This window comes from Arvicola amphibius, chromosome 7 (genome assembly GCF_903992535.2).
Source record: "Arvicola amphibius chromosome 7, mArvAmp1.2, whole genome shotgun sequence".
Taxonomy (NCBI): domain Eukaryota; kingdom Metazoa; phylum Chordata; class Mammalia; order Rodentia; family Cricetidae; genus Arvicola; species Arvicola amphibius.
Window position 1 is genome coordinate 107,387,555 of NC_052053.1, and position 144,179 is coordinate 107,531,733.

Genomic DNA, 144,179 nt, shown 5'->3' on the forward strand with positions numbered 1-144,179 from the left:
AATGCCAGATCCAGAGGACCTGCGGCTTCCTCCGGCCTGTGCTGGCTTCAGGCGTGCACACGGTACTCATACATACATGGAAACAAGATTACTCAGACATAAAAATGTAAATGCCATGGTACCATTCACTAGCGACAGGGTCTTGAGCAAGATTCACTGTTTCCTCAGTGGTGAAATGAAGGTGGTAATTTCTTCAATCGCCTGAGGATTAGACAAGACGGATGTAGCACTGGATGAATAACAAGTAGCCTGACTTTTTTTCCCATTGACTTCTTCAATTTACTCTGCAACATTCATGAATAACACCCCACTAGAAAGTTCTGGTTTTAGCTAGGCTTGATACAGGCCTGTAATTCATTCAATAGGCTGAGGCAGGAGGATCACGAGTTTAAGGCCAGCCTGGGCAACTCAGTGACATCCTGCCTTGAGGGTGGGGTGGGGAGGGTGGAGACTAGGGGGCTAGCTCGGTGGATAAAGCACTTGCTTTGCAAACATAAGGACTGGGGGTTGGAATCCCAGAAGCCACATAAATGCTGGGCAGGTGTGGTGGCCACCTGTAATCCCAGTCCTTGGAAGGCAGGGACAGGGACTAGGCAGTTTGGCTAGCTAGACTAGCTGAGGTTAGTGACTTCCAGGTTCAGCATGAGACCTGCCCCAATAGAGTGGAGAAAGATTAGGGAAGACAGTGTTAACTTTGGGCCTACACATGTATTCATGCACACACACACACACACACACACACACACACACACAGACATCACACATAAGCAAAAACCATGGGCTACAGCTCAGCGGTACAGTGCCTGCTAGCCTGCTTGGGGCCCTAACTCCAAACCTGAGTGTTACACACACACACATACACACACACACACACACACACACACACACACACACACTCCTCTACCCATCCCACCTCTCACTGTGGACTCTAGGCTTCTCAATGACTCTATCCCAGAAGAGCTAAATGCCTGAAGTTCTGAAAGCTCTTGCTTCTCATCCTCCTCACCAGGGTATCTTATTACTTTAATTTCTCAAACAGTCCTTTGAATTATTACTGCCTCTTTGGAGCTGAGAAAATCAGAGCAGAGGTAAGGTCTTGTCTTTGAGGGAAAGCGAGGCTCTGCAGAGATCATCTCTAGACACTAATTCCTGGCTTCTTCCCTTTAAGCCTCAGGGCCTCCAGCCTTGGCGAATGCAACCATTTAAAAACAACTGACAGTTTAAAATGTCTAAAGTTACTGCCTTTTTTTTTTCCAGTCAGGGAGATATCTTAGTGGATAAAGGTACTTACTGCTGAGCCCATAACCTGAGAGCAATTCCCAGAATCCCTGCAAGTTGTCACCTGACCTCTATACAGGCAGTGTGGACTATGTGCACCCACATGTACACACACACACACACACACACACACACACATGCTTTGCGCCTCTGATGAGACAGTATCTGGGAAAGCCCTCGAAACCTTGGTTCACCCTAGCTGGCAGGACTCGCCGCCTCACAGACATGTGGATTAACGTGTACAGCCCTAATCTGGCAACACAGGTCTGGCAGACCGCAGAACTCAGCATCCTCTCTCACTGCCCTCCACGAGGGTGTCTTAAATATCCTCTACAGCGGGGCAGAAGAACACAAATAAAGTATACAAGCACTTCTTCTTGGTTCCTGCTTAATGCAAAGTCGGATAACAAAAGACACCTTAAAGGCCAAAAAGTTAACTTTATTGACTGCCGATCTCACCACGAAACACCTATAAGAAATAATTACAAAATAATGCAAGTTTTTTTTTTAAACATACTTTCAGTATCATCCCGACATGGTGATCCTTTCACAGAAAGGATTATTTACAGCTTACTGAGATATAAAGCTCACTGTGGCAAATACAAATGCGGGTGACATGGAGCGGTGACATGTACCGACCTGGTCTATGTACCAGTCATCGACATGTTAACCAATGCAGCATCAATAACAGCTGTGTCGTTTTCTTCTCCTTTATTTTTAAAAACAATTTCCCAATACAAAAATGTCAATTACTCAAAGTGGGTTTTCACATGTGTACGAGTCTACCATGGACCACAAAATTACAAATGTTCCCTAGCAGGATTCCTCTTTGAAAAATCTGTAAGGCTATTCCCAAATCCAGCCAAAGGAGAGGGAAGGAAAAGCAACGCCCCTGGCAGAACCCTGGAGACTGGATTCTCGAGCAGAGAGGAAAAAGAATACAGAGCACGACCTGCTCAATTAGACAACTATTTTATCTTTGTATCTGCAAGCGCCGCTGAGGGCCGTGGGAACACACGGGCACGGCGACCGGTGCTCTCAAGAGGACCAACTTCACCAGGGCCTGGCCCCTAAGCGTCTATGAAAAAATGGTGAGATTATGTAATGACTCATAAGCAAAAGAAGTCATTAAGTCATCCCTTCAACTTCCAGCCTTCTGCAAGGAGGCTGAGATATATTCTGGTATCAGAGACTTTGGTTCTTCTAAAAGCATTTGACAACAGCAAAAATAATGTCATGGCCACAGAACGTTTTTCTTTTGTTCTTCTTTTTAAAGGGTCCAGTGAGGGTGAGAGTTACTGGGCGACATTCTGCGGAAGCTGTGCCTGCACAGGAGGGCAGCGTGGTGGGGCAGCCCTGTGGCCGCCACCGGTTCTGTAACACTGACTCCCACCCACAGGGAACACTGCTTAAGTTCTGCCGTGCCCTACGTCTATTTCTTCATTACTTGAAAACATAATTTTGTAGAAAAATATGAGCTTTTTTTTTTTTTAGAAAATAATACATTGTTTTTTTTTTTTTAATAAAACCTGGCAGATAGCAAAAATGGAGTATCAAAATATGGTAAACAAATGCTGTAAAATACTAAATCATTAAAAACACCCCCTAGAAAGATGTTGTGCTGTCAAGTCCTCTCCTGAAGCGCGAGCAACAGTTCACTGCGTGTCAAGTCGCTAAACTCGCCCCCTGGCTTGCTCTCACCACACACTGTAACAGCAGCAGGGCGGTGACCATCTTCTTAAACATGGCCCATTCACTATCACTAATATCCCCTGTATACTTTCATTTCAAAGTTAATAAAAATACACTCTTGGATCAGTGGGTTCCAATCCTACTGTGCATTACTTCTGCCTGGTAAACTTTACAAGGAAAGACAGTGTCACCCGGGCCCCATCCACAAGAGACTGATTTAAACTGACCTGGGGTCGGACCCAGGCTTGTCTTAAAAGCTCCCCAGAGGAAGTCTTATGATGCAGTCGGGGTTGGGACTCTGGCCAAAGGCACACAAGGAAAGTCACTCTTGACTCTACATTTATCAACTGATTGTCTGCGCCTACCATCATCTCAATAATGTATCCTCAACACTAAACAAGGAATTCTATGTGTGCGAGACATACACGGAAATCCAAATGAAGAGTCATTAGGTTTTTAACACATATGAGCACACAGGGTTCCATGTATCTATACATGTGTGACATATACACACAGTTAGGGTATCTTTTTAAAGCAGAAACTAGCATTGCCACCATAAAAAAAACAACAAAGAAAATACCACCAAGCAAACTTTTTCTAAGACATTTCCACTGCTTTTAACATATACCAGCTTTGTAAACTCCACAAAAACGCACCATGTCATGGACACAAGCGAATCCCAGAGCTTCCTGGAAGACCAGCACAGTGGGCGTGGCACTGTGTGAAGGAGTCCCAGCTCGCATCTTCCAGGCTCTGAGTAGCTCTTCCATTGTACACGCATCTTTGGCTAGAACCCCAGACTCCCACCACTCCGTCGGTGTTCATTTTGGGCCAGCCTCTGTGAGGCAGCCATGGCTATAGACCTAAGAACAACTCTGTAAAAGAAGAGAGAACTTCCATCTGTCCTCCCTCAAGACATAAGCGCTCCATGAGGGAGTGGCTTAAAAAAAAAAAAAACAAACAGATAAGCCTAACATCTTCCATGTGAATAACGTATTTGAACTAGAAAACAAGGGATGAACACACACACCACAGCCTAAGCCTGGAAGCTGGGCAAGCTCTAAAGCACACTTCCCCCTGAAAGGGTCAATAAACATGGGGCACTTGTCTGCCTTTTACATTCTGTGTATCTTTTACCTCTGCATAATACTTAAAGTGCATTGTCCCAAGGCTTTCGTTTCCATCATGGATATTATAAAGAAAGAGCTAAGTTTGGGGTGAAAAAATATGTATGGCACAAATAATATGTGAAGGACCTCGGACTCCACAGCCTCCAGCAGACAGCAGCTGCCCGCAGGGCTGCCCGCAGCGGGGCTTATACGACGAACTCTGGGACCTCGTCGTGAGTGAGGTCCAGGGAGAAGTATTTGCTGGTTCTTTTGACTGGGAAAGTGTCCTGGATGTTGACGCACTGCTGAGCCAAGCAGCTGTTGCAGTAGAGGCCGTCCTCCTCCAGGCCGTGGCCACACCCGAAGGTGTAACTCTGGGCAGTGTCCTGACACAGACCTGCGATGCGCAGGAAGTCTTTCTGGTACAGCCTGATGTCATCGAGGCTCAGGCTGTGTCGATCGGTGGAAGTCTTTGGTTTCCGACATATTGTCTACAAGACAAGGGAAGGGGAGAAGATGCAGGGATGTGGACTGCCTGGAAAGGCAGTGTCTCCGGCCAGCAGAGAGAGACGCAGCAAAAGCACAAAATGTCAAGCAGTCCTTCCATGTTACAAAGTGCTTTCCTACCCACGGCTTCTGCAGGAAGGAACTTCGATCGACTATTTCAGTGTGCCTGTATTCTGCCTAGATACTCAGCTGGTACAAACTACGTAGTGTCCCTCCCCAGTGTAAACAGCCAACCAAAGACAGGTGGGCAACTACTCCTAGCACTTGAGGAATCCAGCAATTACTGCAAAAGAAGGCTAAAAAGATAAAAATACTGTTTTTCTTTCTTTTTCTTCCATCAGGATAGGGCAGTTCAACTTGCTAACACTCTTCCTGTTTGTGTCTATTAATATTTTAATAAGAAATGGAAAAGCAATTATCACTCAAGAAACACAGCTTGAAGAAGCAAGTTCTAGAGTCCAGAATATTGAGCTCTTGCTGCTGAAAGCTGGGAGGAAACTGGGCTGCAAAGACGGCTTAGCTGTTAAGAGCACGGGCTGCTCTTGCAGAAAACCCGGTTCAGTTCCCAGTGCCCACAGCAGTGGCTTATTACGGCTTGTAACTCTGGCTCCTGAGACCTGCCACTCTCTTCTGTCCTCTACAGGTACCTGCATGCATGTGCACACACATGCACACTAATAAAAAATAAATTTTGAAATGCAGAATGAAAAAAAAAAAAAAAACCCAGCAGTTCTGGCCACTCAGAGAGGGCCTGTCCTTCCAAATGCTACCAGTAGGTGGCAGGCCTTTTGAATTCATTATCCAAGTGGTCCTGGTGTAGTAGAGAAGTTAACACTGGCTCGGAGAGTAACACAAATGGGAGATGCTTACTAGGTGATGTGAAGAAACTAGATAGTTTAAGCTTGTTGTTTGGCACCACAAGGAATATCTTGTTGGAAAAAGACACCACTTTTCTAGACATTAACATTCCAGGAGCATATTTTGCTAAAAAGGGTCACATATGAGAGACACTGGCTATATGGAATGTCCCCTTAAACTTGATATAGTCTTCCCAGGTCTCAAAAGGAGCTCAGACATGGAATTATTTGGTTATTATCAGAAACCCTCAAGGCACACAAATGTCCGAGAGCTGTAGGTTTGGCATTTGCTGCTTAGCTGTGATACCTGTGACATCGTGTACAGTGTAGTATATGTGGGGTGGCAGAACTTGGGTTCCAATTTTCCATGCTACAAGTACTGTTTAATATCGGGAATTCTAGAATTATGTAAGTATGTATACATTTTAAAAGAGTTGTACCAGCGGCCACAGCGGGCAGACAGTGGAGCTCAGCGCACTTTGGAAATTCAGTGAAACTGCCCTGCTAGTTACACACTCAACAATGATCTTCCCATCTGCTGAGGTGGCCAGTTAACCACAACACACACTAACACAAACATACACCTTCTCAGGTGCACACAAGCAATTATCCAGAACCCTACTGACCAGAGGTTCCCACCTAAAGAGAGTGGGTGACAAAGTACAAAATTATTCAAATAAAACCCAAATATAAGGGGAAATATCAAGCAAGATGCAAATAAATTCAGAATATAGTGAGCTGTATGTAACTGGTCATGACTTGTTTCCTTCTGGCTGTTTTTTGCTCATTTGTATGAACTGCAGTCCTATGTAAGCATGTGATGGTCTGAATAGGAATGATTGGCACTATTAGGAGGTGTGGCCTTGTTGGAGGAAGTGCATCACTGTGAAGGTGGGCTTTGAGGTCTTATATGCTCAAGCTATACCCAGTTTGGCCCACAGTTCACTTCCTGCTGCCTGTGGATCATGATATAGAACTCTCAGCTCCTCTTCAGGACCATGTCTGCCTGCTTTCTGCCATGTTTTCCTGCCATGCTGATAACGGACTAAACTTTTGAACAATAAGCCAGCTCCAATTACATGTCTTCCTTTATAAGAGTTGCCGTGGTCAATGTGTCTCTTTACAGCAATAGAAACCCTATGAAGGCAGAATGCCTCTAAATCCAGTTCACTGTATAAAGGTTTCAATGCCCAGTACCTGTGGAAGGGAGTCGGTGCTCTGTCCACGCAGCTTGACAACCGTTTCTGAAGAGCTGGAGGTGGAAGAGCTGATTTCTTTCACAATTAACCCTGAGGTAGAACAGAAAGAACAATGAACCTCCTCTACATTTTCTGACAAGGTCAGCTGTGACCATTACCGAGGACTCTGATGGTGACTCCCCAGTGGCTCATAGCTAGTGGCACCCACTCTTTGCTAGGAAGCAGAGGGTGACGAGTAAGGGTCACTGGGGTGGAAAGCTTCAGGAGTAAGTTGTTCATAGCGTGAGATGGGGGCCTTAGGCGTGAAGAGGCCTCTTTTCCTCTCCACATACCACAGTGTGCAGCACCAATATAATCTCCTAGCTTTGGGTCTATGTGGACATTAGGTGTGAGGACGTCGGCCTCTGAGATCAGGTGGGCTGGGGGCTGGAACCTGCCCAGATAATTAACTGACTGCGTATCCTGGCCAATTCTCAAGTCTCCCCACATCTCATTAGCTTCCTTTTACAAACAGGGCCGCTACTCAACTAGCATTTTCGTGATGGTTAAACAGTAATGGACAAAAAGGGTCAGGAGCTCCCGCTGGCAAACAGGTCACTATGACCACAGCCCCGATGGCAGATCCCAGTGGGAAGAGAGCAAGATGGAGATCGCAGTGAGAACTCAGCACTGGATCTCAGAGATCAGCGCAGCCCTTAATCACCTCCGGGCCTCGAGGAAACCTCCATTTCCAGGACCAGAAATGCAAGGATGATAGTCTCCTTTCCGACTTTAACATAGGAGTGATGCACTCTCCAAAAACGTTCCAGAGGCTAAAATCACCAACCCGTGCTGGATATTGGACCAAACACCACTGAAGCAAGCGAGGACCAGCAGAGGCATAAAGACAATGGCTCAGAGGGACATACACCCCCACCATACCACCGCCAGCAGCCTACAGAGCCTAGCATGCACCTTGTAAATACAGAGGACTCAGTAAGCAGCTCAACTGAAACATAAACCGTGAAGCCATTCCTGGCTTAGACACAGGCGCTTTAGATGCTCTTGCTTGGGATGCAGTGTGAGCCCCTGAATAGATCCCACAGGACTGAAGGGCTCGCGCACCACTGGGTATGTAGGATGATTCTGTGTGGGCTCCTGGTAATGTTCTGGCTCCTATGCCCGTGAGCACTCCTCCATGCTCAGACCCACCACTGAGGAAGTCAGAGTCAGGCACGGCTGCCCTTATCAGTCCTCAGTCCACCACGAGAGTGCAAAGGCCATGCTCATGTGGTAGAGAAAGTGGAGAACTGGGGTGGCACGGGGAGAAACTGAAAGCACCCGTGACCCCATCAAAGTCACGTTTTCATGTGTTCTATGTAAACGGTTTCAGTTGTATCTCTTTTACATAACTCGTATTTCTGCTGCCTAGCTTTTAATTCTGTATAGTATCCTTCGAAAACTCATGCAAAGGCTATCTTCAATGTCTAGGGATCGGACAATTCAACTGGTCACTGTTTGCCCTTTTCACTGTTAAAAAGGTATATCAAATATTAACAGCCATTCTATTTAAATTCTGTTTCTATTCAAAATTACAAAATTAGTAATCTCATGAAAATTGAAAGCAGAAACATACAAATACAAAGCCCTTGCTAGTGGCCCCGCATACATACTCTACTCTCATGGGCATTTTGTGTATACTGCTTCAAATCATTTTCTTTTTACAAACATAACTACGCAGCACTTCCCACACACTTATCCCATGCACACGGCTGAGGATTTCCACACAATGAGAATGGGCAGGAGACACCAAGGCTGGCCCAGCATCGTGAACCTGGGCTGGTGTGGAGAGGAAGCTCCATCTCCACCGCGGGTGGGTTGGCCACGGTTTGGGCTGAGCATCTACAAGTGTGCTTAGGCTGGGTGAGCAAAAGGGATTCTGCAAGGGATTGTTCCTTGTGCTCTTGTACAGTAGGAGGCGGGATGAAGGTGACTGTGAGTCTGTCTAGTTTCCCTCTGACGGCTGGTGTCCGCCACTCAGAGAGACAGATGGAAGAGCCTCTCCCTTGATCAAAGCTGAAAGTGGTTGGGGGATAAGGATCCAGGGTCCCTTTACAGAGCTGGGTCCCCAAATCTTTTTTTTTTAAAAAACTTTATTTAACTTTATTTCATGCACATTGGTATAATGATGTCAGATTCTCTTGAATTGGAGCTACAGACGGCTGCAAGCTGTCATGTGGGTGCTGGGAATTGAACCCGGGTCCTCTGGAGGAGCAGTCAGTGCTCTTAACCACTGAGACATCTCACTAGCCCCCGGGTCCCCAAATCTTATGCCTAAAGAACAGAACCATGATAGAGGCACATAGAGGTTTTAAAACAAACTCACACTGTTGACTTCAGATGGTGGAAATATGCATTACAGAATATTATATAACCCTAGTGTTGAAGTTACTGTGAAGGCACGTTTTCTACAGGAATTCATGCAAATATGCAATTTAAGAATGTCCACCTCTGTGAATGACAGCATGGTCCACAGAGCAAATTCTAGGGGAGCCTGGAATTGGAGACAGAGAAAGCCTGTCTCAAACAACAACAAAAGAGAAAAAAAAAAAAGACTATCAAAAAACTACGCTGGTTTTTCTTGCAGATTCTTTTCTTCATATAATACAGTGGGGGACACAGACCGAACCTGGAGACCTGACTCCTATTTCTAGCCATGGACACTTGTCTCTTTAATCTCTATGTATTTCTCATGTACAAAAGGAAAGAGGCCAGACTGAAGGGTCTCCAAGGTTCCCTCTGGGGCCATAGGGTTCTCTATCAGGCTGATAATACCAAGGAGGGAGATGGGAGAAGGAAAGAAAAGAAAGTCAGTCACCCTATAGCACAGCGTGGTCCACAGCCTGTGTAAAAGCTGCTAATGCTCCTTCCTGGTATTTGCTCCCTCCAACACACACACACACAGACACACACAGACACACACACAGACACACACACACTTTCCATGGACGGCACCTGGCCTTGTGATGGTCAAGTGACCCGGAGTGGCTGTTCTCCCTGGTGAACTGAGCATGCCCACTCTCCTAGTCTCAGAGTCACACGCTTGTGGGTTGCTGTGAGAGCTCACCCGAGTGTCCATTCAGCTTCCTTGACAGGAGCATGTCCTCTGTGATGTAGATGCACACGTCGGGGCTGACTTCCAGTGACTCTTCTGTCATCGGCTCCAGGTCCCTGGGGTCATCGACCAACATCTCTATTTCTGACACAGAAGCAGGGAAGAAGACACTGAATGATGCCAGGGAAAATGAAGACCATACCCACAGCCACACTGCACTGTGAGGGCAGCCAGGTAAACATCCACACTGAGAATGAACCAAGAGCGCAACTCTGCGGCAGGGACTCTAGGGACACTCTCAGTCTAGGTTCCTTCTGAAGGATGTTGTTACCGCCACAGCCTCTGTGCTACGATCTGCCATCCACTGCTCCACTCTTCATGCTGCAGTGACCCGGGGCTAACTGCTGCTGACGGGTCATTAGCACCAGGGCAAGGACTGCTGACTCATGCCCACCTGAGCGCCCCAAAGCGGCTGCTGTGGAGTCCCGTGCAGCGTTCAGGGGCCTAACATGTTGTGCAGCTTTTCTTAACAGAGTCAATCGTGTTTGTCTGTTTTCATCAAGCCCAGATGTCACAGATCTCATGTGAAACAGAACAAAGGAAGCAAACAAATGCTACATCTGGCAGACACAGGCTGGCATCTGCTGCGTTCTCTCCACGGGGAGCAATTTCCTAGCAGCTACGTTCCGTGTTTCTTTTATACTCCCTGTAGTTCCGGTGGCATGGGGAATACTCAAGGAAACACTTTAGGGGTTAACGGTATGTACTGGGTGCAATGTTTCAGAGGAAGAGGAACACAGGACAAAAGGGCTACAGGACTTCTGTCCCCTTGACTTCATACAAGCTGCCAACCTTGAGGCTGCCAAGGTCCCTGACAGACACAGGTAACTCAACCATGTCCCTGGGGAGATGGCCAGACTTCCCCACCACCATTACTTAGTCACTAACCAGATACCAATGCTACGGGACAACTGGGGAAAGGCCGCAGTGCCAGGAGTTACCGTCGTCCTGGGAGTCCTCCTCCAGGCGCTCTTTGCCGCCGCTCTCCACCCCTGAGGTGTGGGAGCTGCCATGGCTGGTCATGGAGCTGCAGGTCTTCAGCTTGCGGTGCATGGCGCTGCCAGAACAGCTGTCTTCTGGCCCGGGGTCGCGGGGCTTAGTGTCTGCTTCGATGCCGGAGGTGTGGGAGCTGCTGTGGCTGGCCGTGGAGTGGCGGGACAGACGCTTGTGCTTCACGCTGCCGGCGCTGCTCCCGCTGGCACGGGACCGCTTTTCCAGCTGGTCCATGTCAAGGTCCAGGTTGTCACTGATGTAGGATTCCCGGTACTGCTTCTTCTCTGTGGGAAAAACGCAGCTCAGCAGCATGCTCAACCAAGGCAGAGAGCATGAGAGTGCCAGGCTGAGATCAAGGGCAGCCTCTCTGAATCTAGTGACTGAGGAATTCGGCTAGCTGGAGCTTGCTGTAGGAACACTATGTGGGGAATAAACATCAGCACAGCAGACCCTCGGGGGGACTTTAGAACGGCCAGTTATGAAGCTCCAGACACCTGAGATGTGAGCCCTTCCGAGTGTCATGGCGTGTCACTCACTCCCTGTTTGCAGACTGCTACCGTCCCACAGTGCAATGAGTTCAGTGACTGAGAACACCTATCACCTGGCAGCGTGATGGTGACATTACCACGGCAGTCACTATGGCATCCTGCATTCTGCAAAGCTGGCAGATAACAGCATGTTAAATATCAAAATCTGGTCCTCCACAGAGGACTCTAGAAACATTCAATGACTAGTTATTCAATATGCTAACTGCTGTTCATTTTGTGTCCATTTGTTCAATTTGGTCTCCTATTACCTTCAGTTGCTGAGCCCAACAAGACAAAGCTATTCAGAAAATTTCTTTCAAAAGATTCTAAAGCTTAGCTTTTCAAGTAATCCAAGAAGAATGACTTTCTCCAGTTTGGCCAGAAAGTGAGGCACTATTTACCACGGTCATCACTAATGGCTTCGTGCCACACCCAGGTGAACTTCGACTGGTAAAAAATCCTCAGATGTTGGCTGAAGCAGTCAAAGGAGATACTGGAAAGCCAGACTTGAGGAAGTTCTCTTAGCAAACACTAAACAGACATGGAGTTACAAATGGACACATAAAATGGGCAGCTGAACTAAGGGGTGGTGCTCACTGCGGAAGTCTTATGTTTCAGGTGAGAAAAATTTAAAAGCAACAGTCTAGCCTCCTTAAAACTGATGAGAAAGAAACACAGCAGACCAATGTTAAGGACAGAGGACATTTGGGGAACATTAAACTGATGTAATTTTAGACTAGCAGACTAATTGGGATCTTGGGGGCCTGTTAATGGACATACTTGTCTTGCTTCTTGGTTAAGTGGAAACACTTGCAGCCCTTCTGTCTGCACACAGCCCTGAACCTGCACCCCCACCCGCTCTCTGGAGGCAATGGGTGGCAGGACAAAGAAAGGAGGCCTGGGGATGCAGCTCACAGTCCCCTGCCTCCTCCTGACCACAAGAGCTCACGGCCAAATCATCAGAACACCATGCCTTCTACAGAGTAAGCCAGGAGAACAGAGGTTTTCCAGACTACATTTTATAATGTCGGAAATGTGACTTCCTGACCTGGGACCTAAGAACGCGTTCTAGTAACTGGAGACGATGTTTTTTGTTTCTTTTTTTCAAGACAGGGTTTCTCTGTGCAGCAGCCCTAGTGTCCTGGGTTTCACTTTGTAGACCAGGCTGGCCTCGAACTCACAGAGAATCGCCTGCCTCGGCTGATGCTGAGATTAAAGGCAAGCACCACCGACTGGCTAGATGATATTTTAAAGACACTAGGCACACTTTCCTTCTCTCAACCCCAAGAAGTACTTTTGTGACCTTTTCTATAATAATGGTGAAACAGTAGTATCTTAAAAAGGTATGTAGAAATGAAATTTAAGAATACCCCCTCTTTTTATGTTCAACTAAATGCAAAAAAAGGGCTTTTCTGGTGAAAATGATAAAGCCTTTACATGTGGATTAGTAAATCCGCAATAAACCTAGCTCACAGAAACTTGGTGTGAGAATTTTTTCAGACCTGAAGGTACCTCTAAGTAGGAAAAATAAACAAACATCACCACCCCCTGCCGAGATGGGGTTTCTTTGTGTAAGTCCTAGCTGTCCTGGAACTAGCTCTGTAGAGCAGGCTGGCCTTGAACTCACAGAGATCTGCCTGCCTCTGCCTCCCAGGTGCTGGGATTAAAGGCGTGCACCACCATTGCCCGTATATTTTTTTTGTAGGAATACAGTCCCCATCATTTATTTAAATTGAACCAAATAAAAGATGCAACACGTACCGTTATCATTTCTCCAGTCCCCTATTATGCTCTGAACGCCCCCTCTCAACCCCGGTTGAAATTTCATCAGTGTTAGACAGTGTAAGATGTGGGGCTGTTCGGAGGTGACGAGGCTGTGACAGCTCTGTACTTATTAATGGGCAAATGTGACCGTGGGAGTCTCCTCCAGTCTCCTGTGCCTGCTCCTTGCTCTTCCAGATGATGCATCAGGAAGTCCCTGCCAGACGCCCAGCCTTGTTTGGGCTTCCCAGACATTCTCTCTGCATCACCAGGCTGGAGCGCTCTGCTCCGGCAGCAGAGTGGACTGAAACATTTGCTCCCTTAAGTTCTAACACATCAAGGGGACCATGCCTTGGCCTCCACGAGCTCAGCATCCTCTGTAACCGCACCAAATCTACCAGACTCTCAAGGGTTCCACTCAAGGTCTTCTGCATCACCAAAATGCTTTGGGTTGAGAATTGGTGTGATAAATAAATCTCTTTTAAGGTGCCACAGTGGCCACTTAGGAATGAGGCAGAGGTGGAAAATCATGGGCTCTACACCCGGCTGAGTCACCCGTTCTCATAGGCTCCTCCTTGGTGCTTTTGTCCCTGAGAGGATCCCTCTTAACATCCATGCCAGCCCAGAGGTTGGCTAGGCTGACGGGACAATGGCAGTCTGCAGCAGCAGCCAGGACCCAGGATGATGCCACAGGAGAGTTCCAGTGGCAGATGGGACGGAGAGATTCACGTTCCCATCATTGCAGACAAAGGACTCTCCACACAGATCTGACCACACCCGGCTTTAGGGAAGTTGGTCAGAAGCCTGTCGTCTTTAAGGTTGCGCTGCTAGAGGAGCACTGGAGCCAGCAGTTGCTTCTTAGAGCTAACACATGGTCCACTGGATCCTGAGGCCCAGGCAGACATCCCGTTTCTAATCTGATTACTGTGACAGTGACCACAATAGGACTCTGGAACAAACTGAAAGCGATGCTCAGCAAACCGCATTTGGGGCTGAGAAGCTGGTATTTACTAAGCAGAGGGGCCCCGGGGTGTCGTAACTGATGGCAAAGACAGAATCTGTTAAACTGAGGTCTCCTGCCAGAGGCCCCAACACTGCCTCCTTCCCCACACAGTTCACCCTCTTCTTAGGAACAGTGCTAGGACCTCAGAAACGCTCTTCAGCTTCACCGCATCTCCATGAAACCATCACGCGGCTGTGGGCAAACTTCTTGGCTGGACAAAGCCTCCCCCACTTTTATTATTATAGGGTCGGTCACCTTGAGGGTCTCCCTGCTGTCAGTCAGAGAAGCTGTGATCTATCTTCACTGCCACTTGGGCCTAAGGAAAGCACCAGGTTAGGAGGAACTGCAGCTTCCTGTAGACAGCAAGGCCATGGCCTGGTGTGGTCAGACTCTGATGCAGAAGGTTCCATCCTAGCCCTCTGCAAGCTTTTCAGGCTGGGGCTAGAAACTCTAAATAGGAGGCTGGGTAGCTGCTCAGTGGGAGGGCCTCCTGGGCTGAGACCGGAATAGAACTGAGCTCTGAAGTTCTATCCCCATTCCTGGCGGGGAGAGCAGGAGGCTAGTGGGCCAAAGCAATCTTTGCTTTCCCTATGTGGGACCCACAATACCACCCCCACCCATCCCACCTTCGTTCTCCTCCAGCTTGCGGAGGTGGCGCAGGACCGGCTGCAGGTTCATGTAGAGGCGGTGGCTATTGCTCAGCAGCTGCAGGAGATGCCGGGAGCGTGTGGGACACCCCGTGTAATAGACCAGCTTCCTGGCCGACGGAAGGCCGTCGGGCAAGATCTCAAACTTCTTGCCCTGTGGAGAAAACACGCAAATCAAATTATGGTAGAAAACTCCCCCAACAAAGTCCCCTAAGCTATTTATTTATTTATTTATTTATTTATTTAAGATAGTTTGTTTATTTTTATTTTATGTGTATTGGTGCTTTGTCTGCATGAATGCCAGGTGGAGAGAAACTGAGTCTCTTGTTAAACACATGTAGGCAGGACTGGGAGACCTGGGAAATGGATTCCTGGTGTCCATGCCAATTGATAAACCTCTTGGGGAGGGAAACGAGGCTGAGAAACCTGCCACCTTCAACAAGACCCTAGGTAAGGGTGATGTGGTGGGAGTTTCAGGGGTCACGGTCAGAGAACCCTAAAGAGACTTAAAAAGGGCCAGACCATGAGAGCACAGTGAGGCAGGGGCAGAGCAAATTCTACTTAGCGTGAGTGAGGCCAGAGAAGTCGGTGCTCAAGGAATTAAGGCAATGCAGAGTCAGGCCTGACTGGCAGGGCTGCGCGGGCCAGTGTTCCGCTCCAACAGGTAAGATGGCCTCTGTCTGCACAACCTTCTGGTTGGCAGAGAGGAATGCGTGGCCACACATCTTTTACAGCGTTTCCTGGTCTACTTTTCTCGATTGCTCCAGAACTCAGGAGGATTATGGGTACTTGTGACTGCCATATAGACACACATAATGATAATTCTTGTAATACTTGGAATGCTACCACACAGTGAACATGGCTGGTAGAGAGGGACACCGTGAAGAGTCGACTTTGTTCTCACAGACCCTATGTCAGTCCTTACTGCTACCCCCATTGCTTATGGCGGACCACTGGGAACGGCGAAGGTTAAGTGGTCTGGCATTCATGGAAACACCTTTGTTGATTTCACGTTGCATTCTGGACTTCCTAGGCCAATAGTCTACACGCTGAGCCATTTACTCCACGTGCCGACAACTCCTCTACTGTGGGGTTTGAAATACAATTCCATGTGGTGGACTAACTTCTATTTTCTCCTTTACTTCCTTGCTGCAGCCCAAGTTACTCACGGTGGTGTGGCAGGAACTGGACTCGCAGATGAAAATCTTTGGTTCTAATTTGCTTCTGATATAAGTAACTCTGGTTTCAAGAATACTTAAGAAAGCAAATTGCTCTCAGCTTTTTTACTTTTGGAAAACCGCTTAAACAGTTATTTTGTGTATGTTGTGAGGGGCACTAGCCACTGAGTGTTTCTGGGGCCGGCGAGAGGACAGCCTGTGTCAGGCCCTCTCCATCCACCTGGTGGGTCCAAGGGAGTCTACTCAGGTTGTTAAATCTGGCTGTGAGCCCTCCATGCGGAGTCATTTCACCCAGTTTAAATTTCACCCATTTAGCTTAGATTAAAAAGAAAACAAAACAACCAACCATCCCTGACCCCATTTAAAAAAAAAAAAACCTGACGACTTTTGCTCTTGGACACAATATTTTTCAAAATGAAACACTCAGATTCTCAAAAACAACCATTCTTCTTTTTCTCCTTTCCACCGCTTTTTCTTAGTTACTTTATACTTACCACAAATACCAACTTCCCGACATTCGTCCAGGGGAAATCGTACAGCAACTGTTTCTCTTCTTCTAGATTCTGTGGGCAAAGAATGTCAGCTCACAAGGAGTTAAGGGGAAACAACAGATATCCTAAAGCTGCTGACTCATTTCATAGTAAACAAGGATTCAGTAATTAAGATCTGAAAGTCCTCAACCCTTTGTGGAGAAAGGCAGACAGTAATTAAAAAGATCGGCTCCTGTGGACTGAGTCACTGGTCCTTGGCAATTTCCCCTTTGGTCTAACCCCTGAATCTAAATAGGAAGTCCAAAAGACTCAGAGACTGGGCAACCAATGAGACTTCCAGATACTTTCCTGGATCAAAGATAAGACATCTTTCTATCTTCCTCAAAGAGAGCTACTTCTTCCCCTGTAAAGCTAAAGCTCCCACCAGCGGAGGGAGACGGTTCCCACCCACTCATGGGACATCGTGTATCAGAAAACTGTAAAAGACACGGAATCATCGGGTAGGAGTTTTCTATGCTAGGGTCCATGAGACCCGAGGAGCAAAGTTTGGGTAGTGAGGCCCTGGAGTGCAGAGACTGGGCCCGTCTTGCGCCCTGCATTTTCTGTTAAGGGGGACGACTACTGTCAAGAGGGGTGGGCCGCTCTATCCACGACTTCCACCACCCACCTCATTCCGACAAAGGAGATGAGGGCTGAGCCTGGCAGGCTGGCACAAGCATTCCCTGTAGTAAGACCACCACCATTTGATACTCCTCCCCCTCCCCCTGACAAACCTGAAAAATCTGTATTCCCCGCATGGTCAATCCCAGGGCCAGTGAAGCTTCAACTTCCCTTTTATCCTGGGGGAACAAAATTTTATGAAAAACTGTTTTTCCTTGTATAATAAACAACTGAGTAAATGAAGAAACAAAAAGATACTTTTCAGAATTAGGTTTTTTGTTTTCTTAAAATAAATGCTCAAATCGTTCACAACCTTGGTTGCCTGCAAGACTTAAAATCTTGAGTATTTATTAAACCAATTATTCTCTTTATTTCCGACTCCTTAGGTTTCCAGGTCTTAGTGTTCAGCACTGTACACACAACATCCACTTCTGAGACTAAATACTCTGTCACCAAGAGCTCGGACAGCAAGGCATTTCCTGCTGCCTCCCCACTTTTGATGACTGTCTCCTTCCTCTCTGTGCTCACTCACTGTTGGACTACACTACTGATGCAGGGGTCTAGCTATAGTATAAGATGATTCCACAGGTTTACAGGTTTCAAATCGGGTAACTCTCCCAGCTCCCTAGCCCTGAAGCCAAAAGGAGAGACAAGTGACCAAACATGGCTCACCCACAGAAGATTTATATTGTTCATCTGCAGATACGTGCCGATGCACACTCTACTATTATGTGTGTATGTATAGAATGTAAAACTGAAGCCATTTTAACTGTAAGAAAAACAATACTACAATTATAAAATGTGCTCAGATTGGCAAAGCTTTAATGTAATGAGTAAGCCATGAAGCTTTAAAAGTTACTAATATTTTCTTTACAAGTTATCTCAAAAACAATAAATGAATATTATCAAATCTTCAAGTTTAAAAATATTTTTAGATTTATTTTACATGCATGAGTATTTTGTCCATGTGTGCGTATGTGCTGTGGGCTGGCAGAAGCTGAAAGAGGATGTTGGATGCCCTGGAACTGACGTTATGAATGCTTGTGAGCCACTCTGTGGGTGGTGGGCATCTAATCCAGGTCCTCTGAAAGAGCAGCAAGTACCCCAAACAACTAAGCCATCTCTTCAGCCCCTAGATCTTTATTAAGCTTAAGGCCAGTTTTCTCAGGAACACAGGAAGAAATATTAGAAATGATGTTCTTGCCTGAAATAGAGAGAAAAAACTGACCTGTTACTAGGTTGGATTACTTCTTCCCAGTTAATCAATTTTTATGTCAAGAAAGGCACCTGCAGGGTCAGGCTCAACAGGGCCTGCTCCATGAGCACACAACCTCAGGTCGGTTTCTCTCCCCAGGCTGTGCCTGTGCTTCTGAAATAAGATTGGGTCCAAAGCAATACTGCGTGCGTGCCTGAGAAGTGCATGGGGAAAACAGGCACCAGACGGTTTCCTTAGGAATGCTCCCCATTCAGCCTTCTCCCTTCTATAAGTGACCCCTGATGAAGCAGATTTAATGGCTGCCATTTGAACTTTCCAGATGGGAGGTGTCTATCAGGTAGTAGTATATCCTTCACCCTCTTCAGTTACAGCTCTGGTGAGTCTCTTTTTAAAGCAGGCAAGGCATTTTCTACACAACGTAGAACCATATACTAAGCAAATTGCCCCCATGCACCCTCAAAAGATTAAGTTGTATATATCAATTTTACTGAAAGACTAATTTCTTATCAAGCTTCTTTAAACTAGCAAATTTCCCCAGCAAATAAGACAAAAGCAATGGTCAATTTCTAAACACTTGCTAATGTCATAGGTGTGCCACCTTGCTATTTCAAGCCCGTTACTGCATGGCCTTCATAGGCCATAGAGTCATCCTTACTCAACAGATGGCCTATGGCCAGTACAGCTGCCCCGGATCCCCAGGGCCTCTACCTGATACCTCATTCCAAGACCACAGTCTGTCCAACATATCATTTGAATCTCTAATGCACTTCAAAATAGGAACAGATTGTCCCAAATGCCACTTACTGGAATTGTCTCCTGTAAAGTGGGGTGTCACAAAAATACCTCTTAGGAAAAGCGAGTCAGTCCTTTAGGAACTTAGACAGATCGTAGGGAACTAACTCTATGGGCCTCTCTAGGATGGTGAGGTGTCAACTCTGAGAGCCAGAGCAAAGGAGGGAGAAATGTGCTGAGGTTTGCAAGCAGCTGGGAAGACTACCCAGCAATACGACCAAACACCCTCCTCCGTGTGCGTGCGCACACACAATGCTTCAGTTATACTGATCTCATCACAAAGGATGTGGTAGGGACAGCAAATACATCAACGAAATAGCTCGCTGAACATCATGCTTGACATGTGACAGACACTGTTTTAAGCATGGCTCCCTCATCAATTCTTTTAGGCTGCAGTCCTAAGGGGTAGGTATGTTCTAGTGATCCTTTAAGCCATGGGACATCTGCAGCACAGAGATGTTAAATGCTTGCCTAGGGTCACACAGTAAAGAGCCAAACTGTGTTCAACCTCGCAGTTAAGACCTACTGACCATATTTTAACAACTTCATCCCACTGGGCTTATAAAAACACCTTGAGTACATAGGAGAATCCAGTTCTAATCAAAGTAGCACTTGTAAGGATAGGGAAGATGGGGGGGGGCAGGGAGAGAACGCTGAAGGTGCTGAAGCTGGCAGAGCACTCCTCCCTCAATGCTCTGTGACTGTGTGGTCCATATCAGGACAGAAAACCAGGGCTAGGGATACACGGGCTGCAAAGGAGACTAAGGCACCCGAGTGTGGCAGTGCTTGACTTACACACACTGCCACCGAGGAGCCCGGCTGAATCCACAGTCTGCCGCTTGGTTTTGCAGCCTTAGTGAATTATTTAACTTCCTTAAGCCTCAAGTTTCCTGGCCTATAAAATGAGCACACACTTCTTGCAGAGTGGTGGGGGACTGAACTAAACAATGAGGAATACAGGGCTCTGTCTGCACTGGCTGCTGTGGGGACATTCCTGCAATTAAAGGACCTCAACGGAGATGAATGAAGGCTAAATAATACCCACCAAGTGGGTTGCAAGGGTTACTCTTCAAAGCAGAAAGAGAACTACGGAATAGGGGCTGCAGAGATGGCTCAGTGGTTAAGAACATTGACTCCTCTTTTGGAGCCTTGGGTTCAATTCCCAACTGTAACGGTCTGTCCCGTCCCTTTAAGAGACAGCCCCCCCCTACCCCCAATCCTCAGAGGCAAGCAGATCTTCCAGCCTGAGCTCCTTCCTTTTCCATCAGTTTCTCTTCTCCTCTCCTCTCTCTCTCCCTCCCCCTCCTCTCCTCTTTCTCATTTTCCCTTTCCCCTCCATAACCCACTAAATAAATACCCACTTTCTCTGCATGGTGTGCCTATCCGTCTGTCTCTCACCCACCATGCAGCTCCCTGCCTGGGACCCACTGCTCCTCATGGACTACTGCCCACTGTTACCCCTCGGGGAATGGGGCTGTTTTATTTTTACCATTACACCAACACCCACGTGGCAGCTCACAACTTCTGGACCCAACACCCTCCTACAGACTTACATGCCAGCTAAACACCAATGCACATAAAATAATAATAAATAATGTAAACAAAGGGCATTAAAAACAACTACAGAACAAGCACTGAAGAGGCAGATTCACGATCTACAGCCATCTGTTACTGCACTGTTAGAAACATTTAAGGAATCCTCCATCTTCCTTCCAGGCTGGATCAAGATGGCCTCTGGCCTGACCTGTGGAAGCCAAGGGCAAGCCAAGAGAAGCTCTTTCTACCACTGTGCAGTGCTCAGGTGAGTTCATCCCAGGGGCGGGGCCTTAGACTTTCCTACCTTGTACAGCCTGTAGTAATGGATGGCAACATCGTCCAGTCGGACGGCCTCTTTGATGTATTTCAGATGCGCCTCTGAGGCTGTCAGTGCAAACTGGTCTTTGTGCATGTTCGGAATGTGCTTCAGGATGTACTCCTTTCCCCTCTTGGAAACAACCTGTTGGAACACCGGCCCCCACAAATGACAAAAGGATGAGAAACTAAAACAGGCCACATAAACTGGCTGATTTCCACTAGAAAACTCTAATTTTATCCCCTTTCCACTGTCTTGTTACGCTGCTGGGTGGAACTGGCTAACATTATAAGCTACAAGTACATTTGGTAGAAGAAAAATCCCAATGGGAAAAACAATTTCTCCTTGTTTTAACAATTACCAAAGCGGGGAAAAAAATCCCACACAATCTGGTGTAACTTCATACACTTCATGGATTATATTCCCAAAATGGTGCGTACCATAAAAAACGCCTATGTCAGAACATCTGCAGGCTCTGGCTCCCGCTCACTCCCATGGTCTCTCTCTCTCTCTCTCTCTCTCTCTCTCTCTCTCTCTCTCTCTCTCTCTCTCTCTCACACACACACACACACACGGAACACGAGACTGTAAACGTGAGTCTGGGGAAGGTAAAGGAGCAGGCAGGATTCTTTGGAACACTTCTGGTTTTCACACAAGAGGCCGGAACTCTACTTGAAAATGTGTGAGGAAACTGTTTCAACTCAATGTTCACTGTGATTTGTTGAGGCTCAGATTCCGATGGTGTTAAAGGCACACAGGACCCAGCAGCTGCAGGCCAATAGATGCCGAGAATGCCCTGATTTCACACGGGTCAGAAAATACGAAAAGGTGGTGGCAATGTGAGCAAAAGGCAGGGCTTCAAACAGGAGTGAAAATACTTCTGAGTTTCTAGCTTTAACGTGGCTTTTCAGGTATGGTATTTGCTTCTCACTTTGAATATCTCATAAAGAATTTTATATGGCACACCTTTAACCCCAGCACTCGGGAGGCAGAGACAGGTGGATCTGAGGACAGCCTGGGCTACACAGAGAAACCCTGTCTCAAAACAACAACAAATTATACATGATAGGGCCATTATCAAGTTTTGCTGGAGTCACAGTCTTTCCTCTCTGGCTCCTTCTGTGTGAAGATCGCCTGTGACCAAGCTTGTCTCTGCCAGGTCCCAAACACATGAAGACACTATTTGAATATTTGTGGATGATCCGGATGTCCTCGAGGAGAGGAACGCTGGTGTCCTGGCCACTGAGGCTATGGCACACCATCTGGAAACATGGACTCAAGTGACCAAGCTCGGGTATCTGATGACAGCAGCGACTGCAAACCCTGCCACCAACAGCAAGAGGTGCCGCATCTCACACTTTCTCTCCGATAACCAAACACTGAATGTCAATTGAAAACAGACCCGGCTATAGTCATCCTAGTCCCTTAAAATATCTGAAGAAGTACTACAGTTGTTGGGACAAGCAGTGAACAGGTTATCTGGGGACCAGCAGGAACGCGAGGCACACTACTGGACACCCCAGCAGGAACACCCGCCCCGCAGGAACCGATTTCCAAGGGTCAGGAGTCAGGCGGCTGACACAAGGGGAGTGGCTTCACACGCTAAAGGAACTAGAAGAGAGGCCACTGCTGGGTGTGGTGCTGCGTAGACAGGTTTTTAACGCCAGCACTCAGGAGGAAGAGGCAGGAGGATTTCAGTGAGTGCCAAACCAGCTTGGTTTACATGGAGAGGTCCAGGAAAGCCAGGTCACACAGTGAAAGCCTGTCACAAAACACAAAACCACCAGCCAGTCAGTCAACTAAACACACACACACACACACACACACACACACACAACACACACACAAAAAGAGGAGAGGCCCAAGGTGTGAAACATCACAGTAATGGTGCAGACATTCAGGTAAGCCACTGGCTGGGTGATGCCAGGCAGACATTCAGGTAAGCCACTGGCTGTGTGATGCCAGGCAGACATTCAGGTAAGTCACTGGCTGGGTGATGCCAGGCAGACATTCAGGTAAGCCACTGGCTGTGTGATGCCAGGCAGACATTCAGGTAAGCCACTGGCTGGGTGATGCCAGGCAGACATTCAGGTAAGCCACTGGCTGGGTGATGCCAGGCAGACATTCAGGTAAGCCACTGGCTGGGTGACACTAGAACACATAGTTTAAGGTGCAGAACAAGCAGCTAAGAAGAGCTGGAGGGGGCAGTGGGAGCCAGACATTTGTGAGCCGGGACTTCCCACCACAGGGAATTGGGGAGTTGCTGCAGGCTGGATTCTCTCAGGTGCAAGCTGGGAAACATGGAAGCAAGGTTAGTGCCAGCCCGTGTGCTGGAGGGACCCCTGAAGGGAGATGCAATGGACATGGACGGGAAATAACAGTAACAAGAAGATTCGGGACTAAACAGGGTGGCAGGTGATGGAGTGGCCATGTCAGAGGATGCTGCTGTTGCTGGGTGGGACACGGTGGAAGGAAGCCGAGCACCAAGCAGAGTCCATGTGATGCCAGCCAGGTTCGGGGCAACTGGGCCAATGGCAACGTCCAGCACTCTATACCAGGAATATGGAGGTCGGCTACTTCTGTGGAGTTGGTGGAAAGGAGCATGATCCGGGGTGCTCTGAGTCTGCGGTACTTAGGACTGCACAGCTATGTAACAGCACTGTGTAAACATATTTAGGGGTCACCTGCATATTGTGACGGTAGTCATGAAAAGCAGTGATCAGGATGAAATCTCCCTGGTGTAAATGGCCAAGTGCCACGTGCAGTAGAAAAACTCAGCAGAGAGAAAAGTGTCTGCTAAATCAGGCAATGTGCATGGCTGAGCGGAAGCAGGCAGGCAGAGATGGACCAAGGCATGCACACGGGAAGGAAGAAGCTGAAAAAAATCAAAAACACTTGGCCTATCTTTCGCTTTTTCAGGCTTTCCCGAGACAGGAAGCAAGCCAGGTGGCTCTGCTTTGTCTACTACAGGTGACCCACTGTTCTGTGAACACTATCTACTGCAGGAAAGTGAGCCTGAGCCAGAGCGGAGGACTCGGAAGAGAGAGCCAGGGTGGCCTGCGGGAAGAATGGCAACCCAACAGGCTAGGGAGCCTGTTGACCTACATCTACCTTCTCACCGACAGAAGCGGGTGGCTCCTCACCTGGCAGGGAAGGACACAGAGGGCAGAGCCAAAAGTTGATTTAGATTTCTTTTCTCAGACCATTAAAACTGTGAATGACCTCATCTCTTGAGAAGCCACCATTTTTTCCTCAAAGGGAGAAAATTCATGTCAGCAGGAGGATCGTGAATGCCACCGCCACGCACATCCAACCGGGGGCTGTGGACACTTGCGGTCTCCTGCATCTAGACTGGCCGGTGAGCCTCCTCAGCTATGAGCAGACTGGGAAAGACCTGCAGTGTACCAAGCTCCTGTACTTGGGCATTGAGCAGTTTACTGTCCCCAGAACCCGCAGGTTCATCTCTTAAAGAAGGTGGTGCACCTGAATGTGTGGACGGTGAATCCAGACAGTACCTACCCATGCCGGGAAGTAAGCCTCCGGCTCAAAGTACTTTTCACGGTGCTTATTCCTTTTGAAGTTCCCGAGATCAGCCTGCAGCGCGAAGGCCGCCAGCAGGAAGTAGGCCTCCTCTCGGAGCACGCACTGCGAGTGCAGGACTTGTTTCCTCAGGTGCCAGTAGTAATAATATCGTGCAACTCGGTCACTAGAACACAGGAAAACAGCCGTTGTGTTCTGGGGGAATGGCACAAACATGTCAACAGAACCAAAATCTCACTCTGCATCTGCTGGCAGACGTACCCACGTAACCAAGGGCGGAAGGCCCAAGCTGGGTCCAGATCACCACCTCAGGAGGCTGCAGGAGTCAGATGCCAAAACACACTCTAAGGCCCACAGCCTTTGATTTGTTCAAAGAAAGGGAAGTCTGAGGAACTCCACTCCAGTAAGGCAAGTACATCCCAGAACACAGTGGCCGTGCTGGAAGCTGGGCACTGGCAGTCTGCTTAATGTCTATTCTTCCCCTGCGCACCAACGCTGTGCACACCACTCAATGGGAACAAGCCTGACTGATGCTCTTTGGATTGCTCCAAATGCTCTACAGCTCTTTAAAATGCTTGTTGGCGAACACCACACACTAGTGGTCTGTTACTCTCCTGTGGCTGAGGAAGAACGGACCAGAGCTTCCCTTACACCTGCCCTGTGTTACAGGAAGAGGATGCTGTCTTACAGAGTGTTTTACCAGGCACGTCATGACAACCATGATGCTTCCCCCAAGAGGAAATACCAACAGCGCATGCTCTGTAATCCACTCCAGCCAGAAATAAACTCAGTCTCGGCTGGGACGAGTGGAAAGTGCTGGCCGTAGTGGTGGCAGGGGTGGGTGGGTCACAGGGCGTCCAGTCAACTCTGCAGATAGGATAGCTTTGCAGTTACGGAAAGTGATCACAGACACGCACGCCCTCAAGCGAGGTCGCTGGTCTCCCTACTTCAGACTGCTTTCCTGAGGTCACAGCTCATCAGCAGGTAACAGAAGCATAACGGTCTATTTTAACTAAGACCAAGGCTAAGAATAAAGAGCTTAGGAAGAAAGCACCTATGGCATTCCTTTCCCGCGGACAGGGCACCTTTTAGTGCTGCCTTTTATGACACTGACTACATGCTGTTGGTGGTGGGAACCCAGCCCGCCTCCATCTTCTAGTAAGGACAAACTAGGCTCATTCCTGTTGATGACTAAACCTCTATCTCTCAGAGACGGGGTGGGCTATGCCCCACCTGTATCCTTAACTACAAATGGTTCTGTGCTGCCTGCTCCAGGAATGGCGATCATGTCTTTGTTCTAAAAAGTTGTTTATAACCAACTTACTACCCTACCTTTGTTTCAAAAGGTTGTAGGGCCACCTATGACTGCCTGTTGTCATGACTACCTTGTTATGCCCACCTTGCAACCGTGTTATTGTGTTATTGTTTCAGGTGGCCGTCAGGACTAATTTGCTATGCTTACGTTCTGCTCCTGTAACCCCGCCTATTTTGCCTACAAATCCCCCATTTGGAAACCCCCTACCCTGAGCTATAGAAGCCTTGTCTTCTTCACATCCAATGCTGAGCCCTCAAACTCTGACTTAGGGAAGGCAGCCCGTGTAGACGGATAAAAAAGCTTGCTTTAACTAATTTGGTCAGGATGATTTGGGTCCGTGGTCTTTCTCCTCCCATCTTTGGGGTTAATAGTGGGGGTAGGGGCACACAGAAGTAAAGGGTTAACATTCATTAGCCCTGTGGGGTTTATTAGTGGCCAAGTAATATATTTTCCTTCCTTGCAGGGCATTCCATATAACTAGGTAAAGTGGGTGAGCACATCATACAACAGTCAAACTAGTGAGATTTTTAGCCTCTATAAATAGTCTGGGTATTAGTACTTCTTACTCTTCCTTTGCAGCTGATAATAATAGAAAAAAATTAAGTGCTAATTTTTCACATTACATTGGCCCAGCATCCTTCAAGGTAAAGGGAAACAAGTTCTTATTTCTGTGGTTTCTGTCGGCCAAATATGTGATCTCTTCACGTTCTCTAGCATTGAATCCCACACCAAAACATCATGGTATAGATCACACATATACCTCTGAGAAGAAGAACCCTGTTCCCTGCCCCTCAGAGTGTTCCCTCGAATTCCACAGGAAGCGCCTGGAGGTTCACTCTGAACTACCGGCTAAGAGTGCAAACAAGACCTCAAGTGAAAACCAAGCTGACCCCTAAAACTCAGTGGCTTGAGAGTTTGTGGCCCTGTCCCGCCTGGAAAAGAATGTAATTGCCAGGCGGTGGTGGCACTCAGGAGGCAGAGGCAGGTGGATCTCTGTGAGTTTGAGGCCAGCCTGGTCTACATAGTGAGTTCTAGGACAGCCAGGGCTATACAGAAAAACCATATCTCAAAACCCCCAAACAAACAAACAAACAAACGGAATAGACTCATATTTAATGAGTCTCTTTTTACAACAGTGACAGTTCCGTCTTGGGGACTGTGAGTGGAAATGTGAGCCAGTGACATTAACATCGTCACCTTCAGTCTATGATTTATTTAGCCCACAAACACTTGTTCGGCAACAAATGTACCCTGTGTTCAGGCCCCGAGAATACACGAATGTGCAAAGACAGCAAGCGAACAGACGAACGAACGGACTGCTGCTGTTGTAGACTTTACATTCCGGCGGGAGAAGAAAGCAAAGAACACCATGATGCGTGTGTGAGGAAAACGTGCTGCGGAGGAGACCAAGGCCCGGGCTCATGAGTGCTTCGTCTTCATACCTGATCAGCTTTCCATTCTCCACGTAGTACTGCACCCGGAAATGGATGATCATGGGAGGCCCGAACTGGTCGATGCCCTAAGACGGAGACACGGGCAGTGAGCTGTGTGTAGCTATTGCCTCGAAGGCAATCACACTGGTATCACTGGCAAAGCCCACTCCCCCACACAGAGAGGTTTTATACGCTTGGAATGTGGAGCTTGGAGTAGGCACTGTTGTCCCATGCAGACACCAGGTCCACGTCCAACCAGAAAGTTACAAGGCGAAACGGGGCGCCCTCCCTCTTTGGGTTCTCATCCGTGGTGATGCCAATGGGAACATAAGGGAAGATAAAAATAAACGCCATGGAAATTTCTAGCTGAGATCCGGCTTCTGGCCCAGCTCTGTCCCCTGTGGTGACCATTTGCTCCCTATTACAAGTGCTCTCTTGTTCCCTCAACATTCCACACACCACATTCTAATATGCTGCTTGTTTACTTAAACGTTGGAGTGTGTTTTACTCTGTGGCTGGCTTTGAAGTCCGCCTTCCAGTGCAGCCCAAGAATCCTCCACTGCTACGGGAGAATCTGGATTAGAAATGTGATTTCATTCCTGACTCACCAGGGTGATGGGGAAACCACACAGCTCCCCCTGTGCCCGCTCCCTCGCTCAAATGGAACTGATGTTTACTACATAAAGACGCCAGCACACTAAAACAACAAAGGCCCGAATGCAAGAACTCTAAGACAGCAAATTTAAAATTACTAAAGACTCTGGCAAGTTTTGACAACACTGTCAAAGAGAAAAGCAAATACTGTCTCATGCTTTTCACCCCAGACATTACCCCAAAATTACCGAGACATTACCACCTATTGGTTTACGCTGTCAGCTATTCACACCCGAGCCACAAGACATCCCCGCACCTAGACTCCCTTTCCTTTCCTCATTCCCCACTGGAGAAACTGCTGCTGAAGACCTTTTCCTATCGTGACAGCTAAAATAAACAGCTTTAAAGAATAAAAAGAATTTTGCGCATAAATGTAATCTCACCCAAGTGACTTCGTATTGTCGTACCTTGCTGGCCTCTTTTTTCCATTCTTTTGGACAATACTTATAAAGTTTTTGTGACAACTCCATATATACATGTTCATTATCTGCACATTAAAAAAGAAAAAAAGACAAGATGCTAAAGAGAAAAAAATCTGTTTCAAAGAAAAAATATGTAAAATGACAGTTCAAAAATACAGCCTCATGATCTACGAATAGAATGTCAACCAGGAAGACTCAAGACACAAAAAACCCAAGGTGTATAGCTAGACATTAATGCGGTTATGAATTCTCTTGCTTCTGCAACAGAGAACTCAAGATTCTACAGCATGCAATGCTTAGAACTGTGGCTTCTAAGGCTCCCTGTGCTTAGCTTCCAGAATCTGTAGACAACATCTAGCTCCCACTCCCGTGGACACACATCTTAGAAAATACACTTTGGTTCGGTGTACAGGAAACTCTTCTCACAGATGCAAAACACTGATCCAGCAGCAGCAGCAGCACCAGACCAACCTCTGTGAGACACTAAACGCTGATGGTGGCTCACTTCCAAGGGTGGGCATGACACCTGCTTTGAGAAGAGATGGCTTTAAAAACATCTATTCTCCGAGCTTGCCAGAATGACAAACCACTACTGGATCTGCCTTTGGGATCTATCCTATCAGAAAAGTTCTGCAAAAACCAAGAGTCAACACCAAACAATCCCTCAAGGGGGTGACTTGCTGTTAGAGTGAACAGAAATATGCCCACTGGAACTTGTGAGAGATGAGTGAGCCTAACAAACAAGCTGGAAGATGCCATTAGGACAGTAATGCTACTCTGGCTATAAATGGGCTCTTCAGTCCTCTTAACATGAAAGAAGGGATGAGATGTCCCAAAGAGGAAAAGGAGGTGCTGCTTAACCCAATTAGCAGGTCAGTGAGTGCTGCCGCCTTGCCTCTCGTTTTTTACTGATTGAACATGACTGATCTGTGTGTGGCTGGAGCCCCTGACAGAAGCAGCAAAATGATGACCCAAGTGAGACTGCTCAGAGTAGCTCATGCATATTTTCATTTTACATATTGTCGAAAATCATTTTTTAGACAATATATTCAGATCATGGTTTCCTCTCTCCCATTCCCTTCCACATCCTTCCCACCTCCCCTCTCAGCCAACTCCATGCCTTCTCTCTTTAGAAAACAAACAGGCAAATAAAGCAAACCAAAACAAAGAAAAAAACACAAGAAACACAGACACAAAACCCATAAAAATATAAAATCAGAAACTGTAAGATACAAACAAAAGACAAGTTAAGATTTAAAAAAAAAAAAAGGCCCAAACAAAGCACTAGGAGGCAAAATGTCTACAAAAATACCATTGAGTCCATTTTGTGCACTGGGTTTCTCTTGTGCTGGCCATCTGCTGCCAGGAATGGGGCCTGCCCTTGAGTGTGGTTTGTATCCCCAGTGAGACTCCACAGGACAAACTAATTTCTCTTCTGTGAGTGGTTGTTAATTAGAGATGGCTTCTTGGTTAGGCATGGGAACCACTTCCCCCTCTTGGGGCTGAGACTCCATTTGGCTTAGATTTATTTGCACAAGCCCTGTGTATGCTGCCATATTCTCTGAGTTCATGAGCATGTGCATATTTTAAAATTACCTTTATGTGTCTATCACTTGCCAATGTGACCAGCTCTGTCTGGCTTAAGAACTCTGGGTATCTGAACACAGGGAAACTGGTATCCAATGAGAGCAGATCGGTGTCCCCTCCCTATTACCTGCTCTAGTATCTGTGCCTCTGCAGCATCCTTTATGGAACAATCCTAAATGTCTGAGCAAATGACCCAGGTTTCACACTGTCCAAGGGAAAGAAGAAGGGGTAGGAAGAATCTCACGGAACTAGATTATAATAAGGGTTAATATGAGCTCATGAATACCAAGGAACGCATGTGGAGAAATTTTTGCCAAAAGCTAACATTACCATTAAGGCATAAATAACTATTGTGTGTCTCATATACTGTATACTGAGATGGGCTCTTTATCATTTATCTGATATTCCCACCCAAATCATGCATAACCTGAATTAATTATGAAGAAACATGAACCAAATTCAAATTAAAAGACATTACACAAAGTAACTTGTCTCTTCTCTTAAAAGAAAAAGCAAAGCTGACAAGGAGGGGCGATGGAACAGCTGAAGAGCAGACCTGAGCCAGGCTATCATCGTCCCTGATAGTCCATTGTCCCTGGACTATGATGGCTATTTCCAGGCTCCTCGGCATCAGCGTGCCTACTTCCTGACAATGAAGTTCCCAGCACGGTTAAGTAAGAGATGTTGGAAAGATGGGAAACAGGTAGATCACAGATGGAGAAGACATGTGCTCTGGCGTTAACACCTGAGGACATCTCTATCGTCTTCTTACATTGCTGGAAGTTCGAAATTATTTTAAAATGAAAGTTGCAGAACTGGGATGACATTAGGATTCCTCATGCTCAGATGGCTTTCGAGAAGAGTGTTAGAATGGCTGGATTTGAAAATGCCAATGTCTGAATTACATTCTTTCCAACCATTCAGCTGACAAGGAGAATTTCAGCTGAGAATCTATAATGGTGCGAGTGGCTTGGGGCAGTGACGTCATCCTGCACACGGCAACCACAGGCCATACATCCGTGCAAAGCCATGGGATACAAACACCCAGAGTGAAACTGGGGGCAGATGAGGTGGGTTCACTGGTCACCACACCAGGGTTGGGGCTGACAGTGGGGAAGCTGTGCCTGCTGTGCCTGCATGTGCCTGGCTTTCTGGAACTCTCTAGACTTCCTGCTCAACTGGGCTGGGAATCCAAAACCACACCAATCAAACAAAACCTGTGAGACAAATTCTCAAGCACACTTCCAATTTCTATCTGATGTGAAACAACTTGACAATGAGGAAGCCTGTCTGCAGGTTCGCTGCTAGCCAGCGGTAGAGCCAGAATCCGAGCTGGGTCACCCGGCTGCTGTTCCGACGCTTTCACCACACTGCAAACTCTCTTCTACAGAGCATCTCAAATGCTCCCCTTGGAAACAGAAGGAAGCTAGGAACTGGTTTTCTTGGACCAACTTGTAGAACCACAGAGGTCAAGTCTGGCCACAGGTGCAAAAGGAAGAATTAGCCTTGAGCAGACCACAGGAAGAGCCGCTTGGAGTCTGCAAGGCATCTTACTGCTTCTAGACCAGCGGTTCTCAACCCACAGGCTGCGACCCCTTTGGGGGGGGGGGTCTAACATGGGGGGGCTGCCAAGACCATCAGAAAACACAGATACTTAACATTAAAATTCATATCAATAGCAAAATGACAGTTATGAAATAGCAACCAAGTAATTTTATGATTGGAGTCACCAAACATGAGGGACTGTATTAAAGGGTCACAGTACTAGGAAGGTTGAGAAGCGCTGTTTAGACCCTTCCTAGAAAGATGACGGAGGTCTGCACAGACAGTGATGGATGGAGCTTAGCCTTCCTGTTTTCATTGCATTGACCACTACAGAAGCAAAGCAGGGAGTCAATGGCTTTTGCAGGGCCCTCTGTAGTCTCCATTCCATGTTCCTAGACAGCTGAGCACAGTTCCCATTCAGAGGAAGGGAGCTGGCTTTATCTGTTGACCACAATACGTTCTCGAACTCGGCAGATGTGAATATTCACAGCACAGACCAGATTCTCAAGCTATCATAATCCTTTAGATTTAAACTGATTCAAGTAAAATATTATCCACATAAACATAGAAAGCATAATTAAATACAAGTAAATCTCCTTGAAAAAGATGAGCAGAGATGCTAAAAGACTCTGGAATTTAGAAAACGAACGCAGAGGAATTTCCAAATACAAACTGACACGGGACAGCTTTTATCAAACGGATGCAGGCGGTCCCAAGAGCCTAGAGCTAAGTAAGGCACATGAGACGGCAATGCGTTTATGAAATCAAATTTCTCATGTAATGGAGGAAGAAAATGACTGTGTTTCAAAGTCACACAGCCTGACCAGAAAAAGAGAAGAGCACAAAGAAAACCAGAAAATAAAATTCAATGAATCATCTGTTACACTGCTAACCAGGAATCTAAACAGAAGAAAGGCAGCCTTACTGAGCTCAAAATTTTTGTAATTTTACAAGCCATTATCACTTATAGTTATTATAGATTGTAATGATAACTGACAAAAACATCTACTTTCCTTCTAGCTACAGCTGGTCTGTGTACAAGAAAACTAAACAAAAATCAAACTTGGTTCACTAAAACAAAACAAAATAAGGAACAGATATATAAGCATCTAAGATTCTTAAAAATGAATCGTTATTAAGTTCAAAATGTAATAAATATAATAAAAATCCTGAATCATGTAAAAGGTACATCATGCTGATATTGGAAAATAAATACCAGACTAAGAATGAAGATTAGTTGATGGGTATCTGACAATCAGTTTACACAGCATGATGGCTTTAGGCTTTAAAATGTTATTTCCTTGGGGACGCTTGGCTGAACAGAATGAATTGAGACTTACTTTGTATAACACTGAGACCAAAGAGGTGACAATCCTTTAACCTGAGCAGGTCACACACCTGGACCAGCAACTCGTGACAGAGAATTTTAACCTGTAGGAGGGAAGAGAAAAGACACTTGAGACAATCAGCCGCTTTCCAACAGGACCTGCTCACACCAGCACCGCTGGCTTATCACTGCCGCCTGTGGCTGTGTGTCAGCCGTTGTCACAGATCACTTTTTACAGCGCTAACAGAGCAACCAGCACAATCTTTCACAGGACTCATAAACCTTAGGACACACGGATCAAGTTCTCAGATCTGTAGGGAAAATGGGACCTTCAGAGGGTCCCTTAGAAGAGCTCGCTCCACTACAGGCATTTATTTGGCAAGTATATTCTCTCTCTCTCTCAACATATTTTCTTACTTTCATGGATATGCTTTTACATAGTATTCAATGTTTTGGTATATGTATACCCTACAGAATGGATTATCCCAATACATTGCTTCACATACCTATTTTTTTTTTTTTGGTGTGTATTTAAGATCTACTCTCAGTCAGCGCAAGACTACTTACAATTGTCATTCTACATAGGTTTCCTGAACTAATTCATCCTGCAGCTGAAACGCTGGATCCTTTGACCAACACCTCCCCGCCTTGACTACTTCCGGCCCTGGTACCTACAGTAACTGCCTTACACTCTGTGTCTATGAGATAGCCTTTTCTGGATTCCACACAAATGAGACCATGCAGTCTGTGCCTGGCTTATGACATTTAGTATAATATTCTCCGGAATTAGCCATATTGTTGTAAACGACAAGCTCTCCCTCCTGGTGTGGCTTATTACTTCAGCCTGTGTGGATGGACTGCACTTGGTCTCTTCAGTCATCAGTGGGCACAGCTGACTGCCCTGCACAAGGCTAGGGACTGTCAGAGTGCAGGTGCATTTCCACCACGGTGACCTCATTTCCTCTGGATACCCAGGAATGGACCTCCGAGATCACAGACTCATGCTATATTTAACGTTTCGAGGAACCACATGCTAGTTGCCACAAGGGTCACGCTGCTTTACATTCTGATCACAGATGACACAGGCTCCTCTTCCCCACGTCCTCGGGACTCTGTCTGGTGGCAGTCATTTTAACAGCTGCAAGTTTCAATTTGTTTTCTTGATGCCGAGGCAGAGTTCCTTGGTGGACACCCATCAGCCATTTGTCTATCTTCCCACGAGAAACGTTACCGCGGGGCATCTTTGTTCAAGGAAGTTTTCTTCTTAAAGGTCTATGCAAAGTATTCACCTACTGCACAATGACAGCCTGCCAGATTTTATTTATTTTAATCAATCACTTTTATTACTTATTTTCCCTTTCTGAGTCTTAGCATAACTCAATCACACTACCATTCTGAGGATGAGCTATTACTAATTGAGAAGGCATCACTTGGGTGTGTGTGTGTCTGTATCCATGTATTTGTATTTGTGAAGTGTGTGTGTGTGTGTGGGGGGGGGCAACCTTGGGTGTCAGTCCTCGCCTTTCACCTTGTCTGAGGGTCTCTTTGCTAGTGGTCCTCTCTCTGTGTCTACTTCTCCACCTCCCATCTCCCTGCTTGAGCTGCTGAGTCAGGCTTTTCACTGGGTTCTGGGGACTCAAATCCAGGTCCTCGAGTTTGCGCAGCAAGCGCTTTTAACCCGGTGAGTCAGATCCCCAGCCCCCAGACACAGATTTGATGCTTTCAGCGCCGTGAGTGTCCAGAGTCAGGCTCACTGCACCCAGAGTCACCCAAGAGACGACCCAGCTCCATCTCTTCACCTCACAGAAGTAAAAAACGAAACTGTTCAGTCATGTAAGCGACTAGTGACAAAGGCAGGCCCTCACAACTTACATGTGTCAAAGGCTGCATACGGGTTGAAACGTGCAACACAACCTTGGTGATTCTGATCTACGTACGGTCATGATGACACCAATCATGTTTTTATACAGGACTAAAATTAAGAAAATGAAAATATGCAAAGTCCCACTGGAAAGGGCAGAAGACACTGAAGGCCACAGGGACCTGTTGGCTTCTCCAAGCCCCAGGGACTGAAGAAAGCTGTGGTGGCTTTAGGGACTTTTTGCCACTGTGACAAAATAGTTGACAAGCAGCTGAGGAGGAAAGGCGCATCCTGGGCAACCGAGGAAAGACGCACTGCGTTCTGGCTTACAAGGAGCTCCATTCCATTGCTGTGGGAGGGTGGGGGTATGGTGTGGTGGGTCACACGGCACCCAGTCAGCAGAGAAGGGAATGCTGTTACTCGGTCTGGGATCCCAGGGCATGGGTGGTCACCCACATTTAGGAAGTATCTTCCTGTATCTGGGAACCTGACCCAGAGACTCCCTCACAGCCATGCTGTGAAGTTTCTAGATCCTGTCATGGTGACAATAAAGATGAGCTGTCACAGGTAGTGTCCCTTTATATGCAGGATTCGATTCCCAGCGAGCTCCAGGGCATCTCCACTGTGGTCCCCTAGAGACCGCCCCCTCAGTTACCCCCATGGACACTCTCGCGTATAAACGTGCTATCCAGCAATATTGTAAACACTTATTTTATATGCATAGATGCTTGCCTGAATGGGTCTGTGTACCCATGAGTAGAGTGCCCTCCGAGGCCTGATGAGCTCTCCCCTGGGCCTTCTGGAGGAGCAGCCGGTGCATCTAGCTTCAGAGCTGTCTCTCCAGTCCCAGCACCCGGTGCAAGTTCACCTCACCACCGAGAAGACCCTAGGACTTGTGTCCTAGAGAAGTTCGATTTATTTCCGACACTCACTGTAAACACTGAATTTGTATTTCATGCTGTAACTATACTGCCGCAAAGAAGCCTGAACAGACCGGCAGTGAGGAGGAAAAAGGGCCACACTGACAGCTAACTTACACCGAGCTCCATAAACTCGAGGCATACTTAAAATGTCACACTGTTCTGGGGCACTTTTAACCCTTAGCTTGGCTGTTTAAACTTTGGTTGGCTTGGCTGGATATGGAGCAGCCAGGGTGAAATGGGACAAAGAAGCAGCCAAATTCCAAATTCCAAACCCAACATTTGTAAAATAAAGTATGTGGTGACTCTTGACTAAATAAGGCCCTGCCTCTCTTCCAGGCATCCCATCTAGTTAATACTGTCCCGCTACTTAAATCAAGTATCTGGAGCCTTCTGCTAAAGCGCTCTAACAATCATCAAGTAAGTACAGTGTGCTTGTTTAAAAACTATAATTAAATAAGGATGTGGCTTGAAAGGGTTACCTGCTGTGAAAGCAATCTCCAGGCTTGGGTGTGTGCAGAGCAGAGTCTTTATAAAGCCACATGGCTGACTGTGAAGTTTGGTAATTCTTCTCGTCTTCAGGGGCAATGGGAACTTTAGAAGCACTACGCTCTTGACAGCGTGGGCTTTACCTAAAAATACCCTCCATATGGAACTTTGAAGCGGGAGGGGGTTTGATCCTCGCTGTGCCAATGGTGTGTTACCATGCAAGGATATTTGAACTATTCTCTGGAAAGAAAGAATTGTTCGCTTTGCCGCAGGAAGGGAGGCATAAGCCACTGGCTCTGTGATTTCTGCCACCCTAAAAACTTTCTGCCTCTTATATTCACCATAATTTTATTGTTTAAGTTTCTATGTTTTATATTCATTTGATGATTAAGATGATTTAAAATAGCCCCTGTTAATACAATTCATGGATATTCAAAATGATTAAAACATTAAATTGATTCCACATGCAGAAAGCCAATATGAAGTCACCTATACCTGAGAGGGGAAAAACTCTCACTGCTGGGGATGGGCACTGATAAACATTTTTTTTTAACTACAATTAATTTGTTACATCCAACTATGTAAACATCAAAATCACCCTTCTCAGCTGTGGGTAAAGGGGTTCTGGGTACTCTGACCTGTTCTTCTAGCAGTGGGCAAGGCTCCAGGGTACCCCATCCTTCCTGAGGTCCCAGGGCTTGCTGGAGGGGAGCCTCGGCATGGCAGACGACCTATGTTCCCTGGAGGAAGGAATCTTCTGGGCCTGCACCATGTCCAGACTTTCTATTCTACTCTCAGTGGCAGAGCGCCCTAAAGAAATGAACGAACAGCACAAGGGACCAGACGAGGGCAACGCCACTCCATAACGACAACTCACTCCATAACGATGACTCCGAGGACAGACGCTAACGTGCTCTATATACAGAGTGTCTTTAAATCCTTGCCATGTTCCCACATGAGGCATACAACAGCCAGCCCCTCTTCATGTATGAGGAAAACAAACCAAATCATGAACAACAGACTAAGAATCGTGCCAAAGACTGCAAAGAAAGCCAGGGAGTAGACGGTTCAGACAAGGTCCCTGGTGTCAACAGCCTCAGGAAGTGTGCAGCGCAGGAGAGTGGGGCTGGGCCACAGGCTCTTCTGTCTGCTTAGGACTTCAGCCATCTGGTCCCTGCTGAGGAATTTTGCTAAATCAAAATTCTTGTGTCCTGCCCTAGACCTACATCAGTGTCTCCATGGGTGAAGCTCAAAGAGCTGAGCATTCATTCACCAAGCCCCTCCCCCAACAATCCTAGTGGACAGTCAAGTTTTAAAGCCACCGATCTCCACAGCAGGAGGTACGTGGGAAAACTGACCCCCGGCACCGCCTGAAGGCAGCTTTTGCTTAATTCTATTAGACAGCAATTAGAGGAAAGGAAAATATGGAGGGTGACAGTAGGAAGAGGCACTTTAAAAATGCCAGGTACGATCCGTAAGACACGCCGTGAGTCCGCCTGCAGTCTTTCAGTCCGTTCTCCAAAGGTATTTCCCTCCGTGGAGACTCCAGTGTCACCTCATGTTCCTCACCATGACAGATCTGGTACGCCTTTCCCCATCCTGTACGCGCCACACGCACAGCAGCACGGATACGCCCTTTACCGGGCAAAATGACAGCAAAGAGGCAGAAGGAGTTTCCTCAGTGCTTATGCTGTATGTCCTGGATTGCGTGTGCTTAAAAAATCCAAAGGACACATTGAGCGTGTGTGTGTGTGTGTGTGTGTGTGTGTGTGTGTGTGTGTGAACGAGACATCACACAGCAGATCTACAGTAGAGTTTTACTTTTCATTTCCATTTATGTTGCTGATACCCACATTGATACGTTTTCAATTTTCATCAGATTTTAGAAATCAAGTGCTGCGAAGGTAACAGTCTAGCACTCTGCACGACCAAAATCAATTTCAAGTTCCCTAATCAGGAAGGTAGCCCTTCACTAGATATTGCCCAGAAGACAGTAAAACCCGCCTGGGAGGCAGGTTTGATGCTCCAAAATGCATACGAGCAGAAACCAGGTGGCAAGGGTAAATCAGGAAACTGTTGGCTGCTTGAGGAAAACCAAGATGTCTATGGTTACAAGCAGAACCTTGCTGCAATCTAAGCTTTTAATGAGGTTATTTCAATGTCGTATCTGCTCTGCATAACTATCCCATTACATAGAAATTATTATTAAAACTACATAGCATACCAGTAGGAAACTAATTCAAGGGGTGACAGTTAAAACAAGTTTTCCTTAGTTCCATCAGAATGCAGTTAAGGGAAAGAAACAATATGAAAATTGATATGTCTGGGCATGGCGGCCCACGCCTTTAGCTCCAGCACTTGGAATGCAGAGGTTGGCAGATCTCTGTGGGATCGAGGCTAGCCTGGTCTACATAGCTTTTTCCAGGCCACCCTGGCCTACTTTGTGAAGCCCTGTCTCAAAAACAAAAACAAACAGAGAAACAAACAGGTTGATAGGTACAAAATCGATTGCCATGAATCCGCCTGGCAGTTCCTGCCCAGGGCGCTCGCTGTCTCGCCGTGGTGGTCTGCGATTCACACATCTACTCTGACAAGTATGCGCCTGTGTTTGTGGGGCTATCCCGAAATGCTCACAGCAGCTTCCTTCATAGTAGTCTGGAACGTCAAATGACACGCCATCCGTCAGCTGCAGTGAGTGAGCAGCTAAATGGGGCACGGCCACACTGATGAAAACAAACACTGTTGTGTCAATTTCACGGGCCAGATGCTGAGAAGAACGCATCACATCACTCCTGTGGCAGGAGCAGAGGACAACGGATTACTGTCACGAAGCGTCACCAAGGGTCTTTCTCCTCAGAAAGTAAATTAGTATCTTACGTTGGGCAATGGTTACATGGGTGTAACAGTATATGCACTGGGCTGCACATTTAAAAGAGTTTTATGCTTTGTAATGTGTAAATTGTAATTTAACTGTTAAAAGTTAAAAGGAAAAAAAACTAAAAATAGTGTCCCAGTCCTCAATGTCCTGGTTAACTAAGTGTCTGAATCTGATTTAAGGCAGCATCTCAGCTTACCCACGGTCCTTCAGCTCATCTCGGATACTGCTTAGGCTGACGGATCAAACCAGTCAAGACACAGATGAGAAACTCAGCAACGGCTACCATTTTATGACATGGGCGACAACTCTGAGCATTTAAAACACAAACAGGGGCTGTACAGGTGGCTCAGGAGATTAAGAGCACCGGCTGCTCTTCCAGAGGGCCTGGGTTCAATTCCCAGCACCCACAGGGCAGCTCACAACTGTCTACAATTCCAGTTCCAGGAGACCTGACACCATGGCAAAACACCAATGCATATAAAATAAATAAATTTAAAAAACCCACAAATGGACAGACTTAAACAGAAAGTTTATTCAGAAAGCCAAGCAATTTTAGAGGCAAAAACCACGGCTCAAAAATGTTCAGCTTTGGGCTTCCTTACTCCATCTATAGTCTCTGGCCCCCGACTCATTGCATTAATTCTTAGCTAAGAAAGAGACTCCCACACAGTAGGAATAGCAAAAGGAATCTTTCCTAGTACAGAAACTAGGAGCAGAGGAAGCCAAAGAAGAAGCTGAGTCTGATGGTGGGATCTGAGGGGGTCCTGTCGCTCAGCAATATTAGGAGCATTCCCTAGAGCTGAGTGGAAAGGGGAAGGTATTCCAAAGGATCCCAGATGTATCCACGGCTGAACACACAGAAAGATAAAGAAATAGAGAAATTCAATAAGTTAATTCAACTGAAAAATTATTCAATAGAGTTTAAAAACAGAAACTTTTTTTTTTTAAAGTATAGTACCCAAACTCCTAATTTTACCCCACTAAGAATGCTGAAGGGAGCTGTGCTGAATGGAGCCAGAATGCTGCTTCCAGCTGTGTGGATGTCTATGAGGAAGCCTGCCACATTATCTCCGGTTCACTCTCCGATGACTTTGCCCTGAACAACCTGACATGGGTGTGGTCTGGCAGGGGAACGGCGCATTGGAACGCTCCTAGAGGAGACTACTCACGTTTATGATGATGTTCAGGGACTCATCATTGGGAAGGAAGATGCACACGCTACGCCGGTCCTGCATGACTCTGTTGTTATGGAAGGTCAGTTTGTTCATTGTGTTGTGGGCTCTCCAGTGGGCAGGCTGGGCGCACCGAGTGCTCAGCAGTTGCTCCAAAGCCAACTTCTCCTCATCCTCATATGGCCAACAGGAGACGCATTGTGGTGCCCCACTATGTAGGTTTCATAGCTGGAGAGAGTCCACGGGGAGGCCTGTGAAGAAAGGGGACAGTCTGGTCAGCGGAGAGGCAGGCCAGTCGCACACAACTATTCCTCAGGCACAGGGAGAAGACTGCTGTACCTGGGACACGGGAAGGCACAGACACACTCTGCCCCTTAACACCCATTTCCACACTCCATTCTTAGACATCCGTTAATAGACACAGTGAGAGCCTGGACATTCACAGACGGCCAAGCACCACAGACTCAAGGCGATGGATCCCGACTGAGTTCCCAGTCTCTCAGGGGAGATGATGGGGTTCTGGAGTGAATGCAAGGATGGCATCAACAGAAGCCTCTCTTCCGGGATATGTAACACAGATGGGTCCCTGGCCTCTACCACATTCCTGATTCATCGCTCATGACCTTCATTTCACCAGCTGGCTCTCCGAAGGGAGTCCTGGCTGCTGACCACCCACGGGGTCCACGGGAGCAGCAGTAGCCGCTGAAACTGATTTCTCCATGCACCCTCCAGGATTATTAAGTTCTCCTTGTTTCTCATGTCCAGCTTTCCCCTGGTTCTCTAACTAGCTAATGAAAAATTGGTTCATTAGCTCATCAATCAAATAATATAGCAATACTAATGCTGTATGACCAAGCCAGGTATACATGTAAAAGAAACCTCTCGTGTTTTGTCAGTTTACTGAACGTTACCCAGTACTGTAAAAGCCTGCAGAGTGATTGTCAAGCACTGGGGTCTTTTTCCTGCTCTCGAGTTGGGCTTCGTATGTGGCTGCTAGTGGAACATTATTCAACCGCAGTGTGTTGAGACTAGCTGTCTCTGTGCCATGGGTATTTACATTACTCCTCGGCAGCTGTATTTGCAGGGTGCGGGAAAGCAAGCCCAGGAATGTGAAGCTGATTTCCGAGGCAGAATCCTGACCTCTCTGCTCCTTAAAGCTCATCTGTTCTCAGCAAGAGAGACGATATTCATAGATGCTAACATGAGCAAGTGTGATCTAGTGGTTTTTAAGAATGTAAGTAAAGCTGAGTGGTGGTGGCGCACGCCTTCAATCCCAGCACTCAGGAGGTAGAGGCAGGCGGATCTCTGTGAGTTTGAGGCCAGCTCTGGGCTACGGAGCGAGTTCCAGGACAGGCTCCAAAGCTACAGAGAAACCCTGTCTCAACCCCCACCCACCCCAAAAACCCCAAAACAAAAACCAAAACCTCCCAAACAAACAAACAAAAACCACATTAGTAAAATATAATCTTCAAGAGATTTATTCAAAACTAAAATTAGGTAGTTAATCTTGCATGTGGCACTTCTTTCTTAGGAAGGGGACCAACCACTTAGGCATTCTGTCTTCCTTAGAGGAAATGGTGATTGCTTCCCCTTGGTTTCCAGTACATCTGTAGAGGCCAGGGCTTCTTTAGAATATGGATGCTCAGTCCCTAAGCTCCAGGAACCACTCCCCAAATGCAGTCACTCATCTAAAAAGTATTCTTTTCTTTTAAAATTTATTGATTTTGTATACAGTGCTCTACCTGCATGCCAGAAAAGGGCACCAGATCTCATTACAGATGATTGTGAGCCACCATGTGGTTGCTGGGAACTGCACTCAGAACCTCTGGAAGAGCAGCCAGTGCTCTTAACCTCTGAGCCATCTCTCCAGCCCCAAGTGTTCTTTTCTTAACCAACGGTGCCCAAGCACCAGTTCGAAGGGCGATGCTGGCTACATGTGACCCACACATGGGCTTGGAGATAAATGCAGAGTCCAGGCCACAGAGACACTTCTACTCATGACAACTTCCTGTTGTGCTGCAATGTGGACTTCATACTCCACACCACTCTCGGGGCATGCCGGGAGAACATCCTAAGATCCGACCATACCAGAGAGCGACCCCTCATTGCTGCTGCTGAAAATGCTCTCAGCATTTTCAAAGGTATATATCCCTAAAGCACATGGGCACATGCTGGGAGTCTCAGACTAAAGCACAAGAATTTCAAGCTCAAGGCCATCCTGGTTTGCTGTACATTCCCATCCAGTTCTATACACAGCAAGAGCCTACTTCATGGAGCCAAACACTAGCCAGGTGTGGTGGTGCATACTTGTGATCCTGGCCTGCAGAAGCAGGAGATGAACAGCTGCGCATTGGGGCCAATCCAGCCTGGGCTACACAGGGAGACTCTGTCTCAAAAACACTGAAACTAAAACAATTCCTAAAATGGATCAAATCTGGAGACTGAGAGCCCCCCACTTATACCCTCTCTTAAAAATTCATAAAGTACTAAAGGCTCTGAGAAGGTGCATAGGCAAATTCCTTAAAGCTGACATCTCACACGCTCACTGAACACAGCGCACGCACTCGCATCTCCTCCCAGAGACTGCTATTAAGGTCCTGGAAAACAACAGCCTTAGGCACATCCTATCCATTGAGAAAGGCAGTTCTGGAGTGATTCTTTACACTACTAAATTCCACGGCAAACGGTCCCTCTATCAATTGGAATAGTCCAACATTTAGGCCTCTCTTTACTACATAAATTATAAGCTATGATTAAATATATCTTAAATTAAATATATCTTAAATCAAACCCTTAAGTGATATGAATCCCACTATAATTCCTCGTATTTAAATCTGCACTTCATATTGAGAAAGTCCTATGCATTTCCATTTTTAAATTAAATCAGGATATTTCTACTGACCTACTTTTTGGAATTTAAAAGTTAAATGAGGGGGGATCTTCTAAGGTTAAGGATGGTTCTAGCTTCATTAAAATACATTAAAATTCTCATTTGAGTGTGATTTGTATTTTGTGATTTGGACATAGTACAAAGTCTGGACAAAGATTTACTGACAGCCACAGAAGAAGGGGCACTGCTTCACTGCCGCCTTAACAGAAGGGTGACACACCCAAACCCCCTAAACAGAGAAGGGACTAAGCCTTCACTATGCCAAGACACCATCAAAGCTGATTTAAAAGTCCTACTAAAGGGCTGGAAAGATGGCTCAGCGGTTAAGAGCACTGACTGTTCTTCCAGAGGACCTGAGTTCAATTCCCAACAACCACATGGTGGCTCACAGCCATCTGTAATGAGATCTGGCGCCCTAGTCTGGCCTGCAGGCATACATGGAGGCAGAATGTTGTATACATAATAAATAAATAAAATCTTAATAAAAAGTCCTACTAAAAAGGCAAACACAAAGCAAACCAACCCCATCTCTAACATATACAAGCATAAAATTCAATCTAACCTGGACTGTCCTGGGAAACAGTAAGACAGAATTTGTGCCAACTTGGGCTGCAGAAATCAGGAAGAAATCACCGGCTATGTTGTTATGTTCTATGCTGGGCCCCACCTCAGTGCCAGGGAACATTTCTACCCCAGAGCAATGCCTTTTTGTCCCAGTAGTGACAAAAGATTGTGTTGACAGTAATCAGACCCCCAACCCTTAACCCAAAGAGACTTACTTAAAAATTATACATTATAGAATCTTTAGTTTTAAGTTTTTACCACATGATATGGTTTCAGTTGAGAAAGCGGCAAAAAGGATTCTCTTTTTGCATCTACCTCCTCAAAATGTAACCAGATGACCCCTGTCGGATCATGCAAGGCAAACATGATTAGGAAAGACCCCATCTGCGGCCAGCATGGTCACTCTATCACCCAATGAAAACAGAAGCTATTTTGGAAAGTGAACTGTGAGAACCCTGCCTTCAACTTGACTGTTTCCATGTACAGAGCTCAGGTCACATGCAGACTTAAGACTATGTGCTCACTGCTTGCTGAAAACAGAACACAGAAGTTACAGCCGTCCACAGTGTGGGTCACGGACACTGTCAAGAAGCCTGAATGCTGTTCTGATTCCCGAAAGCACACACACGGGTGGGCAGTGACGTGTCAGCTCAAGGGAAGCTGCAGTTGAGTGACAGCTTCAAGTACACAAATACAGCCTCTACTGTAAGCTATACGATGTGATGAAAAAAATCAGTCTAGAGCAGCGGTTCTCCACCCAAGGGTAGCAACCCATTTGGGGTTGAAGGACCCATTCACAGGGGTTGTATGTCAGATATTTACACCATGATTAATAACAGTAGCAGAATTACAGTTATGAAGTAGCATTGAAAATAATTTTATTGTTGGGGAGTCAGCAGAACGTGAGGTGAGGATACTGAGGGTCATGACTGTGAATGTCGTGTTAAATCAGCCAACAGGACCCCTTGCTGATGGGCTGATACTTGAGCAAACACCTGAACAGAGAGTGGTGGTGGCGCACGCCTTTAATCCCAGCACTCAGGAGGCGGAGGCAGGCGGATGCCTGTGAGTTAGAGGCCAGCCTGGTCTACGCAGCTAGTTTCATGATAGCCAGGGCTGCTACACAGAGAAACCCTGTCTCGAAAAACAAAGAACAACAAAACAAATGAGCAGGATGTCATGTCTTCACCCACCCACCTGTCTCAGGGAAGACCTTGCAGACAGAATAGAAAGTGCCCAGGCTCGCTCACAGCCTGACACAGGGGAGATAACAGGCCTGATGATTGCTACCCTTAGCTACGCACTTGCTGCATGCTGGGCACTGCTGCTAAGTACTTGTGGAGCAGGGAAGAAAACAGCCACCCCAGTGTCATGTACCCCATTAAGTAAGGAACAGGTTGTCTTTCTCCCTGGAACTTGGGTGGACTGTGTGATCGAGTCATGCTTGGAGGCTTTGCATCACTAAAAACCAACTTTTGCAGACACCTGTTTCTTTTTGTTTTTTCAAACAGCCAGGGTTGGGGGCTGGAGAAATGACTCAGGGTTAAGAACCCAATGGGCTGCTCTTTCAGAGGACCTGGGTTCAATTCCTAGCACCCACATGGCGGCTCACAATTATTTGTAGCTCCAATTCCAATTCCCATACCCTTACACATACATGCATGCAGGCAAAACACCAATGTACATAAAATAAAAATAAATTAAAAAAAAAAAGACAGGGTTTTTCTGTAATAGCCCTAGCTGTCCTGGAACTTGCTCTGTAGACCAGGCTGGCCTCGAACTCACTGAGATCTGCCTGCCTCTGCCTCCCAAGTGCTGGAATTAAAGGCATGTACCACCACAGCCCAGCCTGATAACTGTTCCTTGTATCAAAACATCATCTCTACATGAACACTGAGCTCAGCCACTTCCAATTCTGCCTTTTCTTGTCCTTTCTTTTCAGATCTGAGAGCCACCATATAACCTCAAGGCCAGACTCTAGGACCAACACTCATCAACTGCTGTCTGCAAATAACAGCATCCCTGACTAGTGAGGCTCCTCTCACTGGAGACTTCTCAGCCTTGGCACTTTTCATGGTTTGAATGTGCAATGGATGCTACCACTTGGCTCCTGGTGGCACTGTCTTGGGACATTACGGAACTCTGGAGATGTAAGGCATAGCTGGAGGGGTGGAGTACCTGGGAAAGAGCCTGTGGAAGCTGAGCCACCCGTGGTTGTTTCCCTGCTGCCCCACCCACCACATGGGACACTGTGCCTCCCGTATGCTCCTGTCACCAGAGCCTTGCTACCGACTTCCTCCTGAGGATGGTCTGCGCCTCAACAAACTTTCCCTCTTTCAAGGCGCTCCTTCCGGGCACACTGTCGCACTGAGACACTACCCCGGTCAGGACTGCTTTTATCTGGGGGCCAAGCAGTCTCTGTAGTGGGGTTCATCCTGAATCATGTCTGTTTAGCTATATCTTGCCTCTGTCCACTAACTGCCAGGGCCCCCCTCTCTATCAGCTGTGACAACCCAAAATGTTAATGGGCATTGCCAAAATTTACCCCGGGCAAAATTGTCCATGGTCAAGAACCAACATTCTCTAAGTTTCTGTTTAGAATTACTGTGGGCTACCTTTTTGTGTATCTGTGTTTTAACTGCTCAGCTATTTTTTTAAAGTAATAAGCTCTTAATAAATACATGCAATATTTATTTTTAACTGTGTGCATGCGTATGTGTATGTGTGCATGTGTATAAGCACACACGAGTGCAGGGCGCTCTAAGGCCAGAAGAGGGAGCTACAGGCAGTTGTGAGCATCTGATCTGGGTGTTGGGAATGAAACACAGATGCTCTGAAAGAGCTCTTCAGCCCTGGGCCATCCCAGTCAGTTCCAAATGCGTGTTTTTAAAATTAAATTAATTTAAAATTAAACATTTTAAGTTAAATTAAAAATTAGGGAAAAAAATCTGGCCTGAACTCTGAAGTCCTGCTTTTCTGGCTTCTTGAATGAGCATGGCCTGTAGTTGTGGGACAGCTTTGAAATTCGGCTTCATGACGGTGCACTATCAGGCCCTCACACAGACACTCCCATTACGGTGCACATACTCTGAGGAGCTCACTACTTTGAAGATGGGAAAATATGAAAAATGACCTGGAAATATGACATTTGACTTTTGTGACATGCCTGGATATTCTGTCTCACAAAGGATTTTAAGAAAGGGTCATTTACAGCCGGGCGGTGGTGGCGCACGCCTTTAATCCCAGCACTCGGGAGGCAGAGGCAGGCGGATCTCTGTGAGTTCGAGACCAGCCTGGTCTACAAGAGCTAGGTCCAGGACAGGCTCTAAAAAAGCTGCAGAGAAATCCTGTCTTGAAAAACCAAAAAAAAAAAAAAAAAAAAAAAGAAAGGGTCATTTACTTCTAAGAGATACTTGAGAACAATAAAATTTACTTTTGTCATTTAGCTAGGGGAATAAGTAAGCGGGATAGTTCCTGCTTATGGCCAGTTTCCATGTGCATGAGTGCTTACCTGCATGCACATATGTGCACCGCATGCATGCCTGGTGTTCATGGAGGCTAGAAGAGGCAACTGGGACCCTTGGAACTGGAATTAGAGAGGGTTGTAAACTGCCATGTAGGTGTTATGAACTGAACCTGGGTCTTCTAAAAGAGCAATAGGAGCTCTTAACTGCTGAACTATCTCTCCAGCCCCGCGGATAGGCTAGCTCTGAAGTGACTGTCGCTCCTGAGGAGAGAGTGCCTGGTGGCTATTAACCACACGCCACCAAATGCGCTGGGAAGAACACCCGCTTCCTGCTTGCTCATCTGCCCTTTCCATCTCTGCGCTATGAAGCCCTGGGGAAAGGGTGCGGGTGCATCTCACGGAGCTGGTCCCCAGGACTGACCTCATCAATCAGTCAAACCTACAATGCCCGCTGTGCGGCCATGTGCCTGTTTCCTATCTGAGACTAATTCTTCATTTGCAAAATTTGTAACATGGGCCTCCTAAAATCCTGGACAGATTAAATGGCATAGTGACTACAAACATTTGGTGTCAAGGCTTTTGGGCTAGGAAAGGCAGCTCGCCAGCCATTGTGAATTTCCAGGTGGGGAGAAGAAACAGTTACGACTCAGCCACGCGACAGTCACTCCACAGAGACTCTCCATTTCACACTTTCACAGCCAGCTAAACTAGAGTTTATTCTGGGAAAGGGGAAGGTATTGCTGGTTGCACACGGTAGTGACACTGTACTAGGCCACTGCCCCTCTGAAATTCTGGAAAAAGAGCAAGGCAGTGTGGGAGTGTGTGTTCAAATGTGTGCCGGCTGACCAAAGGATGCGCAGAGGTAGGTTGGTTCTTGACTTAAGGCCATCTGAAGGACGAGACAAGTGTTTCTTAGTGTGATACAATAAATAACACAATCTCCTACATTATGGTTGGCATGGCCAACCGCTCCAACCTATATGGCTTTAACTATAAAGATACTTACATCTTTGGTTTAACAACTCCATGTTTGGAGCAATAATCTGACCAGAGCACACTACATTTCTGAACAAATGCATCCATCAAGGGGAGGATGGGAGAAACGGGAAGTCGGCCCACAAGGTGCTTGCAAACTAAGAAAAGCATTGGAAGCCCTGCCAGTAAGAGCCATTTGCTGCACATCCCTTTGGATCACAGATACCCATATGTCCACAATCCCTGTACACCTTTAGAGTAACCACCGGAGAAACACAGGGACCCAAGCCAGCAAACAAACCAACGTTAGCCTGCACCTACCTGAGTACCACAGTAATTGGTAAAATATTACTAGTTTTATATTCTGTATTTGAGATTCTTGGGACCAGAGTGTTTCAGATTCTAGAGGGTTTCCCAGTTTGGGATACCTGCAGAGATTCACCAGTAAATATTTCTAATGTGAAACTCTGAAACTTTAAAACTTTGGGAGTATTATGTTTACGGAGTAGCACAGCATTCTGGTTTATGACTTCGTGTTAGAGATGACAAGTTAGAGCCTGGGTGTGCACTTGTCATCCCTCAAGCCACTGCTGAATTCTGGCCACCGGAGCTCATAATCTCTGTGTGGAGCCAAAGGTAGCACAGCAGAGCCAACAGGAAGTAATACTGTGATAGTCCAGTTGAATGCCAAGTGATGCTATAAAATGAGACACTCGTCAGAGGGACGTCCACCAACCAATCACCTGCTCTAGCTACCCTGATGGTTCTGAACGCTGCTGCTGCTATTCTGACTTCTGCTCCCACCATCACTATTTTCCGTGACAGTCGCACTCAGGAAGAAGGCTAAGTAAAGGACAGGACAGCTGTGGTACTTGGGGAAGTGACGTGACTTTTCCTGCCCTACAGACTAGCAGCACAGTCCTTCAAAGCCTGACTTCGCATGCCTGTTCTCTAGAGTGAGGGGGAACAGGCACCGTACTGTTAATCAATGATGGGAAGGGCTTTGTTCCTGGAGTCCATAAAGGAGTCAGGGTGACCTGCCATTCTTTCTAAAACCCTGATGGAAATGTCACATTTACCCTGGCCGTACACCAGAGAAAATAAGTGTCAGTTAATTAGCACTCCTGCCATCTGAATACTCAGCTGGACAATAGTTTCACAGGCCACAGCAACGAAATGAATAGATAATCTTTCCAAACCCGAAGACTAAGGGGAGGGGACAGATGACAGAGTGATCTTCGAGGTCTGAGGGATCTGACTGCCATATGTGAACACTGAAATAATCTTAGAAGGGAAAAGTAATACTCCTCTCCTCCAGGTCCACCCTTCTGATGACCATGGTTAGCTGCTGTTCTCACCTGGATTCTCTTGTATTGTTCCTGAACCACACACCCAGGTGCTTCTGTGTTAACAAATGCTGATCACAGATAACACATGCTCACATTCTTCAATGGCTCGGCACTTCTCTGGACACAACTGTCAAGGCTCACTTTGGGTTACTGCAAATCATTTCAGATTTTCTCTTGCTTTTGATCACGCCGTTCCCTCTGCCCAGGATATCCCCCCTCACATCCTGTCCCAGCCGTCAGCTTCTTCAAGAGAACAAACATGGTCCTTCCTGCTCCCTAGAAAACCTGCCTCCTAATCCCTGGGTGGTCAGCAGCTGCTGCTTCCACTCCGGTCAGGGGTTGTGGTCCTTCTCCAGGACAGGTCTTTGTTAGCCTGGAGTAGAGCTCTACTTCTACACGGGAACCCAGTGAGACTCGCTGAGTATTTTAGAGTTACTTGCCAAAAAAGCAAACAAACTCCTTAGTAATTAAGATTAACATTATGTTCCTTAAATATCCTTTGGAGCCAGTCATAGTAGCTCCTAACACTTAGTAGGCTGAGGCAGGAGGATTGCTGAGTGTTTCAGTCTATCCTGGGCTACGTAGTGAATGACAGGGCAGCCTGGTCACAGCCAGGCCCTGTCTCAAACACCAACCAGTAAGCAAGGAAGCAAGCAAACAAATGAATCCTTTCTTTCCCCAGTGGCATTAAGTACTGACCTCTGCTTTTTGAACATCTACAAGGGTTAGAGTCAAAATGGGCACATCTTTTCTTTTCCTCCAAATGGAATGGGCAAACGGCGTGATCAAATACTATCTCCCAGATAACTATCAACACAATATTTTTTTTAAGTCTAAATAACTTCTGGTAATGTCAACCTATATTAAAATAAACATAATGAAAAGTCATAGTCAGATTCCCTAAACTGCAAGTGCCAAAAAAAAAAAAAAAAAAAAAAATACCCAACTGAAACCTGAACAGCTGATTCCAACTCTTTGTTTGCCGTTTACTAGCTAACCAGCTACTCACCAGCTGTATACTCTGATGAGTCCTATCACCTTTCGGTATCGTCCGTGTGCTGGAGGGTCTTGTAAGGCATATGGTAAGTTCAATAGAAATCTTAACTATTGTTAAGTAACATGACTCATTAAATAATTCAAGGAGATTTATAAAGGTCAATGTCTTATGTGGGTCTGATGGAGAACACAATGTCATCTGGGACCTCGTTTCTTCCTGATGCCCTGAAATCGGTTCTATCTGAACCGGCATCTCTCAGAGGGGCTGCATCAACTAGAAGGTGGTAGGCAGCAAACAAGAACACTCGACTAATGCCGTGGGTCACAAGGCCCCATCAAAAGGCAGGAGCAAGTCCACCTCTACATCAGGAGGAAGAATCAGCGTCCCTGGAAGCAAACCTGAGTCCCGTGGTGAAGCTGGGATGGTGAGGTTAGACGGCAGGCAGCAGGGAAGACAAAAGCAATGCTAAAATTCATGAATTTTAAACCACAGAAATGTTATTTCCACAGCCATCTGCAGCCAAAAGTCGTATCATGTTTAGCAATGGGGCACAAAAATTCCTTTCAACCAAGATGAACTTCTAGCCTGACACTGCCAACGGAAAGTGCTGTTCTCAGGGAAAACACTAGAATCAGATGCGTCTGCTTCTAATTCCTACAATGAAATCTTTGATTTCTTCATTAACAGGACTTGCACTCAATTCCATCTGCCACAGGAATTATGGTTTTGTAGATGATGATCTTGTTGTAAAATTCTCATTATATAAATATATACACACACAACATATGTATGAGGATAAATAAATACATGTATGTACGTATGTATAGAATTTTAACGTCAACTTTTTGGATGTTTCTCCTGAAATACTTTTCTCCAAAGAAAACATAATTATAACGCCTTTAAGAAAGACTGAATGAAACACTTGAGAAGTTGCTAGCTTTGTTGAATACTGCATAGTCTCCATATCATTAAGGAACTCCTCATAACAACACACACACAAGTTGAAAACAGAGACATCCATAGCCAAGAGTAACATAATCAGCATTAAACACTACTCACAGGGAAAATGAATGAATACACAAATAAAAATCTCAAAAATGATGAATGAAAACAAATCAAGTTAATAGAAAGATATATGATTCTAGCTCTAGGATGAGCAAGTTCAAAAATAGGCAAAAATAAAGAACGATTCATTTAGGAAGACAGGACAGACGCACAAGGCAAGACTCCTAAGGGAAGCAAAGGGACAATTCAACTCAAAATTGTGTAAAAATTACATATAAACTCTTTATTCTATGTGCGGCTTTCCAATTTTAGAGAGCAAAACCAATCCATGGGTACTGATGATAAAAATAACCTCATACTAGCAATTGAGTTTTAAAATATATATATATATATACAAGGTCTGGAAATATACGCGATTCTGCCACCGGCCTGCCACACTTCACAAGGTGACCCACTGAGGACCGTATCAGCTTATCACACTTCAAGTTAATATAAAATATTTCACCTACCACATAATTGCTATCATGGCTTTGAAACTGAAAAACAGCCCCCAGGGCACTTAGTGCTGACTTAGGAGACAATTTAGCGACAACATGGGTGTTCACGTAGAGTTTCTAAGTATCCTAAATGGAAACATTGTATCAAGTACAATCAATGACACCTAAATGGAAACATTGTAATCAAGTACAATCAATGACACCTAAGTGGAAACATTGTCATCAAGTACAATCAATGACACCTAAATGGAAACATTGTCATCAAGTACAATCAATGACACCTGTACCTCTGCTCCACTAGCTGAACTAACGTGGGAACTTGACAGGTGAAAAACTGGCACCTGACCAAATGACCCTGTTGGTGTGGGCTGGGCTTTTCCTTGCAAGACTCACCCTCCCTAGTTTAAAACAATAATGGATATGAAATAATTTAAATCTCCTTGGAAGGTACAAAAGCTACAAGGTTCATAGAAAGCTAACATTTGGAAGCATTTAACAATGTCAAACACTCTCAAGTGCTAATAAAATGTCTTTTTTCCCCCTACGCGGGTAGCCACAGAATTACATGGCAAAAAACTATGACGTTAGAGAAAGACTCTGAGATGCCAGAAATTCAATATCCATATATATATTATGAGACTGATGTTATACTGTTACATAGACACACCCAAACATGTGGCAGTTCCACAAGGTATCATCATGTACATGCACACATACACACATGGCCTGTATACATGTAGTCTGGGAACAGACACTCTTTTCAGTAAAAGATCAAAAGCACAATCTACAGGCTTCAAAGGAGAATTTTCTAACAAAGCTTTATATTGCTATGAAGTCTTGTTTTACACCCCCTTGGGGATTTTGCTTTGAATACATGAGTTGGAGACAAAGATGTCATATATAGACAGAGCTGTGATTTATGGCTTAAAAGGCACTTAAGAGAACGATAAAAGTATTTGCTCTATGCATGACCTACTTTTTACAGCTTCACACAATGTTCGCTATAGCTGCTCGTACAGGGAGTCTCTATCAGACGCCTGGAAAAATGTCTGCTCTGGCCAGCTTTGGTCAACGGTCCCTAAAGTGTCATTAAATTCATGAGCCCGTCTGCTCTGAGGAGATCATGGTGGTTTGTGTACTGGTTGGAGTGGCTGTTGGGAGATGGCAGCAAGCCACAGCTATGGCCCTTACCCAGGGAAATCTTCACCCTGAAGCCGTCTCTCTTAACCAATAGCCAATATTTAATTACTCCAGGTTACTCATGTCTGGAAGTAACTACCATAAACATGCCAAGTGCACCAGCTGGAATGTCATTTTTGAAGGGTGCTTACCTGTGGGGTAGCGTCCTGTTTTCCCCTACGCCAATTCACAAGTCTTATTCTTTAGCTCTTTTCACTGAGATTTTTGAAATCAGATAAAAATCAAGGCCAACTCAATGACTATCCACTTCTCTAGGGGATGGAAAGGAAGCCAAGGCCTGACCCTCTGTGCCTTCAGGTATGCGAGGCAGCGAGCCACGAGCAGCCTAGACAAGCCCAGAGGGCAGACCCCCTGCTTGCTCCCCGGATCTCTGGTTGTGAGATGCGCATCTCCGCATCTCCCTGACAGGGCACATTCCTTCTTACAGAGATCACCGGATGCTGGGAGAGACTTGCAGTCTGGCTTTCCGAGGGTGTGGAGGAAGGAAATCAGAATCACACCTTACCTACACTAACAGGCTTAATCTTCCGTGAAACAAATGGAACCATCCCTCACCCTTAAAGGTTACAGTTTTAAAAAGTCCCAGGCTAAACAGAACCAGAAACTACCCCACCTCTGCTCAGGACTTTTTTTTCATAAGGCTGTGATCACACGGGAAAGGCAACTATTGAGTTGAGCCAGGGACTTTCTGCCCGGGGAAACTGGATGTGCAGCTCATCCATGGCCAGCTGTCACTCACGGCAGGACCAATGCCCGGCACCAGGGGTGCAGGGCACACTATCAATTCCCTCGATTCTCACCAGGACAAGTCTGTCTATTGCTATGGCCTCAGAATCATTTCATCTGTGAGCCAGAAGCAACACATTCCAAAGTTTTATTTAAAAGTACTCCTCTTGCCAGCACGCCTTTAATCCCAGCACTTGAGAGGCAAAGGCAGGCAGATCTCTGTGAGCTTGAAGCCAGCCTGGTCTGTATAATGAGTTCCAGGAAGGCGGATCTACATAGTGAGACCCTGTCTTGAAATAAATTAAAAATAAAAAAAGTACTCTTAGTCAGGTGGTGGTGGCGCACACCTTTAATGTCAGCATCGGGAGGCAGAAGCAGGCGGGTCTCTGTGAGTTTGAGGCCAGCCTGGTCTACAAATCGAATTCCAGGACAGAATCCAGAGCTACACAGAGAAACTTTGTCAAAAAAAAAAAAAAAAAAAACACCCAAAAACAAAACAAACAAAAACCCCAATAAGACAAAAAACAAAACAAAACAAAAACCCCAATAAAACAAAAAACAAAACAAAAACCCCCAAGCTGAAACCTACTCTTGATACAGTGAGATGGCTCAGTGGTTTATAAAAGGAAACTTATGCATAAAACCTGATGGCCCGAGTTCAATTCCAGTATCCCACAGTGGAAGGACAGAACCCACTCCTGAAACACACCCCTACTCTGACCACCATACAAGTACCATGGTCACACACACGCGCGCGCACATACACACACATATACACATACATACACACAGAGAGAGCACAAATACAATTTCTCATTAATTAAAACTACTTGTGTGTCTAGACTGAGGATGCGGCTATGAGGCAGAACTCCTGGTTAGGGTTAATTTGGGCCCTGGGTTCAAACTCCAGAACCCTGGGGTGGGGAGGGAATGAGTTAAGAAAGCATGTTACCCCTAATGCTGAGCTTCCTAGTATGGAGAGTTGGGTGAGAATTCTTTCTCCCACATACGATCTGCAAAACGCTACCTGCTGTCGATACAGGTCACCATATTCAGATGATCCTAAAACCTCCCCTGGCAAGTCTTTCTTTCAAAAGCCGTCTTCCCAGTGAACACAAACTACTCAGAGTTTGGGAACGATTTCCTCTGAGTTTCCCAAGCACCTGCCCTCCGGGTTATCAACACGAGTGATGAGGCCGTCAGCGGCAGAGACCTTCATTTCGGTTTCACCTTGGCAACTGTGCAATACACTCTGGATGTGCCACAGACAAATTTCCATTAGCAGGTGAATGTTCGCTGGAGCCATGCTTCGAAATAAGCATCAGCATAAAAATTAGGCATGAGATACTGAGTGTTTTGCTGTCCATATTTTCTCAAGTATTTCTTCTGGTTTAAGGAGTTTTAAAGATTAAAAACAAAACAACACCACATCTAGGAATTTCTAGCGCTTGCCGAGTTCTGACTGGCTGAGACGAGAAGACTGAGACCAGGGCTGGAACAGCAGAGGCAGCTGGGGCCAGGGCAGCACAGAGCATCAAAGAGGATATGCCGAGGTACAAAGCAAGGGCTAAGCATCTACGGGGGTGGGGGGACATCCTGGAAACCACCAGCCTGGTATCCGTATGGAAAAAGTCCCACAAAGTCAGATACAGACTCCTCAGAGAGCAATAGGCCAAATGATCCCCAGAGTTCACAGGGTCTGGCAATGGCTCTAGGCCCCATTAGCCAGAGAGAACAACCCTCTTAGCATGCATGGTAACAGACGGCTTATTCCGAAGGTCCTCCTCATAGCAAGTATCTAAAATAGCTGTCATTTGAAGGCAACTCTCAAAATACCTTATAAGCTTCAAATCTTCCGAGGGCCAAACGTGAGCCCACGTGCTAGAATAAAGCCCAAACTCAAAATTCGGCAACAGGTACAGATGTGTGAACCGCTTAAGTTGACAGATACAACAACGTAGCTGAAAAACGTTCAGATTTTTCAGAAGACACAACCGACCAAAGCTCAGTGGAGAAATAGGCTATCTGTATGTACCACTGTCTGTCACACAGATCCATGTTCTAGGAAAATTAGACAAAGAAAATGCCAAGTGCAGATGCTGTCCCTCCAACTACTATCCATGTTTAAAGAAAAAACAACCCAATTCTTTACAAATTTTCTAGGAAATTAAAGAGAAGTATTTCCCCATTTTTTTAAGAGGCCAGCATTTCCAAAACCTGTTCATTAGAGAAAAACAAACAAAATGACCAACATTTCTCACAGATGCACTTAATAAAAACCTTTACTAAAACTTGGTGTACTGGGGCTGGAGAGATGGCTCAGCAGTTAAGAGCATTGCCTGCTCTTCCAAAGGTCCTGAATTCAATTCCCAGCAACCACATGGTGGCTCACAGCCATCTGTAATGAGGTCTGGTGCCCTCTTCTGGCTAACTGCATACATATAAATAAATAATAAACAAACAAACAAACAAATAAATATTTAAAAAAAACTTGGTGTACTGAATCCAGCAAAATATAAAAAACAAATATGAAGCTGAACATGATGGCACACGCCTTTAATCCCAGCACTCGGGATTAAAGAGGCAGGCAGATCTCCAAGTTTGAGATCTACAGAGTGAGCTCCAGGACAGTTAGGACTATTCAGAGAAACCCTGTTCCCAAAAATCCAAATCTAAAAACCCAAAACTAAAAACTCCAAGAACCCAAGAGGAAATACAGTAGGTCTAAGTCTATAGCATAGATAATAGCATTATGCCAAAGTTAAGGTCCTGTCTGGAAAGCATTTACAGTTATGAGATTCTCTTTTCTCCCAGTGGAGGGATTATCAAAAAATAGTACGGTGGAACTACTATTTTTTTGGGTCTCAAATTATTTCAAAATAAAGTTTTAAAGCTTTGCAGTGTGTTTTTTCAACTCAAAAATAAACAAGCAGATATAAAATTAGCTAAAATGATTTTAAAGATACCAAAGTAGGTCTTACGACCTCATTCATAGAATTCTTTTGAAAGTATAGCAACCAAAGCAGTGCAATACGCACCTAAGGAAAGGTGTGGGTCGATGGAACCAAACAAAACCAGAAATATTCAACTGGGTAGAATAAAGGGTTCAGGAATAAAGCCTGTATAAAGTTATCTAACTTTTGACAAAAGTGATTTAATAGCACATTTTTTAGACCTTAAACAAAAAAAAAAAATTGTCCACAGAACTCTGTCCTTTGAAAGTCATCTTAAAGATCAAGAAATCTTCACACTGAAAAAAAAGGATAAACACCTGCTTCAAAACAAGCCCAGAAAACATGAATAACACAAATAGCTCTTATAACAAAACAGAACCGACAACTTCTTAAAAATATGACTAATAAATCTGAATAGTCATTTCAGCGAGGACCAGGTGGGAAGGACAAAGAAGCACTTGGGATGATGGTCGGCACCATTAGTCTTAGGAGACACAAATAAGAGCCAGAGTAAGCTACCTACACTCATAAAACTGCAAAGACTGACAAAGCCAAGACTCGGCAAGAATTCGGACAAAGAACTCTTGGCCATCATCGCTCATAGGACCTTGAAATGGACAAGCCACTTCAGAAAAACAATCGGGCAGTTTTTCTATCAAGTTATGTATTCACATACCAGGCAACTAAGACAGGAAATGAACATGGATATTCTCAGTAACTTTAGGACGACTCTAAAATAGAACAACCCAAGTATCCTTCATCAGTAGAGGAATGAATGAGCCAACCAACAACTGGATGCTACCCAAGGATGCGAAAGGAGCTACTGGCATGGGCACCCAATGGTGAATTCAAAGCATTAGGAACTTTTTCTTTTCTTTTTCTCCCCCTTTTGGTTTTTCAACACAGGGTTTCTCTGTGTTTGCCCTTACTGTCCTGGAATTTGCTCTGTAGACCAGGCTAGCCACAAACTCTGAGATCCTTCGGCCTCTGCCTCTGCCTTACAAGTGCTGGGATTGAAGGTACAGTGACACCAACATCTGGCAAGAACCTTTTCTTTAAAAAAGATCACTCATGAACATGTTCACCAAAATCCCTAACCAAACTTGATATCCCCCAAACACATATACTAAATGACAGAAGAAACCATGTACAAAAGCAAGGTGAAAGAAAGAATGGGAGTGTAACTAAAAAGGGGCCACAGTAAACATTTGGTCCCGACAGAATGGTCTATATTTTAGTTATTTTGTTGGTTATATGAGTGAATACATTTACCCACACTCAATTATCTACTTATAACTTGTGAGCTTTATTTCTCATACATGTAATTTGTCTTGAGAAAGGTAAAATGTTTAAAAACAAATCTATATATCCACTAGCGCTTATAGATTAAGTAGCAGTTATTACCTCAAGCCTCTTGTTAACGTGCAATGAATACAACGCAGAATTGGCTCAATTGGTAAACCCGAGGCTTTAGCTTAAACCCTGAGCTTCAACTCAACCTTATAGCTGAAGTGTAGGAAGTCGTGGTCATTTGGTAACTGAGACAATGTTAAGGCTACTTCCTAAAACAAAGACCCAGTTACCACTGAGCAAGAATTCTGAATGCTTTTAATCTCAGCACTTGGGAGGCAAAGGCAGACGGATCTCTGTGAGTTTGAGGCCAGCCTGGTCTACGGAGTGAGTTCCAGGATACCCAGGACTACACAGAGATACCCTGTTTTAAAAAACTGAAGGGAGTTGGAAGAAAGAACTCATCTCTGATTTTCAGCAAAATCTCTGACACATACACCAGTGTTGAGACAAGTCATGTGCTTTCAAAGTGACCTGTGAGCACAGCAGAAGGTATGTGGAAGAAACACTTCCATGAAACACTAGCTGTGCCACCTCATGAGCGCCATAGGCTTCTGCATTCCATTTTTAAAAGAGGAAGCTGTAAAGAGTATGCAAAGTTTCTGAACTGAATATCTAACCTTTAAAAATACAATGTGCAATTATTTCAAAATACTGTTCACTTTAGATTTCTTGTTAGCCGGTTCGAAAAGCAACAAGATAACATCTGCAATTATCAAAGGAGCCACAGTGTAAGATTTTACACACATCTTTGCTTTTTGTGATTAAAGGGCAATGATTTGGAATTCTGGGTCAAGCTGAAAATGTCTGAAAAGACAGACTTTAGTTAGCCTGAAATAAAACTTCTCTCCGATAAAATAAGCACGAGCTAAAGAAAATAAGTTGCTAGTGTCAGACAGAAACTACAATTGGCTTTGTAAGTTATCAAAAGAATACTTGGGAGGTTGAGGCAGGACTGTGGCAAATTAGAGGCTAGCCTAGTCTAAGTAGAGGTATCAGGCCAGTCAAGGCTATGTAGTGAGACTCTATCTCAAATAAATAAATAGATAAATTTTAAAGGGGCTAAAAAAAAAGGAAGAAAAATGTGCCATATATTTCAAAAACTGCAATTATTTTATCGAACAAGGTAGTTAGCAGAAAAGAGCACAGGCCTTAAAGAGTGCCCTGTTCTGCTGCAGCCACTGACTGCCCAAGGGAAAGGTACCCTGCCATTTAACCCACTCCTTACAGGCTCTGTCTTACAGCTGTTTTCTATCTCAAGTCTTCAGACTCAGATTCTTTAGAAAACTTAAGCGTTAAATACATCTTGCTCTTAAGGAGCTGTGCTTTGCTTCCTGGTCAAGCTGCCGGTTCCTACCAGCCTTTGGGAGCGATCACCCATGCTGAGATGGGCTTTCGTGGTGCGTCTGAATCACTTCTGCTCTTGGCCGTAACCCTTCATCCATATTCCTGTAAGTAATCATAAAACTCATGGTTCATCAAGTTTGGTTTGTCCCAGGCTCCGAATCTGTGAACAGACGTGTGTCGCATCTCCCCAGAAAGTTTTGTCACACAATATCCCCAAACTCAGGTATTTCAAAAGACAGAGCTTACACTGAGAAAGCACAGATAATTTCTACTGTTGTTTTCTATCGGTAGTCATAAAAACTCAGTCTCTACTTAGGGCCTTTTGAATATCTAAGGAACAAAATTTGCATTCTTTTCAATGCAAATATTAAGAGCTGAATATGTATTGCTGCTACAAGACGACAGAGTTTATTCATATGCCAGACTTAGGACAGAGCACATTCTCCTTGCGGGCCAGCAGGTAAACATGTGATTTGCCTAAGGTGTGAACCCGAATGCCAGGTGACTGACCTCACAGTGCTCGGAAGGAACAAAGTAGAGACACCGCTAGACACAGGTCAAGAGCCACCAGTGCTCCAGGTGGCAGGAAGGAGTCCAGAAGGGTAGAACAGGAGCCGCTACCTGTTGGCAAGCTGCTTGCTGCCGACCTGTTAAGCCACAAGAGGCCTCCCAACGGTGATGGTGTCACTGCGCGAGACACAGGAGCTACCATCACAAAGTCCTGCCAAGACCCGAATGCCCAAAAAGGCAGTTTGGCTGACCCCAAAGCAAGGCCTCCCCACCCCATCCCCGCCAGCCCCAAAGCCCAAATTTCAAACCAAATTTCACAGCCTTTCCAATCTCTTAGGCAATTTAAGATAGTACTTCAAACTCTATTCAGAAGAAAACAGATTACAGAATAAAGGTATTATTTAGCTCTCTGTCTCTACCATTCCGATTCCCAGGGTCCTTCACAATATCCTTCTCAGGAAGCAGGTCTACTTAAAGAACAAGGCTGGTACTAAAGGGAACTGTACGCCCTATCTTGGGTCACTTCCATTAGCTTTCTGTGCCTTCATGAAAATGTCTCTTAATGTTCCTCTAGGCACCTGTAAAAGTAAATAATCAATCAAATGTCCTTTTTCAGCTATTTAAAATGAACACAGGCTCAGAAAATAAACTCTGGAGATTAGAAAGGCTTTATTTTAAACGGACTTAGGGTTTATTGCAAATTCTAGACCCTCGACATTCCTAGAAAAAACTATTTCTTAATTTGATTTTTTTAAAAAAAACTTTTTAATGTTAAATTTGAAAATCTCAGGTTTACTTGAAGTAACACTCCCTAAAATCTGTCCATAAGTAACTTGATTCCTTAATAAAGATTTCAAACCGGCACCTTGAAGCTGACTTTAGTATGAAAAACAAATGAACTTTAATACTGTATTTAGATAGGTTTGGTTAAGCACAGGATTCTCTTTTCTTTGGAAGAAAAACACGAGCCGTTTCTGGTTGTGGTGATGGAACCTAGGCCAACACAGAGACTGACTACAGCCAAGTCCTCAACATTTCCCAAAGATATCAGATGGGGAAAATCATTATGCGCTTGGAACCATTAAATAAAGGTGCTGCCCACTTCTCATGGGGAGGGGGTCTTCATTTATTTTTATTTTTTCCTTCTCAGAGCAATGAGACAAGACCTTACTGTTACTATCTTTGAAATAGTTAATAGTCCCATAAGTTATTTCCAAACAGGCTATGTATGTCTTACATTTGAAGCCTAATTTTCCCATTGTCTTTTATTTCCTTTTGAAAACAGATTCAATAAATTCCTAGAGTCATAAAGTATTATTTTCTTTAACACTACTGCAATGACAACAGGCAAAGACAATTCTTTGGACAATAGTTTTTCCTTTTTTGAACATTTTCATCCCCCAAGCCCTGGCTTTTAGTTACATCTTCATTCATTTTTGTCCCAAAGGCTGTAGGTTTACATTCTGATTATTTTTAAATCTTCTGTTGGAGAGCAGAAGGGAAGGGGAAGGAATTCAGAACCTGGTCACTATCACATGTGCTACCTTTGCCCCCTCCCAGACACTCAGAGCAATCTCTACTAAGATCTTGCTGTATACTTTTCTTCTCTCTCTCTCTCTCTGAGACAGGGTTTATCTGTGTAGCACTGGTCATCCTGGAACTGGCCTCAAACTCACAGAGATCCGCCTGCCTCTGCCTCCTGAGTGCTCTGTACCACCACTGCCCAGGTTTGTTGTATACTTACTGAAATAATTTTCAAAACTAAATCATTATGTATTCTAGTATTTAGAACCTACCTTTCACAACCAGTCACGGTGGGCCACACCTTTAGTCTCAGCGCCCAGGCAGGCAGACACAGGCAGACTTGTGAGTTCAAGGTTAGCCTGGCCTACATAGTGAGTTCCAGGCCAGCCAGAGATACACAAGTGAGACCTTGTCTTCACAAACAACATCAAAACCAAAAGCAACTCAGGAGGCAGAGGCAGGAGAATCTCTATGTTTGAGGCCAGCCTGGTCTACAGAGTGAGTTCCAAGACAGCCAGGGTTAACACAGAGAAATCCTGTCTCAAACAACAACAACAACAACAACAAAAGTAATGTACACATTATTTGTAAAGGAATGAAAAAATCTGGACTTCTGAAAGTGGTCATTGCTAAGATGAAGCATACCCCTCCCCCAAACTGGTAGGCAGTAATGACTCACTAATCTGGAAATCACACATTTTCACGTTACACACTCACTGTACAGAAGCTACACACATCTATACAACAGGACAGAACACTGACGGTAACTGAAGTATTAGTGAATGGATACGCAAGAAGATTGTGCAAACACTATGACAATGGGCTTGGGAATAATATATCTAGAAAGTACAGTTTGAAAGAGATTTTACGTAAGACTGCTATTTTCCATTTCTATACCATCACCATAATTATAGAGTACTATGCACCAGAAACTAAATCAAAAAAGCTAATCCAGTAAATCTAAAATAAACTTTCTTGGTACGGGTAAATTATATGGTCTTTGCTTTCAAGAAATGAGTGGGGAGACTGGGCGAGCCAGGTACCACGCGCAAAGCTGACTGCACAAAGTGCCAGGTGCCAGGTTTCGGCTGTGAGGAGCAACAGAGTGAGCCTGGATTCCGGAAAGAAAGCACAGAAGAGGAAATACGGCGTTGGCGTGTCACACGGGATGATGGGGAAGACAATTTAACTAGACCTAAGGTGCTTTGAGATGACACACAGCCTACCGGAAGAAGCAGGCTACGGTGAGACGGAGCAGCCCAACTCTGGGGATGTGGACACTGGCTCTCTGCTGGCCTCTGTGGGGCTGCGGAGCACACGCCCACACAAAGAAGGTCACTACCAGGGGTTCTGACCTTTCAAGGGAAAGTGTAAAATACAATTTTTAAAATGTCAAATTTCCCAAGTTTTAAATGTTGGCGAATAAAAGTGTTAAAAGCTAAATTATGTCTGCCTCCGCCAATCTTACCTCAGGCAGGCAACTTTGGTTGGGCGTGAAAAATCTCATGCTAAGAACTCTGGATAGCATCCTACAGTCCCGGACAGAAGAGACTTGACATGGTCTGCTTAAAGTTCGGTACCATATAGCATCCACCATGGAAAAAACTGCACTGCAGAACCACTTCACACTGGCCTGGTGTGTTTCTCTGGTACGAGTCAATTATGACCATTTAACTAACCGTAGAGTGACTTGCAAGCTTCAGCTGAAAAAAAACATGCAAAATGACAATAAAGAAATGTGGACAGCGCGTGCCTGAGCATGTTGACATGTTGACATTAGATGCCCGAACCACAGTCTGCTGGAAACAGGCTACCATCAGTGGTGCTCCAGTATCCAAAAACCATGTGCCATAACCCACTGCCAACGAAGCCTTTGCCCTTTCCAGCACTTCTCCATAATTAGTGACTTTCTAAAGAATCTTTTTTTAAAAAAATATTTATTTATTTATTATGTATACAATATTCTATATATGTGTGTATGCCTGCAGGCCAGAAGAGGGCACCATACCCCATTACAGATGGTTGTGAGCCACCATGTGGTTGCTGGGAATTGAACTCAGGACCTTTGGAAGAGCAGGCAATGCTCTTAACCTCTGAGCCATCTCTCCAGCCCTCTAAAGAATCTTTTATTAGCAAACGATAGTCAAATACGTGTAACAAAGTCTTAATTCTCCCAGCCACTCTGTAAGCCTTTAACGCTCCAAAAGCTTAAGTGTTGGTGTTTGAATACACTTAGAGAAAGATAATTAGTATTAGAGATGTGTTATTCATTTTGATGACAGCATTACATAAAATTACCATTATAATCCAAAGTTAATTCCAGGAAGGGAAAATTCTTGGTGCCCAATTATGATATAAAATCCAGAATTACAAAATTGCTTAATCACATGCTTAGAAACGATCATGATGAAAGCCATTAGCGGGGTATAGAACAAACACTAAAGAGAACGTCAATAATTGCTTTGACTCTTGAGAACCTCCAGTCCTAATCCCCTCTGTGAATGAGGATTTCCAGAGTGGGCCCTATGTATCGCCTGGACACCCCAAACCTACCGCTTTTCAGAAAATGTTACCTCAAGGCATGTATCTATTTTCTTACTTCATATACTGAATCCAAGAACAAATCACTGGACAGATAAAGACTCACGTCAAGTGCTTTCAGGGTACAGTTTTTAGCAGTCAACCTGCAGCTTGAAAACTGCGACAGAACAGTTCTCTTATTTCAAAATAAGTAGATACATACAATCTGTACACCAGAGCCTTACCGAGGAGGGGGGCGTAAAGGTGCCCAACTCCTGTCTGAGCCCACTGAAGCCCTCAGGCTCCCAACAATCCCATTTCTGAAATAATGCCCAAAATTAAAATAAAAAACCCACAACCAATATTAAAGATTTATAAATGGCAGAATTACAAACAGTTACCGCTCATAAACTTCTTGTTCTCTTGGGACCCTCTCCAACTGGGCATCTGTCTCTACCCTTGCTATCACCACAGCTTTTGCCTTGGTCTAGAATGATTTCAGGGGTTCGAAGAATGACTCTCCTACCTTACCCCGCTTGACCTCTGAGCAACATGTGACACTCACTCACTCACTCTCCCAGACTCTGGGAGACATTTACTTGACTTCAGGGACATTCCCTGCTATCCTTCTGGGAGTTCATTCTAAATTCAAGTCTGTTGATGAAGCATCCCAATCACCACAGTCAGAAAAGCAACTCCTTGCCCGTGGTGTAGACAACAGTGTTCAAGGAGGAGCCCACTCCCCTGGAAACGTGTAAGATCCTCGGCTTAAAAGCCTTCCATTGCACAGTTCGCTTCTTCTCTTCACCACCACCGTGGCTTTGCTCATAGGCCTTTCTCTGTCTGCACAAGCTATCTCACGCACACTGTGCTGGCAACTTCCAAACTCTGGACCCTTTCCCTGGACTCCAGATTCCACAGCCAACCTCCCTCCTCCGAGGCTCCTCCACTTGGCAGTCAGTCAAAACAGCTTCCGGGAACTTTGCCCATCTCAGTCACTGTCACTGGCACAATGAAGCAAAATGACTTGGTACTGCCCTGATCGCCTGGTCTTAGAGCTTAGGTGGTCAGAAGACGCCGTTTCTTACAGATTTCTGGTCTGTTTCTCCCCACCTCCTCTCTGCCATCTTTCAGGCAGGATTACTGAAAACAGCTGCTAGCTGGCACCCCCATTTCCACCTCTGAATACTCTTGCATTTCCCTCACGACAGCCAGGAATTCTATCAAGACCCCTATCAAAGCGCTCCACCCGCACCATGCTCTGCTCAAAACCCTCATGGCGCCCCACTTCACTCAGGAAAAACCAGAGTCCTTCTAATGGCCTGGGCTGGCCCTACCCAACAGCCACCAAAGTTCTCTGGATTCTGCTACTCTCCTTGCTCATTCGCCTCAGACACATTCCATCTGAGTCTTCTCTGCTCCTCTGCTGGAAGGCTTTGCTCGGGACTCCTGCAGGGCTCCTCCGCTACCTTCTCAACGAGGGCTCTCTAAATGACACTGTAGATAATCTGACTTTTTTTTTTTTAAACTGTAATGTAAAATTGATATACTGTAGGTGAAACCATGTTTCAAGCTTTGACTTTGGATACTTCCAGGGCTGGCGACACAGAACAGCTCTCTCTCCTGATGCTGGAGCCGTGGCAGTTGATCACAAGACAGAGCCCACACTCTCCCCGGCCCCGGGCAGTAAGTTAGCTACATGTAGGCACACTTCTACTCCCTGCATTCTCAGTTTAGCATGTACATGTCAGACACGAGCCCAATATCAGCGTCTCGACCCCAAGCAGTAATGTCCCCATCTCCCTGGACCAGCATTCCTTCTAACCTCCTTCTGTTTCATACTTACGACCTTCTGAACACATAAAATGGGCTTCACTTCCTGTCCGTCTCTTAATAGACTACCATGAAGGTAGAGCTCTGTTCTCTATTCTGTTCACTTATGTATCTTACATACAACACAACCTGGCATATGCCAGTTATATATTATGTTAGATGAACAACGGAATTTAAACATCCAGTCACTTCATTTTCTTTGTTTTCTTCTAATACTTGAGGCTTTTTCCTGAACTCCAGGCAAGTTCCCAAAGATGGAGCTCAGCCTGGCTTCCTACCTACCAGAGGCTCAGCACCCAGAGATGGGACTAGACATCACATCCTTGGCCACGACCACTTGTTTCCTAATAACTAAGGCTCGATTTGGCACTTCCCTAGGACACCTAACTCCTTTCCCCACACTTGTATTTCACTGGCCAGGCAGGCAGGAGCTGCAGGCATCACTCAGTATAGCTCTGAATACCTCACGCAGACACTGAACCTAGTTTCTGTTGGTCTAGTGCACACCGCTAAGGTTTTACTCAGTTTACTCAAGCCTAAGGTTTGCAGAGTGCACAGGCAGGAATGGGCCATGTGAGGTAGCACCCCCCACTTCCAGGAACAGATCAGAATGATATGGCACGACTCATCCGGGCCTATAGCTGAGCTAGTAATTATGCTGTTTAGATGTAAATGTATCTTCCCAATGCGCTTAAGCTAAGTTCCTTTTTGCTTAAATGCTCCCTCTGAAACTTTCAGACTATTAATTTCCTCTGAATGAATGGTTTTAAAATCTTAAACTCTGGGCCCAATAACAGAAAGTCATTAAGGGGTTTGGCTCACAGTGTATAAACTGGGCCAATGGGGGGGTTAGGAATAAACAGTAACAGGGGCTTTGAAAGGGCTCACGGGAAATTCTGCAGGGTGTATGAGCAGAAAGCAGGGTCCTCTGCCATTCTTCAGTCTAAAAGCGCTACCCAATATATTAATGACATAAAGAGAATATTTTTAACATGCAGATTTACTTTTTGGTATCTGTAAAAGAAAAAAAAAACAATTAGAAGAGAACTTGGAAAACTTCCTCCCATTAACCAGTGGGAAAAGCTAGCTGTTCTTACTGCAGCAACCAACTGCCCAGTATCTGAACAGATACAGGTTTTGTTCCCTGCTTTTCCTGAGAGGAAAACCCAATGATCCAGAAGTAAACAGAGGCAACCTCTAAGAAGCCCATTACTTTTTCTGTACATAGCGATCACAGCTCAAACCACTTGACTGCTTGCTGTATGTCAAAACCAGGCCAGTTGTTGTGCATGTACCATTTCATCTAATGGTCATAGGAACTCTTGGGGGGCAATCAAAACTTCTATCGCCCATCATTTTATAGAAGAGAAGGAAATGCAAAGCACAAGTCATTTCTCCAGCTACCCAAGGAGAACAGCCGAGTCTGGACTTCAGGGAGTGACTTCAAAGTTACCCAGTGGAATCTGGGTCAGCATACTAGAGACACTGCTCATGACTGACAGCCCTGTTGTGGAGTCAGCCTAGGTGCCTATTAGCAGATGAATGGATGAGGAAAAATTTGGTGTGTGTGCGTGTGTGGGTTTTATCCAATCATAAAGTATATCATTTGCAGGACCAAACTCAGAAAGACACATACCACATTTTCTCTAATATATGGTTCCTAGATTTCATATACATATATAAAATCATTTATATGTGAGTGTGTGTGTGTGTGACATGAAAAGAAAAGCAAGAATAGCTGGATAAAGGAAGAGCATGAAGTGGGAGGGGCAAATACAGTCAAATCACATGATACATTTGAATGGAAACTTCTTATGAAACCTATCACTATGTAAAATGAATATATGCCCACTTTAAAAAAAATCCTTGCCAGGCGGTGGTGGCACATGCTTTTAATCCCAGCACTCAGGAGGTAGAGACAGGCATATCTCTGAGTTCAAGGTAAGCAAGGCCTACAGAGTGAGTTCCAGGACAGCTGGGCCTACACTGAGAAACCCTGTCTAAAAAGAAACAAACAAAAATCCTCACCTTACCACCTCACGTCCTTGCCTCTCTTCTCTACAGTCCTCAAGCTATAATAATCCTCTTGTGATTTCACTAACATGTCGGGACTGTAGATCTGCGGTCATCATATACATTTTCCAGGGATGCTACATGACAAGATTTTGCTGTTGAATGTATGCCTCATTCCATCAGGGCTGAAGACGACACACTCTTATTTAAATTTCTGTAGTTCTACCATCCACTACCACCTTTTTCATGAGCCTCAACCGAAATGGCAAGCCTTGTCTGGAGCCATGAAAATGCCCTTTATTCTTCAGGGAGACTTGAGAAAAAGAGCGCATCTGCATCCTTTACAGACTCTTGGTTTCATCTGCCGGGTTTCAGTGAGACCACAATCCCAGGCTTCTCTGTTAGCGCTTCCAGGGCGGGCCACAGCCCTCGGCAGCAGAACTTCACCTCTGTTTTTGGTAAAGAGTGGCTGTTTCTGAGAATATTTACTTGCTGGAGGAGAATATGGAGAGGGAGGGAAACTTCAGAGAAGGAGAAAGCTTAAACAGAGGAACCCAAACGGTGAACCTTCTTTAGAGACAAGATCTTTGAAATTAGAGTCCATCTTAACAGGGTCCAAGATACCAGCATCTCTGGCTGGCTTAGACAGGAGGAAGATGAGAGAGGTGGGGAAGAGGGAGGGGGAAAAGACAAATCCCAATAGCTCAGTGTGGTGGAGGGCGCAGGGGTAGGGGTGGGGTCAATGGGCATGGATGGACAGAGGGATGGATGGATAGACGGGGACGGATGGATGTCCGGCCTCACTACAGATCCATTCTAACAGGCTGGACTACCTGAGCAGAGCCATACAACATCACGGGGTGAATCAGAAAAGGGCATCTATCCTCTAGGCACTGAGCCTCCAGGCAGACTGGGATGAGAACTACCAGGTTCCAGGCCTGTGCTCTCCCCAGGCAGGGTCTGGACAGCAGCCCCATCTGTCTAGCTGCTGGCTGGACCACACTGGGTCCTGAGACACTCCCACTGGTGTGAGTCATTCCGCCCCTAAAAATGATGGGTTAGTCGATATGTGGTCACCTAAGGCCCCTTTCACTACCTTCGGTGCTTAGCTGAAGTCCGGCACTGTTTAGCCAAAACACTTCAAACTATCCCATGAAGTCTGAGTTCCCAGCTGAACCTTCAGTGTTTCTGTTGATAAGTATTGCTTAAAAAAAAATCATTGCATACCCTATTTTTGAAGTTATTTTTAATCTTAATATTATACTCGCAATTCTGAAATACTCAATTTCTTTTTGAGCCATCAAAGCATTAGCCACTACATATTAGCTCCGCACTACCCAACTGTCTGTTAACAGAATGGAGAAATTGGATGTATTAATTAGTGGAAATTCAAGAAAAAGAATCACCACTCACTACACCAATTTCTATGCATCATGTGACATTGTTGGGCTAACCATCCAACCCCCCCAAAGTGCAAAATACACAAGAAAACGAAGCAACTTAAATTTGCCTGTCTTTAGATGAAATCTAAGAACATTAACTTATATAAGAATGCAGAATAATGGTCCTCCTTGGGCCAGGTTCCTTTGTGCCGGATGATTCTGAGTTGAGCATGTCTCTGGTTATATATAATAAGTGAGCAACAGATTCAAAGAGATGAAGCAATAAGGACTAAAAGGTGTGAAAGGAAGTCAGGCAGCCACTGCAACTGTACAGCACAAGCTGTGTCCTGTGGGGAGAATATTAATTACATCTCATTCAGTGTGACCAGAGAGCCAGCTCCTGAGTTAGCTTCACTTAGGGAAGACTTTCTCTCTCACACAAGACTGCGGCTGTGTGTTAATATAAAACGGTGTTTTATATAAAGTATAAAAACGTTGGAAAACATCTGCGGGTACGCCGGGGTAAGTCACTCAGGAAACTCCGTATCTAAGTTGATGCTTCTGAACAGAACCTTGTCCCAGCTCCCGGGGAACGTCTGGATTGCTCTTTAGTTTCTTACTGTCTGAGCTCTGCCGCAAGGGCCATGCAGGTGGGAAGAGCAAAGCAAGCAAAGGCTGAGCTAGAGACACGGCCAGGGAAGTCGCAGGTAAACAGTGCCTTTTCCTTAGGACTATGTATTTCCTTAGGAATCTGTGAATTCATTTCAACACATTCTTCTCTTCCTGGAACAACACAGCCGACTGTCAGATCAGTTATTTTCTTCGTCCTTCTCATGGCCTGTAATCTCTTTGATCAATATAATATATTGCACTTGGTGCACATAAAAAGTGACCATATACAAACTTGCACTAGAAGTAATTACACCACTAAATCATGAAAAATAACGAGATGCACAGAGTGCCTGCTTCTACCCCAAACTTAATGTTGGCCATTACTGCTGAAGAACCCTTTGGTCCCACAGTTTTTACCAAGCATGTATTAATAGCCTTCCCAAATGGTAGAGACCAATTAAATATCTGTATAATCATTAGCATTTACACACAAAAATTTTCCACTCTTTAAAATGGGAAGTGGCTGGGTAGGGGTGAGCAATAATGGCGTTCGGCTCCTACACATTACTTAACAGCAAACTAGTGAGTCAACACCAAGGGAGGCAAGGTTTCCAGGACAACAATCAATCAGCAGCTGGTCCCACTGGAGGCTGTATACAGACCCTCGGCATGTCAATTCCAAATTTATCCTTTGTGCAGCTAAGAAAGATATTATTCTTTTAATTCAAATAGAAAGGTCTCCCTACTTTAACACTGATATTCACTATTTATCCTTCTAAGTTTAAATTCTCCATGCAAGCCAATGCTCAGTATTCTGCTACCTGGTTCCTCTCAAATTATCCCTTTACCATGTTTCTACTCATTTATGTAGATGGGCAAGGCCTCCTCCCCAGACTGTGCAGTTTTAACAGTCCTCTCAACTGACTCCTACCCACTGAAGTTTAGCCATTAAGGCTGGCAACCCCACTCTTCTCACTTAGCTCTGGGGAAAAAACATTTTTATTAAAATTCCACAGTTCAGAAACTCCTTGACAGAGCTGGGCAGTGATGTCGCACGCCTTTAACCCCACACTCAGGAGGCAGAGGCAGGCAGATCATTGTAAGTTTGAGGCCAGCCTGTTCTATAGAACGAGTTCCAACACAGCCAAAGCTGTTAAACAGAGAAACCCTGTCTTGAAAAAAAAAAACAAACAAATAGATCAATCTTCTTTCTCTTTTAAACTACTTGTTCAGACTCAGAAGGGGGCAGAGGGTTAAGGCTAGTCAAACAAGACCCAAAGACACTTGAAACCACAAGACAAGCCCTTACAGCGGGCTCTACTGAAGATTGGAAACACCTGAAACTTCTTTTTCTGTTAAAGAAAGCTGGACTCAGGTAACTAAAGGAAACCTTTTCAAGGCTAGCCCCCTACATGCTCTCTACCTCCTGTTTATACACTAAGGAATAGACCGCATGTCCTGCGCTGGGACCCTGCAGGCTTCTGTGGGAATAAGAAGCACCCGCCCTGCTATGGTTCAGAAAGCTTTCTATTCTTGAGATTTAAAATAACATTAAAGTGACTTTGGAGAAAGCCCATGAAATTCGGTCCTCAATTCAGAAACAGGCCTATGGGATAATTTGTGGATGCCATCTGGGATCCAGGCAGTCTCATCAACAAAAGAGAAACTTGTTGAGATCATCCAAATCTAAAATTCACATACATTTTTTACATCTGGACTGAATTAATCTTTTCTTGGTACTGGCTTTCACGTAACAAAATAATTGTTTGCAGGTTTCATTTAAACACACACACACACACACACACACACACACACACATACACACAGAGCTTTGGAGATCAAAATGTATAACATCCAAGTTGAAAACTAAAAAGAATTCCTTTATCAGAGAGTTTGCTGTGAGGCAGGAGTCATTTACACAAAACTCTTAAACCTGACAGCTCAGTCAAAAACAATTCTATTTGAAACTTGCATTCCAAGCAACTGCCACAAAAGGCTACACGGCCCATTATGTCACAAGTTCTGAAAGCCAAAAGCTCTCTATAAGCATAGTTAAATTTGGAATGGTCTTCAACAGCCCCCAATTCAGCCAGCCCAACTGAATGGCAGATTTTTAAAAACCTATAGCACACTGGCATGTTGCCTTCAAAGCAGGGCCTCAGGAACCTGCCCAGGGTGCTTGCAGGCATTTTCCTGTAAAGCCAGGGGTATCTGAAATCTACACACTCAGATTGTGTACTCGAAGCTGGGGTCTTACCCCTGTTAGATCCAAAAAGGAAGGGACGAAGAAGCCAGAAAGATTTGTCCTGTGTCAAAAGGTTTTGAGCCCTGCAAGAACTGCCCATCAGGGTCAAATCACGGGTATTCTACAAGCAACTCAAAACCGGCGGGGAACGAATTCTGATTAGAGTCAGCCCACTTTCCGGAGAAGATATCCTGCAGATAACTTGATACGGGATATCCCCTGGGGGATCCCCTCCATCTAATAATCCCACCTAAGGTCTACTTTACTATGAAATATGAAGTCAGTGTGTTTACAAACATAGCTCCCTCAAAAACCCCACATTTCCATGTCACCTGCCTCCAACTGTGGAGCATTCTCATTTTTAACTTAAAACTGTAATTTCTTAAAACCACACCCAAGGAAAATGATTAGGTGCTAGGAGTTTTACTACAAAGGACCGGGGCAAAAGGCATCTGTTTTCCTGCGCCCTTCTACTCTCTTCCCCTCCCCCACTCTCCATCCTGCAAGCCATTTGTAGGTCTTGGTTGCTAAAACTTTCTACGGCAGTCACAAAACTCTAGATTCGGGATAAAGAAAGCAAACAAAACAAAACACAACACCAAGAAGCCTTCTTGTCCCTCTAACAATGCCGGGCCTGAATTTATGTACTGTTCTTAAGGAGAAAACCCAAAAGTCACAGGCCTTTTAAATGACAGATGTATTACGGAAAATTTTCCCCACAGTTTTGATGCTGTGAAACATCAACTCCCTGAAACCACAGAAAGGAAATGACTTACATTCTTGGAAAATGAAGCCACTAGCAGCTTTCTCCAAAAGCATTCTCTAATCCCCAAACTACACCCTGTGGCAACAGGGGGGATTTCGTGTAAAAACTAAATGTAAGTAGACGCTTAGAAAACCAGTGAACAAACATCACCAGGTCCAAAGAAAGGAGGGAATCGTGCGTGGAAAATCCGGCAAGGTACACTTTCCCTCCACATTCAGAAGTGCCGAGAACCTTTGCGCAAGTTTTCTTTCCCCGCTGTGGGCAGCACACAGCTCCCGAGGGCAAAGCAGGCAAAACAGACCCGCTGCTTAAATAAATAAATAAACAAAACCAAAAAAGGTGTAGGGGGCCAATGAGGTAATATTTCTTCTTCCGACACCAGCCACACAACGGCACGGTCTGAAAATCGTGCCAGCTTTTATTTTAACTTTAAATGTGCTTGTTTTGACAGCTTTCCATCTATCCCCGCCTTTAAGAAAGCGCCCCACCATTAGGCTAAGCCATCCTGGAACTCCAAGTGTTGTTTTAATCCTGTAGACCTCACAGGGGTGGCCCCCAGCAGTCCGCGTCCCCGCCTTCCTGGCTCAAAGGAGGCTAGTGGTCTCCTTTGCTTGGCCGTGTTAAGTTCCTCCAGAAACCCAAATTCTACAGGCCGCACCCCCCCGCTCGTGTATTCCTGAGGCCCCCTTCAGGGGCTTCCCACACTAGGCAATTGCGGGGACCCCGGACGGCTTTGCTGGGGTGCTGCCTTCCCAAAGCCGGCAGCCCGGCCTGCGCGCGTAACAGGCGGTCCTGCACAGCGCTCGGGAACAGCCGGTTCAGTCCCAGCTAGTCAGAAGGGGCGCTACAAGCAGGCGCCCCACGAACCGGGGTCCCGGAGATTGGGGGCTCAGAATCACACCGCCAGGCACCCCCAGCTCCACGCCTCCCTCGCGGCCGCGGCTGCCCCGGGGCCCCGGCCTGGGCGAGCTCCGACTCGCAGAGAGACGACCTGCCCGCCCGGTGCCAGACGCCCAGAGAGCCCCGTGAGAGAGAAGAAAGACACCGAGAGCGGCACTGCGGGGAAATCGCACTTTAGACCAGCAGGGGGCACAGCGGCGGCCGGGGTGCACCGTCCCAGAAAGGGGGCCAACAGGCCCGCGCCCGCTCCCGCGCGTACCTCCAAAGTAGCCAGCGCCAGGCGTCCGACTCCGAACCGGCGTCTGCTCCAGCGGCGCCGAGCCTTCTCGCTGCTTCCAGCCCCTCTGCGGCCGCCAGACCAACGCTGCAACTGCCCCGCCCCCCGCCCCCGCTTTCCGCTCCGCCCCCTCGAGCCCACGCCTACGCCCCGCCTAAGACACGCCCCACTTTGCCCGAGGCCCCGCCCCTCCCCGAGTTGGAGGCGGAGGCCGAGCAGCGGAAGAAGCCGAAAGCTCGGGATTGCGGCCGCACGTGGAGGCTGCCCTCCCCGCCCCGCCCTGGACCTAACCAACAATCCCGCGGAGGGGTGAGGCGACCTGGGGGCGAGGGAATGCGGGGGACAGCCGTCTCTCCTCTGAGTTCCGGATAACCGAGCCAGGCTCAAATGCAACAGAGTGGACTCTGCCTTTGTACCCCTATTCCCGGTACCACGGATGCCAGGGCACGAGGGTAGACTGTCGGCTCCCCCCTCCATCTGAATGGTCCACTTCTCTCGCCTCCGCACCCCCAGCCCCCTTGGCGCACCCTCGGAGGCCCAGACGGGTTACCTATGGGTGGCTGTTTGACCTGAGTTCTCGCTTGATAATTAGGAATAAACAGGGGCGGCCACTCCGAGAGGAGGCGGTCCCCAATGGAGGCGGCTTCGTGACTCCTGGGTCCCCTCCTGTCCCGCTCCCACCTAGCCCTCATAGCTTTATCCTGCCAGCAGGATGTAGGCGCGGCCCAAACCCATCCGCCCCCGCTCAGTTTGTCTCTCCCAGTTGACACAGCCTCTGCCTGTGGCCCTCAAAATGATGTTCGCCCCAGGTGAAGCTGGCCCGCGCAGCGGCGAGTAATGCAAGAGGCAGCACGAAATGATTTCATTGGCCCCCAAAACCCCAGCAGGGCTTGGAGGTTTCCTTGCCTTCCTTAGTTGTCAGGTGGAGAAGTGAAGTCCACTTTGTTCGGCACCCATCTGGCCCTGCAGCTGTGCCTGGCAGGTTAGAGAGAGCGACCCCAACTGGCCACGAGGCTTGCCACCCACAGAACTACACCTGGGTTCTGTGGGCATTGCTGCTCTAATGAAGGGGCGGTCTGTGTGTCTGGCTTTGCCAGGTAGGTGCAGAGACCCATGAAAGAACAATTGATACTGGTAGACTCTAGCTTTGAAATTGTCCTCGTCTTTCGATCCATACATAACTATAAAGCTCTCTGCTATTGACTGAATAGGTGTGCCTTATCTGTGTGACTGTTTTGCATAGCCAAAGATGGTCAATTTAGGGTTCCTTACAGATGCTTGGAACAGTTAACTTCTGTCTTAGTTATGGTTTCTATTTCTGTGATTAAACACTATGGCCAAAAGCAAAAGCTTTTATTTCAGCTTCCAACTCTCAGGCCACTCTCCATCACGGAAAGAGCAGGAACCTGGTGTCAGGAGCTGATGCAAAAGGCCTTGGATGAGTGCTGCTAACTGGCTTGGCTCAGCTTGCTTCCTTAGAGTATCCAGGACCACCAACCCAGGGGTGGCACCTCCACCCCCAACACATACACACATGTGAGCTGGCCCATCTATCAAGGGAATGCACCAAAGGCCAATGTGGTTGGGGGCATTTTCTCAATTGAGTTCCATCTTCCCAAATGACTCTCTCATCTATGTCAAGTTGACATAAAAACGAAACAGCACACCCCCTCAAAAGCCTTTCCTGTTTGGAGAGTATGAAAATTAAGGATTGTGGTCACTTACCTTTTCTTAGTCAGTTTCTACGAAAATTACACTTAGAGCCTACAGTTGTGACCTGCTTATGGAAAGCAGAACGAAAAGTGTGTTTCAATAAAAGCTTTTACTTACTGTTATGCCAATATAAAATACTAGTAAACGGTAGTGAAGCGTGATGTCTTGTATTGCATTTAAAGTAGATAATGGGGTCAGAGAGGTGGCTTTATCAGCAAGGCACTGGTGGTCAAGCCTGACTACAGTACCCCCTGATGAAAGGAGAAAATCAACTCCCCAAAGTCTCTGACTTCCCTGGGAGCACGTGAGCAGAAGACTTGTTCTTCTCATGTTTTACACTTACTCAGGATGGGTACATATTGGGTATTGGGTAATAATGTAATCAGTGTTTAATGAGACAAACCAGCATTTATTGTATATGATAAATGAGAAACATATTACTGTTTTAGGAAAAAATTTCTAAATCTGGTTCATTTTCAGGTTTCATGTATCAAAACTTAGCAGAGAAAAAAAGAAAACAACATATTGTTAGACTGTGAAACATAACTGCAATTATGGAAACAATTAGGCAACCCAAAGAGCAAAATATTTTAAATAGGTTTAAAAAATGTTTAAGAGTGGATTTATTGCCCATAATTAGATTGTCTTAAAATTTCTTATGTGAATATTTTTTCTAAATTGTAATGGCCATATTTGAACAGCGATGAACTCTAATGTGTAATACTTCACCAGTGACACATTCTGAGCATCTTAAATTATCACTTTTCCCAAAGCGTTTAAAGACCAGCATGACATGTTTTTAGTTTTGTTTTCCTTTGGGTCTATTCCATGGGTGTATTAAGTATTCCCATCACTGGGGCATAGGGTTAGCCCTGGGATTGAGAGATAGAAATTCACTCCTGCATCTCAGAGCAGATGGGGAGGACAGGTAGAAAGCTAAACAGCTGCAGCATCCTCTGTGCTGAGGTAGAGTTACTCTGGAGGAATACTGCAAAGGCCTGACACCTTCAGGGAGAACATCAGACATCCCCGGGGACCTGAGAGGAGAAGGAACAGAAGTTTACCTCGGAACCAGTTTGTTAAGGCAGTCTTTCTCAAGCCTGTCAGCATACTGGGATCAGCTGGACACTTCAAAACACTAGCAAAGAGTGTGTACTAGGTCTGGATTATAGCCTTGGCTTGGGAACATGTTTAATATGCCCATATTATGTGAAGAAATACTTAGGGTCAGGTACTATAGGGTCTCAGGTAGGGTCACAGAATGAGGAAGTATCCAGAAGCATGCCTTGCTTTTAAAGCTTGCTAACCATATAGCTTACTCCTGAAATCAAAAGGCTTATATAGCTTTAGTATTTGCTTGCTTGTTTGGTTGTTTGTTTTACAAACTCTTGCTGTGTATTTCTCACTGGCCTCAACTTGTGGTAATTTTCTTCATTTCTATGACTACTGAGAGAGCAATCAAGGACTCAAGAGCTGAAACACTACTCTGGGTTTTTTAAGATCCATCATATGGGCACACATGTCAAACCCTGGATTTCATGCTGCAGGGAACCTGTCCCCACTTCTGCTGTATGTCTTTCTGTCCTGAGCCCTTCTGCTCTCCCCCATCACCTGTGGAGAGCGAGGCCTCACTCACAAGCCAGCCATCCTGTTTTCACAAGTCCTCAGCTGCATCTCAGGGAGCCCAGTGTCCCTTCAGCTAGTCCCGCCTCTGCTGCCACTGAGTCTTGCAACAGTTAGAGCTCAGAGATGCCCTCCATCCTGGGTCACACCTTTGCAAGAAAGAGGGACTGGGTGGGGTCCTCCTGGCCTTATCTATGGATCCTCACGCGGTAATGTTTGAATATTCTAGTTTACCAGGACTGAGGTTGTGATGTTTGTGGGAAAGCGAACCGTACAGACTGTGTGGCCGGCATCCTGTATGTGCTGTTTAAAAATCAATCTTAGTCCCTCAGGAATCAAGGTTTCCTACTGCTAAAGATTCTCTCAAATATTAATGAGCAAAGCCAAGCATGGTGTTGCATGTCTGTAATTTCAGCACTTGGGGAACTGAGGCAGAAGGACAACTGAGTTCAGGGCCTACTCAGTCTACATAGTAAGACCCTGCCTCATACCAAACTTGATGAGCAAGTGAGAATTTAATGAAATTATTTTTCTGTTTTGTGCTGCTAATCTGGATAAAGGTACTCTTTTGAAGTAGATTGCTCAATAGCATTAATCCTCCCAATTACTCATTGAATGGTACACACTACAGAGTATTTTCTGTTTACTCTGATTATGTGGCTGGTTTGTGAGTGTGGTGTGTGTGTGTGTGTGTTGCAGCTTTCTGGACCCTAATATAACAGGAAAGTATGTCATTATCACGAGGTCAAGGGAAGACCAAATATCAAAATCTAAATGATGTGTGGGTTTCACTGAACACAGACAATTCACTTCTACAACATACAGTAAAAAGGTCCCAAATCACATGAATTGGGACCACCTATATTTAAATTTTTGGGTTGGTGCTCCTGGTAGAATAATCAGATAGATTAAATATCTGAAATCCATGTTATTGACCTGATCACTAAAACCTCTTTCCATGCTTTTATTTTGCAAGATGCAGTGATGAAGCCACTGAGATCAGTAAAAAGGGTGTTTTAAATGTTGGGGTGTGAGAGCCCGTAGGGAAGTGCCACACTATTTAAGTGTCTGTGTGCTGTAATTTGTCTTTTATCAGCTGCAAAGACATTTAAAGCATTTAGAATAGGGCTTCAATGATCTCATTTAGAGTGCATTTTAGTTTGCTTTAAAAAATGAATCTCAGTAATTACCAAATGGAAAATGAGCTTAATCTGCATGACCTTCAACCAATATGATAAATAGTCTTTAATTTTGGAAAAGTTTTCTTTAAAAGTCAGTATGTCAAATTATTGACTTATCTTTTAGACCAGAACCAAAATTTCAGCATTAAAATATACTACTATGAAGCCAGGCAGTGGTGGCACACGCCTTTAATCCCAGCACTCGGGAGGCAGAGGCAGGTGGGATCTCTGTGAGTTAGAGGCCAGCCTAGTCTACAAGAGCTAGTTCCAGGGTAAGTTTCAAAGCTACAGAGAAACCTTGTCTCAAAAAGCAAACAAACAAGCAAACAAAGAAAATATACTATGAATTCCTCAAAAACTTGGAGTACGTAATAGATGAAAAACTAAAGTTTTCTTCAGTCTATGGAACTGATCTTAACTGTTCACCATATTATCCTGGCGTCTAGAAAGTGCTTATACAGGAATGCTTACTATAGCAGATGCAATTTAGAAAATGCTCACAAGATTTAATTTTTTATCATAGTTCAATTCTAAGCAATAAAATCAATCTTAAAATATTTCTAAAAACTTATTTATAATAGTTTCTTCTTTGGGTTTTCTATACACAGGTACTCCTTACATCAAAAGCCTGAGGCAGCTGGGACGGCACGCACCTACCTCCCTGCACTCAGTGGTCAGAGAAAGGAGGAGGAGGATGGCAAGGTGAGGCCAGTCAGGAATACACAGCAAGACTTTGTCAGAACAGACAAACAAAAAGTCAAGTTTGGTTTTATATAGCAAGGATATAGGAGATAGTCTGTATGGCTGGTTTTTTTTTTTTTTTTTTTTTTTTTTTTTTTTAAACAGCACATACAGGATGCCGGCCACACAGTCTGTACGGTTCGCTTTCCCACAAACATCACAACCTCAGTCCTGGTAAACTAGAATATTCAAACACTACTGCGTGAGGAGAAAGGCTCCTTAGATAAGGCCAGGGGGACCCCACCCAGTCCTTCTTTCTTGCAAAGGTGTGACCCAGGATGGAGGGCATCTCTGAGCTCTAACTGTTGCAAGACTCAGTGGCAGCAGAGGCGGGGCTAGCTGAAGGGACACTGGGCTCCCTGAGATGCAGCTGAGGACTTGTGAAAACAGGATGGCTGGCTTGTGAGTGAGGCCTCGCACTCCACAGGTGATGGGGGAGAGCAGAAAGGCTCAGGACAGAAAGACATACAGCAGAAGTGGGGACACGTTCCCCGCAGCATGAAATCCAGGGTTTGACGTGTGTGCCCATATGATGGATCTTAAAAGACCCAGAGTAGTGTTTCAGCTCTTGAATCCTTGATTGCTCTCTGAAACTCTAAAAGAAAACACACCCACTGATGGGTAACAGTCTCACCTGGAGTTAGATTAGATGGGAGATGGAAGGAAGCATGAGTCTGGCCAGTACACCCATTGATTATTCAGCCTTATTTCTGCTTTGGGCACGTCCTATCCTCTGTCTGTTATCTGAGATAGTCATCCTAGGAGGAGTCACTTTAAGACAGTGATAACATATAGATATCTTGGGTCACCGAGGTTTTATTCACTGTTTCTATGATATCGTGCCTGCAACAGCTGAGCGAGAAAGGGGAACTTTGATCTTTCAGAACCTGTGTATCCTGGTTGTCGAACCTGGCTTTCCACAGAACACTAGCAACAAGTGGTGCCATTCCTTGAGAGGCCCTCACGAAAGCCCCCTCCCCCATCCTTTCTTAATTGGTCACCTTGAGTAGGTTGTAAGCTTAACAAACTTTCTCTCAAACTTGGATTTCAGTGCTTAAAACAGATTGATAGATAAATACAAGTGAGATATTGGAACCCAGGGAATAAGTTCATTAAAGTCAAAGGATCTGTGGTGTGGCCTCCAAGAATAAACCTCGATGCCTGGCAACTGGGATATAAAACATGGTTCTGCTGGGTAAGAAAAATAATTTGGGACATCTTCATTAATTCCCTAACTTTTTTCATCTGTAAGTTGGAAAAAAATCAATACTCACTCTTACTCAGTTTGGGTACGGAGTCAATTGCCAAAGTATTCTACAAGCAAGTCCGTGCTTACAATTTTTCTTTCTAAATGGTGGCCTGACAAATCACTCTGGAGTGATTGCTTCTACGTCAGTTCTTAAGGGAAGAATCCTGGCAATAATACCTCAGATCGTGAATTAGGAACCATGGGCTGGGAAATTATTCTCAAAAACCTTAGATCAAGGTGTTGAATTTTTTGTTTTGTTTTGTTTTTCAAGACAGGGTTTTTCTGTGTAATATCCCTTGGTCTGGAACTAACTCTGTAAACCCGGCTGGCTTCAAACTCACAGAGATCCTCCTGCCTCTGGCTCCTGAGTGCTGGGATTAAAGGCGTGTGCCACCACTGCCCAGCAAGGTGTTGACTTTTGGTAGGTACAAAGACAGGACAGTATTGGGCAGTACCAGTTTTAGCTGACTGGCTTTGAAGGTAAGATAGTGGATGCATTTGTGAGACTTACTCTTTTCAAAAGTTACTATGTATTTGTGATTTGTGTGTAATTAGGCCAAACATTCCACTTGGTTTCTTTCTTTTGTCATTTTTGAGGTATCAAATGTCTCATGTAGCTGGGGATGGCCAGATCTCCTTCCTGCATCTCCTAAGTGTTATGATCACGGGTGGGTGGCACCATGCCCAACTTCCCTGTGGTTTCTTTCTTAAGCTGGAAACACAGAAGGCAGTTCTTCTCTTTGACCACTGATCTGTATTGGATAGTAGCTTTTGTCCTTGTCTTAAAGAATAATGGGCACATATCTATAGCCTATGATAATTTCATATAACAGATTTGTTAAAAATTCATATAATATATTCATGTTCATGTACACTTATCTTTTTTTTATAACACTTCACGCTGAAATTATTTATGAATGAGTTTGTCTCTTGAGTTTCAGCTTTGCATGAGCACACAGCTTCTCTCTGTTGTGGCCCTAGTCTCTAGACCATGCCTGGCATATATTTACCAAATAAGTCTCAGAATTATGTGGAGGGAGGGAGAATCTGATTTGTGTTTGTGTGTCGAGGGTGGGGTGGAGAGCGAAGAGTCATGGCAGGATGAGAATGTGGAAGGGAAAAGAGCTTTTGAGATGCTTCTTGGGCAGATAACCCTGAGGCTGAGGAGAAAGGAATTTTGATTGGCATGAATAGGATGCCTTAAGTCAACCAGCTCACATAACATTTAGTTTTTCAAGTATAGATAGGAGATAATGATGAAAATCCTGTATCCGTTGATGATTTTCCTTCTTATAGATGCTGTTTCTACCCTACCTCTTCCCTCTGCTTTTGCCTAATCACCCTATAGCCCTACTACATGGTAAGATGTTTGCCGAAGCCATTTTCCTACAGGTAGGTAAAAACTGATGAATTCATGCTGATGGGATGTTCTTGGAGACAGAGTGGCTTGAGTTTAACCAGGGTGGGTGGGGTGGGGGGGGGATGAGTGATCTTGTTTCCACTGGCACAGCACCCCTCCTCCATGTGAAGTTAGCAGCAGTGGCTCCACCTCCTAGCCCTTGCTGGAAACCACTGGCTCCACCAAGTCCCGCCTTCTCTCTCCCCTCCCCACACTCACCCCCACCCCGCCCAGGAGTCTCAGTTGGGTTTTTGGCTTCACTCCTTTTCTTTTCAGGTTAATCCCCGAGGTAGTCTTGAGTCCGGGCCTCTTGACCTTCTAATCCAGCTTTTCTAACAACCCCCAAACGAAGGCCAACCCAGCCATTGCTTTCCCTGCTTTTTGCTTTAAAGTTACCGAGGAAGCCTAAGAAAATCCAATAAACGAGCTGACTAATCTTGGTGACTAGTCACGTCACCAAGACAACAGCTCCATCAGTTTTTCCACAGATGCTCGGTCAACTTTGTATTTCTCCCTGCTTGGACCGCTTTTCCATCACTGTGACTTAATGTTTCTAGGTAGTATTTGTTCTCCCCACCCCTTTCCTCTTCTTCCTCTCCTTCCCTCTCCCTGGACGTCTCCTTTCTTTCTCCCCTCTCCCTTCCACCTCCCCTGCACACCAACATCTGCTGCTCAGGGTAGTTGAGTGGTGAAACTCTTCAGTCCCCTCTTTCTGCCACTCTCCACAGTCAACCCAGCCTTCCTCGTTGTCAGTCACAGAAGAGGTTTATTGGTGTGACCTTGCTAAATCCTGGCAGCAATTTGGAGGAATTACCATCGTTATCCTCCTTTATAGATGCCCAAAATTTTACTGAAAACTCATATGTTCTCTGTCCTTCCGGTCTGTGGCCTCCAAGGCAGAGCTGGTCAGGCATTTTCTCAGGTGCCGTCATTTAGTCTGTCTACCTCAAGACTCCTCTGTATTTTCCCTTAGGCCATTCTTTCCTGATGCTTCTTCTCAGTCTCCCTGCCTAAGCTCCTCCCAGCCCTTCTCCATCATGTACTGTTGACTCGTTAGCAGATATGTATTAAGCACTGTTACATCAGATACTAAGGACTCAAGTAAGTCAACTCCCAACATACAAAAAGGAACCCATCATCACTCAACCTAGAACTTTCATTCACACAATTTGTTTTAGCCATTCAATTCACGCCCATCCCCCAGATCCCTCTTAGCCTACAAAGCTGTGTCCATTTATCTGGGGCACCTGCTTGATAGATGGATGAGATTAATTCCAGGTCCAGTGACCAATGCTTGAAAGCATCACCTTCCTGTCTGTCCTCCTTTTAAAATAAAGTGGCATACATGAGTGTTCAAACTTCTGTAGCTCCTGCCCTCTGTTTGGTTTAAACTTAATAAAAGCCTCTCTGCCAACACAAGAAACTCCAATCAAACCAGATTAGACCAAATTAAAATGCCCGTGTTTAATAAATGCTACACTCTCAGGTGGACCAAGACAGCATGGTGGGGAGAAAAGCCCAAGTAAATCCGAAATCACGTGTTCCTTTTTCCAGCGTGAGCCTAAATAACCTGGGGGAGTGGTCCTGACCCTCCTGGGGGAGGGGTCAGTGCTTGGCAGAGTGGGAGTTGAAGTCTGGACCGGGGCAACTCCCAGGCCAGGGGCTTCCAGTCATCCTAGACTTCTTGGATATAGGGGTGTTAGAAGGCTGGGGTGATGCCCCCAACTTAATACTACACTCTCCTCATTTCAGACACAAGAAAATTCTGAAAACCAACCCTTTGCTGTTATGGAGGGATCTGTTGCCTTGAAGGCATTTCAACACCTGAAAGGTGGGAGATATTTGTGACACAGAAATCTTCAAGTTTGTGTTTCGCACTTGTAGTGGCCCTTATGCGGAGGGCACTTTGTCCTCAGAGAACATTTGGTCATGTCTAGAGAGGAGAGGAGAAGGGCAGTGGTCAGGCTAGCAGGGAGAACCTAGAGACACCACTAAAAATACTATACAGTACAAAGGACCATATCTACAATAAAGAATTTCCACTGCTGGTTGAGAATCACTGATCTAGAAGGTAAATGTAAGGAGACTAGTGTGCCTGTGTTTTAGGGTGGGAGTGGGATCCATCTGGGGATCCTGACTGAGCCTGCAGGAAGCTCGGGACAGAGCCACTGGAGTGCACCTCATGTTCTTGGGACCTACAAAGTGGCTTGGTAGAGATGTATTTAATAGATAAACAGCATGTATGTTAAACAAGTTGCCCCCACTAAATATATAAAATTAGGCTTTGTTTTAATGCATTTCTAGGTATTGAATGCAGGACCTTGTATATGATGAGCAAGCATTCTACCACTGAACCATATTTTAATAAACCAAATGATTTAAAATTAAGCTCTGAAATGATTGAGAGCTATCAAGAGTTGATTATATAAATTATACTGATCAAATTCTTATTGACTAAGACTCTTGCTTAGCTCTAAATTTCCATTGTTAATCATATCTCTATGATAAAGATTATAAATGTTATATACTTAAATATTTTGAAGATCCCATGAAAGCAAAACCCAAGAATAGCTATAAAAAGTAGAACAAATCATCTTGTAAAAATATTGTCTGATTCCCACTTAGATTTATTAGCTGATTTCTTTTTGGCAGTGATTTCCAAATCTGGCAGTGGATTGGAACCATGTAAGAACGGGTGACAAGGCCGAGCATCTTGATTTAAAATAACTGCAGCCAACTCCAAGTGATGGTAACAGTCATTCATGACCACATGACCATGTGAGGCTGGTGCCAAAGCAAAATTTAAATGAAATCAAGATTTTGAAGTGTTCAGTTTAAAGCATTAAAATGCTTTAAAAAGCTTTACCGCCCCCTTCCAGGGAATAAAGCCCATAGGAGAAGGGGAATGTGTCAAGATGTGATTAGTAATCTTTTTTTTATCACAATAAGGGCATTGATGTCATTGCAGTCAAGTCAGGTTGAGGAAGGGTTGTCTATTTTTAATTTCCTGTGATGCGAATAGGATAATCAAAATTGATTATTAATTTGGGCAATAAGAAGCTGTTCAACTAAAGATAATGAAACGGAAACGACCAGTGTCTTGGTGAATAGTATAATTGCATTTGGCCCCTAGAAACTGCCACATCAATCTAATTATGTATAAATGAATCATAGCCTTAATTAACATTTCCATAAATGTGCTGAAGCTGAGAATATTGACTGAGCAGGATAGATGAACACCCCAATTTCTAATTCACACTCCAAAGTTCGCTATTTTGAGCATTTATATATTTTACACCTATACCTAGGTAAACGAACATATTTCATCCCTATTGTTCTGCCCATTATAGTCTTTGGAAAGAGACAATTCACAGCTAAATAGATACAAGGTGACATGGTTAGAAAGTGGTTTGTTGAGTGAATGACAAGGGTAGGATTTCTAGGAATGTATTGCATTTATAAGTAACGGCTGATTGCTTATGATCATTAAGTTTATTGTCTTATTTAATCATAGCAGCAATGCTATGGGATAGGTGCATCATATATTTTGTTTTACAAATAAGGAAACAAGGCATAGGCAAATTACCCAAAATTGAATAATTCATTAATGGTTGAACTTCTGAGTAATTTGAAAAGAGAACAGTTCTGTCAGTACAAATGGAAACAGCTATTTCTAATGGAGAAAATGGGTGGCACTGAGTGTCCACCTTCTTGGCAGAGTGTGAGGATTTCAGGCAGCCATCTGTGTATCAGAATACAGGGGAAATTACTCAAGGTGTGTGCCCACATGTGTATTTGGAGCAGGAAGGGCTGAGGGCAGACTCTCAGCCCATTTCCAATGGGTAGACCTCTTTAATAATAATTACGAAGACTCACTGGAGGTCATTTGGCAAGAAGGAGTCAATAAGCCGAGCTCGATGACACTGCTTCCTCTGCAGGAGCTCAGCTTTGCCTTGGTCTTGAAGGGATTAAAGAAAGGGTCAGACAGAAGCTCTCAAGTTGCCACGCCCCTCAGCATTCTAAATGGAACTCAGTTTTTGTGCTTTCAAATCTCCAGTTGCTTCATGTGACGCGCGCGCGCGCGCGCACACACACACACACACACACACACACACACATACACACACACACATACACACACACACATACACACATACACACACACACACACATACACACACACACACACACACACACACACACACACACACACACAGAGTTTGACCATTCAAATCACAGGTGGAGAGCTGTCAGTCCCTCGAGTCAGTGCCGTCAGTTTCTCTGGTTGTGTGTAGCATTGTTGGAGCCACGTGGTAAAATCCCACATGTGACAAGAGCCTCTGATGTCAGCTGTGGCTCCCAGAGAAATGGCCCAGCCGTGAGAGTCTTCGGCAAGAATGCGAGCAATGCAGAACCACCCTCTTCTGGAGGCTCCCAGGCCAGGTGGAGTGAAGAGGCACCCACGTTCTTCCGCTGGCCTTGGCTGCCGGGCCATCCTGGCCCCTCCAGTCATTAAGCCAGGAATGAACTTGGCAAATTTTCTACTTTTTACAGACAGTCCTGCTGCTCTTAGCGTATTGGAGACTTCATAAGTATCCTCAAATTTCAAGAAGAAGAAGCTATTAAAATCTTCTGGGAGGTTTGGGTGGGAGGGTGGGAGTTAAGTTGAAATGACTGGAAAAACTTGGTCGGGTGTACAGATTCCGTTCGTGAACATGAGAAGATATCAACATGTGAATTTAGTCTTTAGTTTTACTACTTGCTCTGCCTTCAGAATGAAATCGCTTTAGTGTTGTGGCTGGTTCTGCTGACTGACACAGGGACAAGCTTTCCTTGTTCCGTTTCTTTTATTTCCCTGGGACGCACTGCCCTGGAAGTCTGTGGTGGCAAACTGTTGCAGATTTTTCTGCCCTCTGCTGATGGGCATGCCATTTGCTTTAGCTCAGACACTATTTCCGGGCAGAGTTATCACTCTCGTTGCTCTTGAAAAATATGTTTGTATTTATAGCAAAGCTATGTTCCTAAAATAAAGGGATGACATATGACATATTTGACATCATCTACATGCTAAGTCAGGGCACAGCCATCAGTCAAGCCATGTTCTAAAGGGTTTCGATGGCGCAGCTTTTACTTATTTTTAAGGTTTATTCTTGACCTTAAATCGGAAGCATAGTCATCCAAGAAGAATTTCTGGACAATTATTTCAATGAGCAAGTGAAACTTTATTTTTAAGCGTGAAATGTATCTACTCTTATAGTATTTGTGAGTGTGGGAAAATGGTTCCAAATGAATCTGGACTTTTCTTCCCTCCGGTTGCCTCTGTCTTCCTGTTGTTTGTCGGGTCTCTTGGGAATGAACTCTCTACTGCTTCCTTCTCAGAGTAAAACTCCAGCGCGCTTGCAAATGAGCACGTGACCTTGTCACACAGAGACTTTTCAGAGATCACACCCCCCATTTTAACCTCGATGGCCTCAAATGGGACCTTACCATACTAAGTAATAGTTTAAATGGCTAGACCACAGACACATTTCTTGTAGCTTGACAAAACAGGAAGATGTTGGCCAATAGAAGGGCTTTTGAGCCATCCTCAACACAAATCGGCATTTCATGCAATAATTTCCCTGTGGAAAATATAATGGGCCATGGTACAAAGCCAGACAGGAGACCAGGTAGATCGGTAAGTAGATGAGTTGACCCAAGCCAAAGGTCAGTTCATGGCAGAAGGCTCTGGTCCCCAAAGGGGCTGGAAGTGCTGTCAGCCAGTGACCTACCGCTGCCCTCCACACTTCCTACAGAAGGCATTCAAACTGGACAAAATGAAAAGCTTAATCAACCTAAAAGGAATGGGTTTTGGTTTGGTGTTTCTCATTTGTTTTGTTTTGTTTTGAGACGGGGTCTCAGGTAGCTTATGCTGGCTTCAAACTCTCTACTGCCTTACAGTCGTAAAGGAATATGTTGAACTCTTGATCTCCTGTATCTGCCTAGAAAGTGTTGGGATTACAGGTGTGGCCCACCACGCTCAACCCAAAGTAATAGAATTCATGGTGGTTTAGTCAGAAAAGTACTATTTTTCTAGATGAAGAGACTATGAAAAAAGTCAATTATGGTGCTTTATCAATGGATCCCTGTGTATCTGGTACTAAAGTATTTTCATTTACTTCTTACACCTCCTAACAAACTCATGAGAGAGTGCTTTCTAATTAAATAGTCAGTCTTTTTCAAAGGTAAAGTTACCCTACAGCACAGAGAAGTCCCCTACCTGAAACTAAAGCTAAATTCAAACCCAGAGGGTCAATGGAAGAGACTAAAACGTGCTGCCCCATGGTAAAGCATATTTAAAACATTAAAGAAAATGAGAGCATTTGAATTTTTCCCCTAAATATATTTTATACCTACACCCTCCCCCCCACCCCCCACTCCCCCGCAACCAGGACCATCCATTGGCAAGTACCAGTGGCTAAGTTCCCAACATTTGTGATGCCCCTGGGTCCAAGTGCTAGGCAGTGCTGGCCAAGAAACTAAGCACAGGTTAGTCCCTGCTCGGAGGACAGTGGGGAACGGGCTGTCTTTAGACCTTTTGTACATGAGGGGCAATGCAATGACTTTACTGGGGTAGGGACAGCTGATGCGCCGGGCCTGTCTCTGGTTCTCACCACATTCGTGCGGCAGCTCTAAGTTACAAGTTATCTCCAGGCGCACGAGAGCAGATTGTGTGCTTTTTCCTCTAGGATTCATAGTTTTGTTTTGCTAAAAGCTAATAAGTTAATCTTTAAAATTTTTCCTTTGATTTTTTTTTTTAAGAAAGGGAAAGAAAGGTAAATGAAATGTGTTTGGAATTCTCAAGCACATTTGAATTTCATGAGTTTTGCATTTGCTACAAAAGGGGCCAAGCCCAGCAATTTAATTTTCTTAGGCTAAGAGCTTTGATTAAAACCTTCACCTTGACAAATAATTGGTTTGGGGAGTAGGGGAATAGAGATAATTCAGAGATAGGATAAACAGTCATTCATTTATTCAAGCCGATACTCATTGCATGCTAAATATGGTTGAGACACCGTGCTAGATACAGGTCAGACAAACATCATTACAACAAAGTTCTTTCCCTTGAGGGGAGTGTTTCCCCAATCTCCCCTCTTAGCAAAGGAACTGTATATTTATTCTTGCTTCACTTTAAGTTAGACTGTGTCTCCCAAGGTGTAGTATGAAGACTATGTGTGGTATACCACTTGACTTTAAGTGGCAGGAAACAAACATTTTTAAGAAATTATGTATTATTTCATTGTGTGAAAATGTACTTGTATATTCAGTGTGGTTATATATTCATTTCTATGTAGAAGAGCCCAAGCAGCCCATGTCCATATACTGGATAACACTCAACATATATGGAGTAGCACCCACAACCTGAACAAGCTGTTATGCTTAGGCATGCTCTTTTATTTTATTTTATTTTTCCTTTCTTCTTGTGGCAGAACCGAGGGCCAATGCAACCTAAGTCTTCTGCTCTGAAGTTTCATAAACACGATGATACAGATTTTTAACAACACAGAAGATTAGCCGGGCGGTGGTAGCTCACCCCTTTAATCCCAGGACTTGGGAGGCAGAGGCAGGTGGATCTCTGTGAGTACGAGGCCAGCCTGGTCTACAGAGTGAGTTCCAGGACAGTCAGCACTACACAGAGAAATCCTGTCTCAAAAAGACAAATAAAAAAAGAATACAGAAGCTTGAACTCACAACACAGACTGCATGAGCTGAATTTTTCTGCTCACCCCCACATTCCTTTAAACATAAAGATATATAAAAATAAAACAGGGGAAGGGATCCACAAAGTCTAAGAAGGTGTGTCAAAACACTACTTCTGAGGTCGATTGCTCTGCGTGTGGAATCTGTAGCTGCTCTGCTGCTAATTCTGAGCAGTCAGGTTACCTCTCAGCGGCTTTGTTTTTAGGTACATGTGTGAAAATTGATTAGCGTTATTATGCATACCATTTGATTTAACATGCTTTACTTGTAAAAACACAGCATTGCCTTTTATTCTAATTTTGTGGTTACCTTCTAATTAAGGCAAATAATTACTCACTTTCTCATTTTTTTAATTCAAAGATGTGCAGCTGTGTTTGTATTTCAAACAGCAAACACATCGGAACTAATCAGTAGTAACAAACAAGACGTGTTAAATTTCCTTGTTTTGTGAGACGGTTGATCTGTGAGCTAGCCTTACTCTGTGCATCACTGACATGGGCCCAGGCTGCGATAGCTGGATATATATGAAACTTGTAACAGTCTGGAGGCAACCTGTACCTCAGCTTTCCCAACCAGAAAACCCTGGAAGTGTGGAAAAGGAGAGGAAGAGGAGGAAAAGACATAGAGATTAAGATAATAGCAGACTCTCTCCTAGCCCAAGCACCAGTGCATTTGACTTCTTAGATTTGGGGCTGATAAATCAGTATTTAAATTTTATCATGGGGTCTGGAGAGATGGCACAGTGATCAAGACTGTGTACCCTTTGGTACTCAACAAGATATTCACTCAGTGATCCTCAAACCAATAGCGAAATTGGGGCTGTTGCAACACGAAACACGGTTTGGGAACAGGTTGATCTATGCCGCATCTCTGCCTTTATTAACTTCACAGCTGGCTTAGCAGAACAACTTGAAGTTTCTCACTAGTTCTTCCACTTACCCTTAGGCCCCAGATGTTAACTAGTAGGTTTTTTTATCCATTAGAAGCTAAATGTTATTAAGTACATGAGATGAGCCAAGTAACAGGACTCTGCCGGAGTTGGGATTTAAATATAAAGTTCCAAAATATAAAGACTTGGGTGCTAAACACACAAATAACCCCCAATTCCCAAATTTTTGTAGGCTGTAATAACTAGAAAGGTCACTTCCTGATCTGATTCATATTCTTATCTTCTGTCCCTTGTCTTACAATCCCACACTCAGCATGAACAGCCCCTGACTTGATTCTGGAAGGAATAGGGGACTAGACAGTCTACAGGTAATGGATGACTTCTCCCAGAAAGGGCCCTATAGCTTCTTCCGTGCAAAACATCCCTCTGCACCCTCTTCTAGAGCCACCACACAGAGATGCCAGGTGGCCGTGGGTGGTGGTGACATCAGTAAAAATTCCTCTTACCCGAGGGAAGCAGAACTATTACTCAAAAAAATGTACCAGTTTAATTCTGGAGCCGCTCTGCTTCTCACCTTGGGTGGTAAAAATGACTCTGTGGATTTTCTCTGTACTAACCAGGCAAGTACGCAGGATGAACAATCTTTTCTTAGCTGGGAGAAAAATGAAAATGTCTTTTTAGCAATCAGGCATCCCACTCCTCCACGCTCCTCCTGGAGCGGCCAGTTAGACTCTCAGCCTCCAGGGCTCAAACTCTGCATCACGCATTGCACCAGAGTATGGACGTAAGAAGCCCCGCACCACAGGAGGGATAATGATTGGCAACTGAAAGGCTTGGCATCGGAGTTCCCATTAGTTCCCATGTGCGTGTGCTTTCCATTAAACTCCTGATCATTAAATTGTGCTGCCTTGTTTGTTCTTGGCAAGGTGAAATCCAGCTTGGAACTAAATGATGGAGTCTTGAATCTTAGCTTCTCTCGCTATCTGTGTGACCCTTTGTGATTTACTTAACCTCTCGGTGCCTGTGTTTCTTCACTTGTAGGATGATGATTCTAAAACTAACTTAAGGGCTATGAGTTTTATGATAAAAAGTATGGAAATGTTCGTCTCAGATCTGGCACGCGGGCAGCTAATGAACATGGAGTCCCTTTGCTCTTCCACCTCCCAACTCCAGCACATTAAACTTTCATACCATCTCATCATTTTGAAAAGAAAATGAAGAACCAACTATTTCATTGGTTCTGTTTGTTTTCTTTGAAATAGCAACACAGAATATGAGAGGCTTATCCTAAAAGGCCCTGCCTCAGTTTGTGGGAACAGGGCAGGCCTCACATAGAGAAGCAACTGCCCAGTGGTCCGGGGGAAGGAATCTTGCCCCCCCGCACCTCATTCCAACATCTGTCACAAGCTTTAGGTCTCTTTCCCTGCTTTATTTTGAGTGTCTGACTAAACATACCTTTTCTGCCTGCGCGGCTCCAGGTTGATGCATGACTGTGTGTTACTGGACAGTGTATATGATTCCAAGTATCATTAAAAGACAGAGGCCAGGCCATGCAAAGCTATGAAGCACTGGAACCCTCGTGCAAGGCCAGTGGGAATGGGGAATTCTTTTCATTCCAAAAAGCAACTTGGCAGTTCCTCAACAAGTTGAATTTAGGATATCACCCAGCCATTCAGCTCTTAGGGATGAAGAGAAATGAAAACATATCTACTCCAAGACGTGTACAAAGATTCTTTTTTTTTGGCATTTTTTTTACGTTTTTATTGAGCTATATATTTTTCTCTGATTCGCTCCCTTCCTCCCCTCTCTCCTGTTATCTTCCCTGTGACCCCATGCTCCCAATTTACTCAGGAGATCTTGTCTTTTTCTCCTGCCTCTGTAGATCCATGTATGTCTCTCTTAGGGTCCTCTTTGTTGTCTAGGTTCTCTGGGATTGTGGACTGTAGGCTGGTTTTTCTTTGCTTCTTGTCTAAAAGCCACTTATGAGTGAGTACACATTATATTTGTCTTTCTGGGTCTGGGTTAACTCACGCAATATGTTTTTTTCTAGATTCATCCATTTGCCTACAAATTTCAAGATGTCATTACATTTTACCACTGTGTAGTTCTCCATTGTGTAAATAGACCACATTTTCTTTATCTATTCTTTGGTTGAGGGACATCTAGGTTGTTTTCAGGTTCTGGCTACTATGAATAATATTGCTATGAACATAGTTGAGCACATGTCCTTGTGGTATGATTGAGTATCCTTTGGGTATATGATATGGGATTCTCCTCTGTATGCTGTGAATACCATTGGTGGATAAAGAAACTGCCTTGGCCTGTTGATAGTACAGAACTTAGGTAGGTGGGAAAAACTAAACTGAATGCTGGGAGAAAGGAGGCAGAGTCAGAGAGAAGCCATGTAGCCCCACTGGAGACTGATGCCAGAACTTTAGCCAGTAAGCCACAGCTACATGGTGATACACAGATTACTAGAGATGGGTTAGTTTAGGATATGAATTAGCTAGAAATATGCTTAAGCTATTGGTCAAACAGTATTGCAAATAATATGGTTTCTGTGTGATTGTTTTGGGGCTGAGCAGTCGGGAACAAACAAGAGGTTCCTTACAAGAGGTATATGCCCAAGAGTGGTGTTGTCGGGTCTTGAGGTAGATTGTTTCCTAATTTTCTGAGAAATTGCTATACTGATTTCCAAAGTGGCTGTACCAGTTTGCACTCCCACCAGCAATAGAGGAGTGTTCCTCTTACCCCACATCCTCTCTAACATAAGCTGTCATCAGTGTTTTCGATCTTGGCCATTCTGACAGGTGTAAAATGGAATCTCAGAGTTGTTTTGATTTGCATTTCTCTGAACAAATATTCTCCCCCTCTCCCCAAGACAGTGTTTCTCTGGGTATCCCTGGCTATCCTGGAATTTATTTTATAGACCAGGCTGGCCTCCAGCTCACAGAGTTCTGCCTGTCTCTGCCTCCCAAGTCCTGGGGTTAAAGGTGTGCACCACCACTGCCCTGCATGTGTGTGTATTCTTAGCAGTATTAACAATGTCAATTGGAAATGACTTGGTGCAGGGAAAGGGAAGTCTACTCAGAATAAAAGGAACATATGGCTGCCACCACACGGATGAACTTTAAAGTCGTCGTACTCAGTGAAGGGAGGAAGATATAAAAGACAGACTGTATGATCCCATTAAATGAGAAATCAATGGAAACAGTATTTAGAAGCTGCCTGCAGCTTGGAATAAGAGACTGGAAAACTGTCCAGGGACTTATCTGTGGGATGTTGGAATTATTCCCAAACTGGATTATGGTGATGATTATACAACTCTTAAAAAGTTCCTAGAACATTTCCGTGTGTAAAATTTATGACCTTACTTCAAGTTGTTTGGAATGTCTCATTACTATATAATTCATAGTGTTCTCTTTTCAAACGTAGCAGTCACAGTTGTGCGGAATCTCGTCATCATGCGTTCCTGGAAACAGACAGCCTTGGTCTTGGAGACTATGGCTGTGCAGGTAAGAGTGCCCGTGCTGTGACTTTTTCACTGGGCGAGCAAAGCAGATAAACACATTGATTGACAGCAAACCCAAAGAGAGGACACAGGGAGCAGGCCAGAAGCCACTTCTTCTGATCTTTAACATCAGCCATGGAGATGGCAGGCCAGTGCCACATGGCCTGCACCCAGCACCCAGCATGCCCATCTGCCACTTCTTGTCTCGGCCCTGCAGCCTCTGTCTATGCTCTCCTGCTTTCGTTTGGCTTGATTTATAATCAACTCTGATAGTCCATACTTTTTCCTCTGTTGCTCCTCAGCTACCTGTACCCCAGAGTGTCACATCTGGAGACTTTTCTGATGAGACTTAGTCCCTTTGTGCCACATTTGAAGCTTATGAAATGTCTCTCTAGGTCTTATATATCTAAGCGGCCGCTGGGACTATTCATTTGTGATTAATGTTACAGCGGGAAAAACACGTGGTTGAGAATCTCAAAGAATAGTGAATGAAATCTAGTTCGGGACTAGATTGTTTAGTAGTGCTTTCTTTCAACTTCATCCAGTCTCAGTTGTTTGGTGTTTTTGAGGAAGGGTCTCCCTGTGTTGTCCTGGAAGCCCTGGAACTTGCGGCAGAGACCTTCCTGCTTCTTTCCGCTTCCTGAATGCCAGGATTAAAGGTGTGTGCCACCCGTCTAGTCTCAGTCCTTCCAAGTATGATTGTTAAGTATGAGCTCTGGACCATGCAGGTAGATACACATAGCACTGATCAGTGAAGGGCTTTGTTTGTTTGTTTGCTGTGTTGGGGATAGAAGCCAGGGCCTTGTACATGTGAGGCAAGTGTGCTACTGCCGAGCTACATTCCCAGCCCACGTGGGTGTAGTTCCAAAGGCACGGAAAGAATAGTCAGAAAGCGTGTGAGTCATCTGAGTGTCCGTTCATTTGGCATACAAATGAAGCCTACTTAAAACCTCCTTAAAGTTGAAAAGGTTCCCCAACCCTACCTGGCAGCTAAATAACTGGGATTTTGAACTCTGTGAATCTCTTACTATAAGAAGCTTATAGCACTTTGAAAATTATAGTTGATAATTATCAAGCAGTCATAATGGCCCAGCACTTTGCATAATCTTCACAATGTCCCTATATAGTAAGTACAACAATTATTCCCATTTTACAGATGAGAGAAATGAGACCTATAGAGGTGCCCTGCTCAAGGGCAAAGCTGGTAGCACAGCTATGGATTCAAGGCTAGGTCTTTCTGACCCTACAGGCATTGCCCATTGTCACAATCCCATGCATCTAACCAAACCTCACAATGATAATCGTCTTACAAGACAGTCACCCTCACTGTAGATGGGAGGCCATGAGAGGCCAAGGAAATGTGACCCTTAGAGAAGAGGTGCATCTTTGTAGATCCCCAGGCTTGAGCATATACCCTCCTCCCAGCTCCCACCCCAATTCCTCACCAGTTCATCAGGCTGTCTTAACCAGTGCACTTACCCATGGTCCAGCTAAAACGTCCCAAGTCAACCAGAAGACTGCAGGATCCTTCTTTGCTGGATCACTGGGGCAACTGAAAAAGAAAAAAGCCCATTTGTATTCAGGGAGCCAGGTAACGAGACCCAGTAAAGAAACAACTTTATTTGGCTTACATTTTGTTCAAAGGTTTTACGCATCTGCCTACTGCAGAAAGACAAAGGACCTGAAGACCATTATCCCATAGCGTATCTCTGCAGAGATTTTAAGTAACCCAAACTTAAAATCATTTGGTCATTTGACTCAAGGTAAGTGCTTACACGGCAAATTCCTTTAAGAGCTCCCTCTGATGGGTCTTTGTCTTAATTTGACCTCAGACTGGAGTAACTTGGGGAGAATGATAAATCCTGACAGTGAGTGAATAACTGGCAGAATGAAATCTCTGGAAACCTTTTCCTTATGAAGGTGTGCCTGGTGCTGCACTCATGGTGCAGAAAACCCTAGTCCAGATCCTGAGGGTGAAGAGGAGAAGTCACACGGGTAAGCCTGCCACAAACTGCAGCCCTTCCTGTGTCCCCTCCCCGGATTCTCTCCTGCTGAGGGCAAGTAATGCTACTCAATACTGTTTATTTCCCTGAATAGGAAACACCTCAAAGCCACATTAATCTATTTGGTGAACTAGTACACAAGGGAATATTTATCGTCTAGAACTTGATGCATAAACAGCTGCCGTTTGGTCCAGAACCTCTTTAGAGAAGACACAGTACCTGCCTCTTACCATTTAGAATCCTCGTTCCTCTACCGTGGCAACAACAAAGAAAATGGGGGCTATAGAAGTTAAAAAGCCCTGTTGGATGCAAAACGCCTGTTCTTTCTCTCCACTGTGCTATCTCCCTCCTCATCAGACCTTGGAGTACCACCAAGGATTGGCCACCAAGGATTGGACACACAAATATTTATCTTGCATATTTAATCCCAAGTGAGAGCCTAGGACAGGACGATTCCAAAGAATAAGACATGTGCCTTGTTCTTTGGGATCTCATAATTTAGTCAAGATGAAAGGAGAGGAGAATAGTATTAAATTCTGTAAAGACTGATTTTGGAAATAAATTAGATGAGAATTTAATTAGTAAATCAGCTAGAGAATTAGATGGATGCAGTTAATGTGAGTGGGTTGGGGTGGCTCCCTATACAGTGGGACTCCGCAGTGGAGCTAAAGAAGGCAAGATCTGGGTAAGCTGGAAAGGGAAGGAAGAATATTTTACAAAGAGCTGGAATAAGGGATGAACATTGTACATAACCTCCTGGCTGAGTGGTGAGGTTCTGCTGAGGTGCTAAAAGATTTGAAGGCTATAGCAATGCATATATATATATATATTATAATCAACAAAATTCTATATGTTTATGTATGCATATTTAATAAGAGTCCTATGCAACACTGAATGAATTTAGTTCCAAAGTTTAGGCAAAAGTTGTATAGGCACTGCTTTCTACCCTGTCTAGAATATGCCTGTTTTCAAGTCCTCATATTAAAGAAAGAAAAAGAGAGAGAAGGGGAATACCAAATGAGTCATGTGACAAATATAGGCTTACAAATATTCAAAATACCAGGTTCTGTTTTCAGTTTTTGTTTCATTGGTTCTCTAAAAATGCAAACAACAGAAATCATTCGACTTCTCCTGAGCTCATTTTTCACCGAGAAAGCTATAGAGCCCTCTCATTCCTGCCACTAGCACTCGGGTTCTAACTACTGATTTTGCCCGTGAAGTTTTCTCTCCAGCCTCACATGATGCCTGAGACAGAGCAGGCGGTCAGTGATGGTGCTGGCAAACCGTGATAATGCTGGCCCTTCTAGCTGTCAGGAGACCTGATGTGAACTGCCTTTCTAGGTTTCAAGCTGTACAGTGTAACTTTTATTAGCATTGTAATTTTTTTTCTTCTAACCTAGATCATTTAAAAGCTTTCTAATGTGTTTAATTACCCAGTTTTAAATTTGTACAAAATTGGGCTGAATTATCATTTAAGACTGGTATTAAATAGGCAAGTTAGCATCCCAGACAAGATTCCCAAACTCCCTTAGCTCCAATTTGGATTTAAAAAAATTCATTTTACTAACTCATGGAGCACAAAAGATCTGACGCTGGTGTTTAGCAATCTCGGCATTGAGGTTTATTAAGGCTAAGTGAAACCATCCCCGTGGGCTCCTGGGACAGCAGAAAGAAGCTGCAGACGACACTGATCACTGGCTAAATAAAGCCTGGCACAGTTCACTTCATGAAAGACATAGAAACAGAACACACGCGTGCACACACACACACACACACACACACACACACACACACACTATAATAGAATGATACACTCACCTCTACTTCCCCTACTAGTCATCTCGTTATTAGGAAGGCAACAATATTAACAACTAGAAGAGGGTATAGTTGCAAAACTGACAAGTCCAATTTACCATTTCTATGTTATTCAGAGTCTCCCAGACACTTGATCCCCGCCCCACCCCCCCAATCTCAGTGTTTGACTAATACTAGCCACAAGGTGTTCCCAGGAAGAAACGGAAGAACCAAGTCGATGGGAAGACTTCTGACACTTTTCACCAAGCCCCGGTTCCTGTCTCACGTGTGCTGTGCATTGCTGTCTTGCTTGCATTCACTCATTCCGTTCTCCAGCATCCCCTGTAGTCTTTGTGCTTAGGTTGCTCAAAGTCTAGTAAATGATACTGGGGAGTCTGACTCCTCAGCACAGCACAGCACATAGTAGCTGTGCTGGGATTGGGAACAAAGTGTTCGTGGTGACTGGAAGTCAAAATGGACATAATGCACAGTGGTACCTGGGAAGAAGTCACTGGAACTAAAAAGACAAGATGAGGCTTTGCCAGCAGGGGAAACAGAGAAAGTGCTTGTGACCTGGCAAAAGTCACTGATGGAGCTGGGAGGGGCCTGAGCGATTTATGGAACTCCAGCATCTGAGTGACCAATTAGGGGTCAAGTTTTCATAATCCACTATCTCTGGGTGTTTGGGCATGTAGAATTCAAGGGTCCCTGCTAAAGCCATCTCCTTGGTTGACTATGAGGAAACATGAGGGTTGGCTGTTCCATTGAGACAAAGATCCTGCAGTATGAGAATCTCGTTTCATTTCCTAAAACTTCCACCAGGATCATTTTTGTGTTCTTTAATACTAATCGAGTCCTTCCCTGCATTCCATGTGCAAATGCATTGCCTTCACTTGTGTACTGAGGCTGCTCACTAAGTTCTCATCTGGCTTAGTGGTACCCCATGTCTTAGCACTTGGGAGTTCAAGGCTAGCCTTGGCTATATTATATACAGGTATCTTCTTTCTTTATGGTTCATTGACCACCAGGCCATGAGGGCAAAGGGGCTAGAAGCGACAAGTGGAGCTTTGTCCGACCTGTGGTACAACGGAAATAGCTTTCCAGGAGATGGCTTCAGTGTTATAGCTCGGCTTTATTCCAGAATGAAGGGAGATGTAAAGGCTGGGGACAGTTGCTGGGGCATAATCACCGAATGTGCATTAAACAGCATGCCCCTGTCATAAGGGTCTGTATGTGGCAGCAGGGTCCTGTAGCTCTGAATATGATGTCTATTATCATATGGGAAGTAGGAGGAAAATGTCTGCAAGAAGCTGTCAGAAGTCATACTAGAGAGAAGTCAGGTATCCGGGTCTAGAGACATTCTCCAAATAAGGTCAGGTAGAGAGCAGGAAGCTTCTGGTGTGTGTAATGGTGCTCCATGTTGTGCCAAGCTCTGAGAGAGAGCTGCCAGGCCATCATAGAATGCAATATCTGACCTGCAAGGCCTCCCAACAATATTATTGCAAGACCTTGTTTAAATAAATAAACATAAATATTTTTGATTTCTCCCTTTTTTTTTTGAGGAGCAGGTATTAGTCATTCTCACTGTATAGTCCAGACAACGGAAGATCTTAGTGTTGATGGACAAAGCAGCTAAGTGAGTTTGCATTAAGAAAGAACTTGATTGAAGGACTCTCCAAGACTGGTTTGGGCTGAATTTGGGGGGTTCTGCAAACAAGAGCCAATCACTGGGAGCTAAATTGTGTGTGTTGTGTGTGTGTGTGAATCCAAGTAGGGATTGATGCCAAGTGAAGCTCCATGGTTGGAAGTAACAGAAGCAATGGGTATAGGAAAGGGTAGACCAATGGGCCATTTTCATCCTATAACCAGGGACTGTTGCTGAGTTTGTATCTTCATCTGCGAGCCTCAGCTGGAGCTGAGAGCTTGCATTTCTCAAGCTTTCTTGAGTGATCATCTCTTCCTACTTTCACCATTGTTGATGTGGTACACTGAGAAGTTGCCCATATTTGCCCCCTCGTGGGATGAGTCGGCTGTTCTTCTCTCTCCAGGCCGTCCCACCTAGGCAGGTGCCCTTGCACATGTGTGGAACCTAAGCTTACACAGTTTGGGTGGCAAGTAGGATGGGTATCTGTGAGGGGTGACTTATTTTTTTTAAAGATTTGTTGTAATTCTTGTCTGTCTGTGTGTTTCCATGTGAATGTGACTATATACTAAGTATGTGTGTTTCCATGTGAATGTGACTATATACCAAGTATGTGTGGGTTCCATGGAGGCCAGAAGAGAGCATCAGCTCCCTTGGAGCTGAAGTTTTGTGGGGAATTGTGAGGCCTCTGATATGGGAGCTGGGAGCCAAACTTGGCTCCTCTGGAAGAGCAGCAAGTGCTCTTAACCACTGAACCACTGCATCTCTCAAGCTCCTGACTGATTTCTAGAAAGAAGAGTAAAAACATGCATGCAAAGCGAATCACCAAATTAATAATTACTTGGGACAACATATGAAACTTTATCGAAGGCAAGTGCCTGGAAACGCTTTTGTAAGAAAGCTTCAATCTTCCTGTCCCCTCCCCGCTCCGGTCACAACGAGCACAGCACTCATGAATCTCTCACAACTGAATGACCTGAGCCCTACAGTCAGTCCATCGGCCTCATGAGTCACCCAGATGCGCTCCCACTGGCAAAGGTTATACAGCAGAAGCGCTAAGCGATGGCTGCCAGACAAACTGTATTGTTTAGCTGTGGCCAATAATTCCTGCTGTGTTCTAAAACCAGCCCTGGTTTGCATGCTGCTTGATATGGTCACCCTCTTTGCATGGGTCTCCTCTGTGACCACTTGAGCTTGACCCAGATGGGAAGCTTTTTCAGTTCTAACTTTAGCACCTCTGCTGGCTTTCTGCCCAAGCTGTGCCTAGCAGAATCTGTTTCCCAACCTTAAAGTGGGCGTAATCAGATTGACCTACTTACAGTGGGTTGCAAGAAGGATTCTGTTATACATTTTTCTATACTCTTAAAAGTTCTTGTTTCCAAATTACATACATTTAAACCAATGGTTTGAAAATAGTCATTGCTGGACAGCTTCTTTCATTTAGAGATCACAGACACAGTGAGGAACGGCAACTAACCCAGTAGAGTTATCCCCGTCGTGGCCTCAGCCTCGGCCCATCTTCCTGCACAATCCTGCAGGGTGGGGCAACCAGACATTCAGGTCTCTTCAGAAGCTCGTTTGGCTGAAACGGGTCATCTGGACTTGCTGTGGCACTAGAGAAGTTGATCCCAGAGGTCACTTGACCTTGGTGGGTGGCAGGAAGGCAGCTCAGAACCAAGAAGGAATGGCCTTGGCTCTTAGTCTCAAATGCTCGAAGCCCCATGCAAAGCTGGACCAGTGAGAACGGCAGGGCAGTTCTCTAGCGGAGGCTACATGTCCGGCTCCACACTCAGAGCCTTCGAGTCACCCCAGCCAGCACAAATAACCAGGCTGCCGAAGTCACATGCGGTGTCGAGGAACTTCAAAAAGTTAAGGCTTAAAAGGCAGTTCCTTTTGAGTGCTGATTTGGATACGTAAACAGTGGCATGGTTAGATGCCACTATGTGTTTAACGTAAATTATACCACAGCCCTGGAATGTGGGTCTGTGAAGGCCCCGGGGCAGCAAAGAGAGTCGATTCCATCAGCAAACTGGCAAGTCAGCTGGCTTGGGTGCCGCAGCAGCTTCCTCAAGTTCCTGTTTCCGACTTGGAGGCCGTCTCCAGAAGCATCAGAACTTGAAGGCACGTGTGAGTGCACCGCTCAGCTCCGGAAAGCTTGCGCCAGCATCATGTGTCTGCGGCGTGGCTTGGGGAGCTGGGTCTCTAGGTCCTCTATAGGACTGTAGTCATGCACGCTTCATACACGGGCCCTGGAAGACAGCTCAGGCCCATGGTGGCAGCGGAGTCTGGACATTATTATTCTGTCTTGGCAGATCCTGAAGGGACAGGACTGCAATGGTTCAGCAAGAGGGAAAATATTCAACAGGAAAAGACTCAGGGAGAGGTGAGGTTCCCAGGAAAAACCTCCCTAGGGATCAAGAGATACGCTCAGGTTGTAGGCGTCCATGTTGAGGGCCCACTGTGACTGAGATAGCTTAACTTCTTTCTGAACAGAAGGATACAGGAGAATCAGACCTCTCTGACTTGGGACACGCTTGGGAGTCATACTTTCTCAGAGAAAGAGACACAGTTATTATCCCAGCCCCCAAATCCGTGGAACCTTTCTTGAGGTCTGGGGAGAATCATTTCCCTATACCCTCACGAGCTCCCTGGGTTAGCTGCTGCTGGCATCTGTACTTCTGCTAATTAGCTGCCCTTGATGGATTTATTTCATCCAGTTGTAAGTTTTAGAGACGTTCCCAGGCCAATTTAGAAGTGGCGTGCACAAACCAAATTGAGTGGAAATCAGGTTTGGATGACCTCCACGGAGCGGTCAAGCCAGTTCCCATGGGATGGGTTTGACCTCTTCGTTCCCGGAGAGCACTAAAGTTGCAGAATAATGCTTGAGGAAGAAATTTCTTGTAGACCATTTAATTCAGTTGCTTCATTTTGCAAACGAGAGACCTGGGGACTCATAAAGGTGAATAGCTAGCTTATCAAGCAGAGCTGGAAAAAGAACATCGAAGGTTCTACAGACTATAGGGGATGTGTTCGTTACTGGGACAGTGTGGATAGTAACCATGAGGAGCGGCCTTGGCTATTAGTCTCATTATTTATTAGTCTATTGTTTGCCTTCCTTTCATTTTCCAACTTTTTTTTTTAAAAAAATGGAGTAATATTAAAACCCACAAGAAAACCCACATGAAACCCAGCTGTTGAGCTATTTCAGATATTCCAGAAAATATACAATGTAGCTGGCATAGTTTCAGTAGGGTCAGCTGCTAGGAAGGGTCTGTGTCTTCGGTTAATCGTGCCCTGTGTACTTGCTATAAACCTTGGTGCACTGAGTGCAGGGTGGTCTTGATCCACGCTCCATCCAGCACTTTAGAAGAACGGGGAGTCATTCTGTGAGGTCGTGGAGGCAGAGAACTTGCTTTTTGGGGTATGGAGAAGAAATCTTTCCTGTCATATTCATAATGTTTGCAAATGGGACGTTTTCCTTTATATACTGACCTCGGATTTGTTAGAGGGAAAATCCAGGATGGTTTTCTCCTCTCCTGTCCTTTTCTCTTTTCTTCTCTCCCCTCCTCCTTCTCCTCAACACCACAAATTCGGTTACTTAGTAAACATCCATCTACAGTAAATGCTTATGTAAGGGCATGCTTAATTCTGGCCTCTTATGATTTATGAAAAATAAGTGTTTCTTCATATTGCTCAATTTCACCAGAGGTTTAAATTTCTATTTTATACACAAGAAGACTCTCTGTTTTATTTTTCATCAAATCAAGAACAGTTAGTGTGAAACTTATGTCATGAGAAATATCTGTCAGCAGGTTCAATAGAGCCAAAGTAACAGTCAAGGCAATTTGAAACCACTGGATAACCCATTGAGATTTTGCCTCATTATTTGAAATTCCTTATGCACAGGGAGTCCAAGAATCATCTGGACTTCTTTAATATTATAAATACATATGTATATAGACATGCATGCATGCATACACATTATATATAGATTTCACAATGTTTCACAATGACAGATGCAACTGTCAATTTGTTGTAAAATACATTTGTAATTATGCTAGAACATTTTACTGAATGTGACAGGATAAAATTGCTTCCATGATTACACGATTCTGAAAGCAGATTCCACAGCATCACCTTCCCTACTGAGACTGTTCCTACTGTAGACTGCACTATTTCAGTCAGTGGTAGCACCATCTGTCCATCACCTCAGCCTCGATGGCTGGGTGTTATCATCTCTGTTTGATTTTTTTCAGTGCTAAGGTTGGGATCCAGGCCCTTGCACGTGATAGCCAATTATCTACCTCTGAACTGTGACCCCAGCCCTAGGAGTCCTTAACACCCTTCAATATTTATCTTCTTATTCAACCCAGCATGAAGACTTGCCAATTTCCGTTCCAGAATGTGTTTAGACTCTGCCTCCATTCCCTCCCTTCTCCCTAAGCCACCATCAAGGAAGTGGTCACTCACCCAGGGCCTCCTAACAGGCTCCCACACTCGCCTCTCTCTACTCCGTGTTGCTCACAGTGACTAGAGGGGGTGTTTGAAGAGGGAGATGTGAGCACATGGTCCCTGCTTCTAGATTCCTGAATGTAGCTCTAAAGCACTTTCCACTTCTCCAGGGGCTCCCTAAGCCCCAGCTGCCTTGGCCTTCTTTGATATCTAAGACATACAAACCCTTTCTTCTCTTTCACCCTGCTCTGTAGCTAACTCTGCACAAACAGGTTTCTTTCTATCCTCACGTCTTAACTGAGTGTAAATTTCCAGAGATCTCTTTTGTGGAAGTGATATAATGGAACCCAAGAAAGGAATTATTACTCTCAAATACAACACTTGGTCCTATCCTAAAAACTCTTACAAATGGAGGCTGGAGAAATGGTGTAGCAGTTAAGAATAGTGGTTGTTTTGCAAAGGACCTGGGTTCAATTCCCACAGCAGCTCACAACCGCCATAACTCCAGTTGCAGGGCATCCAACTCCCTCCTCTGACCTCTCTGGAGGCACTGCACGCATCTGGAGGAGTGCACATACACATTCACCTATACAGGCAAAACATTCAAACACATAAAATACAAATAAATAAATCCTAAAACAACAGGAAAAACCTCTTGCAATGGCCAGGCATGGTGGCACATTCCTTTAATCCCAGCACTTGAGAGGCAAAGGCAAGGGGATCTCTGTGAGTTCAATTCCAGCCTGTTGTACATAGTGAGTTCTAGGACAGCCAGAATTGCACAGAGAAGGTCTGTCTCAAAAACCTCTTGCAAATGTGAATATTATACTTTAATGTATTATATCACACTAATATATTTTATTGTTGTGTTTATATTATGTGTAATTTTATGCATGGTCTCTAAGAACTGTATATGTTTCAACTCAATGTAGGCATATAATAAATGTCCAATAGATTTGCAAGGAAAAAGATTGTTAATGTCACACATTTGAAAGTCGCATGTGTTAGTCTCACAAGCATAACTATCCTGATATCACTAAATTCACTTACAAATTCACCAGGTGACTTTTGGATTTCACTAGATAATAAGACAGAGCTTCGCAAGTGCAGTCCTCCCAGCAACTCTATAAAGCAGGCAATGGTATGTTCACCCATGTTGGTGTTTGTTTATTTGATTTTGAGACATAGCTCTGGCCGTCCTGGAACTATGTAGATTAGGCTGGCCTCGAACTCACAAGAGATCCACCTGCCTCTGCCTCCCAAGTGCTGGTATTAAAGGTGTATGCCACCGCTCCAGGCTATTCTTTTCCTGTTTTTTACAGATAGGAAAGCTAGAGATAGATAGGGCTGAAATAACAAACCCAAGGTCCCAAGTGCACACACAGCAGTAGGTCAACTTAAATCACAGTAGAATGCGTAGTCCTGCTGGTCATCTCACTGGAGTGCAGTTGGGACACACTGAGCATCGTGTAGTTAGGTTTCCCATATTGAGCAATAGTCCAGGTTACAGAATAACTTCCAGCCAGTCTTTACCAGCAGCAGTCCCTTCTCCACAGCTCCTGCCTCTGCATTTCCTGCTGCCTCCTCCTCCCCTTCTCTTCCCTTCCTCCCATTATCTGGCTCTCCAGTCATGAGATCCATGAGATCCCTGATGGAGCCCCTTCTCTGCCAGGCTATCGTATATAAGGTCAGTGTTCCCACATTCCAACGGTAGGCCGAAATGTGTCTGGAGAGCAGGACTTCTGCCAGAACAATGACTTGCTGTGTACAATGCAAACCAGTTCAAGGGGAGGTCACCCTTTAGTTAAGAGCAGGGTGCCTGTCCCCAGGAATGCAAGAGGGCTACCACAGAGCCCTCCGAAGGGTCGAGTGTGGCTTCTGCGACACTCGGGAAAGTCAAACCCATCATAAACAGGTCCTGATGTTTTATTTCATGACTGAAAGGAGGTGAGGACACTGTGCAGTTCTCGATGGTACAACATCATACACATTTATAGAGAGCACACACAGCCGCCTCTAGATTATTCTGCAGCTAATGATACAGGCAGGGAAGTATCTGGTTCCTTTGCATCTCTTCGTGGCTTGTTTACTTGCCTGTATTTCTGACCCAGAGTCCTGTTGACTAGAACATCTATTAGCACAGATGTGGGATTGTGGTGGGATTGGCCTGGGTAGCTTCCTGTCTCGTTATTTCCAAGCTGTGGCTAGACCGAATGGAAATGACTGGAGCCGTACTCACATCTCTGTACCCTCGAGTGTATGGTCTTTCCTACCACGACCTTAGTAACCACCAAAGCCTACTTTGGGACTAGCCTCCCTGCTGGTATAATATCACTGCTGTGGTGGGGAAAAGCCCTTGCAGATTGGGGCGCTGACAAATTTGTTATCTCAAGACTCACTTTGTCTTCAAGGTTGACTCAGTGTACATTGTCCGTGCTCAGTTCCCTTTCTTATTCTCCCGGCCCCGGTGGGGATACCAAGCCTCTGTTGCGCTCCCAATCCCTTCAATTTAAATCAGTAGTTCTCATTTGCCACATCTTAGTCTAATCACCCCAAACCCTTTAAAAAGTTCTTTCCTAGGTTGTTATCCAAGATTAATGAAATTAAATCCTCTGGCATCAAATCTAAGCATGGTTTTTTGTTTCTTAATTACTTTTGTGTGTGGAGGTCAGGGGATAGCTCGTGGGAGTCGGTTCTCTCCTCTAATGTGGATCCTGGAGACAAAACTCAGGTCACCAGGCTTGGTGGCCTTTATTAAATTATCTCAGTCAGCCAAGCATTGATTTTTTTTCTTTTTTTTTTTTTTTAAAAGATTTCGAGATAATTTCATTTTGTAGCTGAGGACTAAACCATTGCTTTCAACGAATAGCAATACTTTATAAATCACCAGAAGATGTATGGCCATAAAGCATGGACGTCTCATCCCCGAATCCTCTCCAAGCTGTTTGATAGCCAACCTTCTCTTCCTTCCCTTCCTTCAGGTTTTAGAGATTCAGGCATCCCTTGCTCTGTGCGAACAAGTTCTGGCTATGGTCTCTTTTATCCTATCTTCCATGGACTGAATCTCTTCTCTGGGGCCGAGTCTTTCCCTCCAGGTTGTAAATAAGCTAAAGTCTTATCCCTAGAAAGATAATCCTAGAGTGTGCCATTTCTACCCGTGTCTCCAGTCTCGCTTCTGTCTCCTCCTTCCTGGGTCTTTCATTTACTAGTTGTCTTCTCTCTGGAATCCTTGACTTTCATAATTTGGCTAAGCCTTACCAATCTCTCAGAACTTGGCTCTGTTATACTCTTCATGAAATGTTTCTAAATTCACTGGCTGCATCAAGCCTCTACCCTAGCACTTGGCCCCCATAGTTGGGGTCCCTATTTTTCCTTCTTCCTCAGATGTATAATGCTTCCTGAGGGCAGGAACCAAGTTGTCTTCATCTTTGTTGACATCAGAACCTGACTCACTCTAGGCGTTCTGTCTGTGCTTTCTGGGCAGAATTGCAAACAAACAAACAACCAACCATCCTCTACCTGAGGAGAAGGATGGGGTGTGCCTAGCAATATGAGCTTTATTTCGTCAGGTTCTCACTTTCTAATTTGCACAAACAATTGCTAGGTAGAAGTCGTAGGGCACATTTTTTAGAGTTTTATACCATGTCACAAGATAATGGCACATTTACTTTTTTAAAGCAAGCTTCTACACCACTTTAACATAGAATTACTCTCATCAGTATTTCTGCCCTCTCCAAGGCAACCCCCCTCCCCTACAGTCATCAGAAGAAAGAAGGACCAACAAGATGACTTATACTTTAAATATTAAATATTAAATTTAATATTTAACATTTAAGATTAAATATTAAAGTATAAGTAATTAAAATTCTTAGTTGGGCGATGCTGACACACACCTTTAATCCCAGCACTCAGGAGGCGAAGGCAGATGGATCTCTATGAGTTCAAGGCCAGCCTGGTCTACGGAATGAGTTCTAGGACAGTCAGCCTGCTTGGACACATTCTACTTTTCTGCTTCATTTTAAAATTGGGTACCACTTCCCTGTGCTGACCTGTCTCCAGCAATCAGAGAGAGAGAGCAGGCTGGGCCACAATAGTGAGCAGCCCTATGCTGACAATTTCCTGCTTTCTTTCTTTTCTTTTTAAACATTTAAACACACACACACACACACACACACACACACACGTCTGTCCTTGGTTGTACTCTAAATGCTTGTTCTCAAAGGAGAGGGCTCTCTTCATCATCTAATTAGTTGGCTGAATGGATCCAAGAAACTCCTCAGCCCTGTCCCCCTCTTCCTGCCAAAATTTTATGAAACTCAAGACTGCATGTATTCATAAGCACCAGAAAACACCTGTGAGCAATTAACCACACGCCCTTGATTTAGAAGCCTTGGAAATATGCTGATGGCCTTTAGACCGTGGTCGCAGGTCTATAATTACTTAAGACCATAACCAAACCATCCCAACAGGCCAATTACAGGAAGGGCCATTCTTTCCCATACGATGTGACCCTGCCTCTAAAATCATTCTGTTCAGGACTCTGAGAGACGTTCTCTTTAGAGAGGGCAATCTTTAAAGGATGCGTATGTAGAGGTTTGGGAAGGGACTAGGGCCTTATGGCATGTCTCTGAAATATGTATATAAACAGTGCATGGGGAAAGGAAGCTACCAAACTCAATGAAAAGAAATCACGGAATTGAAAGCCCTATTTAAAGTTATCCATCCAGAAAATGTCACATATAACTCCTTGTTCTGTCCAGCCCGGAAGCAATCTCCACAGGGTTAACAAACTAATTCTGCAAGCAACAGTGTCTCCTAGAAAATGCCCAAATCTATCTTTTAGTAGATAGCCCACTGTCGGGTTGCAAAACAAAAAGATTTGTCTAAGCCTTTCTTTATGTGCAAGAATGAGTTCTTATCATTCCACGGGGCACATTATTATTTCACATTTGACGTGAGCAAGATATTAAAAGGGAAGCCTTCCAGCACTGAAGAAAGCCATCTTTTTCTAGAATCAGACTCTTAACAACCGGGCCATAGAAGCCAGTGTTCTTAACCAAGAGCAGATGTGCCTGGTGAGTTCTAAGAATTTCCATGATATCCGGACCCTCTCCTAAGTCTTTGTAGTTTTCCGGCAGCAGAGTAGTGGTCATGGCTGCATCGAATACGGTGTTAGCTGTTCTGTGTGGCTACTGAACACTTTGTAATCTCTCGCCTCAATCGAGGGGCGTGCAAGACTGAAATTCACATGACTGTGAAGCCTTACAGTGACAAGAAGAATGTTGGCTAGCTCTATAACAATTCTATTGATTAAAGAAGAAATTATATTTTATATATGTTGGACTGGAATTATTATTAAAATGGATTTTATCTTTCTTTTTACTTTGAAAATGCATGGCAATTTGAAAAACTGAAGTTGCACACGTAGCTCATATTATATTTCTATAGGAGATTACTGGTCTACCACTTTCTTTAGAATTGCTGAGGACTCTTTTTCTTAGAGAAACTAGAGTCTTGTGAAGATGTGCAGGCCCACATCTCAGCATGTAGATGATGTCTTACCAGGTCTCTCATGCAGCCCAGTACCAGGGCACTGTGACGTTAGGCTAGGCTGACATGGCTGGTAATTGACAGGAACAGAATGACCCACCCATCAGTCAACTGACCACTTACACACAGATTCTGTACTCGTCCATTTTCTAGGTTTCCCTGGATCTGCTGGGTCCACCTTTCTGGTTTCTCCACCCGAGGACTGGATAATTCAGCAGCTCTCACCCTAATCCTGCTCCTCTTGCATTTTCTATCTGGGTCACAGCCATGTATGGCTTCCTCCTCTCTGATTTGCGTGCCCACACCCAGCATGCAAACAGTCATTAAAGCCTATCCATCTCTCAGTCCACCCTTCAGGATTCGGCTGCCACCACTGCTTGGATTATTGCTAGAATCTCCCAACTCTCTTCCCCCATCTCATCTCCCTCACTGAGGTTAATTTAAAACAATCACAAATCTAGTAGATCACCCCTTGGTTCAAACATTAAGCCATAAGCCCTTCATAGTAGCCAAAATGTTTCTTCTTCAGCTGCTTCTGTCCTGGTTCTGTATCTACCTGTCTCCCCACATGAGCTCTAGCCGCCCTGACCCAGTCTTCGTTCATGCCTCTAAGCCTGGAAACTGGAGCGCCTCTCCCTCCCTTCTCCTTGAAATTCTCTTTATCCCCATTCCCACCCCCTACTGCCAATTATGGACTTCACTCTTGTGCATTTTCCCATTGTGGCACATACGCCGTTGTATTGACTTTATTTGTGACTTTTTGTGCTTGTTGCCTAATAGGTGGCTATGAATGGTGAAGAGTGACAGCTAGAGAAATTCCAGATTAGACAATGCTCCTAAGATCTTCCCCAAACACAGCCCTCCAACATTATGAGTTTGGAGGAACCTTGAGGGTCCTCTACCCTCTCATCTCCCCCGGAGCCTATGATGGAGGCGGAACCATCCCGAATGCCTGCCATCTCAGTTCATGCTCACACTGACCTCTGAAGTGAGCATTTCTCTTTACACACATTTCACAGAAGCGGAAAACCAGGCCTCTGTGATTTAAGCAATGTGTCCAAAGCCATGCAGCTAGTTGCAGGGCAAGATAAAAATTAGAACTCAGGTATTTTTCTACTTGGGGGAGCCTGCTTTCCTTTTCTCGCATGGCTACTCAGGTTCAGAAGCATTCTGAGCTACTCAGCATAAATAAGGATGTTATATTCATAGAGAGAGAAAGAGACCGTTTTTGGAGGAAAGAACCACATTGCGACAATGTGGCTAGTTTTATCCTCAGCTCTGTGGGTTATTAGCTATCTAATGAAAGCACTTATTTCATTTGCCTTCTTTGCTAAGTGGAGAGATTTTCATGAGCTATATTTATTGCTAGTAGAAAATAAGGGTGAATTTAAGCATAAAATTGGATATATGAACACATTAAATTTACTGTTTTGCTTGTTCTTTTTTGTTGTTGTTTTTTGAGACAGGATTTCTGTGTGTAACAGCTCTGGTTGCTCTGGAACTTGATTCTGGAACAGACTGGCCTCGAAGTCACGGAGATCCACCTGCCTCTTCTTCCAGAATGCTGGGATTAAAGGCATGTGCCACCACTGCCCAGCTTAAATTTATTGTTTTTAGTTTGCAGATTTTTCGGCATTTCTTTGGGCAATATTTCATGTGTCACAGAAGTATATGGTTATAACCATCGAATGCTTGACAACAATGAAAATTAAGAGAGTATCACTACCAAGATCCCTTATAGTAGGTCAGTTGGTGGTAGTGGTGGTAGTGGTGGTGGCGTTTAACCCCAGTACCTGGGAGAGGCAGAGAAAACTCTGGATTCAAGGCCTGGTCTACATAGCAAGTTCCAGGATAGCCAGGGCTCCACAAAGAAACCCTGTCTTGAAAAATCAAAAGAATAAACAACCGGTGTGGGGGCGGAGCAGCAGGGAGATCACTAGTAGTGGGTGGATCACTAGTAGTGGGTGGATCACTAGTAGTGGGTGGATCACTAGTAGTGTGTCTGGAGTAATGTCTCAGCAGTTAAGAACGTGTGCTATCACCTGGGGCTATGGTGGTGCCCAAGGGTCATGCTGTCTCCAGGGCCATACAGATGGGGTGGCCTGCGCTGTCACCCAGGACCATGGTGACATCAGTGCACTGGCTGCTGCCAAGGGCCATATCTAGGTCTGCGGTCCTGCTGTAGCTGGGGTCTGTGTTGATGTCCATTGCTTATGTTACCCCAGGGGCCCATGTGAGCCATGTGTTGAACCACAAGAGCTATGAGGGCCGTGCTGAGATGACCTCACCTTTCACTGGCCTGGGGATAGCTGACCCTGCCCTGGGATAACTGACCCTATGACTCTGGCACTGGAGAGCTGGCCCTGCCTCTCATAGGAGAGCTCCCCCAGCTTAGGAAAGCTGGCCCCAACCTCCGTGGGTGTAGGAGAGCTGGCTTTAACCCTCGCCTGAGGGGGCTGGTCCCAGCGGACCAGACTGACCAACCCAGCTACCATCCAGACCCACATCCAGGGCTTTGAGTTGGTACTCTCCAGCATCTACCCCATCTGTGACCTGCTGGATCACATGAAGGAACAGGAATTGCAGAACCATAGCCACAGGATCTCCATGACTGGGGCAACAGCAGGATCTCTGAGAGGAGGTAGAGTAAGGGTCCAGTATCGATGGTGTAGCTGAAGCCGGAGGTCTGGAACCTGACCATCAACACATTACACAATGAACATGTGCAAGTAAAGTTCTTTGGACAAAAGGGTCTACTGAATGGCAGGCACACAGCAGCACCCAATGTCTCTAAGATGAACGGAGAGGTGGGGACGGATGGCGGAGTGAAGTGATTTTGTTTGGTTGTTTTAAAATTAATATTCTTATTTATATTAAAAATTTTTATTATTTCTTTTTAAGTTTTCTTTTGTGGCGGCCATAAAAGGGTGAAGGGCAGAGGAGGGACTGAGATATGAGATTTCTAAATAATCAATAAAAAATTATGTGATTTTTTTTTGTTTTTTTAAAGAACATGTATTGAGGACCAGACGTCAGTGTCTAGCAGCCATAGCAGGTGGCTCACAATTACCTGTAACTCTAGTTGTAGGAGATCCAACACCTTCTTGTTTTCTCCTTTACACTCGTGCACGTGAGTGTACATACATGCAGACACACACATATACATAAGTAAAAATGTCTTTTTAAAATGATCATTATTGACGTAATTCTTACTTTTTCCCATGCATTTTTTTTTTTTTGGACAACTGATGGAGGAGAGTTATCTGTCTATGTTTCTTTCATTGGTTAATTAATAAAGAAAACTGCCTTGGCCCTTTAAGAGAAAATTAGGTAGGCGGAGTAGACAGAACAGAATTGTGGGAACAAGGAAGTAGAGAGTAGGGGAGACGCTTCAGCAATTCGCCATAGGAGTCTCCATGCTGCTCCTCTCCGAGATGGACACAGGTTAAGATCTCTCCTGGTAAGGCACACCTCGTGGTGCTTCCCAGATTACTAAATATGGGATAAAGGAAGATGTAAGAGGCTGAAACTATGGGCCAGGCAGTATTTAAAAGAATACAGTTTCCGTGTAATTATTTTGGGTAAAGCTAGCCAGCGGCGGGTGGCGGGACACAGCCCCGCCGCTTCTCGCTACAGATTGGCGCTCCAACGTGGTCACTAAATCCACTTAAAAACCTTGCCCGCTTGGTATCGGAAAGAAAGTACTCTGAGACCATGCCAATGGCTCACTGCTCCCCGCCTGCACCTGGGCAGATGGCGGAATCAGGCTTAGGCGAGCGGGACAGCGTTTGCGGATTCCTGCCGCCATAGAGAGAGAGGTGTTTTCAGTCTGCGCAGTGCTCTGCGCATCTGATTTGGCTGTAACTTGGATTAAAAGAGTTTCTGTGCTGCATGCTCAGTCTCGGAATTAAACTGCTGAGTGCGGCTCCAATGTGGACTGCTGTGTGCCTGTAACTGTGTGCGGCTCAGGGGCACCAAATGACTGAGGCAGGAGCGGCTCTGGCTCTGCTCCGCCACGCTGAACTGTACTGATCTCAGGCAGGAACTATCGTAATTACCATGATAACAGCGCAGTTAAGGATTAGACTTGGCTGTAAACAGGCAGTACCGTATTACCTATAAGTGGCGCAACTTAAGTTTTTAAGAAGTGCTTAACCTTTTAAGAAATGCTCCTGGATAGTAAAAAATTACAGATTCACAATAGAAAAGATTCAGACATAGAAGGCCTTTAAATGGCTCACGTAGGCTTAAAAGAGAGAAAAAGAAAATATAGAGAATAAAGTTAATGCCTTAAAAAAAAAAAGGTTAAAGTCTTTAAAGAGACAGAGTACAGATAGTTATAGATTAAAAGAAGTAAAGTGATAGAGTAAAAATAAGCCACGTAAAAATGGAAAATTCACAGAGAGTCTGGATTATGTATTTTGTTGTGTTTTCTTTGATTTTTTTGACTGTAAAGGAGCTAAGTACAGAGAGACATTTCATTATATGGGCTGCCAGTCTAGACCAAAATGGACATCTTAATGGTATGACTTCAGGATTTGGATCTAAGAACATGATGCTTTGGAAAAGAGTTTCTTCTTTTGTTTTCACAGAGGACGAGACTCTGTGGATTGCTTCTATCCCAATATGGTATGATAGACCACGCCCTCCTGAAAGGTTGCTATGAACATCTTCAAAAAATTACTTCGCTCAACTGCCGACTGAGATGAACCTAGCAGACAGGTTATACCATAAAATATCTAAATAACAACGCCCCCATTCAGCAGGAAGCAGTTTGGAGAGAAATAACTGCGCCCATTTTCCCGAATATTGTTTATAAATGTTCTTTTACATTTAAAGGAGGGGATGATATAGATATGAATAATTTGCATTGGTTTAGATTTTAAGGTCAATTTTGTTATATGTATATGTATTTCTGATCTTGATTAAGCTATTGTGATTGTAGTTCATTTTAAAAACTGTAATGTATAATTAGGAAATATAGGTTGTTAATGGATAATCATTGATAATAGTTAAGCTTGTAGTCATGTTATTAGATTTTCTAGATATGTAGAGATATATTTCAGTTAGATAGACATTCTTCATATCTTTCAAAGACTGCAGAATATGGCATTTAATGTTTTAATAACTTAGGGTTTTTCATGACAATGAGACACGTCTGCTCCTGGCAGCACCAATCTACTTCGAGAGGAAGATGGGCATCGAAGAGGCTACTTATGGAGTTTGTTAGCCATTTGGGCAAGAAACTGCTCTTGCCTGGACTGTTGCATAAACTGGACACAAGGAACCCACAGAAAGAGGACTGCTAAACTTGCCTAAAGGTGAGATGGTCTCTCAGGGTTCCTGATTCGTGAAAGAGTCTGCGAGACGTTCTGCAGGACACAGCAGAAAGTGACTGAACTGTCTTTGGAATTTCCTGCTTCATGAAAAAGTCTGCTGGACACTATGGGCCTGAAGGCTGAAGATGGATGCCCCAACGGTACAGAGGAACTTTGGGTGACTGTCCAGGCAGCGAGTTGTCTCTGTCATTTCTAGAGTTTTATAAGTTACTTATTTCTTGTTTACTTAGGTAGCATTATATCCTTCTGGAGTCTTTGATGGAGTTGAAGAATAAATAGATAGTTATAGCTTTCCTTAGTTATGATAAAAGATAAAATAGATTTAAATATTGTAACTGTAATACTTGCTTGATAACTGTTTTGTTATATGTAATTTTGCTATGTTAAAGTTGAAGCCTTTCTTTTTTGTTTAAACAGAAAAAGGGGAAATGATGGAGGAGAGTTATCTGTCTATGTTTCTTTCATTGGTTAATTAATAAAGAAAACTGCCTTGGCCCTTTAAGAGAAAATTAGGTAGGCGGAGTAGACAGAACAGAATTGTGGGAACAAGGAAGTAGAGAGTAGGGGAGACGCTTCAGCAATTCGCCATAGGAGTCTCCATGCTGCTCCTCTCCGAGATGGACACAGGTTAAGATCTCTCCTGGTAAGGCACACCTCGTGGTGCTTCCCAGATTACTAAATATGGGATAAAGGAAGATGTAAGAGGCTGAAACTATGGGCCAGGCAGTATTTAAAAGAATACAGTTTCCGTGTAATTATTTTGGGTAAAGCTAGCCAGCGGCGGGTGGCGGGACACAGCCCCGCCGCTTCTCGCTACAGACAACACTTATGGTCATATAAAATTTTATCTGCCACCTTCTAGTTTGGTTCAGTTCAGTTTTGGTTTTGAGGCAGGGACTCACTTCTATAGAGCAGGCTTGTCTCAAACTCATATTCCTCCTGCCTCCTCAGCCTCCCAAGTTTGGGATTATAAGTATATGACACTCTGCTTTTATGATTAGAAGGAAATCGCTTGACTTTGGGACATAAGCATTCTGCCATGATTAATGTATCTTCACTACTGGAACTGTTCACAGCTATAGTGGTCTGTCAACCACTCACATCAGAATGCTGAGTTGTAGAGTGAGCAATAGCTAAAGCTATGGAATCCATCAAACTGACAACCTAACATGGGTTCAGAGATCTCGCCTCCTCCTCTTCTCGGTTGTAACCCTCCTAGATTAGCCGCACCTGCATTTCCTAGGGACTTGTTAGATATGCATCCTCTTGGGTCCTATCCCTAGCCTACCGAATTCAAATCTGCATTTGAGATCCACAGGTGAGATTCATGTGCATGTACAGTAGCAGGAACAGTGGTTCTCGAACCGTGGCTACGCTTCAGAAAGGCATGGAGAGATCTTCAAGATCCTAACGTCCAGGTTGTTCCCTCTGCTAATCAAGTCACTGCAAAATGGAACCCACACAGTAGCGCTTATCATAGCCACCCTGGTGATTCCGTAATGCGCAAGGGACATTGAGTCACCACCACAAACAGATCCAAAGCTGTTTATACAGCATCACGCTCCTGCGGCACAGTTCTTCCTATTAGACCACTCTATGCCTTTCCATGAGGAGTTCTGGGGAAATGAGACAAAATGAAGGCAGACAAGCTCAGGGAGTAGTTTAGCAACCTGCGACTACACTTAGTTTGGGCTGCGTACATACCCCTATGCTAGCAATTGTGCATTTGACCTCCTGGGACACTTACTCAGTTTGTATACACATTCTTTGCTGAACAATACACCTAGCAACCCAGTTTTGGACTCCTACCTGCATTGAGCTACATGCACACCCTTTTTTAAACAAAATAGATTTCTCCTCCCCGACACAGTCAAACTTAGCCAGATCCTATTCGGTTGTAGTCTTGTGTCTGGGTAGCAGGGTGGAAGGGCCAAGCAAGCTGAACTGATTTGGGTGCGTGTTCAGTAAGGCACAATCGTGTCCTCAAAGCAAGTGTAGAGAGAATCCCCTGTTTAGCATCTAAAGACTATTCAGAGTCAGGTGTACACAATGATTAAAGTCAGACGCATTGCAGGAAGGGAAAGACAGAAATAATTGAGAAATAATTATAACCTAATCTAGCAATCAAAATAGAGAACCATCCGAACTACATTCCCTAACAAGCGGCCCCTCCTTCCTTTAGAATCCCAGGCAAAGAGACCTAGGGTCCTTGAATAATCTCATTCAGGAGGCCCTAACCTCTTACATTGTAATCTGCCCTTTCTATTATTTTATCTTTGAATAAAACTGCCTTGGCACTTTTGCAAATGTCTGTGAACCTTTGTTTCAGTTCCTTGAATAAGAGGCCAAGAACCCAGAAATACTAGGTCTGGACTCAAACTGCCATCAAGAAAACAGCAACAAAATAATATAGAAGCCTCCTTCTCTATGTTTCTCTTCCCTAAAGTGATTTCTGGTTTTTGTGCTGTCAGGCTACAAACAATGGTTTCTGTGTGTCGTGGAGCCACGGGACAATAGGAAGATCAGCCCATTTCTTCCCCTAATTTATTGTCCTGACATTCTCCTGATTGCTGCATGTCTGGTCTCTCTTGTGCCTGTTTTTAAACAAGCCACTGGATTTTGAAATTCTGATTCCATCTACACAATGCCACAGGTGAAAGACATAAAGGTCACACCCCTCCATTTTTGTCATTTTCTTTTCTTTCAGGTGGTTTTTTTTTTTTTTTTTTTTTTTTTTTGAGACAGGGTTTCTCTGTGTACCCTGGCTGTCCCGGAACTCACTCTTCAGGTCAGGCTGGCCTGGCCTTAAATTTACAGAGATCTTCCTGCCTCTGCCTCCCAGTGCTGAGATTAAAGACATGTGCCACCACCGCCAGACTTCTTTCTAGTCAATCGGCCACTCCCAAAAAGATCCTTTTGGGCTGGAGAGATGGCTCAGCAGTTCAGAGCACTGGGTGTTCACTTCCAGAGGATTTGTGTTCAATTTCTAGTAGCCACATAGCAGCTCACAAACCAGTTGTAACTCTGCAGGTACCTAGTGTGAAACTGGTTATAGATGTACATACAGACAAAGCACAGACATGCATAAAATAAGAATAAACTAAATCAAAAAAGTCTTTGAAAAAGAGAGAAAGTGACTCTTGTGAGAGGTTGGAGTCTCCTATGACTGCAGAGTATTTAATAGTTTCTAACTTAGGACCAAAGGAATATAAATCTTTCCATAAACAGTTGATATTGTTCCTGGTTTTATTTTTGCAGAGTTAGAACCATATTGCATGATACTTTTGAGTATTTTGACATTTGTAGAGAATATTAGAATGGAAAATGACACATCGATATGCTATTGGTAATAAAAATGATTCTAAAATTTTCTTAAAATCTTTATTATGGTGATGATGGGAGATTGGGGATCAAACTCAGAGCCTTGTACCAGCTGGGTAAGCAGCTCTGAGCTACATTCTACTGCCTTTCATATCTTTAAACTTAGCTGCATGATATTTAAAAGTTATTGGTAAACCTTGTTGTGATGGTTTGAAAGGAAATAACCTCCAAAGGGTATGGCACTATTAGGAGGTGTGGCTTTGTGGGATGGGAGTACGTATAGCCTTGATGGAGGAAGTGTGTCACTTGGGAGGTGAGCTTTGAGGTTTTATAAATGCTCAAGGCATGCCCACTGTCTCAGACCACTTCCTGTTGCCTGAACAAAATGTAGAACTCTCAGCTTCCTCTCCAGCACCATGCTTGCCTGCATGCCATAATGATAATGGAATGACTCTCTGGACTGTAATTGAGCCACTACAGTGAAATGTTTTCCTTCATAATTGTTGCCAAGGTCATGGTGTCTCTTCACAGCAATAGAAACCCTAAAACGTTTTTATAACAAGTAGAAAAAGAAAAAAAAAGATAGTAATGGCTTTGATTTCCCTTTCTTCTTGGATGTCACCAAACACTGAAAAGTTAAAAAAAATAATAAAAAGAAACTGAGAAAGGAGCTTCCAGCTTCTGGACAATTTGAGAAGGTTTTTGCAGAAAGCAACGTGATAGAAGGTGACCTGAAAGAAAAGCAGATTCAACATCTATTTTCCAACTCCTGTCTCAGGTCCCTAGGGGGAGGATTGTCCTGGGGCTGAGTCTGTGAGTAGATCAGGAAGAAGAGACAGGTTATCTGGGGGAAATAATAGAGCTTGCGGAGTACTGCCTACTGCAGCTGCCACAGGAACCACACACAGGTGGATGCCCAGCCCAGCGGTGGCTCTTCAGCCGTGGGTAGCTGGAAGCAGGAGAGATGAATCTCAATCTTACCTATGCACACAATACTCCTTAAAACCTTTCAAAGGCTTCTCCTGAGCCCAAGCAGGCTCCTAGAAACAGGCTTCAGAGTCTTGGTGACCTCAGACTCTGTGTTCATACGCATGTTTGGGGTGAGAAGATCTATGATCTGTACTATCCCATTCTCCGGAAGTCTGTGTTAAGAGTTTAAGATACACATCTAGAAAGCCTAGTCTCTAACGCAGCAGGGGAGGGTCTGAGCAATCCAGAGGAATCAGCTGTCTTGAGCTGAGTCTCCTGCCAGCCCCTGCCTTAACTTCAGTTATAAACTAAACTCTGCTCTGTGCATGAGCCCATATTGGGTGCCATTTGTAAACAGATTTTTCTTTGGGCCATTAGTTCACAAAAAAATGACAGACTTATTATTAATTGTGAAAGCTCAGCCTGTAGCTTAGGCTTGTCCCATCAGCTCTTACAACTTAAACTAACCCATTTCTAGTCATCTATGTGTTGCCATGTGACTTGTGGCTTTTACCTCTCCTCCTGCACATCTGTTCCCTCTGTATCTGGCTGGTGATTTCTCCTTTCTTCTTCCCAGAGCTCTCTGTCCCCAGAATCCCACCAATATCTTCTGCCTAGCTATTGACTGTTCAACTCTATTAAACCAATCACAGTGACACATCTTCACATAGTGTGACTTTTCCACAACAGAACTCCAGTCCCCAAATCCCTCATCTCTTACCAGTCTCAACACACATGACATGGTGAGCTCTTTAATACCACTTTGATGGACTATGTGTCCTCCCACCCCACGCTGTCCTTTATTACTTGCAAACCTTTCCCTGCCTGGTGAATCCCCTCCTGTCCTTTAGAGCTCAGTCATAACATAACCACATGGCCGCTTCCACCGGCCCTTCACTTCCTCCCAGTGTTTTCTTTGACTGTTTTATGACCAATGCACATGCTCATGTCTGTAGAACAATCCCAGTATTGTCCCTGTGTATGTGCTGCTCTCTTCCAGTTGTCTGTGCAGTCCAGAGAGCACACAAATCATGGCTCTTTCTACTCCAAACCACAACTGAGGACATAGCAGACAAAAACAACATGAGAGAGGCAGTGATTGCATTTATCAACAAGGTCAACAGTCTCCTTGGATCCTACACCATTACAAGACTGGGATAATGGAGGCCAGGTTCCCTGATTAAGTTCTTAGGCGCTCTCCTGGTCAAAATGCACATTTATGTCTGATTCTTTCACTCATTTTAAAAGATACCATTTTAAAAAGAATTATCAGAGAATAGAAAGATTACTAAGAGATAAAAAACAGAATATAAAAGAACATAAAATTTAATAGGATGTTTGGAAGATAGAATTGGAGCAACTTAGAGAGCAGAGCAGCTATTCAACCAGAATATCTCTGTGCACCCTGCACTAGCATAGCTCATTGACATGTCTCTGTCCACTGGGATCCCACAACAGGGACCAAATCTTTTTCTTCCCCATCAGCACTCCAGCATTTAGTACATGATAGTTGCCGGCACATTTCTTCCGAAGGAATGAAGGGTGAGCCCATCAGTGAGCGAACGCACTTGACAGTGGAGCTAGGGTCTGAACAAAGATCGGATGTAAGCAGCTTTGGTATTTTATAGGAAAAGATGAGGGAAGAAGCACCAGGGACTTCCACCCAGGGAAGGGCCGGGCAAGGGAGGCAGCAGCGAGTTCCCAGCATCATAACGGAAGAAGGGAAAGATGGACCTACAGATCATTGTTTACAAGAGCAGCATCAGGCTTTCTCATGCTGTCTCCCGCAAAGCTTCACAGTACTGCAAGGTAGCTATGATCTTCATTGCCAAGATGAGCTCCCTTTATCTGTGGTTTTACTTTCCAAGGTTTCGGTTGCCTAAAAGGTAACTATGGTCCAAAAATAGTAAATGGAAAACTCCAGAAATAAATCATTTGTGTATTTGGTCTCTTTTTAATTATAGCACACTGGTGTAATTATTCTATTATTAGTTATTAATATTAATGTCTTACTGTGCCTAGTTTACAAATGAGTCTTTATTATAGGGATGGACATATAGGAATCAAAACAACACTAATGAAAGCCTATGCAGAGGAAAGGAAGTTACCATACATATTTTCAGGATGCCCGAACAAGGCTGTGCAGGGGTACTTATCTGTCCAAAGAGTCTAAAGCCAAAAGGTCATGCTAGGACCTTGAATTTGAGGAGAAGAATATGACTGTGTCTGTATTGCCTTGATGCTGGGCTATCATCCCTGGCACGGTTCACACCAATCTTCCTATGAGTCCTGCTTTCCTGGCCTTCACCCAGCTGGGGCTCCCAGCTTCTCTAAAGATCAAGGCTCTCAGCCAGGATGCGGACTCCCTCTCCCAGATTATGCAGCCTCCCCTCCCACTCCCCACTCCGAAAATCCTGTGTGGGAGAGTAATAACTGGGTTTAGGGCATAATGGTTTTCTTCTGTTTTGTGTTATGGGGTCTGGTGTGCGCGCGTATACACACACACACACACACACACACACACACACACACACACACACACACTACCCAGAACCTCAAGTAATTACAGTAAGACGACTCTGCTTCCTTCTCTTGGCCACAGTAGACAGGCGGGAGCCCAGACACTGCAGAGAGGGCAGAGTGACTGCAAGACGGGAAAGGCAGGGACTAGGAATTAGGGGCTGTGACAGAGCCTCAAGATCAGCGTGGCACTGGGCGGGAGCACGGGGAAGGCCCTGCCTAGAGGGCCAGGGACTTGTCTCATTTAAAAACCACTTAATAGAAAGCCTTTTCAGACAAACGATTACGTGAGGGGAACGGCTAGTCTAAGACAACTCATGTACTAGGCTATCATTTCCGTCAAGAAAGAGAGAGCTGCGCAGCCCACGTTTGCGGTCTGGGAATGACCGACAGCGCTTTTCTGTGGGGAGAGAGCAGTTTGGGGGGGGGGGGGAGGAAGGGTTTTGACTTTGTTGGAAATAAGATAACAAATTCAAGAGACTAGTGAAAACGAAGCAGCTTTTAATATAGAGATCTGCAGAAAGAGACATCAGCGGGGAGAAAAGGCAAACGTGGCTTGCTTGCTGATTTGGAGCAAGGCTCTTTCTGAGCAGTCCCATCATTTCCCATCTCTCTTCCCATAGGCCAAGGCTTGCCCCCTTCCCAAAGTCCCCGTCCTATTGGTCCAGTACACAAAGACTCCGCCAATGAACAATTTGGTGCTTTAGGCTGCCCCCCCCCTTTTCTGATGGGGGCTTAGGCACGAAGCAGATGATGCCAGTAACTTTCCAATTCTCCTCCAGAGACAAGCTGGCGCCAGGTGCCAGCTAGGGAGACAGAGGTCCAGGGCCTCCTGCCCCTCTGTGACTCGGATGAACTCTAAATGCACCTCGTATTGAAAATGGACCGCAGCAGTCTGTTTCTTACAGGAATTATCTATAATTTTGAAATTTTCACAATACTATGACAAGCATGTATCACCAGGTAATGAAAACAGTAAACTAAATCAAAAGAATTTACGAGACAGATAATGTGGAAGACGTGACCACTCCTTTCCTTGTCCATGGAGATTAGACAGAGCCATTTTATTCTTTGATCTCAATGACCATGACCCCCTTCCCCATATTAAATTAGATGGAGTTCACTTTCTACCATACAATGCAAACAAGGCTAATTTCACAGTCTGTTTGAGCAAGAAAGGACTGAAGAAATCGTCCGAGCTACCATTTCCAGAGACAATACAAGGAAGTCAGCTCCTACCTGCTACCCTCTTACTTCTGGTCACTGCAGACTTCCTTTTTTTCTCAGCACTAATTTCAGACTCTTGATCCTAGAGATATTAGGAAGGGAAAAATTGGTGGGAGGAGGCTGGGATCAATAGTCTAGCTCAAGGCAAGAGCACCATTGAAACAGAAGGTTGGGGAGGGATTCTGGGGTGAGAGACGGTAGAGAGTGGTCTTCGGGCATGGCCTGCCAGTGTTCAGCGGGTTTGTGTAAGTATGTGTTTATGTGAATGTGTTTATGTGAATGTGAATGTGTACGTGTAATGTGTGTGCTCATATTTGTGTGACTGTGTAGGCATTTAAGTCTGTATAGCTGAATATGTGTAGTTATGAATTTTTTGTGAACAAACTGTGGATGTATATGATTATATTAGTACCTGTGTGTGGATGTGTATGTCTATGTGTGGGGTGGAAGATTTCTTTCTCCAGGTCAAGTTGATTGAAAATCTGATGCTACATTCCCTTCTTCTTCTTCCTCTTTCTCTTTCTTCTTCTTCTTCTTCTTCTTCTTCTTCTTCTTCTTCTTCTTCTTCTTCTTCTTCTTCTTCTTCCTCCTCCTCCTCCTCCTCCTCCTCCTCCTCCTCCTCCTTCTTCTTTTCTCCTCCTCCTCCTCCTCACCCTCCTCCTCCTCCTCTTCCTCCTCCTCCCTTTCTTCAAGACAAGCCCTCTCCTTAAATGTTGACCTTACTTCAGGATCCCAAAGATGGACTTGAGGGATTGCTGGATCTCTTTGTTAGGATTCTTCCTAATGTGGCCACATTGAATAAATCTCCTTTTTCTGCTTTCCATGCTTAATTCTGTTTCTTTTATTGGCTTATTGAGAATGGGTGCTCAGTCCTGACTTGGGTACATGTGATCTCTAAATTTGATAGTACCTTTTTTTTTTTTTTTTTTGAGACAGAGTTTTGCTGTAGCTTTGGAGCCTGTCCTGGAACTAGCTCTTGTAGACCAGGCTGGCCTCAAACTCACAGAAATCTGCTTACCTTTGGCTCCAGAGCGCTGGGATAAAAGGCATGTGCCACCACCACCAGCACTGAATACTTAAGATACAGAACCTCCCTTCACATCCTCAAGAGTGATATTTAAGTAGAACAATGTACTGTTTGTGGTAAGACATGGCAATGTCATGCTACAGACCCAAAGTACTTCAGAAATGAAGTCTTTATCAAACATTAGAAGAACATTATATTTGCTTTGTATGATGTAGTGATGGTTGCCTAGATAAATCCATCCTAAAACTGGACTAGAGTAAATAACACAATGCAAAGAATATTAGTAAAGAAATACACATACAAATACAAAGGAACCTAGAGAAAGTAGTAGCTGTGTAGGTGGCAGGGGTGGAGACACTTGTTTTTGGTTGACTTTCACCCTTCTCTTCACATGGCTTGCGATCACTGCTCATGTGGGTCATCGACACTTCCAGAATATGGACTCAAGGGCTGAATTGTATTCATGTGCCAGGAATGGTGTAAAGAAATAGTTGAAAAGATTAAGAGAATTTAGGTTTGGGGAGGTTCTGATAGAATGACATGAGGACATGAACTCTCAGGGTATCATTCTCTGTAGATTATAAAGAACAAAGGGGTCTAAAAGAATATGGCACATTGTAGAGATTCTGATTGACGCTCTCCGGGAATGTGCCTTGGTGTCTGCTGAAGATGTGTAATGGGCTACAGAACCTTAATTCCCCCACCCCCCATTCTCTGAAACTCTTTGTATCTATTCTCTCAGCTTTCTAAATGTTTTCAATGACTCTTTTTAGTCCTCATTCAATTATATCCAATAATTTCCTCTAATCATAGTTATTGTAAAGGTATTTTAGTAACAATTTTCTTTCTTCTTAGCCCTGAGTGGGAAACTAATCCTTATCATTCTAATTACTTGAGCTGGAAAATGTATTGGACACACCATGATTGCCTTCAGCGCCTCCCCCAAAGTAATCTTCTCACCAGCTCTCTCTGTGGAGTCAATGTGCCCTAGGCATCTTGGGCTCCTGGTGTTATCACATAAGAAGTATGAAAACCTCTTGGTTGTACTGTGAACTTTGTGATAGTTCTCCTCCAAAGACCTTCCTTATCACACCTATGTGGACATTCTGACTGCTGGTGCCCTCCTCCCCTCAGCAATCCAGCTGTCCCCGAACTACGTGAGAAGTCATGGAAGCTTTCTGACCAAAAGATTAGGTTAGTGCCCTTCCCAAACTGCTCTGTCTACCCTCATCTTCAGGAGAGCTGGCATCTCACTCCTGTGACTGTCCCCCACCCATCATTCACCTCCCACTCTCCTCACTCCATGTATTTTACTTTAATGGCCTTTTCCACAAGACAAACCACTGGAGAATATAGAACATCTCTATAGCCAAACTTTTCTCTGAAGTATGCTGTAAATCAATACCTTTACATGCTTATCTGCTCCCCACTAGGGGAGTTATTGGTTATTTTGCATGTGTTGGCTTATTTAGTGCTTGAAAAAGCACAAGCAGAGTGTTGTTCCCCTCATTTGAGAACTTGGAAAGACAAAAGCCAGCACAGATGGAAGCACTGACGCCATCAAAATCACCTCGCCAGTGACCTGCAGGCCTTTCTCAAGCCCAGTGGGCAGGCTGGTGACAATGTCCGTGTTCCACTGTCTCCTAGCAGGATGAAATATATCAAAGATGTTACAGTTTTCTTCTATTTTTCTTTTAAATTACGTGTGTGTGTGTGTGTGTGTGTGTGTGTGTGTGTGTGTAAGTGCGCCTGGGAATTCCTGAAAAAAGCGTCAGAGACCCTGGAGCTGGAATTACATGTAGTTGTGAATCACCCAGTGTGGGTGCTGGGAACTGAACTGTGTCCTCTGTAAGAACTTAGCAGCTCCTGCTCCATTAAAAACAAACAAAAAATAAATGTGTGATTCTGAAACGAGAGGGGAAAAGTTTTTACTATGTACACGTGTATATTCCACTTTTAAAAATCAATATTTGTTTATTAAAATTTATTTAGAAACTGAAGAGACACAAAAAGACAGGGGAAATCATTTATACCTCTTGGGTATAGCAAGTCTGAATTTAATCACAGATATTTGAAGACATTTTTAGTTGGGCCTTTTTTGATGAGCCCACACTACACAAAGAGAGTTAACAGCTCTGTGTCACTTGTTTCTAGCCTTTCTGAGTTGCTATAACAAAATGCCACAGACTGTGAAATTGATTTCTTTGGAGTCTGAGGACTTCAAGATGTCTGGTAAGAACCTGGATTCTGGTTCACAAGTGGGGCATTCTTGCTACGAGCTCACCCAGTAGATGAGCTGGCTATCTCACTGAGTCCTGTCAGGAGTTAATTCCACTCATTAGGGCTCTCCCTTCATGACTCTGTGATTGCCCTAAAACACCCTCTTGTCTTGGGAATTAGGATTTCAACACATGAATTTACTTTGTTATGGGACACAAAAATTTATACTACTGAGCCAATAAAGCATTCCCTGCCTACCGACTGTTTCAATATACTGTAATTTAACAATACCATATGGCTAGACATGAAGTTTTGTTCTCTGTGTATAATAACAAAGGATGAACAGCTCCTTAAATATTTCTCCATTTTAATATTCTGAAGGGGAAGAAGTATTATTTGTTGAACAATATTTAGGATTGGTATGAAGGCCATTCAACTGAAAGAATTACAGCTAAAAAAGAGCAAATATTTTTGCTATAAACCAGGAGTTGACAGAATTTTCTTGGAAGGTGCACGTAATAAGTACTTTAGGCTTAACAAATAATAAGATCTCTTATAAAACTGTTCAAGTCTACCATCACAGCACAAAAGCTGCCATTGGAAAGACATACATGAGCCAGTGAAGCTGTCTCAATAAATCTTTATAAACACTGGAATTTGAATTTCATAGACTTCTTATATATGTCATAAAATACTATTCTTTTTTATTTTTTCCAATCATTCAAAAACATAAAAAGTACTCTTTATGTGTGTACCACTACAGCAAGTTGCCCCCTCATGCTCTAAATTATTCATTTATACTAATGAGGTAATAATAGATCTATGTCTAGCTACAGACTAAAGCACAGAATTAGGGAGGATTCCCTCTCCCTCCCTTCTTTGTCCTGGACTTAGACATTCCTACATCCACACCCACTCACGTCTACACCTATTGTTCCCAAGTCCTTCCACAGCAGATGGGTCACCCTTCTCCAGAGTCCCACAGGTTCGAAAATTGCTCCTGTCTAGCACGAAGGCACACACCTGTAATCCCAGGACGAAAGATGTAAGTTTGGCCCAGCTTGTCCCCAAAGACCCATGTGGCACAGCTGGGCATGGTGGAACACACCTTTAATCCCCGCATTTGGGAGGCAGAGGCGGGTACTGTGAGTCCCAGGCCAGTCTAGTCTATATAACATTCTAGGGCAGCCAGAGCTACACACTGAGATCCTGTTCCCAAACCCAAACAAATGCCAAACCCCATGGTACTTCCATTTTCCTTAGTCAGCTCTATTTCTTGGAGTATCTAATTTTCTCTGATAACGTGAGGTAGACTCCGGTATTGTGCATAATGGCTTCACAACGTCCTTAGGGGCCCAGTGCTTTTATCCTAGAGTCCCTATTTCATGGATTTATATGTGCATAAATGATCAAAAGAAAAAAAATCCTTTTTTTTCCTTCCCCATTAAGCAGCAGCCCAGGCTTGGAGGCAGTTCTTGAACCTTTTAGTGAATGTGTACCGCTCTGAAGAGAAGGCCCATCCATGTAAGGACGGATCTCCGGAGCTTTGGCTGGATCCCTTTGACAGAGCTGGTGGGTTGAACTGAAACTTCTGCAAGGATCCATCCCCTCACCCTGGATGATGAGATGAGCTACCCAGGATGAGCCCTCCAGTCTCCTTCCTGAAGACATTTTAAACCCAGGGTGGAAAATGCCTCTCTAAGTTGTCAGGAAAAAGTGGCCCTGTGCTTCCGCCTAGGGACTTGGAGTCAGCCAACTTTCTCCAGCCAAGACATTCCCTGGGGTGGGGAGGGAGCATTTTACTGGGAGTGGGGGGTCAAGAGAAGCCCTAGGCCTGACTCAGAGGTCAACATCTGTGTATCCCAGTTGCTTCAGGAAGGCAGAGGTGAAAATATGCCTTATCTCTATGTTTTAAAAATGGCTGCCAGATAGATTTTTCTTTAATCACTCAATTTTTATTTCCAAGCTAAGAGTTGTTAATAGGTCACTAACATACTACGCAATTACTAGCCAGACTATTGGCAACTGCTGCTTGCTGCAAGCCCTTAACATTGCTCCCTGCATCTGACCAGAGTTCCACTTCATCTGGCTCTCTGCCTGTGGCCGTGGCCAAGGTTTGATGGTTCAGAGAAAGGCAAATTGCTTGGCTAATTAAAATCTATACTTAAAAAAAAAAAATCCCCCCCTCCCCATGTTGTCAGGCAGTTGAATGAGTACAGCTTTCTTTCTGGAAAAGCTAAAAATAAATCTTGGGCTTAGATGTTACAGATACAATTGCTGCCTTAGAATCTAAATCACAGAAGAAGAAAGGCCTCTTTAGGAGGTCTCTATTTAGCTGCAGCCGGGAAGGAGCAGGTTCTCTGCTATTACTACCCTCCCCTGCAAACCCAGCTTCCGGAGCTCCCGTGGAAGACCCAGAGTCCCCGTGCTAAATATCAACAGAAAGCTCTCCTGCCTTTGGCGACTGTAATTCTACATCTATTTCAGCCTTCCCCACCTTGCCTGTAACACTGCGAGAGTCAAAAGGATTTCCAAAGTCAACGGCAAGAGAGTATTGTGATTCCTGTTGATAACTAAATTATGTCCCAATTTCTTGAGTTCTTCTGAAAAACGGCCCTAAATGGAGAAGAAATTAAGCCCTCAAGCTTCTGCACATCTTTGCCAGCTACAGTAATTCTCTGTGCCCCAGGCACTAATTCCCCCTGGCAATTCAGAAGAGGGCTTTTCACAAAGATGGGGAAAAACAACTGTTTTCCTATGTGTAGCCTTTGGAAAGAGGTCAAAAGGTTGTAATTTTTAAAACTTGGACTAGCAACAATGTCACCTTGATTTCATGAAGTACAGGGTTTCCGATTTGTGATCTCAAACTTCCTGATAACTCTTTAGGAACCCGGGTTATGGGGTTGGAGATGGGTTGATGATGGGATATTGAACTGAAGGCAGAGATGGCTGGCTCTGCATCCAGACCTAGAGAACCCGGGGTCTTTGGTACCACACTGCTCAGAGGATCGATGAGTCAGTCTCCAGAAAGCACGGAGGGCGGAGAAGTCAGAGGACCTCAAAAGCATTTGCTTCCGTATTTAACAAATAGAATTTAACCTGGTTGTCATCATTCCGGACCATTGCTAAGGGAGATGGCAAGCCAGAAGAGCGGCAGAGGAAGCTGCCTCAGAGAAGGGGCAGGGATGACAAATGGGCTGTGAGCGTCTGTCTTCAACCCTATGCCCAGACGGTCCACCCACTGGATCGGGGCTGTAGGTAGCTGGGGTGCTCCAACACTAGGCATGATGCAAGTTATGCAAGGAGCCATGGCTCTGCTCCCCCCTCCCCCCCCCCGTAGTCTCTGCCTACAGCTAACACTGTGATTTCTGGCTCTCCAGCAAAGCTATTTTCTCTCCTCTCTCTCTCTTTTTAGTCTTCTCATGACCAAGGAAATTGAAAATGGTGGGACTTTTCTGATGGAGAGAAAGCCAGACTGATGTGAAACGGCTTCCTGTTCTTTCTTCAAATTCCATATTAAAAACAGACAACCAAACGAAGTTGGGAGGAGGGGGCAGCTGTCTGCTTTCAGAATCAACTCTGTTCCCAGGCTTGGCCCTTCCCACACTAGAAAAATATTCCCAGGTTCTGGGGTGCAGCTGTTCCCCATGCTCCGCTACCACAGAGAGTGCTAGAACTTCGTTGTGTACTCAGAACTTTGAAAGGGTTCCTTGGCTTCTCTCATTAATCTTTCTGACCGATGTTTGTGGAGCTTGGACTGTACGCACAAAATGTTCTAATAATCTTGAGCTCATCTCTTACACAGTCCTTTAAATCAACCCTTGCTCACCATTGTACAGATGTGGAAGCCAGGGCACAGAGAAGGTCAGCCATCATCCGTAGCACAGGAAGAGCTATCTCTCCTTAGGCCTCCTGTATTCTAGCCAGATTTACCTGTCTATGAATGAACAAGCCCTAGTTCTTCTGTCCTATGCCTGTATTCCTCCCTGTTTCCTTTGCTTGGAAAATTGCCCCAGCTGGCCCTTTTGATCAGATCTGTATTGTCTATCAGTGTTTCTCAACCTGTGGGTCATGACTCTTGGGGGTGGGGGTATCCAAAGGCCTTTCACAGGGGTCACATATCAGATATCCTGCATATCAAATATTTACATTCTGATTCATAATAGTAGCAAAATTACAGTTATGAAGTAGCAACGAAATAATTTTATAGGAATAATTTTATGTTGGTTCCACAGCATGAGGAACTGTATTAAAAAGGACCACAGCAAACTGGGGTTGGGGGTGGTGCGTGCCTTTAAGCCCAGCACTTAGGAGGCAGAAGCAGGCAGATCTCTGTGAGTTTGAGGCCAACCTGGTCTACAGAGCGAGTTCCAGGACAGCCAAGGCTAGACAAAAACTCTGTCTCGAAAAAACAACAACAACAAAAAAAAAGATGTCAGCATAGGAAATTCGGGACTCACTGGGAATGCTATTTAACCGTCCGTGGTCAGCGTCAGACACTCCTCCAGATAGCCCCTGCTGATTGACTTCAGCCAGAGTTAATCTTCTTATCCTAAAAAAACGACAAAACATTTTACCATGCAGCCCTGTGCTCCATTCTTCTCTGTATTCTAGTGCTGTGTGCATACACAAAGCTGGCCTTGGTAAATATAAGCTTTGCTTTCCATGACAGGCTTTGTGCTTCAACATCACCCAACTCCCACATTGCCTGGCCGAGACCTTGGACACATTAGATGACCTGTGTTGCTGAATTTATCACATGACAGGTGTGTCACCACAGCCTGCCCAGTGCTTGGACTCCAACTCCCAGCCTGCCAAGCACTGACCCCTCCCCCCCCCGGGGGGGTGCTGTCAGGACCACTCCCACTGGGTATTTAGAGTCACGCTGGGACCAAGGAACGCAAGGTTTTGGGTTTGCCTGTACGCTCCCGGCCACCTGGGAGTCCGCTGTCTATTAAACTCGGGCATTTAATTTGGTTTAATCTGGTCTGATTGGATTCCTTTGCGCTGCCTTTGCACCAGCAGAGAGGCTCTATTAGAAAATATTCCCTTCTTTTGCCTATGACAGTAGGGTCCCCCAGGGTGACCCATTCGCTTTTTGGGCTTTTGTTGAAGTCTTGGCTGTGCCAAAAGCCTGATCCACGCAGCGAAAGCCAAGCCTTTCGCTGAGTTAGAACTTGGGTGTCGGGAGACGTCCCTCACCCACTTCTCATGCACCCCTATTCGTGACTCAACGGTTCTGTTTGGTGGGCCCATTGCAACAGGCTTGAGTCCCATGGGCATGAGCTTCCAGTGGGTTCTTACAATTCCAAGCTGATTATTCAAACACCCTAAAGAGGCCTTTTTACCAAAAAAAAAAAAAAAAAAAAAAAAAAATCATTTTAAATTGGGGCTATCTAACTTAAAGCAAACAAGGCTCCCCAAACACGCGTTTTTAGATGCCTGCTTTTGGCCCTCCTTCTACCTCTGCAGATTCGTACCACATGGTTTGTCCCACCCTGCTTTATCTCTCTTCGCTTATTTGAGGCCAGTGGTTTGTTCCACCCCCACTTCCGTCCTGCTATAGCCCATAGGGCTCCAACGCCACGCCCAGATGTGCGGGGCTCATCCCACTCCAGATTCAGGGATCTAAACCCGACCCCCTTTCCACTGGCTAAGGACAGTGGAGGCCTAACTGAGGCCGGGGTTTTAAGTTGGTCAGCGAACACAGGTTTCTAAGTGTTTTATTTGTCTCTCTGTTAGAATGGTATGGCCATGGTATGTCTCTGTAACTTTATAAATGTTTCTGTGTGCATGTGTGCTCGTTTTAAGAGTCTTTGACTTATTAAAATATTCCTTTTAACCTTCTTACATTTACTAGCGTTAATAAACTGTAATTAACTGGATAAAATATACATCTAAATTTAGCTTATATGCCCAGTTTAAAATAACAGGTAATGGTACCTGGTTCTCAAGTGCCTTTCCAGATCCGAGGGCATGGAATTTTAACAAGAGCTTCTAACACAGACTTGCCGCTCCCGCAGCATCCTATAGCTCCTCCAAGAAGACGGAAGACCTTTTGCCTCCAGGCTTTGCTTTTGGGTTTGGCAGAGCCACCCACACAGCAAAAGCGGCCTCTAACTTCTCCAGCTTTCTGGATGCTTCACCCGGGAATTGATCTTCTCATCCTGCCAAGCCAGGTAGACTAAATCTTCCCCCCATAGGAAAAATCTTTTGGGCCTCTTGTATTCAGCAGCTAATGGCAAGCACTGCTTCTAAGACTGGTGTTCTCCAAGGACTAAGAAGAGGATTTGGGATTGCCTGCATGTCTAAAAAGCTGTCTCATTTTTGCTCATTTATCCCTCCCAGATCTGTCTAATGGCATTTGACAACCTAGGTACTGTTAACTTATTACTTCACCATGACATTTAATTGATGGAGGAGGGTCATCTGTCTATGTGTTACTTTCATTGGTTAATAAAGAAACTGCCTTGGCCCTTTAAAGGACAAAATTAGGTAGGCGGAGTAGACAGAACAGAATTGTGGGAGAAAGAAAGCAGGGTCAGGCAGTCGCTATGCCTCTCCTCTCCGAGACAGACGCAGGTTAAGATCTCTCCTGGTAAGACACCACCTCGTGGTGCTACACAGATTACTAAATATGGGTTAAATCAATATGTGAGAATTAGCCAATAAGAGGCTGAAACTAATGGGCCAGCAGTGTTTAAATGAATACATTTGTGTGTTGTTATTTCGGGTGTAAAGCTAGCCGTGTGGGAGCTGGGTGGTAGGACACAGCCTGCTGCTCCTACTACATTTAATGAAGTTTCCTGCTAAAATACAGACAGGTGTGCCTAACAGGTTTCAGGTATATCTTAAAAACCCAGGGTTCCCAATTACTTTGTCTTCACCAAAGCAATAGCCTTTTGCTATGACACCAAGACGTAAATCTGTTCCGGTTCTACTCTTGTATCAAAATCAGGTCTGGTAAAAAACTAACAGTCTCCAGAGACTTTTGCTAACCCCAGCCAATTTCAAGCATATTTTACAGGTCACTCCTGCTGCATGGGCCAAGACCAACCTACAAAATGCTCCCCAGACAATGCCAAAGAACTGCACCAGCTCCTGGGACTTCACCATTGGTACCAGCTCTCCTGGATCAAGGACACCTGCCAACTAAAATCTGGTTTTATCTGCTACTGTGTCCCATCCCATGGCTAGCCCCATTTCACAGGACCAATAATAGCAATATTTTTTTTCTCTTAGCCTCCTGCCTTCTCCTCTCCCTAAGGAAAAAAAAAGCTGCCTAAGGACTCCTGGATGACAGCAAACCAGATGCTGCCCCAGCCACACCTCTCCCTAAACGTAAACCAACACCCAGCTCTCCTCTCTCCCATGTTGCCCCATGCCCGCAGGAAGAAGTCAGACTTGAGCCAATGCCCCTTTATCCAAAGAGAGCCTAAATGTTGGTCATAAATATTACCTCAGCTTCTTGTCACACCCCTATATCCAAAGAGTCTGGAATGTAAGTGTCACCCCATCCTGCCAAGCACTGACCCCTCCCCGGGGAGGGTCAGGGCCATTCCCACTGGGTATTTAGGGTCGCTGGAACAAAGAACACATGGTTTTGAGTTTGTGTGTGCACTCCCTCTGTCTTTCCCCTGCCATGCTCCCGGCTACCCGGGAGTCTGCCATCTATTAAACTCGGGCGTTTAATTTGGTTTAATCTGGCCTGATTGGATTCCTTTGTGCCGGCAGAGAGGATCTGTTAGAAAATATTCCTAAGAACAGGAACACTGTGTGGATGAATATACATATCACACAGGTGATACTGCTGCATGAACCACGATGTCTGATGCACATTACAATTAGGCTCTTTTATAAAATGCTTAAATATAAAGCAAATGCATTTCCATAAGTTAGTCAGAAACTGGACCGTGCTCCCTGAGGGACAAGTGCTTATACAGCACTGTGTACGGTATAAACAGTAAACAGCAGAGCAACACAGCCAACCTAAAAAACTCATGAACACATGTCACCCATTTGTCTGGCATGAGACAAACACTGCATTGCTTCTTTGTCCTTCCTTCCTTCCTTCCTTCCTTCCTTTCTTTTTCTTTTTCTTTCTTTTTTTTTCTTTTGTTGATGGGGTCCCTCTATGTATCCCTGGCATTCCAGAACTTGCTATGTAGATCAGGTTAGCCTGGAACTCACAGAGATCTACCTGCCTCTGCTTCCCTGGCGCTGAGATCAAAGGCGAGCCCTACTACGCCTGAGTTCTCTCCATTTTCCTCTGTGAAACAAGGAGTTTCTGCTGGGTCGTCTGTATTCTTACTGCCCTTTCTGGGCCCACAAACTTTTGTACCATGGCACTTGGGCTCTGCTCAGGGGAATTGTTTCATCTGCCGATGGGCCCACGTGGGAACCTTGTTTAGCCTGAGTCCAGAGCCTCCAGCAAGGCTTAAACCCCTGCTGCTGGAGAGACAGGAGGAGAGTGAGGTCAGAATTAGCATATAAAAGAAACCAGCTCGGAAACCTCCCACGGAGGCCGACAGGTGATAGAGCATTCACAGGGGAAAAAAGCCTGCTCTAAGCCAGAGGCCTATGAAGGTCACCGTGTGCTGAGTACAAAGCCATTGGGTGTCTAGCCTTGTCTTTCAGGCACAGCCCGTTTTATTCCTGGAACTGCTTAAGAAAGAGCTCGGCTTCTATGACTTTCCTTGGGTTGCCTCCCAATTCCTTGCTCTGGGACACAAGAACCTGGAAGTCTCAGCAGGTGTCCTCCAGACCCTGTTAGTTTGTCACTGCCCTCAGGACACAAACCATTCCTGCCCCTGTGTAAGGAAGCCCATTCGGCTCCTTATCCTTGACCCTCTCTGTGCCTTTAGCCGTGTGTGTGTGTGTGTGTGTGTGTGTGTGTGTGTGTGTGTGTGTGTGTGTGTGGAGGGGGGGGCTTAACAAAGACTGTGCCTCTCAATCTTCAAGCTGGCAGCTGGAGTGGACAGAAAACTGCACATAATATTTAACTTAACATTAGTGCAGCCATGACAGGCTGCAAACTAACAGTACTGAGACTAGGCCTCACCATTACAATAACGGGGAAAAGCCACACACTTGTACCCTGTGGGGGACAAATGAGAATTGAGATAAACAAGTACTAGATGCTCCAGAGCGTCAAGGATAGCTTGCCTAACTTGTATATAGGTTGCCAATTTCCTTGCAGCACCGCCATACAAATCCCGCTTTGACAAGGCTTGTTACCTCACTCCTGTCCAATCAGGAGTTCAACCCCCACATGAATCCGGAATCCCCGCTGAGTTCTCTTCTGGAGGATCCAGGTTTGATCCCATTCTTTACTCCTTAACCCCCCCCCACCCCCCCCCCCCCCCCCCCCCCCCCCCCCCCCCGCTTCAACTAAGCCCAGGGCTCCATGGTCCAACCACTGGGGGTCCCAAGCTCGACCCTGCAATAGAGGCTCTGCTTCTGCATACAAACTTGAATTCCTGGTGGTCTCTTGCGGGTTCAGGACCCAGGCATAACAGATAAGACCATACTTTGTAAGCATTAGTTTACAATAGAGTTTGACTCCCTAACTTCAATCTTTCAACTCTGTAATCAATAGAGCGAGGGCTCTTGATTCTGGCTATTCGTCAGAACCCCAGTGGAAACACACACACACATTCTCTTTCTCTCTGTCTCTCCTCAAAATTCCACACAGTTTCATAGTTCTTTAGGCTGGAACATGTGGGTTGAGAATCGTCACAAAATAAGACAGAAAAATACTAAGCAACACCTACTCCCTGGCTTGTCCCTTGTCATGGTTGCTTTTTAATCAAAAAGGTTACAACAGGAACACTAACAGGAACACGAATTAGTTCTGCCAGTGACAAGACTCGCAGTATTTCACAGCTGTGGAATCAGTGAGCGGCTGTGACGGCAGCCACAGTGAAAGTGAAATATTTTCCCGCAAGCAGAACCCAACATCCTCCAAAGAGAGAATACGCATGGAAGATCTCGGAGCTTCCATTCATGATAGAATGTCATTAATGAACTACTGGTAAAATTTTAGTGCTGCAACCAGAATGTGAAGACCCATTATTGCCTCAGAAGCTAAGGAAGGCAATCTGTTGTTTACTGAGAAAACTGTAATGAGCCGTAGTCCCTAACCATATGGCAAAGCTAGTACTTTCCAGTCTACAGCAGGTAATTGATCTGCATTATTATCTCAGATTTACCCACACTGTCTTCTCCATGAGATAGAAGGGTGTCCTCTTGCCATTTCCTTTTTAATTTACTTATTTCTATTTTATGTGCATTGGTGTTTTGCCTGCATGTATATCTGTGAGGGTGTCAGATGCTCTGGAACTGGAGTTACAGACAGCTGTGAGCTGCTGTGTGAGTTGTGAATCGAACCTGGGTCCTCCAGAAGAGAACTCAGAGCTCTTAACTGTTGAGCCATCTCTCCAGCCCTCACCCTCTCGCCATTTCTGATGTGGCAGATTCTAACAGTTGTCATGTTGTATCGACTTGTCCTGTGCTCTCTCTCCTCTTTAAATCCTCTTATTCTTTTCCTGGTGTTTTAATCCGGAGCCTTTGCACTGGTAACGCTTTCCTACCCAGGAACAGAAGGGATGGAAGTGTGCTCACTTCGTCTTCTTCGTCAGTCTCTAGAAGGACGCCAATGGCCTAAGGCACCTAGGTCCCACCAGTAATCCCGGTACCCCACCTCACACACCCTAAAAACACACTCATCCATGTCAAGCTATTTTGTCTGACCTTTGGTTCAGAAAGCCTGAACATTTTTCTCTTAAAAAACAAGGAGTGTAATCAGGCATGGTGGTCCACGCCTTTAATTCCAGCACTTGGGAGGCAGAGGTAGGTGGATCTCTGTGAGTTTGCGGCCAGCCTGGTTTACAAAGTGAGTTCCAGGACAGCCAAGGTTACACAGAGAAACCCTGTCTCAGAAAACCAAACCAAACCAAACCAACCAAACAAACAAAATAACAACAAAAACAAGGAATATAAAATTTATAAAGGTGGAAAGTGGCTCTATATATGTGTGCGTGTGTGTATGCATACAAATATGTATATATAATTAAAAAAATATCAAATTACCATGCTCTGTTTTGTCACTGAAAAATGAAGCAAATGCTTTGGTAGCCAGAAGTAGGAACTTTCTTGTTGAGATGAACGGTATACAGATGTAGCAAGGCAGAAAGGCTCCAAACTGGGTTTGCCATGACAGAGTGAGAGCTCACCTGTCTGGCACAATCCTGTGCTCAGTGCAGTCTCAAAAGGCTGAGCCCCTGAATCTGAGGTGTCATTCAGGGGACAAAAACATGCGAGCAGCAGCCGCCTGCCTGCTTGTGGCCTAAGGTACAATTTAGCAAGCTGGCAAGGAGAGCCTTGTCTGTTAAAGGGCCGGTGAGAGTAGCTAAACTTTTGGGGAATGTCGTGTCTTTGCTCCTCCCCACATTCTCTATGTTCATGGGGCAAAGATGGATGGGGAAGGCTGGAGACTACCATAGAAACACCTTCAAGGTCGAAAGAGAGACTTCCTAATCGGTCGCTGGTGTATAGAGTTCTACCCTGCTCTCCTTGCCAAATGCTTCTTTCAGTGTGCGTAAAGATAGGGACATGGGGTCACTAATGCCACACCGAGCTGGGGGCAGGACAATTCACCTTGTACTAAGCCGAGTGACAAAATAGTATGATAACGGCCAGTCTACGTGCGCCTGTTCGTCTGGAGTCAAATCAAACAGCCAGTCAAAAACAACAACAACAAAAACAACCACATCTATCTTGCTGCCTGCCTCTGGGTCCCGGGTACTCAGCCTGATGCCAGCCCTGGACAGGCCTTATGTAGATGACTCTGGGATGCAGCTATCTAGCGTGAGCTTGAGAAACTTTATAGTCTTTCATCTGATAGAAAGTCGGGAAAAGAGTTCCTCATCTGAGGACCTCCTGGCGTAGGTGCCCGGGTAGTCACAGGTGCATCTTACTACAGAGGGCTGAATCGCCTGTCCCAGTCTACAGCGGAGAGCTAGGTAGCTCTCAGAGGCCGCTCTCACCAATTTCCGCGGAGCCGGTCCCTTTCCGTCGTCTGTAGTGGGCGTGGTCTGGAGGTAGTATGGGGGCCCGAGACTCCTCCCTCCACATCAGGGTGCCTCAGGATGGGCAGAGTGGCCTGCTCCTCGGGAACCTGAGTGCTTTTGTGTTTTAGCTAGACGTGTTTGCTTTTCTTGGTGTAAAAACCATTCTTCTTTTGACAGTTTAAGTGACTTGTTACATTTATTATAGCTTTGAAATTAAAAAGTGCCAATACTCGCATGGTTGCATTGTGGCTAGAAGTTTTAGTTTCAAGATGTTTATGCCACCATTGACTCCAGTAATTTGAGGGGCTACCCAGGCTCTCTCCTCCCTAATGGCTTATTTAATCTTCCTTGTGTCATAATAAAACTGTATTTCATTCTAACAAAATAAGTGTTGAACTGCATAAGGAATTTCTTTTTTTTTGCTTTCACTGTCCTTTATATATTTTTAACAAAGGACATGCTTTTAAAAAAAATTATCTGTAAGCTAGCCTGCTAATTAAAAGTGAATAATAGCTAATAAGTAGAAATTGTAGCTTACATAACAATCATAATTCTGTCTTGGCCTGTATATTTGGGTAAGAATTGTAATCCCGTTTGCTTTATTTCAGAGAAATGTGTTAAGATTCTGAGGCTGCCTTGCTGTTACTATGGAAACCAAAGAATGTCCCCATCATGATTCAGGGCCTGCTAGGTTCTCAATAACCATGTTGTTTGAAGAAAGAAATAAAATTTTAATTGAATGTGTAGACCGCTTAAATCATTTAACACATAGTTTTCTAAAACATGTTCCAAGGTCGGCTGATACATCCTTGACCCTTTGGTAATTTCCCTTAGCAACTGCAGCCAGGCTTTTGAGAGGTGGGTAAAGGATTTACTGAATCCCTGAGACACATGTAGAACACTGTACATGGCTTCAAGGTTGGGAGAGAGAACATGTGTATGTGCTGTCCCTGTGTGTAAGAAGCTAATTTAAAAATATTACAGATGACGACCCAGAAGCTTTCTAGGGCTAAAGGTGGAAAGACATCTCATTCTCATTTTGGTTGAAGGACCTGATGAACAGCAGCAAGAGCCCAGGGCTCTTAAGCTCTCAAGAGAGCTGTAGTTTAGACCAAGTAAGAATGTGTGTGTGTGTGTGTGTGTGTGTGTGTGTGTGTGTGTGCATGTTTCAGATACGGTAATTTCAGAAGAGCCAGCTAGAGTCAGCTATGGCTCTGACAAACAAGCTGTTTGGCTGTATTGTCCCCGTGGCCGGGAACACACAGTGGGGCAGATCTATTCATGGCAGTCAGGAAGCCAAGAGAAATAGAAGAGGTCCCACTCTCCCTTGTGGGAACATCTGCAGTGGCCTAAATGGACTTTTACTTGATTTCCCTCCTGAAGGCTCCAGACTCCCAGTAGCATCACAGATCGGCAGCCAAATCTTCACCACATAGGCCTTTTGGGGTACAATTGAGACTCAAATTGTAGTGAGGCCGTTGGCACTGTGTGATGGTGCAGGACCGAAAAAAGAACCACGAAAGGCAAAACACGCAGAGGGGCAATAATAATCAGGTGTGTGTGTGTGTGTGTGTGTGTGTGTGTGTGTGTGTGTGTAGAATGGGACTCAATTATTCTGCAGTCTTTACTTTTTGTTAAAAAATTTTAAAACTCTTAATGCTGGGAAATAGGGAAGCAAAGATGAAAATCGTTCCTCAAGGGGTTCCTTACTAGCCCCACGGCCAATAGCTCGGCTGGGTTTCAACTCATGCATCTCTTCCGACATCACTATTCCTCCCTTCTTGGCTGAACTTGCATCACTCTTGGCCTGTTTCCTCTTGGTGTCTCATGTTCAAACTCATACCGTGCAGGTACATCACTGGGAGATAAGAAAGCTACATAGCTTTCTGTCTGTGCATGAACTGGTCAATCACAGAGAGACCTGGAAACGGGCCATGACTGGTCCATGATCACGGCTTCCCTTTGTGGACCGAGTCGACAGCAGTGGAGTTTTACTTTATGCAGCAACTCAGTTAAGAGCTGAGGAAAGTGAAATGGGAACTGTGATGTTGGACATTAAGTGTCATGGGACACACGCTTGACATCTAAACCACAGGCATACTTGGTGCATGACAAACACGAACTGTCTCTATGTTAATACTTGACTATGTTTTGTATAACACTGAGACCACAAATCTAAAATTTGTCTCTTGTTCCCTTTAAGTTAGCATGCATGATATCTATGGAAAAACAAAAAAAAAAAAAAAAAACTCAAAATAGCCAAAACAATCCTGTACAATAAAGGAACTTCTGAAGGCATCACAATCCCTGACTTCAAACTCTACTACAGAGCTACAGTACTGAAAGCAGCCTGGTATTGGCATAAGAACAGACAGGAGGACCAATGGAACTGAATCAAAAACCCAGATATCAACCCACACACCTATGAACGCCTGATTTTTGACAAAAAAGCAAAAAATATTTGGTGTAGGACAATTCTGTTAATTTATGTTTTAAATAAATGCTGGTTGGCCAGTAGCCAGGCAGGAAGTATAGGTGGGACAACCAGACAGGAAGTAGAGGTGGGGCAAGGAGAACAGGAGAATTCTGGGAAGAGGGAAACTCTCTCCCCATTCCTGTCTCAACCACCTAAGAAACAGAATGTGACCTGCCCCACTAAAAAAGGTACCGAGCCATGTGGCTAACATAGATAAAAAATAATGAGCTATATAAGTTATAAGAGCTAATACGAAGCCTGAGCTAATGGGCCAATCAGTTTATAACTTATGGAGACCTCTGTGTGATTTTATTTGGGGCTTACCGGCTGTGGGAACTGGGCAGGACAGAAACCCCAACAAACAGGCCTTCATGTTACAAATATCAAACAGAAAAAAGAAAGTATATTTAACAAATGGTGCTGGCATAACTGGATATCAACCTGCAGAAGAATGCAAATAGACCCATATTTATAACCATGCACAAAACCCACTGCTGGTGGGAGTGCAAACTGGTATAGCCCCTTGGGATATCAGTATGATGATTTCTCAGAAAATTAGGAAACAACCTTCCTCAAGATCCAGCAATACTACTTTTGGGTATATATTCAAAGGGTGCTCAATCATACCACAAGGGCATGTGCTCAACTATGTTCATAGCAGCATTGTTTGTCATAGCCAGAACCTGGAAGCAACCTAAATACCACTTGATCAAAGAATGGATAAGGAAAATGTGGTACATTTACACAATGGAGTACTACACAGCAGAAAAAATTATTACATCTTGAAATTTGCAGGCAAATGGGTGGATCTAGAAAACATATTGAGTGAGGTAATCCAGACCTAGAAAGACTAATATCATATTAAACATAAAACAAAAACAAAAACAAAAAGTAGCTTACAAATCACAATCCCAAAGAACCAGACAACAATGAGGACCCTAAGAGAGACATACATGGATCTAATTTACATGGGAAGTAGAAAAAGACAAGCTCTTCTGAGTAAATTGGGAACATGGGGACCATGGGAGAGGGGAGGAGGAGAGGGGAGAGAAAGAGAGGGGAACAGAGAAAAATATATAGCTAATAAAAAACAATAAAAAAGTTAGCATGGTATCATCAGTGATTGTCCCTAAGTAGTCTCTGATAATGCTCTGCTGTTTGAGAAGGGTTACAGCGAATGGCCAATGGATGCTGTTATGTTAGAAAGAAAGAGAGGACCAATCTGGCCAGAAGACAAGTCTGATATTAGGATAAAAATAACAAAAAGTCAAATTTTTATGTTTTAATGGTGATCCTGATGATGGTGGCTAGACTAGCTAACATTTATTGAGCACTTCCTACAATCAAGTAATTAAAAAGAAACTTTGTATGACTTCATTTGTTTTCTTCCTCATCTTTTTGCTGTTGTTTTGCTTTGTCTTGTTTTGATTTCCCTATGTAGCCCTGGCTGTCCTGGAACTCACTCTGTAGACCAGGCTGGCCTTGAACTCAGAGCTCCACCTGCCTCTGCCTCCCGAGTGCTGGGATTAAAGGCGTGCGCCACCACATACAGGACTCTCTTTTTCATCTTGACATAGGCTCATAAAGGTTTATGGTTCCATCTGGTTAGCCTACACTGAGACCCAGTTCTGGGTAGAACTGTCCTTGGCTGCTGCACACACTGCCTAGGGAGGCTACTTTTCAGTTTGCAAAGTCCTCTTATGCTTGCCGATACAAGGTGTATAGCTGGGCATACTGTGGCAGTCAGCTGGGGTAGGTGAGGCGGCACTGTTGGTCCTGCAGCGGCCACACCTGAGCCAGCAGCCTGCAGGGTTTCCGAAGGGCTGCCCTTTGCATAGTACAAAGCCGGGACATCGACTCCTCTTGATCAAACTGCCTGATTTTCAGCACGACCCTCCGAATGGACTGAGCAGTTACGACAACTGTGGTTTTATACCAAAAATACAAACGAAGTAGAGCCCACATCAGTTTCTGTTGGGTAAGGGATTCACTTTGGGTGAGGAATGAGTGGGAGAGATAAGAGATGCTGATGAGGAGGAAGGGGCTGGTCTCTGGGACAGGGAGATTTCACTGGAGGAAAAAGGTAACGGGGCACTGGGAGGCACTTTGGGCTGCACACTGACTGCCACAGGAAATTAGGTTTCAGCTGTCACCAGGAACTAGACAGCCCTGGGTCATTTAATAGCTTCCATTGGACCAAGTCATTTCTTCCCTGCAACCCCAGCCTCGTCTTGCATTTGGCTCAGAGTATGGGTGGCATCTTCATTTCTCTGGGGTGGTGGTGCTGGGTAAAGAGATAACCGTAGCTGTTTAAAGGCTCGAGGCTGGAAGCGGGCTGCCTTTCGATCGCCTCGGTGACAGAAGCTGCAGCAGCTGTCAGTGCTGCCGGCTGTGGCTCGTGAGCCGCTGCATCTGCTCTCTCACCTCACCTAGGAAGGCTGCACCATAAACCAGATTCCTTTAGGACAGGGGACCTAGACGGTCTGGCTTCTCCTAGGTGACTTTGACTTTCTTCGGGATTTACGAGCTTTAGAGTAACTATTATATGTGAAACAGCTGAGCAAGAAGAAGAGAATTTTCCCTCCTAGAATTATTGAGTTATATTAGAGGCTTTGAAGACCACTCCAACCAAGAAGTGGAAGGGACTCGTCCTTAGAGACACAAGTTGAAACAGCTCTTTAGTCCAACGTGGAACATTCTAAACACCACTTTGGAGAGATACCTAAGATACTTCACCTCGATAGTGATGTCACTAGTATGTCAGAATAGCCGGACAGCTCTTCTACGTGAAATGTCGTTAGGTTTTACAAACCCGTTATTTTCCATATTTTTTGCTAAGGTGAGAAAACTGAGCTTAGTGTCCACTCATTTATTGTGTATTAATACCTTGGAATTTATCTTGAGACGTTCTGGGCCATGGCTCTTGCCAAAACTGGAGGTGAGCAGTGAACCCAGAGCTATTTTCTGTCCCCGAGCCTAGGGCTAGTGGCGCAGTGACAGGGAGTGACGTCGCCAGTGGCCGCCTCTTTCTCAGCTGGCGGCCATAGTTCCCTGTCCTCAGTGGTATGTTTTAAATATTTGATGGGAGGAGTGGGGCCGACTGGGAGGCCCTGTTCCCTTTCTGACCCCTGCTTTTACCCTGTTTGGATACTGGAAGCTCTTGTTGGCTTTATTGGAAACATAAGAAAGCCCATTGGCAAAATCAAAACCAAACCAAAGATGAAACCAACCAAACAACTAACTAAATAATTATCCATTCAACGACCCCTCGTCACGCCCAACCAGCCAATTAGCACACACAGAGTAATAGATGCTCTGAATGATTTCCTGAAATAGCTTGTCTTCCAAATTTGACTTTCCCATCCAAAAATAGAATTAATAGCGCTGTAAAGATTCAAAACTTTAAAAAAAACCAAACACACAAAAATGCATTCTTTATACCTGATGCCCAGTAGACTGGGGACAGGAGGAGTGGGATGGGAAGGGAAGAAATGACATCACTTTCTAGATCTCTGTTCTTTGACTCCCTTCCTGGGTTTGGATACGTTATCACCTGTGTGA

The 144,179-nt window shown here is 44.8% G+C and overlaps 1 protein-coding gene across 4 annotated transcripts; it reads right to left on the reverse strand.

Annotated features, from left to right (window-relative positions):
• Positions 1-2,052: 2,052 nt before the first annotated feature.
• On the reverse strand, positions 2,053-74,633 carry Frmd6 (FERM domain containing 6). Of its 4 annotated transcripts, none has more exons than XM_038337902.1 (14): positions 74,512-74,633; positions 40,057-40,310; positions 32,753-32,843; positions 28,242-28,345; positions 27,214-27,290; positions 24,436-24,622; positions 20,905-21,060; positions 17,170-17,235; positions 16,400-16,468; positions 14,707-14,881; positions 10,738-11,073; positions 9,749-9,880; positions 6,641-6,732; positions 2,053-4,570 (listed from the first exon to the last, which is right to left on the reverse strand). In XM_038337902.1, exons 2-14 carry the CDS (start codon positions 40,153-40,155, stop codon positions 4,286-4,288), a joined length of 1,869 nt encoding a protein of 622 aa, XP_038193830.1. In that variant the 5' UTR covers positions 40,156-40,310; positions 74,512-74,633; the 3' UTR covers positions 2,053-4,285. The 4 variants fall into 4 exon arrangements, with proteins under 4 accessions (XP_038193830.1, XP_038193831.1, XP_038193828.1 ...); XM_038337903.1 differs by lacking the exon at positions 74,512-74,633 and adding an exon at positions 73,944-74,041 and having other exon boundaries at positions 28,266-28,345; XM_038337900.1 differs by lacking the exon at positions 74,512-74,633 and adding an exon at positions 73,944-74,041.
• Positions 74,634-144,179: the final 69,546 nt, after the last annotated feature.

Excerpts from the sequence above, each read along its gene's own strand:
- Frmd6 (XM_038337902.1), bottom strand. The coding sequence starts at position 40,155 with ATGAACAAACTGACCTTCCATAACAACAGAGTCATGCAGGACCGGCGT. Across the intron at positions 24,623-27,213 it reads GAGAATGGAAAGCTGATCAG|TGACCGAGTTGCACGATATT; the intron begins GTATGAAGACGA and ends CCTGTGTTCTAG. Across the intron at positions 6,733-9,748 it reads GAAGCTGAATGGACACTCGG|GGTTAATTGTGAAAGAAATC; the intron begins GTGAGCTCTCAC and ends GTTCTACCTCAG.